The sequence below is a fragment of the Danio rerio genome, chromosome 19, assembly GCF_052040795.2.
Source record: "Danio rerio strain M-AB ecotype USA chromosome 19, GRCz13ab, whole genome shotgun sequence".
NCBI classification, from domain to species: Eukaryota; Metazoa; Chordata; class Actinopteri; order Cypriniformes; family Danionidae; genus Danio; species Danio rerio.
The window spans coordinates 9,764,242-9,867,500 of NC_141039.2; the positions used below are offsets into that span (position 1 = coordinate 9,764,242).

The following is a 103,259-nucleotide window of genomic DNA, read 5'->3' on the forward strand; positions in this document are numbered from 1 at the left end:
TGCACCCCACTTCGAAAACCCCTGATTTAGACATCCTATAAGCCGTTTCAATATACATATATTGACATATCTGTAAAAGTCAGGGACTGCCATACTCCACTCTGCTCTCTCTGCATCAGCTCCGTCAAATTTGCCACTCTTATCTTCAGTCGCTTTCAAGCAAACAACCAGCCATGAAATGAGGAAGCACAGACGGCATATTATTAAAGAATACTTTTATTCAAAGATGGGAAATGGTTTGTGTCTGCATCTGAGAGAGAGAGAGAGAAAAAGAGAGAGGGAGAGATCTGAAAGTAATTTGCTTGGTCCCCCATTAAGACGAGATGGCTGGCATTTCATAAGAGCAGCAATCTTTTGGCAGCGTATACTACCGGATGACTTTTTTCGGATGAACTTTAATTAATACGTAACAACCACTAATTGCTTTAACGACTTCAGCAATAAAGTAGTACTTGCCAGAACCAGAACTGCTTTTAAGGACCACATATGTGCTGTCACTAGAAATATTTAACAGAAAACAAAAAATTCCCCTTAAGATGCACCAGCTACAAAGGCAGATTGTGAATGCTACACAGTCCATCCAGCACAAAAACACGATCAATTACTCTGCAGAAAGACCTTCGCTGTGAACGCTCCACCTTCAGCTCCAGGCCTATTTTTCTGTAAATTGACAGGCTGAGCAAGTCACATAACAAGACTCTAATTCAACAACACAATAGGCTTGTTTTCTATCAGGCTCAACTATAGCCGCACAAACTTCAAAGGAAAAAATCCCCTTTATTTACAACTCAGTGAGACATGTCATTTCTACGCCACTAGCATCACTAAAAACTGATCTCCCAAGCACGTACTGTAGCTCATCTTCCAGAGCTCTCCAATGAACCGGAGTCATAACAGTCGATGCAGCAGCTAGACTTTCTGTCTCTCAGTTAATCACATTTTTAGGGGAATCTCCTGTTTGATTGGTATTGAATACAGAGCAGTGGATCTGAAAAACAAGCTAAAGCAGCACAATTTCGGATTTACTTCGTTATTTGTACAGAACACTGACCTACAATTAAGAAAATTTTGGTTCTTTCTTATTTAGTAGCTGGACTTACATGACTGGAAATGGCTGCTGTGTGTTACCAACATGGCGGTTGAACTGCATTTGCTACATATCAAACAACAAAAACTGGTTTAAGGAGGTCGTCACACTACACCTTTTGCTCAACTGACTTCTATTCCTACTGCATGTATGCAAATTTGCTAGACAGGAAATGCAATGCTAAAGTTGAAGCAAACTTAAATTCGTATCATTTGAAGACTTGCAACCAACGGAAGATTCATGCAACATAGCTGTGTTAAAAATGCTTTAACATATGAAAACGTGAAAAAAGCAGGATCATACTCCTGGAATATATTGCATATCAAGACATTATCTAAATATATATGTTGTGTTATGTTTTTTTAAAGATTAAAAAGAGTTTGCCATGTTCAAAAGTCTAGTTTGACTGTGGCTTTAATGGGATCTCTAGTATTAATAATGTTTCCTCAAACAATTGTATATATGATGACTGCTAAGGAAACCTGTTTGAAAATAATTATTTGTTTCAGGTTGGCTCTGCAGAAATGGGCCATAAATGTACAGGACAATAGCCAATTGAAAGAGATTATTACACCCACACATACTTCCGAAATCCTGTATTTCCCAACTAAAAAGTAGGCGAGAAAAAGCTGAATTACCTACTATTTTGCTCATGTAAGGATTTTTTGGAACGAGTAGACCTCAAGGTAACCTAATCAATTTGTGTTGAGACAACGTGGAGGAAATTTGGTGGAACCCAGCATTTTTCACAGTGTACGCTGTAAAAAAGAATCTGGGCTCCACACAATTCCTTCATGCTGTCATAACTGAATTGTTTTTACAAATTTAAGTGGATTAAACATAAAAGTTGACCTAAAAAAATAACTCAAGATTCACAAATAAGTAGCAAACATATTGTGTGTACTTAAAATCGCACTTTATAGAACAGTCATCAAATATGTTAAATGTTGTACCCATGGCAATTTGTGGTTTCAGATGCGCTAACAGTCTGGGGAAAAGGCTGAGTCACTGTTTTAGTAAGAATATTACAATCTCAAAAGTCTACCATGACTGCAGCTTTAATTGTAGTGTACAAATTAGGGATGGGACTGCCGGTTTGCACAAACAAAACAGAAATGTTTTTGGAAATAATCTCTTTTTCTCTATTTTATTTGGTGCCAAGATCTTCTCCCACCCTTTTGTAAATAATTATTGAATGACTAACGTTCATGAAGCTTAGTTTACAGTGGAGATCAAAATTAAAAAACAACCTTTAAGACCACTGATCAAAACTGAGCAAGATCGCCAGATTCCTCCCATAAATTGGTGTTAATCTGCACCGTAATTCCGTTAATTATCTGACATACCCTATTTAACCGGCTGCCTAATTTTACCCACATTGTAAGCAGGTTGTCCAGATGAAGACCAAAGGGACGACCCTTTCAGCCATGAAAGACAAAAGCATGAGTGGACAGAATAATAGTGAGACTCTCAAAGGGCAATCAGCTCAACACTACAGCTGGAATTGCTCACAGTTCAGCACAAAACAGGGGAATAGAGACTAAATTTTGGATGCAGATGTGCTGAAAGCACTCAAATCGAGAAAACAGCCTGTTCACGTTGTTACTTATTTTTTGACATTTGTATCCTTCAAAAATGTTGTTGTGATTTTATTCGTGCTACAGTCATTGGTTCTCTCTAACTTTGATAGAGTTTTGTTGTCAAAATGCCTTGGTTATTTTGTAAAACACTTTTCTACTTGCATAATACAACCAAAGCTAAAATTGCATTAGAATTAGAACAATTTCTAGGAAACTTGTGTTCATAATTAGTTTTTAATCTCCACTATAACTATTGTTAATATTTAATCCTTTTCATTGAAACATAGATACAGTGCCCTTCAAAAGAAAAAAGGCATACCAAGGCAAATGCACTTTTTTTTTCAAAAGAGTTGACCTAAATTCAGTCAATCAGTTTTAAAGAATGCTGGAATGCATCGACCTTCCATAGTAGGAAACAAAAAATTATTATAAAAGTCAATGGGTCCTAGCAACCAGCAATTTCCAAAATATCTCCTTTTGTGTCCAAAAAAGAAACTCAAATAGATCAGTCCTCTTGAATAGGCTATCCCTTCAAATAAAGAACTTGCAATTATTATTGAAGAGTGAAAAGGAAGATTACATAATAATGTAAATATTTAATGGTAACAGTCCCACTGTGAGCCTGATTTCTGTATTAAGCTGCCATAGGTTTATTTTCTCTAGATTAAAGGTTGGCACACTTTCATAGCTTTACTGACTGATTTGAAGAATAAAGGCTGCGTCCAAAATCACATACTTCCATACTATATAGCACAATAAAAACAGTATGTGAGCTGAGTAGTATGTCTGAATCCATAATAATGGGGAAAAAAAGTATGCGAGAAGTACCTGGATGACCTACTGTACTACGTCCAGCAAGATTCTTAAGAGCACATCCGATGGACGCTACGCTATCCCATGATGCAGACAATTCATGAATGGGATTGAAGTGACGCAACTGACGCAGGTAGGTCATGTGATAATGGCTAATAACAGATGTGGTACATCAGAGTTTCACTACTCACAATCATACTTTATTGAATGTACTTTTCTAATGGTCATGTAGTACAGTAGTCCGCAGGCCCTGGGCCATGAAGCATGTCCATGGATCAATTGCTACCAGGCTGCAAAAAAAAATCACTAATTATTTCAGTTTTATTTAGAATATATTAGAGTATTATATTATATTAAAGTCTGAATGATCTTTTATTTTAAAAAGTTATTTATTTTGAAAAAATGACCGTATTCTCTTGACTACATCTTGGTCACTTGAGCGCCAAAATGTAACCCACAAGCTAGCAAAATGACTAAGAAACAGATGTCTTTAGAAAGTTTCTTTAGAAAGGGAAAAGGCCCAGTGAAGGACCTCCGAACTGTCAGGAAATGGATCCACAACTTATTTGTCAACAAGTCAGGTAAATCCAGCATGTTTTTGCAAGCAGATCAACTGCTGGAAATGGCAAATGACGGCAGCCTTGGGAACCATTCACACATCACATGTGAATGTTCACATTTGCACATTTTTGCACAAGTTTAATATTTCCAATGAAGGACCGTGGCTTGGAAGCGACGTGCTCATACCTTCCAGGTTGACCCAGTTAAAAAAATCTCAACTTTTTTTTTCAATTCTGCCAGCGCACCACAAGTTAAGTGACAAGAACTGACCAGTCAGCTTCATTTTTTGTATGGAAAAATCACATACTTCCATACTTTATAGCAGGGGTGGCCAACCCTGTTCCTGGAGAGCCACCTTTCTGCAGATTTCAGTTGCAACCCATATCAAACCAACCTGAACCAATTAATTATGACCTGAATACCACGTGATAATTAATGGCAGGTGTGTTTGATATGGGTTGCAACTGAAATCTGCAGGAAGGTGGCTCTCCAGGAACAGGGTTGGCCACCCCTGCTATAAAGTATGCTAAAAACAGTATCCGAGCCGAGTAATATGACTGAACTCATAGTACTGTAAAACAGTATGCGAGAATATACGCGGTTGACCTACTGTACTATTTCCGGTGAGATTCTGAAGTGCGCATCTGATGGACGCTACGCTATCTCACGATGCACTGTGAGAAAATGCATGAATGGGAGTGAAACGACACAACTGACACAGGAAGGTCTTGTGATAATGACAAAATAACAGATGTAGTACACGCAAGTTCCATTCATACCACTTACGTTCATGCTACATAGAACACATTTTTTTGTATGCCTGTGTAATACAGTGGTCCCCTCTGGGCCGGTACTGGTTCATGGATTATTTGATACCGGGCTGCAAAAGCATTCACTAATTATTTCAGTTTTATTTATTATATGAGTCTGAACGATCTTTATTTTGAAGTCTTCAATTTTGAAAAATGACCGTATTCTCTTGGCTACATCTCGGGCGGATGAGTGGTCAATATTTAACCCACAAACTAGAAAAATTACTAAGAAACAGACGTCTTTGGGAAGTTTCTTTAGGAAAGGGAGAAGGCTCAGTGAAGGACCTCCGAACTGCCAAGGAATGGATCTGCAACCCAATTGTCAACAAATCAGGTGAATCTAGTATGTCTGTGCAAGCAGATCCACTGCTAGAGATCACAAATGACGGCAGCTTTAGGGGCCATCCACACATCACGTTTTCACGGCCATTCACACTCGCGCATTTTTGTGCAAGTTTGTAATTTCCAATGGAGGCTCTCAAGCCACGCGCTCACGCCTTCCAGGTGCACCCAGTTGAAAACATCTCAACTTTTTAAAATTTTGCTAGAGCACCACAAGTCACATGATAAGAAATGACAGGTCAGCTTCATACTTTGTATGGAAAACACACATTTCTGTAGACTATATCAAACAAATAGAACAACCAAACGCTGCAGTGCTTTTTAATTTTCTGCATAAATAAAACTTATTTTTATTTGTATCGGAATTGCAGCAATGTCAGCTTGTCATCCTCTAAGAAAACGGTTGATAGTCGCCTAGCAAACTATGTACACACTAATCCCCTTTCACCCCCTGGGCCATGGTAAAATTGTCAAGCATCGACCAGTCTGCGGTGATAAAAAAGGTTAGGGACCACTGGTGTAGTAACTTCAAAATCAAATGTAGTATCTACTCGAAAAGTAGCCGGTTTTGGATGCAGCCCAAAAGAAGAGAAATTCAAAAACAGAGTATGTTCTGAGTTCATTAATAATTGATTTCCTAAACGTTAAATTCAAAGCCGTCAATCAAAATATATGCTGACTTTGTGCAAATCCCCACTTTGACCCAAGGTATTCCCAGACATTTGGAGGACACTGTACCCATAAGTGGAAACAAGAGAGTGGGGATGAGAGATTTACCTGATGTATGCTTGCTCATGAAGTGACAGTAGAGAATCAGGGCACAGTTTCTCTGGTTGTGGCTCTGCTCCTACTTAGAGATGCAGAAGATGATCTCTGCAGTTTGAGAACACCTCACGCTGTCTGTCATTTCACAGGGAGAAAAAATAAGATATAAGATTCTATCCGTGTCTTCACTGTCTTAGTGCCATTTCTCCAGTGTGTCTCAGGGGATTATTACTCTTTTCTTCCCACACTCTCCCCGCTTCCCTTCTGCAGTATGTTTTTTTTCTGTTTTGTGACAGATGCGCTCACTGTTTGGCTTTTTTTAGGGGCTTGATTCGCTATTCCTCTCCAGCTGTGAAGCCATTCTTCCTGTTGCCAGTAAATGTTGCTGAGTCTCACTTACCCCCCGATCGGCTTCTCCGTCTGTTTCTGTCCATCCCTCTCTAATTCCCCTATTACTCTTTCATTTTCTTATCCACTTGTCTGATTCACTTCTTCACCCCATCCTTCTTTGGTGTTGCGCTGACTGTGTCTCTTTCTCTGATACACTCTGTCTCATTTTGTCTTTCATTACCCTTGTTCTGCTCTTGCCTGGTATTCCTGCAAGGCCCTAATCTCTTCATCGGTCTACATCTCTGTCCACGTCAGGGGGGTATTCCATCTTTCACTCCTCCTGTATCTCTCCATTATCTGAACCACTCAAAGCCTTCAGCCATTCCCCAACTCTCCTATCTGTCCTTGAAACAAGCGCGTTTTTCATCTTTTGAGAGAAGCGTTTTTGATCGGGGTTCATACCAGCCACTTACCTCACGTCAGCCACTATTGTCAATATTTCTCTCTGTCTCTTTTGTTCTTTCCTTCCCTCCCTCTCCCTCTCTCTCTCTTCTCGCCTACCCGTAGATGATGAACGTTACCAAAATATATTATTTTGACATCTTAGAGAAGGTTTGCACTGTGCTAGATGTTAGATGTACAATGTCACACAAGTTTAAGTAACATCACTGGTCATTCCTCAGAGGTTCATGTCGGGTTATGAGGCGTTTGACACAGTTAAAAGGTCATTAATCTGTGTTTTCTCTTTTTTTTTAAGTTTAGTTTTTCATTCATTCCATAGCTGAACATTTTACCAAATAGCAAACCAACACCTTCATCATTTACAAACACCTATCGGTGAAGGTCTTTAGCATCCATTCAGCATCACAGTTCAGTTTGAGATGTCTCGGCGGCCTCCTAAATGTCCAGCCAAACAGAAGGGTTCTCAATCCAGACCCTAGGATCCTGCATTATTCCAATCAGTCTTGGAAAAAAAGCTCACTGTTTTAGGGAGATGAACAATTCCCATTTACAGTCAAACCCAAATGCGTACGTACTCCGACAAACCGCTCAGATGAAGTCCTTGGAAACTGCCTCCACAAAGTTTGGTGCGGACATCAGAATGGAGATGGTGCAGATGATGTTGAAAACGCTGAAAGCCACCAGACAAAGTCGGTCAATAACAGCTGCAGCAAACTTCCACTGTTCGGTCACGCTCTCATTCTCATCCTGTCCACGAAACCTGTCAGCGACATAGCGGACTTCTTCTAAAATAGCCTGAAGTTGGGGATCCCCTCCGCCGCTGGTTCCAGAGCAGGAGCAGCCTCCTCCACCACCGGACACTGTACTCGGACAACCCGTGGCCTCCAGATTGGGCGTAGGGGGTGGTGGAGGACTGCAGAACTGAGAGGGCAGGTGAGGTGGAGGACTGGAGCCGACCACCGGGGGGGACACTACTGTAGGACGAGGCCCACCCGACATGCTGTTCCTCTGCACAGAATCGGCAAGCAAGGCTGGCGGCGAAGCTTCATCCAGACTGGAGAATCCGATGTAGAGCAGGTTGCCATTGTTGTTGGCACTGTTAGTCTGGTTGTGGAGATGGTGTGTGTGGCCGGCGGCAGCAGCAGCTTGAAGGAGGCTCTGGGGGTGCAGAGGATGGAGTGTAGAGGAGATGTGGTGGTGGTGGAGGTCTGCAGAGGCAGAGCCGGGTGCGTTTGGGAGGCTGCCACTCTGGGAACCTGAAGAGCAACGGCGTAAGTGGGGGGCACAAGGAGGTCGCTCGGGGTCTTCGCTTTCACCAGGACGCTTCATACGCAAAAACCAGGCCACCCACTGGAGCAAGACTAGCTGAACCTAAGAAAAGGCAGATGAAGAGAATTGTAAGAGAATAATTAATGTAAATGTAGGAATATAAGCATTGGATTGAGATGGATGGATAGATTGGATTGGATGGATGGATAGATTGGATTGGATGGATGGATAGATTGGATTGGATGGATGGATGGATGGATGGATGGATGGATAGATGGATGGATGGATGGATTGGTGGATAGACGGATGGATAGATCGATAAATGGATTGGATAGATTGCTGAAAGGATGGATTTTTGATTTAGTAACATGCATTGCCAAGCACTTCATTAAGACAGCTTTAAAGGTGATTTTCTTAGCATTCTGATTTAATTGAACCCTTAGATTTCAGATTTTAAAATAGTTGGCTCCTGGCCAAATGTGCTAGTAACAAATCATACATCCCTGAAAAGCTAATTCGTTCAGCTTTCAGATGATGTAAAAATCTCAATTTTAAAAACTGATTCTTATGACCATTTTTGTAGTCCAGGTTCACATACAGTATTGTACATGCTCTGCACTTACTTTAAACAAAAAATTACACAGCACAGTCTGCACAACAAATAAAGCAAGTCTTTCTTCAAGCTCTGCCTAGTGTAGAGAAGGAAAGTTTTGGAAGCAAAGGAGTTGTAAAACAGCAACATATGACAGCAAGGACTATGATGCAGGGAGAGATAAAGAGGTGACAAGCTGGAATTACTGTGTTGCACTGCCTGAGTCCTAGCCAAGGAGAGACATAAAGCATGGCAAAATGTATAACTAGTGAGGTTGGCACTGCTATAATTCTAAAAAAAAAATGCAGTTTAAGCAACTAGGTAGTTCTTTGGCATCTAAAAACATATTTTGGTGTATTAAAAGCTTAATCAGTGCAAGCCAGTGTGTTTTGCCATCATGAACCAAGCGAATCACACAAACATTTCAGAATATTCACAGACATCCATCATTTTATTAGATGTAACCAAATGTTTAACTGCTAGTTAATGCAAATATCTAATCAGTAAATCACATGGCAGCAACTCAACACATTTAGACATAGAAGTGGTCAAGATGATCTGCTGAAGTTCAAACAGAGCATCAGAATGGAAAATAAATGTGATTTAAGTGACATTAAACATGGAATAGTTGATAGTGCCAGGAATGCTTGTCCAAGTGACCTAGTGGGCTCTTGCACACAAACATTAAAGAGTTTACAGGGAATTTTCTGAAAAACTAAGCTTAACAAGGGCTGCAAATTAGTCATTGGCTAGAAGCCTGTATGTAGAGAACCTGCTACTTTAAACTGTATCAGTGTTGTCCCTGCATTGTCCCTGTTAAATAAACTTACTAATACAGTAACTCATACTGTACAACTAGTTCTTATAACTAACCTGTTTTTCCACTGCATGGTACAGTGCGGTTTAGTACGGCTCGGCTGGCTTCAGTTTTGCTCGATTTGTATTTACACTACAGTTTAGTACCACTTCAATCTGTGGGATTATCTCTATACATGTAATTGCATGGCCTCTACACCTTTGAAATCATCGTAAATGTGACAAAAACCAACCTGCGACAAACCAACCCACAACAAAGAATGCTACCAACGAAATTGTATTCTTGAAAAAGGGCTGCTGCAGACTATTGAAATACAGTGGATTTTGGTGTCTTGTCTCGCAAATCTAATGTTGTTGGTAGCGATTTCAATGTTCAGCAGTGTGTATACATAACAGTATGGCTCACTTTGAACCTCATTTGAGGAGATATTTCCAAAGTACCAGGTACAAGGTGGAAAAGCCCCCAAAAATGAGCAACACCAAACTGAAACACACTGTACCATGCATTAAAAGCACCTTAAGGTCTGCAAATGAGCATCTCTGAACAAACCTTGAAAAAGATGAGCTACAACAGCAAAAAGACCACTCAAGTGACACTCCTGATGACAAAGAGCATGACTAAGAGCATTTACTTCTTCCGCTTATCCGGGGCCTGGTCGAGGGGGTAGCAGTCTCAGAAGAGAACCCCTGACTTTCCTCTCAGATACTTCCTCCAGCTTCTCCGGAGGGATCCCGAGGTGTACCCAGGCCAGCCGAGAGACATAGTCCCTCCAGCGTGTCCCGGGTCTTCCCCGAGGCCTTTTCTCATTGGGACACGCCTGGAACACCTCCCTAGGTAGGCATCCAGGAGGCATCCGAAACAGATGCCAGAGCTACCGCAAGTGGTTTCTTTCGATGCGGAGGAGCAGCGGCTCTACTCACTTTACCAGTGTGCTAGTTAGTTTTAGTTTTCTTCGTTGGAATATTTGGATGGTAAGTTCAGAGCTCGGCATAGAAAACATGAAAAGCATGTATCCATCCTGCCTTTTATCAATGTTTCAGGCTGCTGGCATAGGTGCAATGGGCAGATTTTCTTTCAAATCAACAGCATATGCATAGTGCTATCACGTCAATATTGAGCAAAATCTCTAAAGATTGTTCCCAGCATCATGTAGAATCTGTGCCAACCAGGTATTAGCACCTAATAAAGTGGCCAAAAAGTATATAATAACACAACAGGCATTACTAAAACACTCTAGACAGATGTGAATATGTTTCTTTCATAGCTTCTTCCATACATTCAAGTCCAAACTCCCTTAAGGGTCTGACAAACATCACAACATCACATCATCAGAACAACCTACCTTACTCCTCCTTAGTCTAAACTGTATATCTTTCACTTCTGGAGATCATAAGATAAAAATCATTGCTGTTATGTAAGCATTACTTTCTCCTAGTTGCTCGGAGAAAGAGGATTTTTATTGAGCTACTTTGAGTCGTGGTTCTGGGAAGACATGTTTCAATGACTGCACGTGTCAAACATGATTGCAAAAAGCTGATCCCATGACAGGACATTGTTCTTGAGAAAGGGCTGCTGCGGACAATTGCGGACAATGTCTTTTTTCGCAAATCCAATGTTGACGGTAGTGCTTTCATTGATCAGCAGTGTGTATACGTCATGGTTTGGTAACAGTAACACTCATGTTGAGCCTCATCTGATGTGAAATGCGAATGTTTCTTTGATAACAGGGTTGACAGACATCACAATGTCTTTCCCTGATCAGCATCTACCCTTACCTTTCCCTTCTTCGTCTGAACTGTATCTCTTTCACTTCTCCAGATCATAAGATAAATACCATTGCTGGTATATAAGCATTACTTTCTCCTGGTTCCTCGGAGAAAGAGGATTTTTATTGAGCTACTTTGAGTCCTGGTTCTGTGAAGACATGTTTCAGTGACTGCACGTGTCAACCGTGGATGCAAAAAGCTGATCCCAGGACAGGACATTGTGCTAAGGCAAGCACATCCCTATTATAATAGCTCATGCCTTGCATAAAGGATTAAATAAACCTCCAACTTTCAGTAATAATCCTCAAATCATGTGGCTAAGATGTACTATTACTTTCCTAAGCAATGAGCCATACAATTTCTGTCTGGTGGCAGAAAATCCATTGAAGATCCACTAAATGAGTTTTTTTTTATTCAATAGCAACCACTTTGGGGGCCCTATGATGTTTTTATATCCTTTTTGGAAAGAAATAGCAATGACACATTCAAATGATAACTTTCCATCTTAAAAAGAGTCCTGAAAATATATATATATATATATATATATATATATATATATATATATATATATATATATATATATATATATATATATATATACATTTCCACAAAAACATGAAGCAGTACAACTGTTTTTAATCTTGATAAACGTCAGAATCATTTCTTGAGCATCAAATCAGCTTGTAAGAATAATTTATGATTCACAAAATGTACAGTAAAAATGCTTGTAAATTCAGCTTTGCATCACAGGAATAAATTACATTTTAAAATTGAGCTGCGGGATATTGGAATAATCTGACAGTGCTTTCTTTTTTTCTGTACTGTATTTTGCAATATGAATACAATTTCACCAGATGGCTTCAATAGCTCTATTTGGAAATAAGTCATTCAGTTTAGATTCTGTTGGAGACTGAATCATGCATAAAATATAATAAACAAACCACAATCATAGAAAAAGGCAACAGACCAAGACAAAAGTGAAAAAAAACAATGCTTTGCAGATTTCTGAGGAATTTGTTCTTGTTTAGGTACAGAAATTGAACAATCAAATTTAAATTAACATTGCATAGTCTAATGAATCACAAAAAAAATCAATAGAAATAAAGTTACAAATACATGAAATGTTCAAACAGCCACAGGCCTTAAAAACGCAAATGATAAACTTTCACTCTGTTGTGGTTCAATTCAGTTCAGGTTTTCCATGTATTATTTTATTTTTCCCTGTTTATTTTTGCTTTTGATTTGCATTATGGGACATTGGTCTTTATTCCAACAACTTTAACCTTGAAAAGGTTAAAAAAAGTGCCTTTATTAAAATTTTTAATAGTTTAAAGCAATATATTGTCTGGCTTGGTGTGGTATATTATGGTACAAAGACCTTCTAATAAACTGTCAGTACATTTTCTGCTATTTTACAGCCTTATTTCTCTCTAAATATATTATTTTCAATACATTACATTAATCCAAACAGTTAAATAGTCAATAAAAGTCACTTTGTTAAATTGTGAAGTTGAATTTTCAACATCAAAAGTGGACAGAGCAGAGATCCCGATCCCATAATGCAATTCACAAACGGAACAAAATACGAAAAATGTTAATTAACAGATCATTTTTACACTGTGGTCGACAATAATCCTGACTATTTGTGACTACTGATCAATGCTAAAACAATATATTGTGCTGCCTTATTTTAAATTATACAACAATTTTTATTTAATACATTTTTAGTTTTTAATCAAATAAACTCTTGTAGAACACAAAATACTCTCTAAAACATCTAACTGTCACCTAACTCTAACTGTTTGTCAATTACTGTAATTTAGTCAATTGAGACCGCTCTCATTTTCCAAACAGTAAAACACAAATCCATCTGCGACAGAATTGATTCACTCTTTGAGTAAATACACCTGTCAGCTTCCTCTTGCTGTTGCATTTGGCTTTGCGAGTGAATAGGCTTCGATCAGCGGTACCAGGGCACATCCGCTGAGCTGCTAATTGGCTTGCAGAATGCCTAAATATGGTCATTCATCAGCGCGGACAGATCGCAGATCCATATCCATCTGCATCCTATTTACTCATTTAGTCGCCTTCTGTTGGCTTTATCTCTATCATCATCGAATAAGTAAATTACTGCTTTCGGCGCACCTGTCAAGGGCGACATTGCTGCTTATTTAGCGCACGTTTGTTTGTAGGGTTGCAAACCAAATGTCAAATTCAATGACTTTTGCCTGACTTTTACTGACTAAAAGGCTGAATTTCAATGACCTATAATGAACAGGAATTTCTCCAGAATTTTGTGATGCTGTGATGCTGAATTAAACGCTAAATCAAGCAAATGGCACAAAATTAAAAGCCGCTTCAGGCCTGTAGCCAGCCTGGTGAAAGCGGTGGTTCTTTTTTCTCAAAAAGTGGACCTTTCTGCAGTTATTTGCCTCATTTTATATGTAATCATGCGATTTAAATACTGCATTTTAATTACATTATTTTTAGCTATTCTTAGATTGTCGAATGGTTATGGCAGAATCTAAAATTTGTGATATATTATATCTCGTTTTTTATTTGTTTTGCATTTATAATTTTAGTTATTCATTTAGTCATCTATGTATTTAATTAACTTTTTTTGTTCATTTATGTTTAATATTTATCGTAATAATCATTTATTGATTTGATTTCTTTATTTTATATATTTCTTATTACTTGTTCTGCTTTTAGTGCTTTTTTCCATTGTTTAGTCTTATTTTGATGGTGTTCATGAAATGTTCCTCTCCAATTATATGAGATATGAGGGTATGTCTCTATTTCAAGGTCTTGTGGCCTGATGTATAATAACATTTGTTATATTTGTGCTGCTCAGACAAAGTATGAGAGCGCACCGAAACACATGGAACTAAGGTTTTTGAATAAACCCTGCTCTTTTACTATCATCACTTCATCTCCTGCTTTTGCTCTTCTCTGACGTCCTTCCACAGTCGTCTCCTATATCAATGGTAGACTGTTAATTCAGTTGAAGACTGGTTAACAGGTTTGGGTATTGGAAACTCTGCTGACTTGTTGTCCAAATACCTGGAGAAACTAACGTTTCTTGACAATATCTGGCATTCGGGGCTGGATTTTATTTATCTGGCGTGGAGAGTGTGATCTAAAAGTCATCAAAGTCACATTTTTAGTGAAGCAAATGTATTCCTAGAGATTTAGAATAAAGATTTTAAAATAAAAAATACTTATTTATTGATTACAAACTTATTACATCATTTGTCATTCGAAAAAAATAGAAATCTGGAAGTTTTTAATTAAAAAGTGTAGCCTATTTATTAGGCAAATAACAAACTGGCCAGTACATTTAACTTCACTCAATCAGAATATGGCCCTTTGAATAATAAAAGATTAAAACCTAATAATAATAATAATAATAATAATAATAATAATAATAATAATAATAATGCAAAGTTTGATGATTTTTTTTGCCTCTTTTGTAAAATTTACATTTGAAAGTTCATTGATAACAGCCAGCAATTGCCAAATTAGTATTCAAATTCATTTTAACATGTGCCGTTTGTGGTGCTTTACACCTTTTTGTTGGTCATTTTGTGTTTCAAGAATCAGGTTTTATTCTTCAAGATTTCGATTAAAAGTGACTTGTACAGCGTTTTTTCTATTAAACAATAATCCAGTAGGTCAGTAGTGAAAGACGACTTCACCTGCGTCAGATTGTATGTTTTCTTGCACGGCTGGATGTCGGACTGAAGCGAGGATTCCTGATCGGTCTTAAAAACCTTTTCAACATTTGTTGAATTTAATACTAGTAATATTCAAATGCAGTCTCTGAAATATTGATCAAAAGTGCATTATATGTAATAGTTCTAGTGCAAGATTAAAATGTAAGATTTTTAAAGGGCACCTATAATGAAAATCATCTTTTGTAAGCTGTTTGGACAGAACTGTATATCGGTATAGTGTTAGTCATATTGGGGTGATATAAACACATTAAGTCTCTTTTTTTAAATTCTTCTTATGTTAAAACAGTATGCCAATCCCTTCCATTTTGAGGCCCACCGCAACGTGACATAGGAGTGAGGTTTCCCCGCCCACCAAATTGATTGACAGCCGGGTATTAACATGTGTCCGTAGTAACGCGTATAATCCAATCAACAAGCCAGGACGTGCGCAACGCAACTGGGATTAAAAGATCTGTTCAGCTTTCTGTGATCATCTGCACCTCAAGAATAAGTTTTACAAGTTTAAAATGTTTTTAAAACAGTGGCACGTTTGTAATAAAATAAAGACAGTAAAATCAAAGTATTTCATTACCGCAGCCGTATGTCAGTAACATTACAAAAGCCTTAAATTAGGTTTATTTTGTACATTAACAAAACAAATATCCTTACAGCAGTAGATATTAATGTGTATCCTGTCATATATCTCATGCAAAAACAGCGCAAAGTTAAACACACGTGCTGTGTGTGTGCGTGAACTTTGTAACAACATTGTGTGTGACTCATCGTCGCAGAAAGGCTTGAATTAACTCCACAACAAATACGTCAAATAATCATTGGGAAAGTTTTTACTGTAGTATTTCTCATAAACATTACGCAAGATCTGCTTCCTTCATGTCTGTCACTATGATGTTTATCGGATGCAGCAGGAGATAGTTCTGACAGGCACGTGGGAATGGTGGGCGGGGCAAACCAGCTCATTTGCATTAAAGGCACAGGTATAATATATAATATGATGGGTATTTTGAGCTGACACTTTACATTCTGACACATTCTGGAGGCACAAAAGACTCATTTTAAATCTTGAAAAAGGGGTAAAATAGGTGCCCTTTAAAATAAAAAAATTCTCAATTTCTCCATTCAGTCTCTAAAAGCAGAATCATACATTTGTAGAAATACACCACAACCTTTCAATTCAAGGGCTTTCAAAAACCTTAGTTTGTTTTTTAAGTACTTTCCAGGCCCTGAAATCATGTCTGAAATTCAACAAAAAAATTGACTTTCAATGTCCGCCTAAAAATAGTTTAAAACTCAATGATATTGCAGAAATTCCCTAACCCATCGGAACCCTGTGTTTACAAAAATATACGTACCCATTTTGGCATGTTCCCTCCGTTGGGGTCATGATGGTGATATTGAAGCACAACCACTGTGGCAATAACCGACATTCCCACGATGATCATGATACTGGCGAAATACTGCCCTGAAAGAGAGACAAAGAGAGAAAAAGAGGAGAATATGGCATGCGTAAACCTTTCGTTTATTAGTCTCCAAGCGGAAGGGCTTTTCATCATCCGGCCACACCAGTAAAATCCAGGGCAAACGTAACAAAAAAAAAGACGGGGGGCATTGATTATAAGCGAGTGACGCAGGGAAGAAAGAGAGAATGAAGAACAGATGAGTGAACCATAAAATCTCAATCATAAAGGAGAGGGCGAAGCAGACAGGAGAGACAAAGCGCTGTGGGTGAACACTCTTCCAGCAAACGCATTTCTGCAGATTACATCTTTGCGGCGGCTTCTGAGGGCCTATAAACTAGAGGATGGGAAAAGAGAATGTGGGGCAGATTGTTTTTGTTTTTTTGTTTTCTAGAGGAAGATCATCTCTGTGTGTGGGTTAGAATCATTTTCATTTTTCTCTCCCGTTGCTTCTCTCTCCTGACCTGCCCATCATTTCCAGTTAACAGTCTTTTACGATTCATGTTGCAAATTACTATGAGAAGCCAAGCGTATGGTTGCCAAGACCGAGGGCTTTTGGCCTTGAGACAGAACGGTGATCAATTTATTCCTCAGTGGTGCAGCATCTAAGCGCCACGCAAAAAAAATACACATGAATGCACCAAAAGGAGGACAATTAGAAGCAAAATACTAAACTTGAAGTACAACCCCAAATCAGAAAAAGTTGGGACAGTATGGAAAGCGCAAAAAAAGCAGCGACTTCAAAATGTATTCCTTGTATTTCATTGCAGACAATATGAACATTAAATATTTCATGTTTTGTCTGGTCGACTTCATTTCATATTTAAAATACATCCTTCCTGTCATTCAGACAATACATTGCCCAAAAAATAAGGACAGAAGCAGTTCAGGGCTACTAATTAGGTAAATTGGTTAAATAATGATGTGATTTGAAGCAGGTAATGTCAACAGTTGATTGTAATTATGGTACAAAAGCACCATCCAATAAAGGTCTATTCCTTTAGGAGCAAAGATGGCCTGAGGATTACCAGTTTGGCACCAAATACGTAAGAAAATTATTGAAATGTTTAAAAACAATGTTCCTTAATGAAGGATTGGAAAGATTGGATATTTCACCTTCAACAGTGCATAACATATTTAAAAGATTCAAGGAATGTGGAGGATTTTTAGTGCATAAAGGACAAAGATGGGAGTCTAAGCTGAACTACCACGATTTCTACTTGCATTTCCATACTGTCCCAAGATTTTGTGATCTTCACAGAGAGCTGTGTTTTTATTAGCGAGTGAAGCAGGCTGAAACATACGTATATGTGCATTGAAATATGTTGAAACATGCATGCTTTACCTATTAGCGGGATGGAGTCTGAGGTTGCTGGCATGATCTCTGCCACCAATAGCATGAAGACTGTTAATGAGAGCAGCACAGTGATGCCTGTATGGAACAAAAAGAAATCATGAGCTGTTCACAAATGACGAGACATTTGTGATTGATGTGAATTGATTGATATCTGGCCATTTTAATATCTAAGACTATTACAATAATGTACACAAAAACTACTTTCTGCTCTTTGTTTTTTTGTTTTTGCATGCAGACAACAAAAGCATACTGTAAAACAATTCAGGAAATTAGCGTTTTTTCCCGTATATTGTAAGTCAAGTTTTTTTATTTATTTATATATGCTTTTGTATGCATTATGGGACCTTGATCTTTCTTTCAAAAACTTTTACCTTGAAAGTTCGAAAAAGTGACTTTTGTTTTTAATAGTTTAAAATGAAATATTTACAGGGTTGGTGTTGTTTATTTCAGTAAAAAAAAAAACTTGTAATAAACTGACAATTTCTGTTAATTCTATATATTATTTCTTATACCTTGTTGTTTCAAACTCTTGTTGTTAAAAATGTCAATAAATGTCACTTTGTAGATTGTAGATTTGTAGATTTGAATTTTCAACATCAAATGCCGACAGAGCAGAGGTCTCATACTGCAATTCACAACCGTAAATAAATGGAAAACAAAGTTGATTACAAAATATGAAAACTGTTAATTAACATATATATTGTTCCAAACCCATAAAACTTTTCTTTATCTTCAGAACACAGCTGAAGATATTTTTAAGAGATTTGGTTGTTGTTGTTGTTGTTGTTGCAACCCAAGCTCTTTATTAATACATACCCCAATATACATTTCTGGAGATGACAAAATACATCCCAGGATCTGTTCTTTTGCCGTTTTGTTTTCGTGAATCCACCAGAGACCACTGTGTACACTTTTTCAGATCTCAAATTTCTCTCGCAAGCACCGATCAGGCCTGCTTTTCTTGTGTAAATCCACCAGAGGTCACTGTCAACTGACTCACTGACTGACTGACCGATCGATCCCCCAACCCACCCGCTTTGCTAAACCCAACTGATAGTGTTTTCAAATGCACTGATAGACCCGGCCACCGGCTTTCCTAAACTCAAAAGACAGTGTTTTCAAAAGCAATCCAGAAAAAGAAAAGCCCTCGCGGCCGCCAGATCTTTATCACGTTCTCAAATCTTACCACGTTCTCACCCTGTTATTTACTAGCTTATTTTATTTTTTGCCTTTTGTTTTTGTTTTACTTGCTTTCTGGAACCGTTCTTCTCCAGACTCGAACCCCATCGTTGCAGTCAACTCCTCTCTGTTTCTTAAATTCGTCAACGTACTCGGCAAGTCACTAGACAAACTGGAAACTAGGACTGAACGATATATCAAAAAAAGATTGCGATCTCGATTCGACCCTAAACATGATCTTTATTCAGCTTTTCTATGATTTAGCCAAATTTTTTTTAAGGTCAGGAGAGAAGCCCATTGGCGGTCGCACAAGTCTTCACATTTTATATTCGTTGCTCAGCAACATGTACACCTCCAAATGGTGTTGAAAGTGTCGCATGCTGTATTTGTAAGGTATAATTCACTCAAAATTGTCATTTATGTCTTCATGTAATGATGTATTCATGGCTGTAAAATCACACATGAGCTGACGCACTGTTTGTTTACTACTAAGAGGACATGTGCGTGCCCGCCAATAATGTCTACTTTAGTGAACAGAACCTGCATAGGCTGTGATTAACAAGTAATACAGTTGTAAATAACGTTCAGTTTGTTGCACAGAGCGATCATTTGGGAGCCGCACTGAAAGTATGATTTGCAAGTATGTTTTTCTTTTTTCAAAGAGGCAGCCCTACTGGTAACAGCAGAAATGCCGTCAACACAGAGATAAGCGGTCAGCTGGTAGCGCAAAAAGAAACAGAATCCATTGGCGACATCATACTGCCCCATTTTAAAGATGAAATGCAGCCAAACATGGCTCTGCCTACATCATTTGCACTCTCCAGAAATGTACACGGGAGTACATTTTCACAATGAGTCTGTGTTGGAGATTTCTGCCCTGCCACTGAAAGCCTTTTCAATCCAAAATGTCAAAGAAATCCAATAAATATTTAAAAATAAATCTATATGGATCAAGTTCTTTAATTCAAGACTTCATAGACATGTGAGCGCTTATGATGAACAGATTTAATTTGGTCTTCTTTTCTTAGCAAACCTCACTGCACTTGAAGAATTACATCCATATAATATTAGAAAAAACACTGGCAGCACATTGCCCATTTAAATCTACCCGGACAACCAGGAAATATATTGCTTCAAACATTTCAATAAAAGTCATTTTGTTAAACTGCAGAGCTACATTTTTGACATCAAAAGTCGACAAAGCAGATGTTGAGCCCCTATAATGCACGCCTAAACAAACTAAAAACTAATGCTTGAGAAAATAGATGGCCAAATTTAATGCTGTAAATATTGATCAATGTTTATAAGTGAACAACATCCCAAATTAAACCAGATGAACTCATTTACATTTAGTTTTTACTCATTTACAAAGGTTTAAAAATTTTAGATTAACAAATGGCCACACTTGGGTATCAAAAATATCCCAAATTTGATTAAAAATATCTTCATTTGTAATCAAAAAATTAACAACAGGTTTGGAACAACATGAGTGTGTTTAAATGAGAACAATTTTCTGTAACACTTTCAGTTTAGGTCACAATTCAACCCAGGCTCATTCTTGAAACATACCCCTATATACATTTCTAGAAAGCGCCAAATACGTCTTGGGAGCTACATTTTACATTTTTGCAGTTTTTGATTTCGCAAATCCACCAGAGGCTGCTGTCGATTGACTGACTGAATTATCGATTGACTGACCCATCCTTCTCCTTTCCTAAACCCTACCAATAGTGTTTACCAAAGCACTGATTGGCACGCGCACGCACTTCCCTAAAGCCAGCCGTCAAAGTTTTAAAAAGCAATCTAGAAAAAGAAAAGCCCTTGCCTGATTTTACCACGTTTTGAGATTTTACCTCATTCTCACCCTGTTTTTGTACTTGTTTATTTTATTTTTAGCTTCTGTTTTTGTTTTACCTGCTTTCTGGAACCGTTCTTCACCGAACTCAAACCCCGTCCTTGTGGTCAAGTCCTCAATTCCACCGATTTACAAGGCGAGCTACTGGGCAAACTGGTAACAGCGTAGCGTTCGTTTTAAAGACGAAACACAGCCATACGTACTTCTGGCTACATAATTTGCAATCTCCAGAAATGTATATAAAGCTACATTTTCAGAATGAGCCTATATTGCAACAGTTCATTCTATTGGCTACTGGCTTATTACCTAATCCTACCCAATACCTAAACCCAACTACTACCTAAATAACTATTAATTTTAGCTAATTAGTAGTTTATTAAGCTAGTTAAATGTTTGTTAATAATGTGAATTGTGTCCTAAACTAAAAAGTGCTACTCAGTTTTCAAAATCACAACCCAGCAGCACAGACCCCAGCATCCGCCACTGCGAAAACCCATTATCCGTCAAGCACTAATATAAACACATGGTTATACAGCATCACCAGTAATGTGTGACACTGGCGATACATAAGATGCCCAAACACGGCGTCCTATTGGATGTAACTCATCTTGACAGAATTTGATTGGATCTGATTGGACGGCAGTGCAGGGCTTGATGGAGCGATACATAAAGTGAATTACATCAGGCCATTTCTCTTCCTCAATCGCTCTTTAGTTCAGTTCAAGTCATCTCTCCCTCCCTCTCCGGCTGCTATCCATCTCTCCCTCCGCACACACAATCCATCCATCTCTATCTGCTGCTTAAATCTGCTTCCGCTCTCTCACTCCACCTCCCTTCCTCTCACATATGTTTTTGTTGGACCCATTTATAAGTGCTATCCTGGCATAATGATAACACTCAATAAAATTATTGTCACAAATACTCAGCTAAATGAGACTAACTGAATTCATCAAACTGGATTCATTTAAAGTGCACACACTTGGTTTAATCCACGCCAGGGGTGTTCAAACTTGGTCCTGGAGGGCCAGTGTCCTGCAAGGTTTAGTTCCAGTTCCAATCAGAAACACCTGGGCTAGCAACTAAGCTTTCTAGAAACATCCTAGGAGGTAATCGTTAAATCTGGTAGATTAATTTTGTGATATTCTGATTAATAAACTAGAGCTATAAGTTTTAATCACTCACTAAGAACGTGTATTTTAGTGGTAGGGAGACTTTTTGAGTGAGTCATTGAATGATTCAACCAATTTAAAAACAATGACTGATTCAAAAAAGTCTTAATTGACTGGCTGCGTTCCATTCTGAAGGGTTCAACTTTGTATTTGAAGGGATGAAGCATGTGGGGGAGCAGAAAAAAAACTTTTCCTTGGAACAGATTTCTGTCAAATTAGCAATGCTAAAGAATCATGGGAGCCCGAAGAAGCTGGTCATTTATACATTTCAAAATACTCCATCTGAAAGGTGCTTTAAAGTTGAGAGTTTTGAGCACTTTGTACTTGGAATGAGATTTCAATACTATGGCCATAATCATTCTCACTCCAAAGTGACCAAACAATGACTACATTTATATATACATCAGTAATAAAATTATAGCTCATAATTCGATAAACGTCATTCACGTGAGTTTCGTGTACTTTCTGGTGTTCATTCATTCATTCATTCATTCATTTTCTTGTCGGCTTAGTCCCTTTATTAATCCGGGGTCGGCATAGCGTAATGAACCGCCAACTTATCCAGCAAGTTTTTTTTTTTTACACAGAGGATGCCCTTCCAGCCACAACCCATCTCTGGGAAACATCCACACACACATTCACACACATACTCATACACTACGGACTATTTAGCCTTCCCAATTCACCTGTACCGCATGTCTTTGGACTGTGGGGGAAACCGGAGCACCCAGAGGAAACCCACGCGAACGCAGGGAGAACATGCAAACTCCACACAGAAACGCCAACTGAGCCGAGGCTCGAACCAGCGATACAGCGACCTTCTTGCTGTAAGGCGACAGCACTACCAACTGCGCCACTGCTTCGCCCCTAATTTCGGGTGTTTTAATTTGTCGTTTTTGCCCCCGTGACAAAAGAGATATTGGATGTGAGTATGGACTGCTGGAGGAAAGCTTTTTTTTCTATGGAATTTAATACCGCAGGCCGTATAGGGTAAAAACCTCCGCATTTCGCAATGCAGGTGTCTGTGGTCCTTCACTGACTCGGTCGGTGCAGAGAATAGTGTCAAACAGACTATCCTGTGGTAAAATGCGGCAAAGGAAATAGTTTGATTAAGGTGTTTACATGACTGTACTGCACTGCAATAATGCCAATAAAATTGCCATCTACACATATCTTAATTCGATTTAAGTTTAGTTCGATTATGACTTTAGTCTGATTTGAGTCATCAAAAACCGCTGTTTACATGGTAGACTCTTAATCAGAGTATTGTCTTTATCGTATTAAAATATTATTGGTGTCCATGTAAATGTACTCAATGAATCATTTACTTGACTCATAGAAAACACTTATTTATTTAGGGGGGAGAGTGATTGCACATTGATGACTGAGTCGAGCCTGAGATTATTGATGTTTTTGTTGGGTAAGTAATAAAAAATTACTGGCAAAATCATTCCCACGATGTAGGTAGCTCAACATTTCATTACTGTTAATTAAACTGGTGGAAAAAAAAAAAAAAATATATATATATATATATACAATTGAATAATTTCTTTATTAATTCATCCATAATTTTCCTGAAATAAATTATTTTATAATAAAGAAGCAACATTAGAAAATTTTCTTTCTTGGATAATAACCATTAATGTTAATCTTATAAACCCCCCCACAAAAAAAACTTTTAAATGTAATATATCTTTTTTTGTTTGGTTACTTTGTAAAGATTATTATTATTATTAATATTATCATCATGATTATTATTATTATTATTATTATGCAATGTAATGTTATGTATATTTATATAACGCATTTATTGTGTATACACCCAAAGAGCTTCACAATTATGAGCGGGGTCTTTTCACACCACTACCAGTTTGCAGCATCCACTTGGATGATGCGAAGGCAGCCACAGGACAACAGTGCCAGTGCACTCACCACACTCCAGATATTGGTGGAGTGGAAAGACAGTGATAGAGCCAATTCAGCGGATGGGGATGACTGGGAGACCATGATCGGTAAGGGCTGATGGAGGGAATTTGGCCAGGACACCTGGGTTACATCGCTACTCTTTACGAGAAGTGCCATGGAATTTTTAATGACCACAGAAAGTCAGGACCTCGGTTTAACGTCTCATCCACAAGACAGTTTAGTGTCCACTGACAATTTAGTGTCCTCTACACTATACTGGGGCATTAGGACTCCTGCTGGACTCACTAACACCACTTGCACTATTTTTATGTATTTATTTATTTATTTATTTATTTACTAATATATTATTATTATTATTATTATTATTATTATTATTATTATTATTATTATTATTGGTCCATTAGCCGACAGAATAAAAGCATCAAATAAAAGAATAAAGCAGCAAAGTCATCAAAAGAGTGTTATCAAAAGTATTGACTTTGTTACCAATCAATATTGATATATTATTTTTAAATGTCCATATACTATTAACAGTTGAGCGCAGTTGAGTAGGTTCTGAAACACTGCTGATTGGCCACCATTGTGTAATTGGAAATACATAATCATCACTTAAACACAATGGCCAATCAGCTCATTTTAAAAGAAAATGTGCATTTTTCAAATTTCGGTACCAATTAGTACCAAAGTCGGTACTTTTCACAAACCTACTACAAAATGTTTATTTATGTTCCACAGAACAATCGGTCAAACGTTTCTGAAATTACTGAGTAAATAATTTATACGAATCCTATACCCATTTAATATTTGCTTCTTAGAAACACATAACTGTAATGCGTTCTGATTCTGTGTCTGTCAGAGATGTTTCAATATTGCATGCCTGGTTCCTGGAAAGTGCGATGCATTTTCTCTCCTCTCTTACACACATTGACTCATCCCTCCTTTAATTACATCAATAGATTAATTGCCCATATGAGTGTACAGCAAAGCACTTCCCTTTACCACGCTTGCAGTGATACGCATTCTTGACCTGAGGGAAAATTGCCTCAATTCCTATCTCTAGCCTCTGACTTCTAGCATCTCCTTTACTAAAACAAACCACGAATACCCTTCAGTTCATGCCCCTTTACATTTGCTGACAGTCCTATTTACAATTCCTTCCCTTCCATCTCTGGTGACTGTTTTCGCTGTTCTTTGAACTGTCTGCCTGTTTGATGCTAAAGGTCTCTTGACAGGAAGCGTAAAAAAAATGTGAATCACAGCCCTTGATGTAAACCAAGAGTTCATTTGACGTGACACAATCAGGCGATTGCTTCAACATGAGCACCCACACATTTTCTGTCCTGCCTAGACATTTGGCAGAGATGCGGAATTATTGTATCTCCTACACTAAAACTAAGATATGCCAGATATGCAAAAAATATGCAACATTCTTCCAAATCAATCATGCTTTGCTATAAAACATGCACATATACAGTGGGGGGAATAAGTATTGGACATGTCAAGTTATTTTCCTGGGAATAATATTTCTAAAGAAGCTTAAAGACGCCTCTCATATGGAGAATGAAGTCACATGAATTGCTCAGGTGTGAGATTTTTCACAGACTTCAACAGAATGTGAAAATGTTGATGGTTCTGTGAGTCTCGTCTAACAAATCTGATCTTTATTTTGTATTTTCTATTGGATTCGAGTCAGGCGATTTGCCGGGCTATTCCACAGCTTGATTTTCTTTCTCTGAAAGCATTTGAGAGTTTGCTCGGCTGTGTTTTAAATCATTGTCTTGCTGAAATGTTTACCCTGGTTTCATCTTCATCATCATGATAATGTAGATGTTGCACTGAAGTAGCTAGAATCAATTTACAATGGCGAAGGGCAAAGGGTTGCTAAACTACTGAGAGATTTCAGCTGCTGTCTGGGCCTTTACTGCCTTTCAGCACCTCCCTTTCTTCGTGTGTTCAATACTTTTTTCTTGTGTTCTTTAATTTTGTTACGCATATCATATTGTAAACAAATTAGTTTTACTTTATTTGCATACACGGATTTCTTTGATTGTTACCAACATCTAGTGAAAACTGCAAGCCAACAGCACCTTCAGAAATATGTTTTCTGAGAAAAATGGTGACATATTCAATACTTATTTCCCCCGCTGTAATCTAACACAAGCTGTTTCTCGTTCTTTCTTAATACCTAGTGAGATCTTCTCCCCGGAGTCTGCAGGCAGGAGGAAGATGAGCAAGGTCATGGATGAAAGGAGGACGCAGGGAATGAGCAGATTCAAGGCGTAGTAGAGCGTTCGCCTGCGGATGGTCACCACGAACGTCACGTCTGGATAGGGCTCCTTACAGCAGTCGTAGAACAGCTCATTTCTGGTGCCCGGCACACCTGATTAGACACAGCATGCGAGAGGAATAATGAGTATGTCTTATGAGCGCGTGCTTGTTTTTACTGGAGATTGGTCTCATGTTCAAAGAGACGCTGTTGTCCTCAAGAGCAGCCCGATACTGCTTTTCCACCTTTGATCTACTAGGAGAAAAACATCCTAATCAGCAGATGCCAGACAGACAAAAGTTCTTCTTCGAGCAACATATTTATTGTCTTAAAGGATTAGTGCAACCAAAAAAATTGTTTCTAATTTGTGAATGCTGAACTCAAATTTTAGTGGCTACCAAATGAGCATTCCAGATTACTTCTTAGATAATCTCTGACTTGAAGTATGACGCATTTGTAGCGAAAGCTCTGAGAATAGATGCATCTCATGGGAACCACTTACCACAGAAGTTGACTACAAACAAGAAATCTAGTTGGCTTGGCAATGCTGTATAAGTTTAAACAGTACATTACTCTTACTCCTCTGCTTTGAATGTGCATCTTATTACATGTGTCTATATGTTGAGTTCAACCCAGGCTCATTATGGATACGTAGCCCTGTATAGATTTCTAGAGAGCGTGAAATACATCCCAGGATGCACATTTTTTGAGGTTTTTGTTTTCGTGAATCCACCAGAGGCCACTGTGTGCGCTTTTTCAGATCTTAAATTTCTATTGTGAGTGCCATTCACGCCTGCTCTTCTCATGTAAATCCACTAGAGGTCGCTGTCAACTGACTGACCAACTGATCCCCCTTGTCCTAAACCCAGCCGACAGTGTTTTCAAAAGAAATCCCTAGCTCTGGCTAATTATTTCCACATTTTCAAATCTTACCACATATACTTACCATGTTTTTCACCACGTTTTCACCCTGTTAGCTGTCGGTGATGACATACCACCCTGTAGAGTTCTGTTTAAGGTCAAAATGCAGCCATACATACCTCTGGCTACATAATTCGCGCTCTCCAGAAATAAAATAAAAAATGCTAATAATAATATGATAATTTCGAGATATATAGTCCCTAATAATAACTCCTGTATAGAAGTCCCACAAAATTGACACGCGATGGCACTCGAATACCCTGTCAGAAAAGTCTAGTGGCTGGGAATGAGCTTTTTTACACTCTGTTTCAAGGGCCAAGTGGAAGGGGTACAAAAATAGAATTAGGATTGAGCCTATGAGTTTTTATGAATATAATTAATATAAAATAATGAATATTTAAATTCTGTGAAGTTAAGACAATGGCAATTTCAACATCAAGCATGTATGACGAATGATCATAAAAAAATATTAAAGAAAAGTTCAGAAGTGTGTGCGGCATGATATTACAGACGTGCGCAGCGAGACAGAAGCAAAAACACTGACTCGCTCGCATAAAAGAAGCTAATCAGAAAAGGGTCAGAAAGGGACAGAAATGTGCAGTGCACAATGATTTTCCAGTCCACTTCCTCTTATCCACTCAACGTAATTACATTAATTTGAATACTAACAGGCTCATCGCATGGCCTATGAATGAATACGAATGGGCTGGAGATGGGCTTGATTTTTTTTTTTTTCCAAATCCAAAGCGTATTTTAATTCTACATAGCAGGTTATTCTATGCTCTGTGAGCTGCAAAAGTGATCTCTGTCCTATGAAAGCTATGCAGCGTGAATTTTAACCATTTCACGTAACCGAACTGACCTCTCAATGCCCAGCCATTGTCAGTTACTACAGCAACACACAGCGAATATCATCATCTAACTGTAGGCGTTTCATACAGGAGATGTCTGTTACACTCACCCACAAGGTCCCATTCTCCATTGGGCATGTAGCCAGAGATATCGGCCTCATTCATCTGGAGGTCCAGCAGCCATCCGTCAAACGTCCATGAGCCGAATTTGAGCTCGCACTTCTGGATGTCGAACGGAAACCAGCGCACGTCCACGTTACAGGTGCTCATGAAGATCCCTGGGATGAAAAGAAGAAACGAAACTGGAGGAAAAAATATTTGCACTTTTCATTCTGACCCAGAGTCAGCATTCAAACTGCCTGACGGATGTACTGCCTCTGAAATGCCACACTTCTTCTTCATCAAGCCCTGCACTGAACCAGCCAACTCCAAATTGAATCCAATTGACCTTTTCGCTGGAGTAAAACCAGACAGTTAAAAAGATGCACACCGAGAAACGCCGGAGCCCCGGGAAACACTATTACATAAAGACCTTTACGCTCTGTGCGGATAACTGAAACTCTCATTATTATTACGCACACACACATACAGAGGCGCCGGCTAGATGAATCATATCAGTATCCAAATACACTCGCTCAAGTTTAAACACTGCAAATTGGCCACATAAACTGGTTTATTGTTTCAAACAGCTTGCAAATAAGCCATTTTGCTCAGTGAAAACGAGAGTTATGACAGGTATGGATGAGAATGGTAATGCGTGCAATTTGTTTCATTCCACACAGCGGTCAGAGTCGCCGCCTCAAAGAGCATTTTAATCGTATACTTGCATATTTATTGAAGAAATCACAGTGGAGAGAAGCGAATGGAGGAAACTGTACGTTGCCTTTGAATACTTTTTACAGTCTGCCCTGTTTGAGAGCTTCTCAAACGGCAAACATAGTTAAAATCATAAGGAACGAATCACAGATGTGCATTTATGCTTCAATGATAGTTAAAGAACAACTGACAAACCACAAACTAGCCGGTGAATTTTTCATTTGCATTTGCTTTTTTCATTTTATGGAGTTAAAGAAAAATTTTCTAATTTTGGTATCAGCATCAAATTTCATTTAAAAATAGTATTTTTATATACAAAGAAAGCATAAAAAAATACAAATTAGAGCAAATAAAGTTTGTCGACAATACAATAGGTTGGCTTGAGAAAGACTAGCCTGAAAATTTCAAGTCTGCATGAACCGGAAGTTGCTGAGGCTTTTATTTCAGTAGTGTTGATGTACTTACAACTGAAACTGCATATTAGGTAGGGGGCGGGGCTTTCTTTGGCGCATAATTCCATCATAGCAATCTTAACCGTAAGAAAGTGGATCAATATGCAGTTGCTATGAAATCCCTCAAGTTGATGTCAACAGAAATACAGCCACAAACGTGAAAGCAAATGTTAAGATTACCACAGCAAACACATTTTTTTCAGTGGATTAACTTGCACGGATTTTTATTCGTGTTAGGAAGAACAATGTGAGCTGGAAAAATAAACATAGTAAGTTTTGATTTCAAGCAAACTTTAATAAGCTTAAAGTTTGATGGTTTTAAATTCAAAATAGTTTTAATTTTGAAGCAGGTTTGTACGTTTAAGCAACCATACAAGAAGTTTTAAAAGATCAACATTTGTTCTGGGTGGTAGCTTGGGGATTGTAATGCGGGTGCCTAGGTGATTTGGGTGGTTGCTATTAAAGTGAAATATGAGTGTTCTGTCATCATTTACTCATCCACCACTTGTTCCAAGCCAGATTGAGTTTTTTGTTAAGTTGAACACTCTGGGCTATATTTTAATGATCTAGACACAAAGTCTAAAGTGTATCCTTTTGTTCAACAGGATAAAAAACAAAATTTGTCCACAAAATAGGCATTAAATTGTTTATTTAATACTTGGAAGACATAATGATGAAAATAAAATCTCTAATTGAACATAAAATAATTGTTTAATCAGCAAAACTGTCCTTCAATGCAATTGTCCAGACTTCAATTCAACTGCTACATTTTAAATGAAGAAAAAACATGTACAACACCATTTAAAAGGACTGTGCTTTATTTTTATCTTAACTACTGACATAGCCTGAATAGTTTGTTCGAGGTCACTCAGTGCAACAGAAAGCCTGAGAAATTCTATAAGAGTTTATATAAGAAACTGCTTCATGAGTCATTTGCCAGCCTGTGACATCAGAAGGAACCCTCAAGACTGAAAGGTGAGTTTAATGCTCTTAAATATTTCATAATTTCATCTTTTCACAGTTTGGCAACCTATATTAGAAAAAATGTGTCATCCATCAAAATCCCCCAAATACTATATCCTCTGATTAGCTTTATGGGTCAAATTAAGCAGATGAATGAGCTAAAGTTTTGTCATTCAGAATTATGCTAATTTATTTATTTTATTTATTTATACAGGGACAATGTACAACATGACATGTTGTGCCAGAGTTAGCTATAAAGCTAATTTACATCTGTAGTCCCTGGGCAGGAAATAACAAATTTAACAGTAATAACCAATACAATATACACTTACAGTACAATAAATACAATACATCATTATCATTCAAATGAAATCAAATCAGTGGCTGTATATTTGATTTTGTTTTAGCCAAATTTTAAGAACAGTTTTAAAATGATTAAAAGTGCTGCTCTCTCTGATATACACTGGTATTTTATTCCATCTTTCTGCTGCTTTAACTGAAAAAACTGATTGTCCAAAAGCAGTTCTCTTAAGTTTAACTGAACAATCACCTCTAACAGATGACCTAGTCTGTCTTATATTGCCCTTGCCGACAATCACACATTGTTTGAGGGGTGGTGGTGCAAGATCATGAAATATTTTATACATTAAACACACATCAGCTTAAAATAAGAAACTGTCGAATGTTAGTAATTTTTGTTGTGCAATACAGTTGCAATGATGATAGCTCCTTGGCTTTTTAGCTAAAATTTTAACAGTTTGTTTATATAAAACATACAATGGTTTTAATGTTGTAATGTTCGTATGCGACCAGCTTGTAGCACAATAAGATAAATGAGGTAAAATCATTGTATTCATAAAAAGTTTAGCAGCAGCCATAGGTAACTGATGCCTAATGTTTCTATAGATCCTCAGGCTTGCTCTAGCACTTTTGGAAATCTTCTTAATGTGTTTTTTAAAATTTAAATTAGAGTCAATAATTATACCTAAATATTTAAAATTATCAACAATATTTTTTACTTCTCCATTAACTAAAACTAAAATTCTTACAGGGTCGCTACTTATTAAAATATGTAAAATAGTATGTGTTCATACTAAACTGAATTATGCTTAAAGGTGCTGTATGTAAGTTTTTGACTCTTCTAAAGTATAAAAATACCATAATTTGTTTGTAGTTATTTAGGAAACATGCTAAGGGAACATTCTTGTTTATCTGAAAAACAAAGCTGAGGTCAGATATTCTGCTTTGAAAATGTGCGTTACGTGCCGAACCGGCTGTCTTTCTTTTGGTTCCTTTAACCTACCCAATGCCAGTTTAGCCAATTATACTTCAGCACACCCCAAACATTCAGTCAGTTTGATTCATTGAATCCGGTGGACAGTAGCAGACTCTGAAATGAGACACAGATTCAGAGTTCCACATGAGATTATTATTTAGCAAATAATATAAATATTTTGAAAGTAAACATTAGGTGAGCAGGTTACATTGTAACCCCGTGTCCTAACAATATGCTATGTGCTGAGATTTGCAGTGATAAGCAATTTGCACAATACGAAACACGACAGAATTTTAAATAAAGAAGCGCAGAATAGTGCACTTACTGCACTCCAAGGAAATGGTTAGGTTTATAATCTAATTATTACATATTAAACCTCTTTAACATTATTAAATGTACATGCTAAATCACTGATAATTGTTGGCTTGCACTAAGTCACAGTTCTAAAAGATAGATTTTAGAAGATCTCAGGTGAACTATCTGCTGCTGTTTTCAGTAGTATGACAATAAATGTCATGTGAAATGACAAAACTCACATTATTAGCATTTAACACTGAATAAAGCACATGAGGTGTACCTGAGGTGATGACTGTCAATTTTCTGTTGTCCAGCTGCAAAAATAGAAGCAGTTTCTAAAATATAAATTTCGGGTGTTTATAAGGACAAAAAACTGCTTTTAATAAGGAAAATATACCTTCTATCAGCTGCCATTGCTTTTATTTAGACCACGATTTAAATCAGCCTTTGTTGGTGTCATCAATCTGGCAACCTGCTCCTGTTTGTCTTGAACCGGATGTGCAATACCTAATTCAACCACTGGGTATCAAACTTACATACTGCATCTTTAAAAGGGTTTTCACTTCCTTAAAAAACAAATACGAACAAATGGATAAAACCAAGTGTTCTTAAAGAAAAAGTGTGAAGATTTCAAATGAAAACTGTATTTTGGACTGAACTGTGATGAGTCTTTTAATATGTCATCAAATGATTCTTGCTCTAATGAGGTTTTTCATTATATAAATTAATATTACACTGAATAACATTTTAGTTCTGTAAATCATGACAAAAATGTATAATTGTCATACTTTTTGATATATATAAATAAATAAATAAACAAACAAAACATTCTAAAAGAAACGAAATGTAATGTATAAGTATTCAATTTAAGTATTAAACTAGTTTTCAAGCTTAAAAAAGTATTTTATTCTTTAATGCTTGGAAATTTTAAAGTTTAGAAAATGGACAGTCTACCCATAATGATTAAAAATGTAAAAGATTTTCAAAAAGAAACAAGAAATGCTGTTCATTCCCTAGATTACACTGTAAAATAAGTTTCTAAACTAAGAGAGAGTGCTATTTTTCGGGTCATAATATTCTGCTGTACTGACCCCATCCCAAAATCCTCTTCAGACTGATCTACACTGCCACAGAAGGTTCCTGAATAATTCACCTCAGCGCTGGGCCTCTGAAACGAGACACAAGTTCCCCCCTTTAATCTGTGGTCCAGATGAAGACCATCAAGTCTTCAGAAAATGCTCCCAGTTTGGGATTCAGAAAATAAAATGAACCACTTTGAAAATGCCTGGCCTAATCTTACCACAACATTCACTTCTGACCAAAAATAAGGGGCATATTTATATTTGTTTATTCTATGCTTGTGTTTAGCCCATAGAGTTAAAAGATAACTCAAAATGTTAAGAAAAGCAACAATAATTTTATCTTCTGTAAGCAACATTTTACAAATACATTCAGAGCCTAAAACCAACAGTGTCTGCTTATGATCGATGATTTGAGAAAGTTAACCAGCCATGAATAACCCATTATACTTGACATGAAACTTATCATGAGCTTATCATGATATCTGTTTTTTGTTGTACGATATATTGCACCAAAATATATCGCAATAAGCAATATTATTGTCATTTTAAGACCATTTTATGCCATTATATAATGCCAGAATGACAATATAATATCCTCATAATGCAAATAACACTCTTCCAAAGAACACATACTATTGTATTCTTAAGAATATTTTGTTTAATTATAGTCATTTTAACAATTTATTAATTAGGCATTGGAATCAGTATGTGAAAACATATATCCTAAATAAAAACATTACAAATGTTAACAAGGTAAAAACAGAGGCTGCAAATGTTGCATGGTAAAAACAGAGGCTGTAATATCTGGTACCAGATCTATTTTCAGTTGTCAGACACCCACATGAAAATGTAGATTACAGTAAAAACTTTTTAACCATACTGACACTGACAGCTCTAATAAAGATTAAAATGTTGCACAAATTAGCACAATCAAAATATTGCTCAAATGGTTATTATGTATAGGCGATATATATTGAATCCCCAAAAATGATTGAGGTCATGTCCATGTGTTGTTCAATAAGTCGATATATAGGTTATTGTGACAGGCCTAACTCTATGTACATTATTTTTGGTTTAAGAAATTTATGAATAATTTGCAAAAACATTAAATTGTCATTTTAAATAATCCATTAATTCATTACAACACTACAAATCTAATATGTTTGTTTGTTTTTTGCTTTCAAACTATTCTCATAAGTTGTCCGGCAACTTATTTTTAAATGGACATTCAAGAGTTCACACTTAGATATTGCTTGACGCTATTAGCAGGTTTGGCATGCAGTCTCGGGAGCGAAGTTGAGCCCAGGGCTCCTGCCTGGTCAATAAGCATGTAAGAGGGTCCGAGATCAGGTAGGTCTCGGGAGCTCTCCTGGTAAAAGGAAGAAAAGGTGGAGATGAGGTGGAAGGGGGGATTCTTCCAAAATGAAGGTAAAAATCGTCTATTATTGTAGGCTTGGATCAATCTGATTGGATTACTGCTGATTACGGATAAGATACCAGCTGTGATTAATCATATCAGATTCTTCTCTCAAAACTAATTTATAAGTGGCTCAACCTAACAGAACTTACAGAGATTTAAGTTTGCGTGAAGCAGAATTTACTGCCAAACGAGTCACTCTGGGACACTTTAAAGACTGTTATTATGAGCTGCTGATGTCAAAAGATCATTGTGCTGTGCGGCAGATTACATAATAACATAATACACCTTCTTTGTGATTCAATAATGACACTCAAACATTGACTTCTCCTGTGCCGCTACAAACAAGAAAAACGTTCACCCTGTTTCACAATGTTCAGCAATGTTGTTTAACATTTTAGTTTAGGTCAGAAGGTATTGACAAACCATTAACTAACACTACTAGCTTAATAAACTGCTTATTTGCAGGAATACACTTGCTAATGTATTAAATGCCTTCTTTGTTGGACAAAGGTTTTGTTGTCAGTCAAATTAAAGTCCCTATTTTTTATATTTAAAAAGTTCTTCATTGTGATTTGGATGTCTCATTCAATGTTTTTATGCACTCAAGGTCAAAAACCTGCCATTTTCTCATAATAAACTTTTAAAACACATCTTTTCATTAAGATTCATTTGAAGATTCCTTCTTCCTTTCCAAGAGTTCATACTCTGCTCTGATTGGTCAGATTCATTCATTCAAGTTTATTTGTATAGCGCCTTTCACAATATGTATTGTTTCAAAGCAGCTTTACAAAAGAAGCACATTATTATTCTATAAACAAAAACAGAAAAGTAAGTCATTAGTTATCATAATTTTATTAGATGCTAATTACTTTAATTAACTAATACCTTATACAGTTATTATAAGCAAAGTTAACCTGCAGATGCTCCAGTCTGTTGTGATTGGTCTACCGTTTACAGCGCATGTCAGAAACAAAACTCACATATCAGAGAGGAGAATTTCTCGCCTCCACATCAGAGATGAAAAATGGGAAATAGAAACTCTGACATAGTAGTTAATATTAAAGCCATGTGACTAATCTGTGGTCTCCATATGCTGGCCTTGTTTACTGTTGGATTCTAGGCTACCAATTCTACAGTAGGCTACTCTAACACTGGGTTTATTTATTTATTATTTATTTATTGCCACATCAGCAACTTATGGCTTTTACATGGCAAGATGGATATACATAAAGATATTACATGATAAAAACAAATTCGTATTACAATAAAAAGTTACTTAAATAAATATATAAAATATAATTAAATAAAATTCACACAAAAAATATATATTCAAAGTTAAATATGATTTTTCAGTTCAATGTTTGATAAATAATTTACGATTCTTCCTGGTGGCACCTTTTTAAAGTACTCTACTTATAAAAATTCTGACTAATTGTATTCAAACTTCCACGTTCCAACAGAATATGTTTGTTAGTAAGAGCAGCCTGGCAGTAATTACATTTAGGTGGGTCTTATTTATTGAGTAGATACAAATGAGTCAACCTAAAATGTCCAATTCGACATCTAGTATAGACAATTTGATCATGCCTGGTCTCAAACTTATAATTTGCTGAGTGTCTTTCATTTATTTTCGGGTTAATTTCATGTAATTTATAATTTATGCAGTTGTCCCATCCTTTTTTAATGCTGGGTTTACACCAAATGCAAATTTAAGTATTTGTGCAAGTAAATTATACATAATGTCCATGCAAAAGCATGAATAGAGGAAAATTTACAGTGTGAATTTCTTCAGTCACATCATCTGTGCAAAATATAAAAAATATATAAATATAACAAAATACTACTTGAGTGGAAAGTTTAAGACAAATAAAAATGGAATGTTCTCCACATGTTTAGTGTGAACCCAGCATTACAACTTGATGGAAAACAACTAATTCCCATTTGAGATTTGTGGGCTCGGGCATGGTGGCTCAGTGGTTAGCACTGTCGCCTTACAGCAAGAAGGAGTCCTGGCTGGGCCACTTGACATTTCTATGTGTAGTTTGCATGTACTCCCTGCATGTTCACATGGGTTTGGGTGCACTGGTTTCTTCTACAGTCATAAGACATACAGGTGAATTGGAGGAATTAAATTGGCCGTAGTGTATGAGTGTGTCTGTGAATGTGGGAGTGTATGGGTGTTTCCCAGTACTGACGGACTAATCAATGGATTTTCTCTTCAGTGTTTGGACTTTTAGCAGTGAAATTTAAACAACACTGAACTGAACTGAAATTGAAATTGAAACTGAAATTCAACTCTGAAAACTGGACTGAGTTTTACTTTACTCAGTTTCAATTTCATTTCGGCAGTGCAGAAGGAATTAAAAGAGGTTTATCGCGCAATTTGACGTTTAAAACATTTTACATTTCACAAACAGGTACATTACCCACTACATAATATTTAAAGAAGTTAATAATAATAATAATAATAATAATAATAATGTCATTTAAACATTTTCTGTAAAAGTAGGGCTATCTATTGACCGAACACCATTGTCAATATCGATAAAAAAAGACGTTTCGGTATGAAGTTTCGGTATGGAGCGCTATAGTTTTATTAAGATGTGGCACGCACCTTGAAAGGAATGCCAATAAGCTTAGTGCAAGTTTGTCTTTTCCACTGGAGGAGCGCGACGTGCACAGCAGGGCTGCATGTCACATCAGGTCAGAATAACAACACACACACACAAAAAGTTAATGCCGTAAAGCAGCAGTGAGGAGATTGTCAATTAAATAAAAAAGATGTAAGGATGTCGCCAGAGTGGCTTTTTGGTTTGTTTTCTTGTGCATCCCAACCACTAGTTCCCCATCTGAAAGAGATTTTTAGCATAGGGTTAATAGAGAATAATGTTGCAACATGTATGAAAAATGATGGTTGGTTCCTTTACTTGAAAGCTCAGATTTGCTTATCATAATTTCTTTTGTTTACAGAGTTTGATGTTTACTGTATCATTACTATATTCACACCTTAATGTTTGCTTTGATTGTTCAGCATTTACACTTTCCCATTGCACACACTTTGTAACATTTTATTAATCAAGTTTAAATCAAACTTTTCTTTAACATTTATGTTTATTTTATTATAAAGAGATCAGCTATTTTTTTTAAATAAAAATTAAAAAATCCTAATATTCCTAAATAGATTATTAAAAAAATAATCAATAATTATTAATACCGAATAATGTGAAACATGATGATGTGATATCGCCCAACCTTATGTAAAAGATTAAAATACCATAGTTAAACACAATGTTTTTTTTTTCTTAACCTTAAGTATGAGAGATTGGCCTTTTAAAGCCTCACTAATTACACTTAGGGCTACTTATGGAACTGGGGGGTTTCCATGTGGCTCGGATCCAATGCCAGTCCTAATGCATTTGCAAGAAGATTATTTTTCCTGAAGAAAAAAAGTGTCATGGGCACAAACTAAGTGGAGGACCCAGTGAATGACTCACTTATAAAAAATTAAAAAACAGCCAGAATTGCATTTCCAAAGGTTTCCCAATCACCCCACCGAGAATTAGTCATCCGCTTCTGCCTTTACTAACCGGACTCAAATGTAGCATCTACAAATCCCTCCTCAGGGCACTTTGACATTTAGAGGAATTTCATCCAGGGCACTTTCTAGTACACTCAAGAGGACAACTGCGATTTTTTTTAAAAACCAGTCTATCGATATTTGGCTTAAACACAGCTCAGTCTAAGCACCTCAGATCTCCGCTGGATTTTTGCTGCCTTTCTTTTCCATGTCGACGGCTTCTACTCCAGGGATCCAGGTGACTAATCCTAAAAGCTAATCAATACCGACGGCTAGCGAGCTAGTGAAACCCACTCCCGCTAAATGGATTCTTCAGAGAAGAGGCATGGGGCAAGCAGTAAAGATGGTGAAAATATTGAATGAGATGATGCAGGGAAGAGCAGTAGCCTTTAGCAGTGAAGCAGTCGGCGCATGCTAATAACCTGTTATGAGCTCTTATACACCTGCTAATCGCGTTTTCATATGTCTGGGCTAATGCATGTCACGTTTGCGTAGCTTTACATTGTTTCTCTGGTCATGGTGACTAATTAAATTTGAATTTAACACAAAGATACAGAAACAAAGTCTTAAAATAAACAAAATACACACCCTGATACATTCAGAACACACGCAGGCACTGTCGTTCGCTTTAGATCAGTCAGAAATGTGAGTCAGCAGCGCTACAGGGCATCTCTTGACAGAATCCAACAGGAATGCTACTACAATTCTGGATGAGTCAATATTAGCCTAATCTACTCTCAAATTAACTTTACTGTCGACACGAGCAACTCGCTGCAGATCATTCTCAATGAGGATCTGATTCACGGCACAATCAGCAATAATATCTTCATAATGACCGACTCAAAGCATTGTGAAATCCAATCATCCAATCAGAAATACTATCATTTGAAAACAAATTAAAAGAAATGTTCTTTGAATAGAAAGTATTTTTGTCTTATGATTATTTGCATGGCAAAAGATGAGAATTACTCTTAGTTTTAATAAACTGAACATTAATTAAAATGGGGGAAAAAGGCGTATTAGGACTCTATTTAAACAATCTAAGCACAAAATCTAAAGTGCATAGCGCAAAAGCATTAAGAGCTTGTCCGAATCCACTTTTGCTATTTTAATGATGAAAAAATACGGTCTGTGCCCAAGCGCATGGTCTAACAGGGGTTGTGTTTATTCTCTTAATAAGTTATTGGTGTTTTAAGCATAACGTGTATTAAACCAATCAGAGTCTCCCATTCACTTTAGGGTCAGTTTTGTCAAGCCTACATATTTAATTTTGTTTGTTAAGCGCAAAAAAATTGTTTCAAACTATTTCTAAATATAGGTTATATCCAAACACACGTCCTATTCTTATGCCCCATATGGTGATGCATACGTCTCCAAAACCCAACAGATGGATAAATCTAAACTAGTTTTTATTAAAACAAGTATAAATATCCATATAATAAATAATACTGCTGATACTTATAACATAATACAAATGCAAATTGTCATGAATAAACTGAAAAAAGCACCCCGAGGTGAAGAAGGCATGGAGGCAGTGGTTTTTATATTGATGTAGAAAATAATCATTTTTGTAACATTTTAATCCTTTAATTTTTTTGTGATATGCAAAGATATTTGTGTATTGCTGTACATCCTGTGTGTATTAAGCAATGTGTAAGCACTTGGACCTGCTTAAGCTCACCTAACGCGCTCTGCACTGGACTTCAGACAACCTTTCAGTTGGTCAATGGCATGGCCTACTTTAGTTTCTCAAAATAGCAATGCGCAAACAAAGCATCTAAACACACCTCTTTTTTAGACCTGCACACCTATGAGTCCACAAACTAGCGCAAATGGATTTGCTACTTAAACAACGTGGCGCAAAATGTGAAAATTAGGGTTGCACTGGTCTAAAAATAGCAACAAATCACGCCAAACACGTCTTGCGCCCTATTGCGCCAAGTGTATGATAGGGCCCTCAGTCTCTTTATTTCCTTTTGTATGGACTACCAAATGGATTATTGTTGAAAATTACATGTAACAATATAAGGTGTAAATGGAACGTGAAGATGTATTAAAACTAAAATAAATGTAACGTTATTAGGTGTGTTTTTTTTATATTAGCTTTCAAGTAGTGTGTAATGTAGCTATTTATAAATGTTTAAAGATCTGGAAAGTTTTAAAGTTAAAGATGCATGACAAATAAAGTTGTAAAACTTTTTACTGCATTAATAAATATAATTCCTTTTGAACTGCTGAAAGTAATTCAGTCGATAAATTTCAGTTTAATGTAACCAATCAATGTAGATCCTTTAAAAATGTATATATTGCTTATCATTAATCATCCAAACGAGAAGCAAATCTGTTAAAAAAATTCCTAATTTCCAAATGTGAATTAGGTGCATTTTAACAACTAGTTATGCTGTGTTCACACTAAATCATTGTGTCACTTGCACTGATTTACTCACAGGATATTTTTCAGCTTACACAAATTTTCAGTTTGAGCTGAATCTTTTTAAATTTACACAGAAGACACGACTGAGGCAAAATATGTGCATTTGTGGCACACGCATTGTGCATTCTGCATCGTTTGCTTCGCTCCCTGGACATTAGCTTCTATTAATGCATTTGCATTGACTTTGTATGTAATTTACTTACACAAATACAGGTACTTAAAAATTGTCAAGTCATAATACTCACTGATTAAAATGTCAAAATAAATTAAAATAAAATGCATATTTAGATTTACAGGTGCTTTAACACCTTTGGCAGCTTTTATATCCATCAGCATAAACATTTGTTTACTGATAAACAGTTGCAGCAAATAAACAAAGCTTTATTCTGGATCAGACTTTGTCTGTTTGTGTCCTTGGCATCTGCCCAGATCACCGGATTACCAAATGCCGTTCACGCCCACAAGCCACTAATGAATAAACATATTTCTCAAAACAAGATGTGAAATTTTCTCTCTCTATGTGCGTCTGGCTTTTTCCACGCGGCTCCTCATCTCTCTGCCTGACTTGACTTCAAAAAAACGCATTTGATTTCTGTTTGCTACTGTGGGACTGCAGGAATTTAATGTGGGGAAAAGAAAAGCAGCGTTAAATTGCAATGAAATCAGCAAATACGAGCCATCGGGGCACGATGTGCTCATGATAGCAAATGTGTGCTTGTTTGCATCTGCAGTGAGGGTTATTTAAAGACTCCTGCTTCATTGCTGAGCGAGCTGTTGTGTATGAATCTGCATGTCAGAGAGAGAAAAACAGACGTTCTTCTTCACAGACGGAATCTGATGACTGGGAAAACCGTGACATCCCTATGTACAATGCATGCATTTTAATCAAAGGAAGACTTCATTGCTTGTTCTGCTTTCCAAAAATAAATGCAATATGCATTTGCAATGCATATTCTTGAGCATTATTGCCCTCAGAGGAAATAAAGTAGCTGAAACATAATTCATGAACTCCCTGTTTCCTTTCGCACCATAAACGTCCCAGTTTCCGATGTGCAAATCTTTAAATTGATGACCCATGAACCACCATTTACTATACGGAACAAGAAAGAGGGTTCTTTGATTTCCACAGCATGTGTGCAAAGAGCTCTTCAAGGCATCCCTTCTTCAGTGTGACTGCATTTCTAATATTCATGTCTGCTTCAGCTGTTGCACTTCTCATAAAAGGTGACCTTCTCTCACCCTCTTTCTATGTTTATTTCCATGGAAAAAATCACTTTATAGCTTAATGCCTTACTTTGAATACCGCTGGAGCTCTTTGTGCTATGAACCACTTGCTTGTATCATTATAAGCGCCATAAAGCTTAAGTGTAGGCATTCGCACTGACCTGGAGGCAGATAGTTGCAGTATCCGCTGGAGTTCACCACAACATTGGATTTGAAGGTGGAGTCAAACTTGTCATCTGCACTGCAAATGGAGAGAGGGTGAATGTATTAGACATTTCAGTTTCATATTTGGCCTTATTTAAAGTTGAGAAATTTTAATTATTTTTCTAATATCTCCCAAGAGATGTTTAGGAGATCAAGGGCATTTTTTCACAGTATTTTCTATTATATTATTCTTCTGGAGGAAAGTCTAATTTCTTTTAGCTTGGCTGGAATAAACAAACATTTTTTTTTAAATGTAAAAGCTACTTAGCTTAATTTTTCTCTCTTTCTAACAAAAACCCACCAATGTTGTCCAATGACTTGCCTAATTAACCCAATGAGATCTATTTTAACGATCTAGGTGCAAAGTCTAAAGCACACGGCGCAAAAGCATTAAAGACGTGTCCGAATCCAAACTTTTACTATTTTAAGGATGGAAAAATATGCTTTGCGCTCTGGGGAATGGCCTAACAGGGTTGTACTTATTCTCTTAATGAGCTATGGGCATGTTTTGAGCATGAGGTGCATTAAACCAATCAGAGATTCATCTCCCATTCCCTTCAAGTGTCAGTTGCATCGCGCCATGGCGCATTTGCTATTTACATAGCAGACTTCGTAAGTGGAAAAACTGAACGCTTCACTAGCGAGAAAACAGTTCAAGAGACCATCTGCAGCATGAGGATAAAGAACGAGCCTCCTCTATTTGGCCTCTTCACTTTTGCGGATAAGGAAAACGTGAAAACGCATCCAAAAGACATCCATTAGCCTACATATTTAATTTTGTTAGTCAAGTTTGTTTAAAGATTAGTTAAAAAAATTATTTCTAAACCCAGTTCTAATTTCCAGCACACTAACAAGTGAACAATGATAACGAGCTTTGGGTCATGACCGAAAGGACAAGATCTTGGGTACAAGCGGCCGAAGTGAGTTTCCTTCGAATGGTGGCAGGGCGCACACTTATAAATAGGGTGAGGTAGAGGCGCTGCTCCTCCACATTGAGAGAAGTCAGCTGAGGTGGCTCGGGCATCTGTTTCGGATGCCTCCTGGACGCCTACCTAGGGAGGTGTTCCAGTCATGTCCCACCGAGTGGAGGCCTCGGGTAAGACCCAGGACACGCAGGAGAGACTATGTCTCTTAACTGACCTGGGAACGCTTTGGGATCCCTCAGAGAAACTAGAGGAAGTGTTCGAGGAGAGGAATGTCTGGGGTTCTCTCCTAAGACTGCTGCCCCTGCGGCCCGACCCAGGAAAAGCGGCAGAAAATTAATGAATGAATAACGAGTTATATCCAAACACACGTCTTATTCTTATACTCCATATAGTGACGCACCCTGACAGGTGTCCAAATATAAGCTTGTTTTTATAAAAAAATATATATATATATATATAAAAATATGCATATAATAAATAGTATTACTACTACAGAAAATATTATAGTAATGCAAATTGTCATGAATAAACTGGAAAAAAAAAAAAACGAGATGGAGGCATTGAGGCAGTGGTTATTATATTAATGTAAAAAAATAATCATTTATGTAACATTTTAATGTTTTTTTAGGATTTGTAAGGATATTTTTGTATTGCTGTACATCCTGCGTGTGTTAAGCAATGTGTAAGTGTTTGGACCGCATAGGTGCATAACTAACATGCTTTTAGTTGGTCAGTGGCGTGGTCTATTTCAGTTTCTTAAAATTGCAATGCACCAACAATGCGCCTTAACACACCTCCTTTTCAGACCAGCACACCCAAGAGTCTACAAAGTGGCTCAAGGGAATTTGCTATTTAAACAACATGGTGCAAAACGTCAAAAATACTGTTGCCCTGGTCTGAAAATAGCAACAAAGCGTGCCAAACTTGTCTTGCGCCTTATTGTGCCGGGTGTATGATAGGGCCCAACGTGCCAAGTTAACTAACCTTTAAAGAGCAATTTAGCTGAATGCTAGTATCTTGCAAAATTAACTAGTAAAACATTATTTACTATCATCATGGCAAATATATTTAAAATGAGTTATTAAAAAAGTTATTTAAAAAAAGTTATTAAACTATGTTACTATGTAAAAAAGTTGAAAAACCCCCATTCATTTATCTAATTAGGATTTCTAATTGTGATTTTGACAGAAATTATGGGATTAACTTCTTTCAAAGTGTAAACAATCAGGTGTTCTTTTTTTCCCTCTCAGTTCATGCATACAATGATAAAAGACAACTTCATTCATTCATTTTCCTTCAGCTTAGTCCCATATTTATCAGGGGTCTCCACAGTAGAATGAGTAGATTCCAGCAAATGTTTTACGTAGTTAATGCTCTTCCAGCCACAACAAGTACTGAGAAACACCCATACAATCATTCACACATATACACTACGGCCAATTTTGTTTACCCAATTAACTTATACATCATATTTTTGGACTGTGGGGGAAACCAAAGCACCCAGAGGAATCAACCGCGACCATGGGTAAAACATGCAAACTCCACACAGAAACAACAACTGACCCAGGAGTTAAAGCAGCGACCTTCTTGCCGTAAGGCAACACTGCTAACCACTGAGCCACCGCGCCTCTAAAAAAAAAGCTCATTCGATTTAAAAATCTTCTTTCAACAAATTAAAACCTGTGAATTTCGAGAACAGAGGTGCCAAATATTACAATACAGACTGCAACACATGCAGAAAATAATCAGGAAAAACAGAACTAAGAGAAGAGAAGAGGAGATCTGATTAAAGATATGTTTGAGGTAAAAATGTCAGTGTTACTCCTATCTTCATGACTTAAAAAAAAAAAATAAAGCACCAAGGCAAATGTGCCACTCATTTGATTTTCATTATGTATTAAAATTCGTGTTGTAACCTTATTATCTGAATATATTTGTGTCAGGTCTTTTGAATAAAGTACTCATAAATTCAAACAGTTTTCAGCACATAAACGCATATCAAACACATCAACGACCTTGTAGCTCACAAAAGGACTGTCGGTATTGTTAAAAAGCTATTTCTTTATGCAGAAAATTAAGAATTTTACTTCCAGAACTCAACTGTTGTACTCAGTTTGTGTGAATAACTTCATTTTGAAATAATGTAAAGCTTGAGAAACATTGTAGCGCTCCAAATAAAAAAAGAGCTGTCACAACTCCTGCATAGAGCGAAGAGCAAGAGGAAAGCTGGCCAGAGGAGTTCAATACAGACCACAAAAGTCTCAAAAAAAACAAAAAACTATTTTTTCTGAAAAAAAAATGTAAAAGAAAGAGTGCGAGAAGTGCACCGGCACTTGTCACGATGCAATTTATATAATAACAATCTTCTTTCTAGATTTTTATAGTATTTATTTCATAGTGTGCTGATGGCTGAGAGAGTTCAAACACACTGGGAGAAAATAATTTACTAAAAAATAAATACTAACAAACTAAGAAAACTTCTTCGTCAACTTAGCAACACATTCACATAATTTTTTCAAAAAGGATTAAGGCAGTTCTGAAGGCAAAGGGGGATCCAACCCGGTACTAGTAAAGTGTATCTAATAAAGTGGCTGGTGAGTGTTTAAATAAATTAACAACTTTAAAAAGTCAGGCCAGTGAAGAAAGGAGGACCTCAAAGATCAGGTTTAGGCCCTTTGCTATTCACAATATACTTGCTGCCTCTAGGAGACATTATTAGGAGACACATTAGCTTCCACTTCTGAAGCTCAACAATATATTTCAACAAAGCCTGATGAGATATGCGAAATGTCTAAGCTAACGGAGATTTCTAAAGATCTAAAAGACTGGATGACCAAAAAAAATTATGACTTATTGAGCTAAAATTATCAGATTTCATGTGGGTTGGAAAGCAGTTTACTCCAATGAATGACCTATTTTTCTGAAAAATACAAGAGTAAGAAAAGACAAGAAATAATACAGCAAACCACACTCGAGCAAAAAGCAACAAACATCAATATTTACAGTCAATAACATCTAAGTCAAACCTCTGACATGATTTCTTTCAAGACAAAGACTTAATTAACATTCAGAAACCGTAAAAAGGAGAAAATCCTTGGTGTAAATTTAGCTAGTCATCAGATGTAGAGCTCTGATTAACTCGACATGAAAACTAAATATGAACAAAGATTCCTGCGGTTCGAAAGGTTATAACAAGGTGTGAATGAATAATGTCCCTTTCAAAATTAGCTTGAGGCCATGATTAAATTTAATGTACAACTAAGCAGCGAGCTCCCATGTGAATTAAAGAAAAAAAGTCTACGGCGAAGGATGTTAATAGGCTGTTTGGACACCGGCTCTTCGACTAAACGATCTGCTGTAGCCCAAGGACCAAATTTTCAGTTCATTGATCTGAAGTTGCTCTTCTGTATAGCCCCACGCTTTGAATTATGGCTCCGATACTGCAATCCTCAATCACACAAAGCACACAAACTAACATCTGCTGACTCCCATTCCCGAGGATTATTTAACCTAGCACACACGGGATGCCATTTTTGATATTGCCGCTTAAAGAGTATATCATCCCGCTAAAGGATTTTCTTCTTATTCTCAAGCGTCTGCATGCATGATCACAGTAATTATTACGGTTCAGATCTTTCACTGTAAATCTCATCGGATATGCCATACACTTGTTTCAGCTTAGTGAACACTTTTTTTCTGACTCACTTATAAGAAGATACAAATATATCAAAGAGTTTGGGATGTTTCTGGGAAAAGATGCCCAGAGGAAAAGCAAAAAACCCTCTTGCAAGATACTATTCAGATTTAAATGCTATTTAAAAGCTTAGCTAGGTAAATTAGACAAGCCATTGAACAAGAGTTGTTTGTTTTGAAGTCAATCAAAACAAATAATTTCTTAAGAAGGCTAATAATATTCACCTTGAAACATATTTCAAGGTGCTGTATTTTAGTTTTTGATGCTTCTAAAGCATAAATATACCATAATATGTATACAGATATTTAAGAAACATGCTAACATTCTTGTTTATCTGAAAACAATGCTGAGGTCAGATATTCTGCTTTAAAAAATGTGCGTTATGTCCTGGAATGTCTGTCTTTGTTTTAGTTCCTTTAACCCACCCAACGCCAGTTTAGCTAATTAAATTTCAACACCATGGGTTGCCTTGGTGGAAAACAGTCTAATGGGCTCTCAACGAGTGCGTCCTTCACCGAAATGTGACCTCTGGTGGACAGTGGCAGACTCCGAAATAAGACGGAGATTCAGAGTTCAACATGAGTTGGTTATTAATTGTCAAATTATTTAAATATTACGAATGTAAACATTAGGTGAGCAGGTTACATTGTACCCCTGTGTACTAACAACACGCTACGTGATGAGATACGCAGTCATAAGTAATTTGTCGTTTGCACCATATGAAACAAGACAGAAATTTAAATACAGCCATTCAGAAGCACAGAATATATGCACTCACTGCACTCCAACAAAATGGTAAGGTTTATAATGTAATTAATAAAAATTAAAACCCTTAAACATTAATTAACGTAGATGCTAAATCACTGATATGTGTTGGCTTACACTGAGTCAAGGTTCTAAAGTTTAATTTCAAATAGTTTTTCTTTTTATTTTCAAGATCTGAGGTGAATATCTGCTGCTGCTTTCAGTAGTATGGCAATAAATGTCATGTGAAATTGCATTCAAACTCACATTATTAGCATTTAACACTGAATAAAGCACACAAGGTGTTTCTGAGGTCATCATTGTCAGTTTATCCTGTTGTTTAGCTGCAAGAAATAGAAACCCTTTCTAAAATATAAAATGTATTGGTTAGGACGAATGCGCCTTTTAATATGGAAAATATTCCTTCTTGCTTTTATTTAGAACATAATTTAAATCAGCCTTAAGGCTCGATAGTCAAGCACACTCCTGTTGGTGTCGTCAATGAGTTCACAATCAGTGAAGTTTTTTTCCCTCTCCGCTGTCGCCTCTAGCTTGCAAGGTTTGGGATCGGTAGAGCTACCCATCGATGAATTTGCTCTTCAGTGTTTGGACTCTCAGTAGTGATTAATAAACCACACTGAACTGAGCTAAACTGAACTGAACTTAAACACTAAAAACTGAACTTCTCTGTTCCAATTCACTATGACCATTTATGTGAAGCTGCTTTGACACAATCTACATTGTAAAAGCGCTATACAAATAAAGCTGAATTGAATTGAATTAAAAATAAATATGACATTTTCCAGATGAAAAAAAACATAATAGGAATTTTCTTGCTCTTTCAATTTGAAAAAGAATGGATAATAATTTTGCCGTTAACTTTACATGAATAATAACAACTTTCAATGCAAAAATTAGTGAAAAAACAATGTCTTGTTTCATAAATATACATGCTTATATACCTGTTGTAGAGCAGAATATCTGGTGTCCACACTTGGTCTGTGGTGAAGCGAAGGTTTTTGACACCTGGATACTCCGACTGGTTCCACTGCAGATAATGATCATACCAGTGCTGAGGAAAAAAGAGAAAGAAACATTTCAGTCAGCGCATTAAACCAGTAGTCCTTAAAAAGAACAGATTTAATAGCGCCTAAAATACAGCCTAAATACAAAAAAAAAGATTGTGCCTCATGACCACTGCAAAAATAATTGGGTAATAATTATAATGGGGATAATATTTCAAAGCCGAAACATATCATTGAAATGTTCTGCTAACATTTGTACACTATATGGGTTGTAAAGCTTTTTAATCATTTTCAGCTTTCATTATTTTTACAAGATCAGGGAATAAAGTTGTCAAGTTAAACAAAGGTACACTGTAAAAAAATATTGCTTCCTTAAATGTTTCAATTAAATCATATGTATAACTTTAAAATTTTGTTGAAACCTAATAAGTTAAATGTACATAAAAATATGTGTTGTCTTGACTTTGACATTGTACAGAAAAAAAAAGGTTGGTGATTATTTTATTGTTTCTCATGCAAAAATAACTAATAATTTTGCACATATTTTTTTACATTTTAAAGATTAACTGTTGAAAAAGTGAGTATTTAAACATTTATTGACTAGTTCAATTTATTTCCATTGTAGATGCTTTGTAACCCAGATTGACAGACATTGTTAGCAATTTAACAATGTGAAAATTTCCAATCATAGTTAAAATTACCAAAATATTCAGGTTTATCAGTTTTATCACGGTTTTGATGAAAATATTTTAAAATGTTTAGAAATAAATAGTTTTGTATCCGAAAAAACAACAAAAAAAATTTGCAAGTTTTTGACAACCAACAAAATCATGGATCCCTGCATTTTTATTCATTGTTTGCAATAGTTTGTATGGGTACACTTGATTAACTTGTTCAATGTATTGTTTGCTCCCTGTGTTGCCGTGGGTTTTCTCCGGGTGCTCTGGTTTCCCCCACAGTCCAAAAACATGTATGGGTTTTTCCCAGTGCTGGGTTGCGACTGGAAGGTCATCCGCTGTGTAAAAACTCATGCTGGATAAGTTTGTGGTTCATTCCGCTGTGGCGACCCCTGATTTATAAAGGGACTAAGCCGAAGAGAAAATAAATGAATGACTGAATTGTTTGTTAAACTTGCACTTGGAAAGCCTTACAGGGATCCATGTTTATGTTGATGTTCACAAAATTGCTTTATAAAAGCCAAAAACTGTTAAGCTATTTGATGAAAATTTGATTTGTGGTTTAATTTTAAGTCAGGCTTCAGCTTAGTATTCTCAATTTTAAATAAAGGAAATACTATATATATATATATATATATGTGTGTGTGCCTGTGTGTGTGCTTGGTGCTTGTGTGTGTATTTTAGTGCGCGCGCATGAATGAGAGAGAGAGCTTAGCCAGATAGCAAAACACACTCGGGCCAGTTCCGGCTAGATTCTCGCCTGCCGGAGACCTACCACTCGGCTCCGGCTGCCGGACTCGGCCCAGATGCGGCGGCCGTAAGCGAGCCGACGCTGCCGCATCCGCGCCGGAATCGGCCTGGGGTAATGTGCGCTGCGGCCCGGAGCTGGCGCGACTCAGTATTTATATACCTTTATATAAAACCTTTTGGTATTACATTGGTACTTGATACATGATATTACAACCCTTTGAGTTGATATAACAGCAAATGCCTGTGTGTCTGCTTGGTGCTTGTGTGTGTGTTAGTGCGCGCGCGCGCGTATGAGAAAGACAGCTTTGTCTGTGTGTGTGTGTGCTTGGTGCTGTGTGTGTGTGTGTGTGTGTGTGTGTGTGTGTGTGTGTGTGTGTGTGTGTGTGTTTATACAGACAGCTTGGCTGTCTGGACTGTATAGCTGGGTAATTTTCGGTTTTGTTCTCCCCCCGCTCTTTAGCGGGATCGGGCGCGGCAGGCAGAAAATGGGGCGGGTTGGGCAGCGGGACAACAAATTCTTAATATAAGCGGGAGCAGTCGGGTTCGGGCTAAAACCTGGCGGGTGCGGGCGGGAGCGGGATTCAAAATTTAGTCCCGCGCAGATCTCTACATTGCAGCCTTTCACAATTACCTAATCACAGTTACAGGATTTACCTTAAGATCTCAAAATTGCAATAATCACTCTAGGTTTGGTTAATGAAAACTTGAAATTGTAATATTAAATGGTTTGTTTACCTTGAAACCAGCACTAATCATGACAACAACAGACACAGTACATTAATAGATCATTTAATTTTATAATTACAGGTTTAACTAGATAAGACTTACCATGTTCAGCCAGATATTGGTGGTCAGTACTTGATTTTTTTCATCCTGCATGAGCAAGAAATGTTACAGTGAGCTTGAAATCAATAGAGAATTGAATGATGAATGCCAGAATGTCAACTGTGAATACCACATACAGAGCGAAATCAAACTGGTGACAAAGGCAGTCAGTCAAAGCTGAAAACAGATGACTATTTGCAGCTTTAGGCGGATTTTTTTTTTTATAAATATTTTATACAAGTTGTTGGTGACAAGAAAAGTAAAAACAATATAAAAAAGAAGATCATAAAACAATAACAATTTCAGACAGGCTCAAAAAGAGTATGCACTGCATTACATAGAGGGATAAGTGTATGAATTATTCAGCTATACATTTTAAGCACATAAGAACCCAGACATAAATTCACCCTGGAATACAAGATAAACCCCATTATCCATAACACTGAAACGTGGAAGTAAACATAAGTAAGAGGGAAAAGAGAGACTTACAACATCCATGATCTGTATCAAGCTCATAGACAGGAAGACGGTGAGGGGTTGCGAGTCGTTGGCTACAGGCCTCTCCATGCGGTTATAATCCTTCAGGAGGTTCTTCAACAGGGTCCGCTGGTACGGCCCTTGCACTGACACTGACAGAGAGACATGAACGTACTGTACCACCCAGAACACAAACTGCAAATCAAGACATTAGTTCACCCAGCCAGAAGATGCACGGATAGACGAGAAAGACAGATGGAGGGAAGATAAATATGGGCGGATGAATTAATAAACCAAAAGAGACAGGTAGAATGATAAACTGACAGACAAACAGTAATTGATGAGAAGAGAAAAGGATGGACAGAACAAAAGACAGAGAGAAAGATCAAACTGATAAACAGGTCAACAGATGCAGAAATATAGATAGATAGATAGATAGATAGATAGATAGATAGATAGATAGATAGATAGATAGATAGATAGATAGATAGATAGATAGATAGATAGATAGATAGATAGATAGATAGATAGATAGATAGATAGATAGATAAAAGTTATATGGACAGACATATGGACAGAGAGAGACAAAAAAAGTTGGACAGACAGTCATGGGCAGCCAGACAGTCAGACAGACAGACAGGTGTATAGTCAGACAGAAAGAGATACAGAAAGACAGTGGTGAACAAGGATGAACAAACAGACAGACTGACAGATGGACAGATAAACATTTGGACTGACAGACAAAAAGAGAGAAAAACAAACTGTCAAACAGATAGACAGACAGAGTCGGACAGACAGACAGACAGTCACATGGACAAGGAGACAGACGAATAGATGGACACAGACAGATAGATGTAAAACAGACTGAAAGACAGTTGGACAGACAGAGAGAGAGAGAGACTGACAGTTAGACAGACAGATGGACAAACAGGCAGATGGACAGACAGATGGTCAAACCAACAGTCATATGGATAGACAGACAGACAGACAAATGAAAAAACAGGTGGAAAGACAGACAGATGGACAAACCAACAGTCATTCAGACAGACAGACAGACAGACAGGCAGACTGACAGACAGACAGACAGATGGACAAACAAATGGACGGCAAGACAGATGGACAAACCAAAAGTCATACAGACAGACAGACAGACAGACAGACAGGCAGACAGACAAACAGACAGGTGGACAGACAGACAGATGGACAAACCAACAGTCATAAGGGCAGGGAGACAGATAGACAGACAGACAGACAGACAGAGAGAGTTAGAGACAGACAGTCAGACAGACAGATAGACAGACGAACAAACAGGTGGACGAACCAACAGTCATATAGACAGACAGACAGACAGACAGACAGACAGACAAACAGACAGACAGACAGAGAGGCAGACAGACAGGCAGACATACAGACAGACGGACAAACAGGTGGACGTATAGATAGATGGACAAACCAACAGTCATATAGACAGACAGAGAGACAGACAGGCAGGCAGGCAGACATTCAGACACAGTCAGACAAACAAACAGGGGGACGGATGGACAGATAGACAAACCAACAGCCAAATGGATAGGGAGACAGACTGGCAGAGAGAAAGACAGACAGTCAGACAGGCAGAGGAACGGACAGATAGAGATAGTCATATAGATAGGAAGTCAGACAGACAGACAGACAGACAGACAGACAGACAGACAGACAGAGAGAGAGAGAGACACTAAAACAGAAGGATGGACAGAGAGACAGACAGAACGTCAGACAATCGAATAGATGGACAAACAGACAGACAAGTGGAGGGACAGACAGACAGATGGACAAACCAACAGTCATATGCACAGGAAGCCAGACAGACAGACAGAGAGAGAGGAAGACAGACAGAGCGAGAGAAAGACAGGCAGACAGACATCAAACCGATGGATAAGCAGATGGACAGACAGGTGAAGGAATGGACAGGCAGACAGACAACATACAGAACAGAACATGACAGATAGCATAAACAGCAGTCAAAGAAAGAATAACCGACCAACAGAACCAAAGACAAACAAACTGAGAGCCAGTCTGCCAAAAACAACAGCAGACAGACAGATTGAACAGACATCCAAACATCCACCTTTGCCAACAGCCAATTAGCGAGATTAGCTTTAACTTTAAAGTTTTCTTGTAGTAAATTCTCAAGACAGTTCAAAAACTCAATTGTTTCTCGCAGACAACCTCGAAAAAGGTCTCACAGCAAAGAGTGCAGAGCATGTGTGTGTGGCAAGTGTGGAAAAAAACATAACTTAATGGAAGAGAATTAATTTAGCGTACGGTTTAAAGCAAGAATGGACTTACTCCTGAATTTATTACTCTCATTCACCGCACAAAAGCAGCGTGAGCCTCCAGCCATAACAACAGGTTTAATATGAACTGATTCCCACGGGCAGTCTCTACTGACTATGACCACTAGCAAGCAACGAAAACCGAATATAGAGCTTGTCGTATTACTGACACGAAACTCCCTTCAGGCGGACTCTGTGTTGTTCGGTAAAAGGATCAAACAATGTTTCTCAGGTATATCAAGATTTTCCCTAAAGCATCTGCAGGGCGTGAGACTTCACAAAAGCCAAACACCCTCTGGACTACAAAAACTGCCGAAGCTGAGAAATAAACAGAAATAAAGGTGAAGGGATGCCATGAGCATTGTTTACTGAAGGGAGGAAATCAGGTGATTGATAAAATCGCCTGAACCATCTACACATCTACAGTCGAAGTCAGAATTATTAGCTCTCCTGAATTATTAGACCCCTCCTGTTTATTTTTGTCCCCAATATAATAATAATATCGTTTTAGTGGGAAGAAGATTTCTAAACATAATTGTTTTAACCCTTATGTACTGGTGGGGATGTTTTCATCCACTCTGGGGTGATTTTGAGCCTTAATCTGGCCATAACTTATTTCGTGTTTCAGCTAGCAGGATGATTTTTGGTGACAAACCTTATTTTATAATCTTATTTAGACACATGTTTTGAGAAAATGCTTCAAACTCAACAATACACTTTGGGAAAATTTGCAAGCCTTTTGTTATATTCAGATGAAAAAAAAGATTTGCTATATTAAACTGCTGTAAAAATGCATCAGATTATTGTTTTATTTTATTTATTTATTTTATTTTTTTTGCATAAATCTGTTAATCAACCTCTGCCCTGATCAAAACTACTAAATTTTTTAGGAAATTATGGGATTTTAACAATTTAATTGGCAAATTCGTAAATGATGTCAGTGATTTGGTGAAAAACACACACAAATATAATACAAATATAAAAAGTAGTGTACCTTTTATCATAGTCTTGGACATGTGAAACAACACTGCCATGGATGCATTGTTTTTAATTAATTTTCATTTTATCTCCCTAATTTACTGCTGGCGGCTGTTTTTGCCCTATTGACTTCTATTGTCCTCCTGAGACCCAAAGATTTTTTTTCTTTTTTATCTGTGATTTCTTACGTCCTTTGGATAAATTTTTTTTTTACAATTTTGAGTTTTTACATTTTGTTTTTATTTAAAATTTTACAGCATGTCCACTGTAGTGGACCATAGGACCATTTTAGTTTGAAACGACCGCCGCTCAGACAACAAAACTCTACAGGATATGGTTGTAAAGGGATAATAATCCAATATTAATGTAACTTTTTGTATTGTAATTGTAATTTAAAACATGTATTAGTTTTGATCAGAACTGAGGTAGAAAACTTTTTAAAAATATACTTATCTGATTCATTTTTACAGCAGTTTAATTCAATGGGTTCAATGTTTTCATCTCTAACAGAACAAAAGGATAGTAAATTTGAACAGTGCACAAGGGTCACTATCTCATTTCTAAACTGATTTATTTTATCTTTGCCAAAATGACAGTACATAATATTATACATAATATTCATCTTAAAGTGACACTTAAAGGCTTATCTAGGTTAATAAGTTAGTGTAATTAGGCAAATCTTTGTACAACATTGTTGTTTTTCTGTAGATAATCTGAAAAAATATGGCTTAAAGGGGCTAATCATTTTAACCTTAAAATGGTTTTTAACCATTTTAACGCATTTTTAACGCAGTCAAAAAGGGCAATTAGATTTAAAATAATAATAATTTACTGTGCATTCAAAAATAATAATTCAAATTCCGATGTTCAAACCATGTCTATGAGTATGCTACATCCATAACATTCTCTCCTGGAAATGTTTCCAAAATTTGTTTTGTTTACTGAAAAACAAGAAAGATTCTATCTTGACGTTTCAAAATGAAGGCATACATACTGCATCTCTTGAACTTGAAAAAGTAATCAAACGTAATGAAGTGCATTGATGAAGTAAATAAAAAACAATGAATAAAAGAGTAAAGATTTTAATTCAAATTCTGAAAAGTAATTTCCTGCATGGAGAAATAATAGTTGCTTTTGTAAATCATATTTTTAAAAATATTTTGGTGTTCAAAAAGATTCAATTTTTGCATGCACAGACATCTTGTTAAGTGTTGATTTATTTCAATCTATTTTTTTGTATAAAGTGCATTTAAGCCAAAGTAGCATTGCCAAAACAAAATGCCATTATCTGAAAATGGCATGAATAGTCTGTGGTAAAACTTGAATAACAGTGATCTACCTACTTAAATCGGAAGATCTGGTCATTCAAAAACAATCCCCTAAAAGGTAGAGTTCACACAAAAAATTAAACCATTACACACCATTTACCCACACTCAATTAGTTTTAAACCTTTATAAATGCCTTTTATTTTCTGTTGAACACAATAGAAGATATTTTGAAGAATGTTGGAAAACGGCAGCCATTGCCATAGTAGGAACAAAGAAAATATTATTGACCCAGGTCAAAGGGTTCATCTTTTCAGCTTCAAAATATCTTCTTTGTGTTCAACAGAAGAAACTTAAGTAGGTTTGGAACAAGAAGCTGAAGAAATAATAAGAGAATTAAAATTTTTAGATGAACTGGGTAGCCATTTTAGCTAAATAATTTATTAATGAATAAAGATCGAATGAGAACTAGTAACATACATATATTTCATGCTTTAAAAATTTAGCTTAATATACATTGCTACCCACATTTAGGTAAACTGCAAAAGTGTTAAATGTATTAATTTACTCAATTTAGAAAGCCAAGCATATCTTGAAATTACCAGTAGAAGACCTTAAAATTTAAGATACCAAAAGAAACTTTAATTAACAACCAAAATCTAAAAGAATTTGAAGAGATCTATGAACATTTTTCACAATCACAACCATTGCAACCTTCAAAGCAAAGAAGTTATTCCCCACTGGCATTTAAAAGTGCAGTAGGGGATCTGAGAAAATGCTAAACGTTAGCACAATATCTTTAAAAACGCAGTCGCCCCCCTGCTGTCCAAACCACACCTCCTAAAATCACGAACGTGCACCTTAAAGATAATAGTAGACAATCCACTAGTTCTTGTTATTCGCCAATGTGAACATAAAACCAATTTCACCTCAGTAAAACAGGCTAGGCGAAATAGCGCTATTTACTGTTGTTTTGATGTTAAACTAAATAAAAATCTACATTATAGATACTGTAAAATGTTCCTTATAAAATTGAAAATAGTCACAACAATCTTACACTGGAAGATTTCAGTAGCTGAACAACACTTCTGTGCATATAACCCATTCATAAAACAACACAATCTACATCAGCTTTGCATGACTAAAATAATTTTAAAACATAGCATTACCTGTCTAAAAAAATACTTCAGACATGGTGTCGTCCTTCCTCCAACATGCAAAAGTAACTTCAATATTGATTCAGAATTTTACAATTTTTTCATTCAGCATTTGTTTTTACCACTGTCTATCTCTAGTGTGCACCTGAACGCACACAGCGGATCTGCGTGAACGGCTGTGCAGATGTACAAATTTACATTTGTTGACTGACAGGTTGGGCTACGTATCAGAATTATGGGAAATATCGACCCCACAATAATTAATTGGATGAACTTTTTTTAGTCTTATTCCTTACCTAGAATATAAAAATACATACAAACACTTTTTGATCATTTACTTTAATCAGTACTGTTGGAATGTGAAGAGACTTTCAAGCAGCACAACAAAAATGTTTCTGGAGATAATCACCTACTACACCTTAAATGCAACAAAGAGTCAACATATTTTAGGAACAGACATATTAATATCTGTTTAAATCCAATGCTAGCCCCCGTTGGATTTTTTCCCCCTTTTTTTTAGATATTTCCCAAATGATGTTTATCAGAGCAAGGACATTTTCACAGTATGTCTGATAATATTTATTCTTTTATAGAAAGTCTTATTTAATTATTTCGGCTGGAATAAAAGCAGTTTTTATTTTTTTAAAAACATTTTAAGGTCAAAATTATTAGCCGCTTTAAGCTATATATTTTTTCAATAGTCTACAGAACAAACCATCGTTATACAATAACTTACCTAATTACCCTAACCTGCCTAGTTAACCTAATGAACCTAGTTAAGCCTTTAAATGTCCCTTTAAGGTCATGTATAGAAGTGTCTTAAAAAAAGTGTCTTAAAAAATATCTAGTCAAATATTATTTAGTGTCATCATGACAAAGATAAAATAAATCAGTTATTAGTAATGAGTTATTAAAACTATTATGTTTAGAAATGTGTTATGTGTAGAAATATGAAACATCTTCTCTCCGTTAAACAGAAATTGGGGGAAAAATAAACAGGGGGGGCGAATAAATCTGACTTCATATATATATATATATATATATATATATATATATATATATATATATATATATAAATAAATATACGCACATGTAGTTGACATGTAATCACCCTACAGTCAACAGATACATAATTCCCATCCAAACACTTGATCCACTGACTGTGAAAACATAAAAACTTTAAATATTTTGTGATGTGACACTTAAAAATAATACTGAGAATGATGGGTTATGAGAAATAAATCCAGATGGCCTGGTGTGAAACTGACAACCCCCGATAAAAGTTCTGCTTTATGACAGACAGATGAAAAGAGAGGAAAAAAAAACAAAAGATAAAATAGATAGAAGCTTTCCATGGCAACACACACATAAAAACACACACTCACTCCATCTTTCTACACCACTGCAGCAACATGTCCACAACACCACCAGAGAACTGAATCAACAAAAGCTTTCAGTGCCTCCACACAGTCTATATACTCATGGATTTAGAGGAATGAACGAAAGAGCGAGAGAGAGAGTGAGAGACGGGAGGGGGAGAGGAGAAGGTGCAATTTATGATTGCAGCTTCTAATTCTTCATGGCAAAGCAATTTTGTCTCATTCTCCCTCTCATTCCCCCTGATTCCTTCTGTTTTCCCCCTCTTTACTGCAACAGTGGTTAAAAAAAAAAAAAAAAAAACATCTGGAGACATGCGGTAGGTAAACAGGTTCACACAGCGAACAAATGCAAGAGATCAAATAACACTTAAATGTTGATCTGCATATAATTCAACATGTCTTTCCTCAAGAACCGCTTCGGATTCATACTTACATGCATGTGAGCATAGTGAGGAACCTACCCTGGATCAAAGCGGAGATCCCACATAGAGTGAAAGCCAAAGAGTGCCACATTCCAGGAGATAGGAAAGAAAAAGCGGGGTCAGAAAAGAAACAGGAATGTGTTCGGATGTATGGAGAGAGATAGAGGAGGAAAATATCCTAGTGGAGTGAAGGAGAGGAGAGGAAAGCAAGAGCTGGCTTGATGCAAGCAGTGGACGGACTAAATGTGGGAGAGAGAGAGAGAGAGAGAGAGAGAGAGAGAGAGAGAGAGAGAGAGAGAGAGAGACTACCCAGTGATGTCGGCAAATCACAGCAAAGTCAGAGAAGAGAGGGAGAGAAAAAAAAAAGAGTCAATTGATTCGAGACTCACAAGTCAGCTTTCTCTCCACCCAAATCTCCGAGACTCCTTAAGAAGGACAGATGAATGAGAAAGAGGATTGGGAATACAAAGGGAGAAAGATCAAGGGCAAAAACAAGGGGGAAAGGGGAAACTGATCTTCCTGCCTACCTAAAATAATCATGCTGGATTTAATCTTCTCCTCGCTGTGTTTCTGTCCTACTTTCCTTCTCCATCACTCCTGGCTTTAGAGACTCCTCTGAATTCTGAAAGTGAGATTATCTTGAAGTAGGTGACACTGAAAAAAGAAGACGCTTTTTTTTAAAGGTTACAAAGGACTTTTTTGGTCAAAGTAATAAAGAAGTACTGATATATTTATGTGTACAACAACCAATCTTAAAATATGGGAGCAATTACTGACTTTATTTTGCAAAACAGCATTATATTAAGCAAAAATATGAAGCATTACAACTTTTTTACATAAAAAATATACTGAAGTAACTTTGGAGACTCAAAATACAGTTTTACCATCACAGAAATAATTTAGAATTTAAAATATATCGTTTTAAATTGTAATATTAGGTTACTAAACAACAATCTCCTTTTAACTTTTATAATAAATAAGAATATGAACACACCTCAGGCCAGCAGAAAACAGGACAGGGTTAAAAGAAGAGTCGAAATTGAGCAAATTAACGTTAATTGTCTTCACCTGTGAAAACTTCTGCGAGAACCCTCGTGTTGAGCAAAGTCGTTTTAAGGCCATTCTTACAGATTAAAAATGAATTCATTATTTTTATTGTTAATATCTACTTAGTGGCCAGTATTTGTCTACAACTGAATTACTGGTATGATGGCAGAGCAACCATTTGAATAGAATTTAAAAAAACACCTCTTCTGTTTGTTTGCTAATCATAGCTCTTTAGGAACAGTTTAGCAAAAAGCATTTAAACGTGCTATTCCCTTCTGTGAAACTTTAATGAGTTTTTAAAATGGTAATCTACTTAAATGTACTTACCTGAACAACAATCGTGAGGTTTTCAGGTCGGATGTGTTTAAATGTCTAACAAGATTAGTTATTAGCGTCCCCTAGAGTAGGCTTACCGGTAAAACCATCGCAAAAAAAGGATAAGTTCGCGTTTGTATTCGCAAGTATTTTCGTGACCACACGTCCCGATTTTTGACACAAATGCATCCCTGTTTTATAGCACCCATCAAATTAACTGTAAAAAAATAAATTTAATCAATCATTGCTGGTTTAAAATGGTATTGTGATTATTTTAATAGGGCGCTGTAAGCTTCGCACTGATAAAAGCAGGCATTGTGGTAGGCTAATTACATACTAATAAATTATGGTAAAATAAATTATTACTTCTTAAGGGAATTTAAAGAACTGCAACGATTGAATCTGTACAAATGTGTGCTCAAAATTATTAACATGTTGTTAATACCTGTATGTTTTAATAATTATGGTATTAAGATTTATTTATTAGCTTAAATAGGGGGGATAGGCCTTAAAATATTTTCAATAGTTTTATTTAGCCATACAGTGAAAAAAAAATATTTTGCTGCTTAATTTTGATCTACTCATTTAAAATGAGCTGAAACAACACACTTCTTGAGATTTTCAATCTACTTAAATTTGTTAACTTAATCGATTTGTTTTGGGACAGTATGAATGAAATGAGTAGAACTCTGAATTTTCTACACTGCATGTTATTATAGCTTATTTCATAATTTTGTCAAACTCATTCCATCTTTTTCATATCTTTCATTGGCTATTAATATTAATAATATATAAACTATACAATAAACCATATCTCCACAGAAAACTTAAACTAGTTTTATTTTCCTCAAAATGAATTTAAAACAGCAAGGGTCAGTTTACTTTGCAAACATCATATTAATAAATATTTATAATAATGATGTATAGAATCCAAAACAATTAAAAGACAAAACATGCAAAAAAAAAAAAAATTTACAAATGAGGTTTCGGTGATATTTTGAAGACTGAAGAAGACCATGCACCAATAAAAAAGCTAACAAATAATATAAAAGTACACCAACAGTGCAATGACATTACTATGAATAAATGGAAGAATAACATTAATAATGGTAACATAAAGCTAACTTAAAAATGAAAATGAACTCACCCTCATGTCATTCCAATCACCTAAAACCTCTGAAAGTTCATCTTCAGGAAACAAAGATTTTTTTAGATGAAATCTGAGAGCTCTCTCATCCTCCAGAGACAGCAAGTGTTTAAAGTCCAAAAAAGAAACCAACAACATTGTCAAACATTCCCCATGAGACTTCAGTAGTTCAACTGCAATCATATGAACACTTTTGTGCGACAAAAAAACAGTAAGTATAACAGTTTGCCATTGTCTTCTCTACTACATCAGGTTAGGGTGCATGTTTAGTAAAGGCAGTACAACATATTGCCATTAGATTCACCAGTTCAACGCAATCTCAAGGCTATTCGTAACATTTTGATTTAGTGGCTAATTCGTATGAATATGTACGGTCTAATTAGTACAATTTAGTACGATTTCCTCATCCCCCAATGACAATTGGGTTTAAGGGCGGGCTTGGGCGTCACGCCTCCTTAAAATCGTACATTTTCGTACGACTGAAAATACTTAATATGCAGGTTCTTCTTGTTTTGTGTGGGTTTCCTTCAGGTGCTCCGGTTTCCCCCACAAGTCCAAAGACTTGCGCTATAGAATTGGCTAAGCTAAAATTGCCCGTAGTGTATAAGTGTGTGTGGGTTAATGAGTGTGTATGGGTGTTTCCCAGTGATGGTTTGCAGCTAGAAGGGCATCCGTTGCATAAAACAAATACTGGATAAGTTGGCGGTTCATTCCGCTATCCGCTTGTTAAGTGTGACGTCACGCGGAGCGGCTTCCGGGTCCAAGTGCTCTATTCAACTTAATGAGGAGATTCATGAAATGGTAATAATAAACGTTTACAAAGCGATTTAATACTTTCGAAAGTCACGATCGCAATATATAAGTCCATGCCTAATATCCGATGGCCAGAAAGTGATTCATTGTTTTATAAATTGTTAAAATTTTGGTATTTGTTATGCAGCAAGCCCAGAGATTGTTGTGTACACTATGACTTTATGTAAAATTAACTTTAATGTGTGATAGGAATAAAACGCGATCATAAACGAACGATTTCTCCACTCAAATGAATGGCGGCTTGGACCCGGAAACAGTATACGTACGTCACAAACACGTCACCACTTCACAAGCGGATGGCGACCCCAGATTAATAAAGAGACTATCCGAAAAGAAAATGCACGAATGAATGAATGAATGATTACAGTTCAACCTTTGAGTCACATACTGTTATAACAATGTTTTTGATTCATTTTCTGGACTTTAAACGTCTACAATTTCATCTAAAATATAATAAGTTGTGTTCAGAAGTTGAACGAAGGTCTCCAGGGAGTTGAATGACATGAAGTTAATAATTTTCATTTTTGGATTTTTGGGTGAACTAAACCTTCAATAATTTAGCAATCTGCAACACATCCTGGAAATTCACATTATAGTTTAATATAAATTTGGCTAACATTTTACAATAATCGTATTAGTTAATAGTTTATAGATTTACTAACATAAACAAAGAACAAGACATTTATTACAATATTTGTTCATGTTAGTTAACGTTAACGAAAATATCATCATTCATTGTCGTTCATGTTACCTCACAGGGCATTAGCTAATGTTAACAAGCATGAATATGGATTAGAATAATCCATGCGTTAATAAATGCGTTAATAAATGTTGAGCTGTGATTGATAAATTAGTTCATGTTAGTAAACACATTAACTAATGAAACCTTATTGTAAAGTGTGACCTGAAATGGTTTGCTCCGACAGCTCGTCAAATGTGAAGAAATGCTGTTGCTGTAATCATTTACATTCAAGCTATCTGTGATTGAGAAAACCCAATAACCTTTTTATACTGTTTTATCAAACACAGTAAAATTGCTAAACATACCAATAAAATGACGAAGCGTGCCAGAAGAGCCATGTCCACGCCTGTGTGTATGTATGTGTGTGTGTGTTAATGGGATATCGGAGATGATGGTGGAGGGGGTTTAATTGAGGAAGTGCTGGGATATGCAAGCGGCGTGCAGTAATGTGCTTAGTTAAACTCCTCCTCTCATTCGTCCTGACGAAGTGCTGAGACAGAGGCACGGGAATGGGAAAGCAGAGAGCGACGCCGAGCCCTATAATAGATTACCCTATTACTACAGATGCCCTTCGGTAGCCTCTTCACACGGGGAGGGAGTCGAGGTGAACGCAGCTCACAGTCAGGCATCCGGAGAGACTTTCACACCCCAGCGCTCTCTGAGAGAAAAGCCTAACAGCGGTAAAACATATAGATATGCCACAGAAAACAAGCCCTTAATTTATCACCTATACAGACAGCGGGCCCTAAAAACGATGACGCCAAGATGTTTGATTGCATTAAGTGAAGCAAACTATTTTTTTAAGGGAAGTGAAGGGGGAGGGGGTTGTTATTTAAAAAAGGAAGGCTTAAAGGGCCTGTGAAGAGTTTTGTAATGTGCATTTTTTATTCGATGTTTGACGTAATCTCAACTGAAAAATTATGAGAGGGTTGGGAAGCTCCACCCCTTTAAAAAACAGCCAATAGCATTTCATTTAGAGTGGTTGAACCACTCAAGCGCATCAAACGAAAAGCAAATAAAAAGTGTCTTGAAGAGGGCGGGGCATGTCAGATGCTGGAGAGCATTTGATTGGTCAGAAGATTTGACGAGAAAATAAAATATGAGAAGACGTGAAAAAATTGTTAATCGATTCGGGCTAATTTTGTCACTGGCTGCATCTGAAATAGCCTTCTGAGTAGGTACTGCATTTGAATTTGAATTTACTACTCGTCCGTCAGAAAATTATTTTCTATACAGTAAGAATGTGAGCAGTATAAATAGAACTCAGACGTACTACATCCGCCATTTTGTCATAATCACGTGACCTACCCACATCAGTTGTGTTGCTTTACAACAATTCATGAATTCTCTTGCAGGGCATCATGGGATAGTGTAGCGTTTATCGGATGCACACTTCAGAATCTCGTCAGAAGTAGTAGATCATCTGGGTACTTCTTGCATACAGTTTCTCGAATTCTATGAATTTGGACATACTACTCGGCTCGCATACTGATTTTAGCATGCCATATAGTATGGAAGTGTGCGATTTCATACACAGCCACTGTTTTGTTGCCCACTAGCTTATAAGTATCCTGAAAAACGAACAATACTGATACTAACATCTAAAAAACTTTATTTTAATTTCATGGGACCTTTAAATGAGTACGTTTGTGACCAAGTACAAGGACATTGATTGGACCCCTGCATAACCAAAACAATCTCACAGCGATTCGTAACTTGATTTAGTATTCATTTGTACAATCTGGGTTGTACATTTTGGTATGATTTACTCATCCCCAATGCGAGGTTGAGTTTAGGGCTAGGACTGAGGACACGTCTCCTTTGAAAAATCATACATTTTCATACAACTTAAATCATGAATTTGTACAAATTATTACGAAATAGGCTAAAACAATTCCTCGAGATGGCATGATAGAGCCTGACCTGAAGGTAAGTTCGCGGATTTGGACAAGCATACGTTACGTCTAAAATTACACACTCAATCTATTTTCAATTATTTGCACTTAATTTGTAACCACTAAAACAAAATGCCCAACATACTACATGGTTTCTGCTACATTCATTCTTCCATGGCGGGGCGCCATACCAGAATTAATTAGCACCACGGATAAATTACAGCTTCTCATTAAAAACATTCTGTCTTTGTTTTTTATTTTTTAAAGTATAACGGACAGCTAGCGAAGCGCTATGCAGGTAAGATGTTAGAGGCCATAGTCTTTAGCCTCCCTGTTAAAGCAACCAACTGCCATTCAAATCACAGGTTCGATCCCAGCTCGGACCAGTGGGTTACTTGTGGGAGCTCGTCCGGGATGGGAGTCAGGTTTAGGAGGGTGAGTGTAACGGAGGCCAGCTAGCAAAGTCCTATGCAGGTAAACCTCAGTCCTCTGATCTCAAAAGGTGCTCTAGCAACAGATGCTAGAGGCTATGGTCTTTTGCCTTGTTAGAACAAATGACTGCCATGCAAAGAATCGTTGTTTCGATCCCAGTTCGGACCAATGTGTTACTTGTGGGGGCTCGTCTGGGATGTGAGTGAGGTTTAGGGGGGTGAGTGTAACGGAGGCCAGCTAGAAAACTGCTCGGACTGGTGGGTAACATAATACTGAGTTTCCATAATTTTGCTTTATTTATAGATAAAGGTCTACGGTTCTGCATACAATGACAATACCTTTCTGGAGCTTATAGCCGTTTCACTTTAATTCAGGACGCATCAATGACATTCTGTAGGTCCATAAGAGACATTCATAAATATTCCTAACACATTAGATAAATGTTGGAGACATTCTCTTACATAAATGCAAGAGTGCACAAGAAAATCAGTGCTTAAGCAGCGAATATTTGAGCACAAGCAATAAGTTTTGTGCACAAACAGAGGAAATCGGCACACAAGCAAAAAGATTTGTATTAGACATTTGTCATTAAAATAACACCATAGGTAGTTGAAAGATCTGTGTAAAAGGCCTGCCACCACAGCTGGAAAAATCCTGGAGGAAACACTGTACTATGAATGTGTGTAGTAAGTAGGCTTTTGAAGTTACCAAATTATCTTGTTGCAACAACTTGCTGAAGCTTTTATCATGTTTTTTACCTGCAAAAAGATTACCAGGTATAGGTAGAGTTAAAGGTACAGTTCACCCCAAAGTGAAAATTCTGTCATCATTTACTACCCAATCACTTGTTCTAAACCTAAGTTTCTTTCTTCTGTTGTAAACAAAGTAAAACATTTGGAAGAAAGCTGAAAACCTGTAATCATTGACTTCCATAATATTAGCTTTCCCTACTATTGAAGTCAATGGTTGCAGGTTTTCAGCCATCTTCCAAAAATCTTCCTTTGTGTTCAACAGGATGAAGAAACTCATAAAGGTTTGGAACCACTTGAGGGAGAGTAAATAATAAAGTTTCATTTTTGGGTGAACCAACCCTTAAAGCAAGTTACACTACAAATATATAATATCATAATAAATGTGTAGCTACTAGCATATAGCCTTTGCCATCAAAGCACAGTTTGATGATCAGTAATAAAATATTCAACACACATATGCTGTGCTCAAAACAAAACCACACACGCTCAAAAAGGCAAAAGCTACACTTGTGGGTTTACAGATGTTCTGACACTGTGTGGTCATTTGAGGAACTGCATTAGAAGAAGACAGTAAAGACTGGGCTCTTCTTGCATGAAATGATGAAAGAAAGCAAGTGATGTTATACTAATGTTCTTTATAATGAGGAAATTATGATCCATAACAAAACTCAGAAGAACATCCTGATGACTGCAATAGGAAAAAAACACAAACTCATTATGACATGGCATAAATAGTGCATCTATCTATCTATCTATCTATCTATCTATCTATCTATCTATCTATCTATCTATCTATCTATCTATCTATCTGTCTATCTGTCTGTCTGTCTGTCTGTCTGTCTGTCTGTCTGTCTGTCTGTCTGTCTATATCCATATGTCTTTGTAATTCTGTCTATTGGAATTCTCTTGCAATTATCTATAGTTGTTTTATCCATCTATCATTCAACTATAATTCTTATGTAGACAGATCAACTGATTATCATTATTTATTATATCGAGATGAATGTTCATCTTCAATTCTTTCTGTTATAATTCTATTTTTCTGTAATTCTATCAGTTTATCCCATTACAATTCTATCTATGGTTCTATATTGCAAATATGTCCATCATTCTATCATTCTCTTGTAATTAAATCTATCTTGCTTTGTGTAAATCTATTGCAATTTAATTGCAATTATTCATTCATTAATTGAAGGAATGAACTGTTGTATCTATTGTAATTCTATCTTTTACAAGTCTTTCTTTCCTTCTTCTATCTATCGTTCTTTCGCTCTATTTTTATTATCTATCTATCCATCCATCCATCCATCCATCCATCCATCCATCCATCCATCTATCTATCTATCTATCTATCTATCTATCTATCTATCTATCTATCTATCTATCATTTACCATTCTATCTATCCATCCATCCATCCATCCATCCATCCATCCATCCATCCATCCATCCATCTATCTATCTATCTATCTATCTATCTATCTATCTATCTATCTATCTATCTATCTATCTATCTATCTATCTATCTATCTATCTATCTATCTATCCATCCATCCATCCATCCATCCATCTATTTATCTATCTATCTATCTATCTATCTGTCTGTCTGTCTGTCTGTCTATCTATCTATCTATCTATCTATCTATCTATCATTTACCATTCTATCTATCCATCCATCCATCCATCCATCCATCCATCCATCTATCTATCTATCTATCTATCTATCTTTACCATTCTATCTTTACCATTCTATCTATCCATCCATCTATCCATCCATCCATCCATCCATCCATCCATCCATCTATCTATCTATCTATCTATCTATCTATCTATCTATCTATCTATCTATCTATCTATCTGTAGTTTTGTGTATCTTTTATTCTGTAATTCTGTCTATCATATTGTTATTCTGTCTATCATAAATGAAGTACTGGGAGCGTACAGAAGTTTTTGTGAGAACCTCCTTTGAGGCTGCAGTTTCAGTCCCTCAAGGCTTCATTAGGCAGCCACAATTTGCAGTTGATTTGGTTAAGGAGGGACACAGACAATTTAGCCCACTGCTCTTGCTCCTGCAGGGCAGAGAGAACTACAATTGAATTGATTTCATCATATTATCATACAGGAGCCACTGAAGATGGCAAGAGAGAGGCAATCAGCTAATGATCTCAGGGAACAAAATGACAGAAACCACGGCTTGAATCCTGACAAAAGCTGCGGCGTCTGTCAGTGTGCTGCGCTGTGGGGTTTCAGACAAAGTGGAGATTATTATTCCAGCACAGACTGACACATTCCTGCCTATAATAGAGAATTAGTGGCAGCTTTTATACTGATAGCTAACCTTCAATTTTTTTTAGGAAACGGGAGTCTTCTGGTTTATCCTTTTAATATGGTTTTCTTTCTGGCATTGGTTGCTAAAAATGTCATCCGCTGATGCCATTTGAACATTTCATTTTCACACAGCAGGTCAGTAAAGTTCCATGTGAACCCACTCTCGTCGGTTTCTTCCGTCATCTGGCCTTGATAATGAACGTGTTTTATGAATACTGAGATGTTCCATTCTGAAATCTTCATGCTATTTTAATATTTAGCTTTATTAATATGAGCCAGAACAAGTGCTGTACTATGAATATATTACATTTTCCACAGCTTTATATGCGTATTCACCATCAAAACACTAGTCACTGGCCACTTTATTAGGTACACCTTACTAGTCTTACAGTGCATAGATTCAACAAGATACTGGAAGCATTCCTCAGAGCTGTTGGTCTATATTGAAACGATAGCATCATGCAGTTGCAGCAGATTTGTCAGCTGCACATCTATGATGCAAATCTCCAGTTCCACCACATTTTTCCTCCACATCCCAAAGGTGCTCTATTAGATTTGAGTACAAACTCATTGTCATGTTTAAGAAACCAATCTGAAAAGATTTGCGCTTTATCACATGGCACATTGCTGCTGGAAGTAGCCTCAGTTAAATGAGTACACTGGTCATAAAGAGATGGAGAGGGTCAGCAACAATACTGAGGTAGGCTGTGGCGTTGACACGACGCTCAATTGGAACTAAGGGGCCTAAAATGTGCCAAGAAAATATCCCCCACACCATTACAGAAGCCTGAACCATTGATACAAGGTAGGATGGATCCATGTTTTTATGTCGTTAATGCCAAATTTTGAACCTATGATCCAAATGGGGCAGCAGAAATCGAGACTCATCGGACCGTGCAACGTTTATCCAATCTTCTATTGTCCAGTTTTGGTGAGCCTGTGCGAACTGTAGCCTCAGTTTCTTGTTCTTAGCTGACAGGAGTGGCACCCGGTTTGGTCTTCTGCTGCTGTAGCTTATCCACTTTAAGGTTGGACGTGTTGTGCGTTCAGAAACGCTCTTCTGCATACCTCAGTTGTAATGAGTGGTTTTTTGGGTTACTGTTGCCTTTCTATCAGCTGGAACCAGTCTGGCCATTCTCCTCTGACATCAACAAGGCATTTGCGCCCACAGAACTGGATATTTCCCTTTTTCTGTCCATTCTCTGTGAACCCTAGTGATGGTTGTGTGTGAAAATCCCAGTACATCAGCAGTTTCTGTAATACTCAGACCAGCCCGTCTGGCACCAACAACCATGCCACATTCAAAGTCATTGAAATCACCTTTCTTTCCCATTCTGATGCTCAGTTTGAACTGCAGCGCACTGTTTTAATCATGTCTACATGACAATGCATTGAGTTGTTGCAATGTGATCGGCTGATTAGAAATTAGTGTTAACGAGCAGTTGCACAGGTGTACCCAATTAAATGGCTGGTTATTGAGGATGTTTTAAATCATTTATCATAAAAATGGGAATTCCCTTTGAATTCTTTAAAGTCATTTAATGTATTTTGTTTTTATTTTAAAGAAACTGAAGATGAGAAACTGACAGAGTATTGTATCAACAAATTAGAAATACAAAATATTAACATTTTACAAATGCCTCTCCTTTTTTTTTTTTTTAAAAGAATTTATACTATGACAATTTTAATTGAAGTGGCATAATAATATTCACATTTAAAATTGACTTATTTAAATGTACAATTCAATAAAAAGCAGAAAAATACTGTTTCTTCGAAAAATTATTAGCAGCATTTTAAGTCCTGCTGTTTAACCATTTTAGATCATACATAATGTTTGCCAAAACAACATATAATTATTCCCGACTAAACAAGATGCTAAAATCCCAGCTTCAACATTAAAGGGGACATTTACTTAACACATCAAATTGAAAACCACTTAAACTTGTATTTTTCATTGCAGTTTAATATCCTGATAAATGATGGAACATGACAATTTGTACAAAAACTCAAAACGTCATCAGCCCAAACATTTTATTAAGAGTGAGAAAGAGAAACAGAGACAGAGGGTTGAAGGGTGTTTTAAATCAGTTCTTCAGAGCCATTTCCCCATCTTCACCTTATAAGAATCAGCAGCTGTGACTGAATCTGCTCCGTCTCCTCCCTCGCTCACTCTCTTTTTCTCGCTCTCTCCACGGAAGCGTCCAGAATACATCTTAATGCTGCTTCCTTCTGAAGGAACACCCTGGAGAAACGAGATGAAGAGGAGAGGTCATTACCAAAAACAACAGCTAAGCTCATTAACAACAAAAGCATGAATAACACCCCACAATGCCCTCAAACATTTGGGAAGAAGCTCTGCACACTTTTGCACTTTTGAAACGCTCCAATTCTTAGTAAAAACCATGACAAAGAAATTTTAATTCGGCACACAAAATGAACAGTGAGCTTCTGTCAACGTTGGGCTTGTCATTGTTTAAAAGTAATGCTCTGAGACTCATTCAAAGCGGCTGATTCATTTAGAAGGAAGCCAGATACTTATTGCTTCTCAATTGCAAAAACCAAGAGACTTGCATCTTTTTTCCTCTTTTTTTTTCCCTTTTCAGTCTTTATCAGACTGATACACTTCACAATACAAACAAAACTCATCTTAATGTGAATTTCAGCCTATACAATTCTTTTAACTAGTGTATGTTACCAAGTAATGGATGCTTTTTGAAGCTCTGTTCATGCAGCTTTTGGAGTGTGTATCAAATTGGCAAGGTCATGTGATGCAAGTAGATGGAACTGTTGCGTTGTCACCATTTCAAAGCATTTAAAAAAAAAATCAATAGTTCTTGGTGGCAATCTGTGCAATAGCATAAAATCCAAATGAATCACTGAACAGGTGTCAGCTTTCACCTGATCTCAGTTTGGTTTTACGAGACTGAGTTTTAATGAGATTGATATTTAGTTAATTGTGTCCTCGTGGCCCGTTTAGAACTGCCCACCATGTAACAATTTATGAGCCTTGAAAAATGAACAGTACATATTTAATGATATTAGGTAAGCCAATTGCATTTATAAACTCTACTTTCATTTTGAAGTTAACAGTATGTTTGAAAAAGTCAATTACCTTTCGTTTTGGATGAGTTTGTGTGCATTTACACTGTTGACCAGCAGGTGCCCATAGAATGTTTTTTCGAATGCTTCATTCAATTGGTTTAATTGTTTTGAAGCTTTAAAAAGCTTAGTTTCTCACGTTACTACTCTAATATTTAATTTTCACACTAATGTGGTGGAAAATTCCTGAGATAAACAAATTATATTACTGATATTTATGTAACAAACTGAATGAGTGCTGCTCTACTGTCCTCTATTTAGCCGCAATGACTGTATTCGGCAAGTGTTGTGCTCAAGTCTGCATTTGATGCATCCTTGCTATCAAGAACACATCCGGGTCTTCTGTTGGTGGAACTTGAATTTGATGACCACAAAGCAGGAGAACATGAAGCAAGTTTGCTTAAGAGCTCAGTTTGAAACAGGGCCACTGTCCTTATTAACGGATCAATCAATCATTGACTCGTTCAATTTATTCAAAACCCTATTTTTCCAGAGCTGTTCAGTCTCGCAAAAAATATTGTTTGGCCAAGAAGGGTACTGTTTTTGTTAGCACTTAAACAAGATTGAGCTTAAAACATTGGGCTCTAAAATGTTCCATCAGGTAATAAGGCCTCAATGGGTCTCGAAACCAGCTTTTATTTGTTTATTTAAAAAGTGTCAAGTGCAAATAAAAAAAAAAACTACTACTACAATATTATAAATTGTACACTTCTTGAACGAAAACATGCCAAAACTGAAAACTTGAACTTTCTTTAAGCACAAAAACACTCAAGGATTACCGAGATTCAATCATTTAATCTAAAGAAGCATCACAATGACCTAAACAGTTCAAGAGAAAAATGCTGAACCTCTACAACAGACATCCCCAAAAGATTGAAGAACATCATTGAGATAATGAAATTCAGATCTATGACATCAACAAATATAGACTGAATATTGTCAATGGTTTTAAACATATATTTAACTTCACAAACAGGCTTACAAATGGTGCCATACCTAAAATATGACTAAATGATCATTTAAATCCGTCATTATCTGATGCCAGAAGCGGAATAACGTTTATACCAATCACCAACAGCTAATGAATACTGTGTAGCGCAGGGGTCACCAAACTTGTTCCAGGAGGGCCGGTGTCCTGCATATTTTAGCTCCAACCCTAATGGAGCTAATCCCTGCAGGGACACCGGCCCTTCAGGAGCGAGATTGGTGACCCCTGGTGAAGCGCTTTCATTTCAATATGACTGTGTAAATGTTAATCTGTGGCAAAAGCATCACAGATTCTCCAGCATCATAGGCAAAACTCGTGTAAATAGTCACTCAATTCCAGACAAAAGACACAAATAAATCATAGTAATTTAGAGTACGCACTGACTTTCAACTTGAGCCAGTCCACTAAAGACCAATTTATAGCCATACAATTCAACTTCCAAATTGTCTCTTTCAAATTCCAGAGACGCTATTGGTTAAATGCCAGGAAAGCGAAACACGGAAGCAGCTTGAAGCAAAAAGCGCGAGAATGTCTGCCGTCTGGAGGTATAATAAAGTTGATGACGACAACACTGCCATAGCCAACTGTGAGACATGTAAACTTGGGATTGCCTGCCGAGTATTTTAAGTTGAGATGCTATTTGTTTTTATATTAGATTTTATTTAGATTTACTGTTGCACTAAAGTACAAAAGTGTAGAATTTATCTTCTTTATTACTTGATTGTTTAAGCTACCTCACAGAAGTGCTCTGTTTGTTAACAAAGTTGTTGAATATTAAAATAAGCTAAATTAAATAAAATAAAAGAACATGCTGGATCTGTTTCTTCACTTTTTTATGTATTATAGAAGTATCGGATCGGGTTTCAGTATCAGCAGATACTCAAAATGAAATGACTCAGACTCGAACTCGAGGGCAAAACAACCTGATCAGGACATCCCTAGTTTTAAGTGTTTAATGTTGGTTTCAATTAATGCCATTAAAACAAATCATGAAAGAATTTAATATAACAATTTAGATGCTAAAAATGTTTTGCATGCCATTTAAATGTTTGCATAATTTTATTGGAGATTTGATTACATCGATAACAAACAACTGAATTCAATATAGGCTTTTATAAATGTAGTATTGCGAGTTACAGCCATAAAGACAGTGTTGTACTTTACCACTTTGTTATTATGTATGTGTTTGTACTGTAACAGTAATTTAGCTCTATTATACACAGCATATGCTGCAATCGCATCTTTAACAATTTGACTAAAATTGAAACTATAGGCAGAGCCATAAATGGATTAACAGAGAAAGATTTATTTTTCACCACTCAGTTGTACTAAAAGCGTACCAAACTGTCATTTTGTGTACAGCTACAGTCCTAATATTTACCATGCTGTACCGAGTAACACTTAAGAATATTTAACTTAAAAAAAATAACAAAAATCTACAGAACAAAATATATCTGTGGGGATGTCACAGGTCAAAAAATAACTAAATGTGCACAAATCCTGAATACATCAAATTATTATATAGCTGTATCTATTTTCAGTAAAGCTCAAAAAAAATGTAGACAGGGCTTAGACTTAAATCATAAATGCATTAGAGCATTTAATATATTTTTATTAATGTAACTAAAAAAAAACCCTACTGGTGTTTATCTTGAGACAAAAACAAAGGCACCGATATATTTTACAATCAACTAGAAGAACTTTCCCTGATTGAAAGAGCGCAGACTTACAGTTTAGTCTTAAACTTTGTGAGAGAAACCAAGCGATGTTTGCCTGTTTTTTTTTTTTTTTAAATGATAACGTATTCAAAAATAATAAAATAAAAAAAGAAAGAAATCTACTTGTTTTTTGGTGACAACAATTATTTTATGTTCAATCAACTTAAAATTAATATTAAGTTAATTTAATTGATTTGCGTTGAGACGACATGAAGGAATTGTGAGAAACACTATATTGTTTTGTTTATTTACTCACTTTGAATTTTTCCTGTTGTAAATAAAATATATATTTTTAAGAAAGCTGAATACACTATGTCAATGGTTACAAGTTTTTAGATTTCTTCAAAATATCAACTTTTTTTATTCAACAGACGGAAAACTCAAACTGGTTTGAAACAAGAGGGAGTAGATGACGACAACTTTCTTTTCTGCGTGTCCCTTCAATTAAGGTTTATAATTTGATTCATTTTGTTTTCAAAACAGGTCTACATTCCAGTCAAAAGCCAAACGAACCTTCTGTGAGGCGAGCTTTGCCTCCAGTGGGCTGACACAGCACAGTCGAGCAACCGACACAAAGCACCACTGTCTGTGCATGGCTGAACACCGTTGTGATCTTATAACATCCTAGAAAACAAAAGACACACATAATTAACACCATCAATGTCAATGTCGAGTGCAAATACCACAAAACACTGACGCAGGCTCACCTGGACATTTGACATCCATGAAATAAGAGTTGGGGCTCTGTACGAGACGCTTCTTCTTGTGCCTCCTCCTCTCTTCTTCAGGGGTCGGGTGCAGCAAGTCTTTTGCGAGCTATTTACAAAATAACATTACATGCACATGAATAAACTGCAGTGTCCATGAATATTACAATAATACAATGAATGCTCAACTCAGACCGCACTGTTAGCCTTTACAAGCTTATATGGTGACCAAATGTATAATCTAGGAGACAATTTCCTAGATTTAGAAGGGAAATAAAACAAATTCTGTGCAACTTGGATCTGCATGGAGCGGTTTACAGCGAAATAGAAAATGTATCCCTCTCGCACGTATGAACTCAACGTTTTCCAGCTTTTAAGTAATATCTTAATAATGTCAGACAATACAAAACATATAAATGCTTATAAGTGCGTCACGTTAAAGGATAACGTCCATGTTTTCTTCAATGCGCGCCGCCATCTTGATGGAGCGCGAACACACGCTGCCGAACCATTCAAGACTTCGCGCTTGTTTTTACGTTTATCTTTTCGCTCATGAAGTAATGCGCACGTTAATATCTGTAATACATGTTTGTTCGTGAACACGCTTCGGTTTTTAGGTCTTGATGGTTTGTTGTGAGTGTATATTGACTTGTTTTTTGCTCTCTGGTACTCACTGGCATGTTGGCGAAGATTAATCCGCTGCCAGAAAGGAAGTTCCAGGCGGAAGCAGACGAATATCATCGGACGAGCGCGGCGCTGGCGGGAAGTGCGTCATCGGACGTAGAGCGCCGACATGTTGGTAGAGGCGGGTGAGGTCGGTGACAATTCCTAAAAGTGGAAAAATACAAAATAGTTTTAATTTCTGAATCTATTCTTACTTTTGGTTAGGGTTTTTACATGTTAATGCAATGTTTATAATCTAAATTTTGAAGCTTCCAATTAATTTCAGCTTTAAATACAACGAGGAAAACAATCTCAGCCTAGCCAAACTTACTTGTTTAAAGGATGCCCAAATCATTTATAATTTCATTTTATTGTGTTTTTAGTTAGTTTTTTTGTTTTACTTTTGTGTTTTATATACTTTTGTGGTGTTAAACAACTAATTACAAATACTCAAATTACTGTAATTTAGTAGTTTTTCTCTTTTTAAAAGTAGCTTTTAAAATGTTCAACGTTACTTTTACTTTCACTTGAGTACATGTTTAGTGCAGTATCTGTACTTTTACTACATTACTTTCCCTAAACCTGCAGTCACTACTTAAAAAAATCAGTCCTGTTCTGTGTGAATCCTGTCCAATCAAATCGCACATGGAAGGTAAATCACATCATAATGAATTACCTCAAGACATGGGCGCTTTATAATTGCAGCAAACTGTTTGGAAGCATTAAAAGTGTCAATAAAGATGTCCAAAATCATCACACTCATTGACCCAGAGACTGTTTAGATGCATGTCACTGATGAGAAGATGACGGATGTTTACTTTATGATGACTGAATTGACCTTAAACACCCAGCAGGCACAAAATATCAACATGACGTCAGATTGACGTTGTACCCTAACGTCATGGGGATGTTGGATTTTGTTTGAAAATGAAAATCATCTTGATGTCAGAACTTAACTTCAGGCGAACATTAATGTCCAACGTCTAACCTAAAACCGACCCAATATTAATGTCTAATGATGTTACAGCTTCACAATGTGTGGACGTTATCACTATGACGTCTATGAAACGTTTTGGTTGCCAAACCTGACGAATAAATGTCAGTATTTGAACTCAATATGACGTTGGTTTAAGATGTTGGCTCGACGTTGAAATTTGGTCACTTTCCAACACAACCTAAAATATTAACATCTTATGACGTGTGCCTGCTGAGCAATAACAAGATGCACTACAGAATGTTACGTTTACACACACATGCACAAATGACACGTAAACGCATTAGCTTTTAACGGCATAATACTCACTAATCTCGAGTACTTTTGAAAGAGATACTTTTTACTCATACTTTAAGAAATATTTACAACAGATACTTTTACTTTACTTACACTACATTTAGGCAGTAATGGTACTTTTACTTGAGTATGAGTTTCAGTACTCTTTCCACCACTGCCCGTATGACAATTAGCTGTGGCTTTACTACAAAACACGTTGTCTCTTAACTACGAATAACCCATACTTTCAACTATGGTGTCTGAAGTAAAAATATGGTTATAGAAATGGTAAACAATGTTGGGTAAGTTACTTTAAAAAGTAATAGATTACAAATTACAGACTACCACTGGAAAATTGTAGTTTGATAACACTAATAATGTTGGTGAAAGTTACCTTTGAAAGTAATGCAAAACAATCAGGGTGCAAATTACAGGGGGATTTGACCCCCTAATTAGGCTGGCTTGTCAAAGCCAGACTACTGAAATGCTATTTAAACTTATTATTATTTTTTTTTTTTTTTTATTAATCTTCTGAGACTAAATTTCTAACTCTATCTCCTCCTAGAGCTTTTGAGCTATTACCACCAAACTTGCTCCAGACCTCCAAACTATTCTGACTCGTGTTGCTATATCTCCTCAGACTGATCCGACTTTCGGTTTTCCGAAAAACGTCCCGGGACTGTCGGAAAAATCCCATAGGCTTAACATTGGATCAAACTTTGTGAGCTCATAACTCTGCATCAGACTGTCACACAGACTTCTAACTGGGCTCATTTAACTCAGACTATCAAACTGCCAATGACTGATCACCTTTAAACTTTCTAGCCACGCCCTAGCAACCACTTTTGGACCCTAGTAACTGTCCCATAGACTTCTATTCAAAAGACTCTCATTGACTTAACATGGGATCAAACTTTATGAGCTCATAACTCTGCATCAGACTGTCCTACAGACTAATGGCTGAGCTCATTTAACTCCGACTACCAAACTGCCAATTACTGATGAGCTTTTAACTTTCTAGCCACTCCCCTAACTACCACATACTGCACCCTAGCAACTGTCCCGTAGACTTCCATTCAAAAGACTCTCATTGACTTAACATGGGATCAAACTTTGTGAGCTCATAACTCTACATCAGACTGTCATAGAGACTAATGGCTGAGCTCATTTAACTCAGACCACCAAACTGCCAATAACTGATGAGCTTTTAACTTTCTAGCCACACCCCTAACTACCACATACTTCACCCTAGCAACTGTCCTATAGAATGTAATTAGGTGTGCTATCGAATGCTTATAATTCTAACATGCTAATGACATGCCAATCATGCTAGCAACATGCTACTCATATGCTAATCATGCTAATGACATTGTAACTCATACTGGAAACATGCTAATGACATGCTAATTTGTACAAGAATCATGCTAGTAACATGCTAATTCATACTAGACTCATGTTAATAACTGGCCTACATGCATATCTTTGCTTAGCAGTGTCCTATTGACTTGGGGGATGGCTCATCTGACTCAGACAACCAATGAGCATCTCAATATGATAATGAAGCTCACAAGCCACGCCCCCAAATTGATTCCATAGACTTCCATTAAAATAGGCCAAGATGCATATCTTTGCATAGCAGTGTCATAGAGACATGGGGGTTGGTTCATTTGACTTAGACAGCCAACCACATTCAAGTGCACTCTGTAACCTCGCCCATAGCAACAAAACAGAGTACCCTAGCAACCATTCATCAACAGCTATATCTCAGCATCAGAACATCGTAGAGACTTGGAGATTGGCTCGTTTGACTCATGCTAGCAAACGGAACTTCCTAAATGCTACACATGCTAGCAGTGATTAGCTACATGCTAATATTGACTAGCCAAGTACTGTAACTTGCTAGAAATGCTTACTAAGTATAAATGTTTTATCAAGCATGTATGTAAGGCTTGCCTAGTAACCAACCAGGGTACCCTAGCAACTGCCTAGCAACCACCCAAATTACCCTAGCAACCGCCTAGCAACCACCTAGCAACGGCCTAGTAATGCCTTAGTGAGGGCCTAGCGACCACTCAGGACACCCTAGCAACCGCCTAGCAACGCCTTAGCAACCACTCAGAATACCCTAGCAACCACATAGCAACCCCTTAGCAACCACCTAGCAACCACTTGGGACACCTTATCAACCGCCTAGCAACACCTTAGCAACCACCTAGCAACCAGTCAGAACACCCTAGCAACCGCCTAGCAACGCCTTAGCAACCACCAAGCAACCACTCAGGACACCCTAGCAACCACCTAGCAACACCTTAGCAACCACCTAGCAGCCACTCAGGACACCCTAGCAACCGCCTAGCAACGCCTTAGCAACCACTCAGAACACCCTAGCAACCACCTAGCAACACCTTAGCAATCACCTAGCAACCACTTAGGACTCCTTAGCAACCACCTAGCAACACCTTAGCAACCACCTAGCAACCACTCAGAACACCCTAGCAACCACCTAGCAAGACCTTAGCAACCACCTAGCAACCAATCAGAGCACCCTAGCAACTGCCTAGCAACAACCTAGCAACCACTCAGAACACCATAGCAACCACCTAGCAACACCCTAGCAACATCTTAGCAGCCACCTAGCAACCACTCAGGACACCCTAGCAACTGCCTAGCAACGACTTTGCAACCACTCAGAATACCCTAGCAACCACCTAAGCATGCTATGTGACATGCTAATTCATACTAGAATCATGCTAGTAACATGCTAATTCATACTACAATCATGCTAATAACATGCTAATTCATACTAGAATCATGCTAATAACATGCTAATTCATACTAGAATCATGCTAGTAACATGCTAATGCATGCTAGAATCATGCTAATAACAGGCTAATTCACGCTAGATTCATGCTAGTAACATGCTAATTCATACTATAATCATGCTAATAACATGCTAATTCATGCTAGAATCATGCGAGTAACATGCTAATTCATGCTAGAATCATTCTAGTAACATGCTAATTCATACTAGAATCATGCTAATTCATGCTAGAATCATGCTAATAACCTGCTAATTCATACTAGAATCATGCTAGTAACAGGCTAATTCATGCTAGAATCATGCTAGTAACATGCTAATTCATGCTAGAATCATACTAGTAACATGCTAATTCATGTTAGAATCATGCTAGTAACATGCTAATTCATGCTAGAATCATGCTAGTAGCATGCTAATTTATGCTAGAATCATGCTAGTGACATGCTAATTTATTCTAGAATCATGCTAGTAACATGCTAATTCATGCTAGAAGAATGCTAATAACATGCTAATTTATACTAGAATCATGCTAATAAAATGCTAATTTGTACTACACTCATGCTAATAACATGCTAATCCATGCTAGAATCATGCTAATTCATGCTAGAATCATGCTAATAACATGCTACTTATACTTTTTCAAACTGTTTTTAAACTAAATAAACTATTACCAACAGGCTTTGTCAAGCCAGCCTCAAAGTTTGTCTCGACGAACTTTACTGTCTAGTTAACGCTTGATATACATCTGATCCCCCCTATAACAGTTCAAACCGCTGTGAATGCATAATCGCACCAATCAGTCTATTCGAGAAACAAGCCTGAAATTGGCAGATCTACAGCCCCGATAGACAAAGACTTCACAAAACCCTATAGACTTTCAGGTTCACAAGACTTTTTCTTGTAAAATGAGTTTTATCAACATTTAGCCTGAAATAAAGTCAAATTAGATGGATAGTTTGTAGTTTAACCTGCAGTAAGATCTGAAATAGGTAATCTGAAAGGCTAAAAACTTAAGATTTATCTTTAAACTAGACCTAACTAAAAATAATCACATACATGACTGAAGCATATATTACACAAACTAACCAAAACAGTTGATCGTCAATGTATAATTCGCACACTGATTGCAATATTGAGTTACTCTAGTTGCTTTACTCAGTTACCTTTTATGTTAAGTATAATGCGTTGCACTACTTTTGAGTTACTTTTCCTTACCTGGCTGAGGCTTGATTTCTTTCAGATCTTGCAGGGTTTTTTCTTCTTCTTCTTTTTTTTTTTTAAATACAGGAGTTCTGCATTAGAGGAAACGTTTTGTCCGTTCAATGGCTAATTTATACGAAATCGTACGAGTTCAGTCAAACGAAAATGTACGATTTAAAAAAGGAGGCGTGGCACCTAACCCCACCCCTAACCCCAACCGTCATTGGGTGATGAGAAAATCGTACTAAATTGTACGAATTACATCGTACGAATTCATATGAATTAGCCTCTAAATCAAAAAGTTGCGAATTGCCGTGAGATTGTGTTGGTATAACCTACACTTTTATTTACCTTAAAAAAAAACACATCTAAAAATTATATAGGATATTGTTGTCTTCTGTGAACTTCCAGAGCTCTACATGCCGTATATACAGATTAATGAAACTTAAAGCAATGTGTTTGCTGCTTTTGTACTTTTTGCTTTGTTAGTGAAGTGTTTCCACAGTATTTCCATTTGTTAAAAGTAATGAACACATTTTCTCATCTCAAATTCAAATCAGCAATTTACTTCATAAAAGCTAATTAATTAAATAAAAAAGTAACTCGCGTGAATAACTTCAATATTATTACTTATTTTGTTAAAGTAATGCGTTATTTCGAAAAGTAATATTATTACGTAACTTGTGTAACTCGTAATGCGCTAATTACTAATTATTTCATGTAAAAAGTAATCAAATTACTTTAATTTTACGTTACTTTTAAAAGATATAAAAGCTATTGAATATTTAATAGGTACTGAATCTGCAAAAAAACTTGACTGCGACCCCTGATAAAGAAGTGAAGAGGCTGAAAGAAAGTGAGTAAACCCATTAATTAACTGTATTTGTATTATCTATTATTAGTGTGTATTTGTTTGTTTGTAAATTCCCGTGTGATTTTTGTAATGTTTGTTAAGGGTGCAGTCACGTACTCTCCTGAAATGTTGCATATGTATCAAATTAATGGACACATTTTGTTCATCACTTTTATTAATTTAATTTTAACGATTCTAACACTAGTATAGATTGTCTTCCAAAAGGTATTGACAAGAATTTCTTGGGGCCTCAGCCAGATATGCAAAGCGATTTAAAATGCTTGCTTTGTAATGTATATCATAAATATTTAACTTTGTTATTGATTCCAAATTAATAACAATAAAATGTAAACACATTAACTAAATAGTAAAAAAAATGTAAAGATTTAAAAAAAAAAAAAAAAACTGAAAATCATAAGAAGCTAGGCATCTTAGTTATAGTTACGCTTTTTATTATTATGTTCATTGTATTGGCCTAATAAAGTACAGCAGCATTACTATTCAATACCATGATGTTTTTCTAAGGGCTGTTATACATTCTTAAGTACCCTAAATTAATTCCTTTACATCTTAAACTGTTTCAAGGAAGAAAAAAATAGCATGAAATGTAAGCTGCAGCAGGAGATGAGGAGGGTCTTCAGCTTTATATATATGGCCTTCTACCATCCAGATCCCACCAGGAGGTGAAATCAAGCCTGTTGACTTCCAGCTAATAATGAGAGACAAGTGTGTGCAGATGTGCTGATCTAGAGACCGCAGACATTGACATCTGCTTCACTGCAGCAGCTTCTGATCAGCAGTCCACACTTTATCTGCAGGGTGTGAAGGGCAGTTCATCTACAGGAGAAATACGGCAAGCTGTTTCATCATTTAATCTATAAACCTAATTTTAGATACTAGTTCTATTTACACTAGTATTTTTTATTAACTACACTGTAAAAAAAATCTGTTCATTAACAGTTTCCGTATTTTGAGATTTTCTGTTTATTTACAGTTTGACATTGATCTCTGTTCTGTCAATGATGTGGAAAATTCAACTTTTTAAAGGGTCACGAAACACCAAAACACATTTTTGAGCTGTTGACAGTCGTATATGTGTCCCACACTGCTATAAACACTATTAGGACACATATATTCCACTAAAAAGGGAAAATTGGTTGTTTTTGCGTTATTTCAAGCAAATTCGTAATTCCGGTTTAAAACTAATGTTTAAAGCTGCGTCACGGCCATGAGATCTTAGCGTGTATTCCAGCATGTAAACTGGACGTCTGTACCTGGGAGTACCTTGTGACGTCCCAGAATGTGCTGCATTCATTTATGAGTAAGACTTGGTTCAAACCAATCAGCGTGCTCTATTGTGTGTGCAGTGCAACCTAATTAATATGCATGAGCTTCGAAGACTGTTTTTACCAGTTACAGTGTTCAGACGGCAGAGAGACGCCACGTTGTGTTGCCAAAACAAGGGGGAGAACAGGAATTGTTTGGAGATACGAGTCGTCAGTGTTGCTTTTATAATTTGCTGCAGTGAAGGGTTTGTTTTCATTTTCCCTCTATGAGAGCGTATTCTGTGACAGGATTAAGACACACGGCTTTCTGACACTACCTACCGAGTGCATCTAAGTTACAGAGAAATGCTAGGGGGTTTTTTTCCTCTCATTCGCCGTGCGGTAACATTGCATGAAAAATACACGCTTCCAGCAGTTCCTCAAATCAAATATCTTGTTTGTCACAAGCGGCATGAATGAAATTCCCGAATTAAAGAGCCAAACTGCAGTTAAAGTTCACCATTTAATAATTTGGCAAATAATTCGATTACTGATATCCCTGTAAACACAGTCACTGTCTTTCTCCCCTGCATCTGTGTGTTTGTTTTGCCTCTGTGAAAATCAGTGTGTGCCCAAACCGACACTCCCATTTTTATGAAAATTTTTACGGACCTTCCCTCTTTTTTTTCTCCTCTGACACTCCCCTCTTAACAGAGCTGGACACGCCCACTTTCCTGACTTTTTTCAAAGAAGCGGTGTGAAAAAACCCTGCTGAAACTGGGGGCTTTCATGGCCCTTTAACAAAGTGACTTTTATAGACATTTTAGAAGTTTGAAGTAATATATTATATATAAGAAATTATATACAAAGAAATAAGGCTGTAAAATGACAGAAAATGTGCTTGCAGTTTATTACAAGGTTTTTGTAAAATACAACACCACAGACGAGACAATATACCACTAAACTATTAAAATGTTAATAAAATCAACTTTTGTTTTTACCTTTTCAAGGTTAAAATTTGTTGGAAGAAAGATTGAGCACCCATAATGCAACTCAAAAGCATAAAAAATAGGGAAGGATAAAATAAAAACATGAATTACAGAATATGGAAAACTATTAAATTACGGATTTTTTTTTTACTGTGTACTAATGCATATTTTAAAAGAAAATAATAAAGAAGATTCTCTGTAACGTGTTACTAGTAACATTTTTAATAAGTACAATATATTTACTACAAGTACCTAATGGATAATACAAGTATCTAATAGTAAGTACCAGTATAGTGAATAAGTGCTGGTATGAGATGAATACATAGTATTTACTAGTACAAAATGTACTAGTAAACAAAAAACAAGCAAATGAATAACTAGTGCTTTATGGAAAACATACTAGTATGTAAAAATATGTACAAGTAACAAAAATAGGCTAAAACAGCTTGCCACAATCTACTGATAGTATCCTGCTGGCTGCATGCCTTGAGAAACAGTATTGGGTTAAAAATAAATAAGGAGCTCTTATTATGGTCTGATAATCTTCAGCATAAATCACTGGATTTATTCAAAACAGCCAGGGTTAAGTGGGCCAGGTGTGTTTTATCAGATAAGAGCACATTGTGCTCAGGTAATTTATACAGGCCGTCTTGCTTTGGCAGTAATCTTTGAAAGATCTCTAGTAGCCTTACTTGTGGGGAAGATTTAGCTTAAATGCTAGGGGCTCTGAGTGTGTAAAAGACAGCTTGATCAATGCCTGCCTATCAGAAGACCTAAGAACCTTATTTCAGAGAGACGTTACCAGCTGCATCACTCCAGCAAACTCCAGCAATACTAAGATCAAGCTCATAATATGCATAACACACATCTTTAGTTTGCAACATTATGCATTCCTTAAGAAATAGTATATTTATTCAAAGGGACTTGTTTACTTTAATACCTTTGGTGAATTATGCATATACGCCTTTGGGGTTATGCATAACAAACTTGTGCATTCTGTGTATCAGATGTATTTACTTTAGGGTTTTTATGTATATGGAGCGAAGATAAGCATATGTAAATCTCATAAGCAGATAAATAACAGAAATCTTGGATTTTACAATACATGAAAACAGCAGTTCATGCTGTTAAGTTTATAATATATGGTTTTAAAACAAATACATTTGTATAAATTACACTACACTAGTTTGTGAATTTTCATGGTGTAACTAGCTTAACTAAAAAAAAATATTGCATTTGTTGCTTAAGATGCTTAAAATGGCTTAAGTTTGTTAATGCGATGTTCAATATAAAGGTTATTTATTTGTGAAAACCTGAAACAGATATTAAATTAATGTTATTTGGCTGTTTATGGACGGTTATTGTGCAGGGCAGGTCATTTATTACTTATTTAAAAAATAAAAAAGCCCACAATTGCTTCTGCTACCACAGCACATTATACATACATACATTTTCTTTTAGGGTTAGTCCCTTTATTAATCTGGGGTCACCACAGCGGAATGAACCACCAACTTATCCAGCACAAGTTTTATGCAGCGGATGCCCTTCCAGCTGCAACACATCTCTGAGGAACACACATACACTCTCATTCACACACATACACAAAGGACAATTTAGCCTACCCAGTTTACCTGCACCACATGTCTTTGGACTTGTGGGGGTAACAGGAGCACCCAGAGAAAACCTAAACGAATGCGGGGAGAACATGCAAACTCCACACAGAAATGCCAACTGACCCAGCTAAGGCTCGAACCAGCAACCTTCTTGCTGTGAGGTGACAGTACTACTTACTGTGCCACTGGTGGACATACGAAGCCAGCTCAGTCAAAATCGAGCAATCGAGGGGTATATTCATGTAAGCTTCCCTCGTTCATTTATTGAAGTGGAACACGCTTTCTAATGGCCTCAAGAGAAGTTGTTACGTCTATATGATGTTATACAGTTTAGGGACTGATGTTTTGGTTTTGCTGGTTTTGTTTTGCGTTTATAGGATGCGCGGGTTGCCTGTGTTGGATATCAATCATTCGCGACACAGACTGACCAGCCTGATCTCACAAGAAAACGTAAGTATTTTACGTTTTGCCAGTTTAGTGGCTAATTCGAACGAATTCGTACGAGTTCAGTCGTACGAAAAGGTACGATTTTAAAAAGGAGGCGTGGCACCTGACCCCACCCCTAACCCCAACCGTCATTGGGGGATAAGCAAATCGTACTAAATTGTACGAATTAGATCGTACGAATTCATACGAATTAGCCACTAAATGAAAAAGTTACGAATTGCCGTGAGATTGTGTTGGACTGACATGCGATCACGAAATTGAGAGGCGGGACACTATATAAGGAAAATGTCGCATCAGTTTGGTATAGCTGGCATTTTGTGTGAACGTGAGCGGTGTTTGACATTGTTTTATATGCGTGTTCCTTCCCCTTTTGCTTTGATCTATTGTTGTTTGTTTAACTTTTAACTTGTTGATGTTCTTTGTTTGTCTTGCAATATTGAAAAGTTTTGGTTTCAAACTCTTTCGAGAACTGGAGTGTGCACATCAGGGGTGCTCAATCCTGTTCCTGGAGATCTACCTTCTTACAGAGTACAGCTCCAGCCCTGATCAAACACACCTGAACCAACTAATTAGGACCTGAACGGCACTGGATAATTACAGACAGGTGTGTTTGATAATGGTTGCAACTGAAATCTGCAGGAAGGTTGATCTCCAGAAACAGGGTTGAGCACCCCTGGTGTACATCATATACCACACCAGTAAGTTTTGCTTCGGAAAAAGAGAGTAGGTGAGATTCAATGTCTCAGACATTGAAGGTTTACTTTTTGTATTTTGTTTTGTAGTTCTAGGGGAAAAGTTAAATAGATTAGTTTGTCGATTTTTGTTTCATTATTTTCTTTTGTTTAGCACGGTCCCGTTCCCTTTGTCCTCCTTATGTCTGTTAAACTTGATTTATTTTATAAAATCGCTGTTCTTAATTCTTATAACTACTTTTGCGTGAAACTTTATTTTTCTATAAGCATTTAAACATCCACAGCTTGTTCATAATAAAAATGTTCACCTAAAGAGCACTTTTGTGTCTTGTTGTTCCCTGTCTATTTTAAATGGCAGCAATAATTAAAACTGGCTTAATGTTTTCCTTTTCCTTCCCCTTCGTCCATTAAAAAGCAATGGAAAGAATGTAACATTAAAGGGGGCTCGTCCGGGATATATCTATTTATTCCCGTAGTTTACCGGTTGTGATATTGCAGCTATTTTACAGTAGAAGAGGTAATTAGCAGATGGTTTCAGGAATTATTCAGGATGGCAACCTTTGATCTGAAACAGTTTATAGAAAATCCTACTATAGACCAGTTGACTGTGTGGGAAAGATGATTTGTTGGCAGTTGTGAATTGTTTTCAGATCAATGCGAGTAGGCAGTCTTTAAAAAAAAAAAGAAATAAAGAATATAGTGTGTGATCGTCTTGTAGAGATGAATGTGCTTGTTTGTTTGTTGTGCAAGTGTCTAAAAGTGGACTGGAACGCAGGTCTGGTCTAGATGTATGATTCTCACGAACCATACAAGAGGTTGAGGGTTCAAATCCTGGACAAGCCCAGAGTTTTAGCTCAAAATCTAACAACCGCAGAATTGTTTCTCATTACTCATCTACTCACGTACTGCAGCCCACAGCGCCTGTCAGCCATAGCAACTGTAGCAGTGTTCCAAATCTCCAACCAAATGCTTCATGTGCTTATGTGTCTTCTTCAGAAACAGCAGATAACCCCAGCAGCAGGATTTGCTCTTTGCATTTTTTTAACCTTTCACAGGGAAGTGTTTGCTCTACAAGATGTGTATATGCAAAAAAAGCCAGGACAAAAGAAAGTTACACGGGTGCAAAGATTTCCCGATCATTCAATAATTTGGCCATACCTCTATAACAACTTTATTAGCATTGTATTAATTTCTGGCATAACACAGACATCATTTCCTGTTTAAAATGACTTGCGATGAATGTAAGTCATCTGCCAATTGTTCGTCACTGCATAATGCATCGAGTTTTTATAAAATCCTTTTGTGTTTCATCCAGTTATACGTTGGACTGGCGAGATCAGATGTCAGTTATTGTTAATCTGCTCCTCCTGATAGGTGGAGGTGGAAATTGCTCCGTACGGATCCACAACGGTTTGAGCACAACGCACGATGGTGCCAAACAAGAACAGGCAGAGGAGAAAAAGAAAGAAGAGGGCAAAACCCAAATCCACATCGACCTCCACCCATGCCGGTGGCTCAGGCTGGTCCATCTGCCAATCTCCAAGGTGGCTCGTGCTAAGAAAAAGATCCACCAGAGCTTTTCAATTAAAGTCCACTCCAAACCTAGACGGATCATTCTCCCACAAAAGTAATTGAGATGTTATCCACCCTACCTGTGTTATTATTTCCTTGAAATCGTGTCAAAATCCTTTGGTGGAACTGGGACAGAGTGCAATAGTGATCCCTCTGGCAAGTTTGACGGTTTCTTTGTTTTTGTTTTGATAGGAGATCTTCGGTGTATCCTTGCCAATTGGAAGTGGAGTGCAGAATAAAGCACCATCACCCTGATTAAGAAGGAACATCATTATCAAATTAAAGCTGTAACACCATACAGGTAACTTAATATTTGTCGTCCACATTTGATGTCAGATTAATTAAGGCATGATTGAACGCTATATGAATTATAAATCAACTGAAATATGAATAAACTTGACTGGCCGTCAGTTTGTGGCATTAGTTCATAAACAAACAACAGAAAGACGGCATATGGGTGCTAAAGGGTATGATATCTTCTGAAATAAGATGTGCAAATATCAGCTTTTGACAAAACTACATTTATTATCTCAACAAAAGTGTTTTTTTTTGTGAAAACGGTTATGTCAAGCAAGAGAAATTGTGCTCCTTTGAGGCACATGGTCATTTTTGTAATTGGATTGATTAGTATCTATTGATTTAGGGGCATTTACACAACACCATTTTTTATTAAATCTGAAAACAGTGCATTGGCATGGCAATCAGATGAATTTTTAAATTTTGTGGGAAATGTGTGAACATTGTAATCTGTACACAAAACCTTTGAAAATGCAAATGAATCAACAACATAATTGTCTTGTAAATAGGTAACTAATTATAACATACATTTCTCTCACATGATGAAGGAAATATTAAAAAATAAAAGTTTTTGTTTTCACGCGAACCTCATTTTTTATAGTGTTAAGAAAAAAAATGTAATCTAAAGAATCTTTTTTCTCTGTGTAAAGAACTTTTACAGTTTATGTTTGAATTTCTTCACAGAACCATCAATGGAAATAAAGAACCTTTATTTTCTTATTTTAAGAAGGTAAATGTAATGACTCCATTAAAATTGGCAAACTCTCTAATTCCTTAAAAATTCCCCTACACACCTATAACATTCATCACTATTCTTGACATCAGGGCAGGCTCAGATTAAGAACTCAGATGGCTCTGGGCACATTGTCTTGTAAGGCCCCCTACCCAACCGCAACCCTATAGTTGAATTAAAAAAAAGAAAAATATTTTTAAATAAAATGAATGTGTATACACACACACACACACACACACACACACAATTAGCCCCTTTAAGCAAAAAAAATATATAAAATTCGATCTACAGAACAAACCATCGTTGTACAATAACTTGTCTAATTACCCTAACCTGCCAAGTTAGCCTAATTAACCTAGTTAAGCCTCTAGATGTCACTTTAAGCTGTGTAGCTGTCTTGAAAAATATCAAGTAAAATATTATTTACTGTCATCATGACAAAGATAAAATAAATCAGTTATTAGAAATGAGTTATAAAAATTGTTATGTTTAGAAATGTGTTGAAAAAATATTCCCTCCGTTAAACAGAAACTGGAAAAAATAAACAGGGGGGGGCGAATAATTCAGGGGGGCAAATAATTCTGATTTCAACTATATATATATATATATATATATGCGTAGATTTAACATTTTTCAAAGCATTGAAAAAAATACTAATAAAACTAGTGAAAATGTATGTTTTTTAGTATACTTGTTCAAGTATAAACTTATAAAGCATATTATTGGCATGGCATATAACATACAATGCTTCTCCAGTCCAGTTCTATGGGTCTGAGTCTTTCATAATACACACATTTATCAATAATTTACTGTCTCTCTCCTCCTCTTTCTGTATTTTCTCTACTCTCCTCGTGATGAAGAGTAGGCAAACAGCATAGATCACTTTAATTATAAACCTAATGTTGCTAACATTTACCACCAGGTGGAAAATAACTGTTTATAGACTATAATCACTATTTAGATGGTGTTACACATATGAAATAGGCTAACGTTAGCATTATTAAATACCCACGAGGCACTTGTGACTTAATATCACATTTGCATTCTTTTTTTAAAATGTTTCTTTCCTATTAAAAATAAATATATTTCCAATCTGATATGTAATGGGGAGAGAAAAATTAGCATGAGTACAGCAGAAGGTGGATTTGAACCAGGTTGATGATCGATCGCGTCAAAAGATGTTGCTGTGCGCTTTACGAGGGACGCCACTCATGCTGTAATCCTGCTTCGCTCTGTACTTGTGTTGGCCCAGGTCAATCAGGCATTGATGATTGTAAACCGTGACTATAGCTTATTTCCAACTAGGCGCGCTATTTACAGTTAGCCGAAAAAGACACTCCGAAATGTACATTTTTTTCCTCTCCTCACAGGGGCCCCGAGTGCACATGGCTTAGTTTTTGCAATGACTTAATTATTTTATATTCAATTCACTTTAATGTGTAAAAACTCAGTTAACTTAATTCCTTCATGTTGCCCCAGCACAAATCAAGTGTTGAACCCAGTATTTTTACAGCGTAACAAATTGTTGAGATAGAGTGCAGGAAAGCTTAAATTCTGTGTGTGTGTGTATTTGTTTGTGTGAGAGAGAGAGAGTTTACACTGATATGACATTTAATGTATTAAATGTGCACCGTTCATCATTTCAGCTAGCTTTAAGTTTAATAGAATAACATCAAAAACTATGGTAATTATGTTTTATTTAACTAGACAAAATATATTTGTTTAATATTTGTTTGTTCAAACAAATGAGTTGAAACAACAATTGCAGAGATTTCGCTGAGACAGCTTAATTGTTTTATGTTCAATCCACTTAAATTGCCAAGTTAACTTAATTTGTGTCTAGACAACAGAAATAAATTGTGTAGACCCCTGCATTTTTTTAACAGTGTAATACTGTATTTCTTATAATAACTGACAGATTCCAACCAAAATAAATCAATTAAAATAAATTACAGTCACACGAAGTGGGAATTAACAGGAGTTATTCTTCTGGCATTGGGATGGGACCGTATATTACCCAAAGTTTATGTTTGTTTGTTTTTTCAACCCAGGCTCATAAATCCCAGAAGGTACGTTTTTTTGTGATTTTTGTTAACGCCAGTCCGCTGTGTATGCTTTCTTATTTCTCATTCTCAAACAGCACCTGCTGTTCTCACGTAAATCCACCAGAGGCTGCTGTCGACTGACTGACCGATCAACTGACCCACCCTCCTTCTTTTTAAAACCCAACCAATAGTGTTTTCAAAAGTACCGATTGACACACCCATTCACTACCCTAAAGCCAACCGACAGTTTTAAAAAGTGATCCAGAAAAAGAAAAACCCTCGCAGCAGCCTGATTTTTACCACGTTTTCAGATTTTACCACATTCTCACGCTGTTATTTACTTGTTTATCGTATTTTTTTAGCTTTTGTTTTACCTCCTTTCTAGAAGCTTTTGTCACCAGACTCAAACTCCGTTGTCACTGTCAACTCTGCTCCACGCCACAAGTCCGCTGACATACATGGCTAGCCACTGGACAAACTGGTAACAGTGGGAAAGCCGTCCACACGGATGTAAGCGGTCAGCTGCTAGCACGAAAAGGAACAGCGTCACACCACCCTGTACCGTTCATTTTTAAGGATGAAATGCAGCCATATCTACCTCTGGCTACATAATTCGCAATCTCCAGATATGTATACAGGGCTACGTTTTCAGAATGAGCCCATGTTGGGTTTTTTTGGGGTAGTGGGACAGGGAGAGATCTAAAAACACACTCCTGTGTCACCCTCTAGCTTCCACTCAATTACCTATTTTCACTTTCACCTCTCACAGACTTTCAGCTGAATCTCATTAGCCATGCTAACCTCTACACGATACACATCTCTGCCATCTGACAATCTTTCAGTCAAACATCTCGGCTCTTCAATCACCCCAGCTCCACCTCCATCAAACCTGGCGTTTTGCATATTTGCAACCTCCTCCTGGCACCCAAGCCGTTATGAATAGTTTAACAGGAGTTGAATGACACTGGGTTTAGTCTGGCCGAGGATCAAGCTTTGCCCTGTACTGGTTTTAAATGTGCTCCGTAACTCAAGCAGGCCTCCAACCCAAAAAAGGTAAAGACTCCCCCAGGAGAAAGGAGCGGGACAGAAGAGCGATGACGAGAACGGAAAGACAATACACGACTGCAATCAAGTTGGCCACCAGGGGCAGCGTGAAGGGAAATGGAGTCAATGCAGGGAGGCGACAGCGTTAATTTGATTGGACACCAAGCCAGAAAACTGATAGATGTAGTAAAGATATCACCCTCTCCAGTTGACTGATGGATTCTACTCTTACATTCAGGAGAAAAGAGGAAAGATGGAGGAAACATTGGAGTGATGGGCGATTTCCAAAAGCGCTGATGAATAATGAACAGTCCCAAAGAGATTTAATTAGGGTAACTGAATAAAGCTTAGCCAATGCACAAGTATTCTGGTGCCCCACTGAGGGAGATCTCATTTCAGGCACTACAGACTCGTTTAAAGAATTACGTCCACCCCAGCCGTTTTGGAATAACTTACTGGTACAGTGAAACTTTACTTTGATAGTTCTCAGTTTTGTTGACTAAAGTTTGCATTGCAACTACATGCCCGTTTATTTTCAGTTGAGTATTAGTAGACTGTCTGCTTAATATCTGTTTAATAACAGACTTTAACTGATAAGAAACTTTGCAAGTACATGTAAAACTGACACTAACCCTAACCTAACAGTCTACTTGTATTCTAATCATAATTAGTTGGCATGTAGATGCAATGTAACCTACTGTAAATTCAACAAAATGTGTTAAAGGCACCATCAAAATAAAATGATACCAACTTATGGACTGGAATTAAAACATATTAAAAGTTCATATATATATATATATATATATATATATATATATATATATATATATATATATATATATATATATACATTTATTTATATATATATTGTATCCATTTCTCAGTGAATATTGCCAATGTATTTAACAGATATATTTATTAAAATAATATTTTAGTCACCAAACATTTAGATATGGAAAGATAACACAATTAAATACAAGCTAAATATTACAAAAAAAAAGTACAACCTAAAACAATTCAACTAAATCTTTCTCTCTTTTTTTTTTTTTTTTTTGCTTCTCTTGATTTTTCCTCTTTTTTAAATTTGTATTTCATATTTTTCTATAACATAAATTTGGCTCTACTAGTTTTTGGACCGTTATCGTAAGTAATTTTGTTAGATGAGCTCCAGATTTGGCTTCAGTACTGACTAATATAATGTAGCTGCACAAATATCATATTGTATAGCTTACTATTAAAAATATGAATTAAAAAAACTGATTTGTGAAGGGTGTACTTATATATGCTGAGCACTGTATATTCTAATGATAATTAGTTGGCATGTAGATGCAGTGTAACTTAAATTCAACAGAATGTGTTTAAGGCACCATCAAAAGTGACACCAACTAACGGATTGGAATAAACAGATATGAAAACAGTGCATTATTGATCCGTTGAATATACATTTCAGGTAATTATAGAAATCTATGTACATTCACAGTTGAAGTCAGAATTTTTAAACCCCCTCTAAATTTTATTTTTTTATATATATATTTTCTAAATAATCTAACAGAGCAAGGAAAGTTTCACAGTATGTCTGATAATATTTTGTCTTCCAAAGAAAGTCTTATTTGTTTTACTTTGGATAGAATAAAAGCAGTTTTTAATAAAAAAAATAAGAAAAAACATTTTAAGGTCAAAATTATTAGCGTCTATATATTTTTTTTGATAGTCTACAGAATAAACCATCGTTATACAATAACTTGCCTAGTTAACCTAATAAGCTTTTAAATGTCACTTTAAGCTTTATAGAAGTGTCTTGAAAAATATCTAGTCAAATATTATCTAGTCATCATGGAAAATATAAAATAAGTCAGTTATTAGAGATGAGTTATTATGAATTATTATTATGAATATTATGAATTATTATGTTTAGAAATGTGTTGAAAAAATCTTCGTTAAACAGAAACTGGGGAATAAATTAAAGGGGGGGGATGGGGGGGGCAAAAAATTCAGGGGGGCTAATAATTCTGACTTCAACTGTATATATACTTTTTTATTTTAAATGCTTACATTACATTTGAAATACAAACAATATTTCTCAAAATTGCACACATATACACACACACACACACACACACACATACACATATATATATATATATCATTTTTATAAGTAATCAAAAGGTTTTAAATACATAAAAATACAAATGTAATATATAAATTATAATAATAAAATATAAATATAAAACATAAAAAAAAAACATTAAAAAAAATAAAATACATAAAAAATACCAAGATTCTGGATAAGAACTGTCCATTCCTACTGATTTTCCTGAAAAAAGCACAACATTTTAATAAAAAAACAAAGCTTGAAAATCATCTTTGAATTAGATCAGGGCTAAATGTTCTGCAGATGAATACATGCGTATGTACAGTGTAAATATGATTAATAATTACATTTATTTGTATTACTTCTACAATATAATTAACAGAATTTTTGTTGATATAAATTATATCTACATTAAACTCGTATCTACGTGTACTCCATATAGTATAAGGTGTTTGTGTGTGTGTGTGTTAAATAATCAATAAAAAAGGTTGTTGATCAGCAAATAAAATGATTTCTGAAAGATCATCTAACACTGAAATTTTATACCCCCCCCCCCCCCAAATATTCACCTATAGAGATAATATATTATCAAATATGAAATGTGGTTTTAAAATATGTCACAATATTACTGTATTTCCACCAAATAAATGCCTTCATGACCATAAGAAACAAAACAATCATGACAACTTTGACTATTTGACATAAAACATTCCTTATTTTCATAACAAGTAAATCTGAAAAGATTGATCTATAATTATTTCCTCAATAAAGCCCACAGTTAATCATGTTTTGTTTTTCATATAAATGAAGCCGCTCGAATTGAATAATCATGTGTTATCTAAAACTAATATTGTGCACTCACCTGTTTCACACGTGCCATCCCATTCTCCTCAGACGCCGAACAAACCCTATTTACATAAAGGACAAACAGGCTAGCGGATGATTAAAGTGACCTGCAGGCCAGAGAGAGCTGATCGGATCTGCAGCAGAACTCAACTCGAGCCGCTCTCACCTTTATGTGTGTGGAGGCAGAAAAAGACACACGCCGCATTAGCATACCGGACCAATTACTGGCAGTATGTGATCACGCTAATTGCCGACCCCGGATCAGGTTTCAGCCCATAACCCTACATTAAGGTTAAGAGTCATAGCGTGGTCGGTAACCGATCTGAGATATTAAAGTGGCAGTTAAGCGAAATGTGGATCAAGCTTCATTACACAGGGGAGAGTCGGGTGAACGCGCTGGCAAGGAGGAGAGACACTAATATTTTAGATTGTTGTCGTACATTCCAGAAATATTTAATAATAATAATAATAATAATAATAATAATAATAATAATAATAATAATAATAATAATTAAAATGGGAGACATATTTTAATAAAAGCTTCTTTAAATTCTTTTTAAGTTTAGCTTGTTTAGTATCAGAGAAGGAAAAATGGTCAGAATTGTCAGATATAAAAAAAAAAAAAAAATAGTTTGTATCTAGTAATCTGGCATTCTTTGGGTTTATATCTCCAAATTAAGATTTTACTTCATCATCCTGATTCATTTCCTCAGAATTTTGAGATATTAACTTAGAAACTTCAGTAGTTCTTAGCGATGCTTAAGGTTTTCTCAAATTTTGGACTTTAAATAAATAGAAATAAGTGTAGAAATTAATGTACTTTGTTGAAGACAAAATGATGAGCCCTCTTGTACAATTAAGTCTTTTAAAAATATTTTCCAAGTGCTGTTACAGAGAGATTTGTCAGCACCTTTTTAAATATTAGTTAAGCGTTCTCACACTATTTACAGTTACCTTCAACCAGGACAAAGCACACTTGTCTCCCCCTCCCATCTTCCCCAAAGGCCCGCACTGACATTGCATTCGCGCCCGAGTGTGCTTACATCATTGATGATGCGCTGTTTAGTAAGAAGCGCTTTCGCTCAGCACAGTGGAGATTTCTTTGTTATATCATTTTAGTCATTTGATATGCAGTGATACACAGTCAAATATTTCGCCAAACAGATCAGCCACTTTTGACGCTCATAAACAATCATAAAGTCCTCGTGCTGCAGGAATTAGGAGGTTTGCTGAAGGTGCAGCTGTCAAGAAGTGAGGGATTTGTGTCTTTAATAAATTAACAAAATATCTGCCAAAATTGAAAATGAAATGAAATTTATCCCTGTCAAATCGATAAATAAAATGAAGTTGCCGATTTAACATTTAATTTTCACTGCATTTCCGCGTCAAGACTGCCAATATTAAAATAAAAAGCCAAACTGAAAAATAAAATGCAAACACAATTTTTACAAGGCTTGTTATTAACATTCACGCTATAATCGGGACACAATTCAAATTAAAACGCACATTTAAGTTTTCCTTTTATTGACACTTTTAATTTTTCATTTGCAACGTCAACGTGTATGCAAAGCCTATGTTAATCAGTGGGAGGGGCGTATTCAATTGACGTTGAGTGTTTTCAGAGTCCGAGAGCAAAAGCACAGTTTTGATAGATAAGACAGACAGATATTTAGTGAACAGTGTTTTATAATAAAATTGTTAATCTGGTTTTCATTTTAATCTCCAATGCTTATTTGATTTATTTAAAATTGGCAGGATTCACCGTCCATTTGATACTACCATTCAGATTAAATTACAATTTAAAAGCTAGGTTGACCAGGGAAATTAGGTTAATTAGGCAAGTCATTGGAAAACAGTTGTTTGTTCTGTGGCCAATTGGAAAGAAAATTCCTTCCAGATGCTAATAAAGTTGACAAAAAATTATTTTATTAAATTAATTTATTACAAAATGCATTTATTCCAGCCAAACTAATACAAATAAGACATTTTCTCCAGAAGAAAAAATATTATATAGAAAATTCTGTGGAAAAGTTCCTTGCTCTGTTAAACAGAGTTTGGGAAATATTTTATTAAAAATTTCAAATTAGGGCTTATAATTTTGCCTTTATCTGCTTTATATCTACACATTATTGAAATGAGAGAGAAATTTGTATGAGAAATATCACACAAGTAGCAGTGTAATGTGGCTGTATATCTGCACTAGTGGGAGGCGTGCGTTGCCTTAGTGTCCCACCAGTGACGATATCCAGCCATATCACACTGCTACTTGTGGGATATTGCATTTATACAGCAGTTTGACGGCACAATTGTGTGTATAAAAAAGAAAAGAAAAAAATCAAACACGGAGAGTCTCAAAATCCTTTTATATGAGGATGGATATATTTATATCCACCATTCATTCACATCTGCAGCTGATGTCAGAACAGCAGAACCCGTTACTAATTCACTAACATCTTTTTAGAGCTGTTGTTTGAATGATTCTTTAGAGTAATGTCTAAAGTGATGATAAAACAGCTGATTTTGCTCACATTTTAAGATTATAAGGCTGAACAGCAAGAAATGCCATCAGTCTAGAAACATATTTCTGTTGCAATCGGGATATCACAATAATTAACCCCGAAAAAGCCAAAGCAATGCAAACACTAGCAGATTACTGTTGTGTTTGCCATAAGGGAGAACACTAAACACATGCTGGCATTTCTTCTTTCTTTCTTTTTACTGAACTAGTCTGCGGTAACAAAAACAAAAATAACTCAGGATTATACAAAGAGTGATCAGCGCAAAATACATACATTCCTGATATGCGAGTCCCATCACACACTAAATACAGTAAAATTATATGGTATAAATACAGCACGACAATATACAAAAGAGAGAGATCGACTTGGAATGTAGCTTACCTGTTTTATAATGATTTGATCAGCTAGAATTTTAAATTGCGCTCAGTTTTTTCTCCTCTAAAGGCTTATTATCTGGTCTCTGTCGCCATCTTGTGGATGGACAAGAAATGGATCCTGATGCGCTGTCTCAGAAATTATAAATGAGCACTGTCCTTATAAATAAACTGCATAGATGCAATCTAAACTACATTCTCGCCTAAAAAGCCTCAAAAGTACATTATGTTGTCCAACAGCTGCAACATTTGTGGTAACTGTGGTAAGGTTATTGATCTGCTGTCACTATGCGGGTGAAGTAATACAGAAAGGTGAGGAGGCTGTACCAGTGCTGTTACTGCAGAAATATTGCATGACTATCAGCCAATCAGATTCAAGAACCAGACAGAACTGTTGTATAAATGTAGGTATATATTATGGTTTCCACAAAAATATTAAGCGGAACTACTATTGTTAACATTAATAATAATAATAAGAAATATTCAATCAATTCATCACATTAGACTAACTTCTGAAGTAAAAATGCTAACAATGCAGCTTTACATCAGAGAAATAATCAAATATTTTAATATGTTCAAAAGCAAAGCAGTACAATTAAACTATAATAAAGACGTCACAATATTGCACGGTTACAAATTTGGTTCAATAACTTTGCTTTAACATTTTAGAAATCTTATTGAGCAAAAACACTTCACAGCAGATGTAATTGCAGTGTTTAAACATACAAATGAAAAAAAAAGACGACAAATCAAACTGTCATCCACAAGAATGTTTACTTTCATCACTGAATAAGGACGATACAAAATCCAACATAAAACACTGGCAGTCGGGACACTGATGGGATGTTTTGTTTGTGGCAGGTGTGTGTGTGTGTGTGTGTGTGTGTGTGTGTGTGTGTGTGTTTGGGGTTGGTCTTGGCACCAGGCCACAGAATAAGAGAGAGATGATCTAAACTGGATGTAAACAGGAGGATAAAGCCTAAAAATCGAAAGTAGACAAAGGTGAAGAACAAACACACAAGGAAACAAAACAAACTTACAATTACAAATAAGGCACTTGTGAAAACATTTGGAAAATAACGCTGAAAAGCCAATCCAGATGCCCCATTCCACTCCAAACGAAACGGAGTTATTCACCAAGCACCTCTGGTACTGAAAGTGATGTTCATGTCAACAGGAAAAGAAACAAAATAAATAAATAAAAATACTGGACCACGTTTTTTGTAAACCTGTCGCTTGAATTAAAAAGAAATCACGAGGAAAGATGAAGTCAAACTTTTGGTGGATTGTAACACTATAAAAAACAGTTTACCCAGAAACGAATATTCAGTAATGATAACGATCACTACAAACAAGTAGTATGTTATTCTGTGAAACATTAATTATGATTATAAGAAATGTTTTTGTCTATAGAAATGTCTATAGGAAGGTATGTTAAGAGTTCCAATGTTTTTGTTTTGAAAAGGACCGAATATGTGGAAGCTTGTTTTCACCACAGAATAAAAGTAAAGGTAATTGCATCTTTTGAATTCACAATTCAGACTTTGTGCAAATTTTGCATTATATTAATCTCACGTTTATACCTTGATATTTTGAATTAGTAACAATTTTTGTACTTTTCTTCTCAAAATAATGATTTTACATTCAGAATCTAGCCAGTAAACTAATACAAAGTCATAATTCAGAAAAAAAACAAACATCTGAATTGTATATTAACAGTAATATAAACGTCACTGAAAATAACGCATGGTTCCAACACAATTTATTCATGTTGTCCCAACAACAGTTAGGTTAATGCAGGCATGTTCAATCTTGGTCCTGGAGGGCCGGTGTCCAGCAAAGTTTAGTTGCAAGCCCAATCAGACACACCTGGGCTAGCTAATCAAGCTCTTACTAGGCTTTCTAAAAACATCCTTGCAGGTGTGTTGAGGCCCTCCAGCACCGAGATTGGACACCCCTGGGTTAATGTAACAAACTTAAGCGGACTGAACTTAAAATAATTATTTTGTACCAAAAAAAAATCTTACGAATTGTGTTGTTTCAGCTCATTTTATACAAGTAGTTTGAACAAGCAGCAAATATAATATTGAGTGTTGTAAACTGTGGGGAAAAGTTTGTCTAAACATTTCTGTTTCAAATTGTAAAAAAAATAATAAATAAATAAAAAAAATTTCAACTTTTTTTTTTTTTTCGCAAATTACAACAAAACATTGAGTGTTATAAATTGCGAAAAAGTAAAAAAAAAATTGAATGTCGCAAATAGCAAAAACGTTTTGACTTTTGCAATTTACAACACTCGAAAAATGTTTTGTTGTAATTTGTGGAAAAAAACAAACTCAAAACATTTAAGTGTTTTAAATTGTGAAAAAAGTCAAAACTTTTTGAGAGTTGTAAATTGAGAAGTTAACATTTTTTTCTAATTTTGCAAATTGTGAAAAAAGTCACTCAAAAATGTTTTGACTTTATCCCAGCAAATAACAAAATTGTTTTTAAAAAAAATTCAAAATATGTAAAAAAAAAAAAAAAAAAAAAAAAAAAAAAAACTTTGACTTGCAATTTACAACGTTCACTTTTTTAGTTTGAAATGTTTACTTTTTTTTGCAGTTTACAAAAAGTTTTGACTTTCACAATTTATAACACTCAAAAATGTTTTGACTTTTTTCCCCGCAAATTACAACAAAACGTTTTTTTTTTTTTTTTAATGTTGTAAATTGCGAGAGAAAAAAAATTCACTCAAAATGTTGACTTATTTCCCCAAATTACAACAAAATATTTCAGTGTTGTAAATTGCAGGACAAAAAAAAGTTACTCAAAAAAAAATATTTTGACTTATTACAACTTATTACTTGACTGCAAATTACAACAAAACAATAAAAAAAAAGGAGTATTGTATATTGAAAAAAAAGTCAAATTTAAAAAATAAATAAATAACAGTTCTATGAAAAAAAATGTCTGGCTTCAAAGATGTTAGCTTACAACTGAAAGATTTAAACTTCAATTTGCAAGAAAAAAGACACAATTGCAAGATGTTAACAACATGTGACTGTCACAGTTACGAGAAAAGGTTACAGTTACCTGTTTTCTTTTGAATTTTATGCAGAAACAAGCTTCCATTTGAAAAGTTCATGCTTCAAATGTGAATTTGCATTTTTGGGTACACTAATTCTACAAAGTGTTGCATGACCTCATGTAAAGCAGCAGACACTGGGCAAACAGTACATACTGGAGGAAATAATGCATTCATTCAATAACTGAACACCATTTATGGAAAGCATGGAATCATCTTCCCATAAACACAACAGATTCAAGCCTCAGACTTTCAACTGTTGTCACAAATATTATAATGCATCTGAAATGATACGTTACTAAGTGCACTAATCTAGCACCCAATACTGACAATCATCAATATCATTTATAGAAATGGAAGAGTCAAGAGTTTCTTTTTTTCTGGCCGAGTATTTCAATTGTCTTTTTTTTTTTTAAACAAAGCAATTTACTGCAGAAACGATCAGCTTATCAGACTTGCTGAAAATATCTGGACCATAAATAAAAAGAAAAACGACTGAAAAGGAAAATCATTCAGAATAATAATAATAATAAAAAAATCTTTAAAATAACTTGTCTACACAGAAACGTGTTACAGGAGGACACACACTGACCAAAACACAAACAAATATCAGATATTAGACGTCGCTTAGTTCATAATCAACATGACAACAACTGGACAAACGTTCAAAAAAAAAAAAAAGCAGCACACCGATTCAGAGAGTCCGGGACGGGGTTCTACCAAATTAAACCGTCTTCTTGAGTGTTTTTATAAAAAGGTAGTGTGGCAAAACTGGGTCAAAAATGTCAATTAGTGCAACCGCATTGAGTTCTAGAAATAAAGCAGACATGTGAAGGTCACTTAGTGAATCTCTTATATTGTAAAGTGGACACAAAAAAAAATTCCAGTCAATCTCCGCCAACGTCAGAACTCAAATACTGAGGGATTCTGAGAAATCTGACCAGAAAGAATGAAATATGATTTCTAGTGTGTGTGTGTGTGTGTGTGTGCGATGCCCAAAACAACATAAAGGAACTGAGATCGAATAAACTGGAGGAAATATTACCAGTAAAGCAAGGCAACCATCAACAAAACAACATTATTTAAACATGGGGCCTGTTAATAGTGTTTTAAATGTGGGGAAAGGGTTACACCAATCCTCTTTCTGGAAGTTTGTCCGTTCCACAGCATTAGAATGGTGCGTGTTTGTGTGTTTTGGATCCGTCAGCATGAGTCTGTTGGTCTGTAAGGCTAGTGTTGTACCTCTTCTCTCATCACTCAGTCTTACGGTGATGGTTGTTGTTTAGTGGCGAGTGGCCGTTCAGGACTGGTCCATTTTTCACTCTCCTGTCCTTCTCGTCTTCCTCATCATCATCCTCAGAGTCTGTTTCTTCTCGGTCGCTCCTTTCGTCCTCCACTATATTCTGCAAGAATGACAAAAGCGTTAAAATGGCAATATATTTGGCACAATTTCATGCATTTGGTTCAGAACACTTAAAGGGACAGTTTACAAAATGTCCCCACAAGTATATAATACCAGTTAATTTTTGAACTTGTTGTGACATTTGGTTTTGGGTCCTCATGAGGAAAACAGCTCATTAATGAACGGCTCAGATTGAAGTATTTTGAAAAGGTAAAAATGTTGATCATTTCCTGTGAGGGTTGGGTTTTTATTGGTAGAGGGAGAGAATATATAGTATTTACAGTAAAAAACTCAACACTCGACATGTGTGTGTCATATAAAATGAGCTATTTTTCATAGTAGTAATTGGTAATACCTAAACACAGCGTACATGACGGTAGGCATGGAACGATAACCGTTTTCAAGGTAAACTGCTGTTTAAAAAAAGTCAAGGTATTAAAACCGCCCCAATTTTCCGCTTTACCGTTTCTGCTGTATTTATAAGGTGTTTTTAGGTTTGTTTGTTAAGTTTTTTAGTATTAACAGGATCTTCAGCAGAAAAGATATCCAAGATGTCGTTTTAAATTGTAATGAAATCTGTGTTCTTACAGTGGCCGAGAGAGCTTATGTTTGTTGTAAAAAGTATAATAATGACAAAAAACTACTAATTTGCTCATCTCCATTTGTGCAATTTTTACCCCTTGAAACTGAGATTTTTCAGGACTACACTCAAATCCAAGGGGTATCTAGCCCTTCCCTTTAGCCCTACAAGCCTCACAAGTCTTCAAGCTAAAGAGAATTGGGACAGATTAAGGGGGAGGGCTAATGGGTAGAATTGGAATTGGGCCTTAGTCTCAGTGACCAAATTAGAGAACTTATCTAATACACAATGGCTTTATAAAACTGCCATAAATAAATATCAAACATTTGACAAATGTCTATACTGACACTGTTAATTAATCAATAAAAACAAGATGCTCTCATTTCTGAAAAACAACAAAAACAAAATGGTGACCTGAAGACCGGAATTGAGAAGTTACCATGAGAAGTCATTTACAGCTGAAGACAAAATGATCCTTTTTTTATCCTTATTTTTTTTTCTTTTTTAAATTTTTCACAAATGATGTTTAACAGAGCAAGGAAATTTTCACAGTATGTCTGATAATATTTTTTCTTCTGGATAAAGTCTTATTGTTTTATTTCAGCT

The 103,259-nt window shown here is 36.3% G+C and overlaps 3 protein-coding genes and 1 pseudogene across 15 annotated transcripts in view; all 4 read right to left on the reverse strand.

Annotated features, from left to right (window-relative positions):
* Nucleotides 1–5,502: 5,502 nt before the first annotated feature.
* chrna11 (cholinergic receptor, nicotinic, alpha 11) lies at nt 5,503–60,116 on the reverse strand. Of its 7 annotated transcripts, none has more exons than XM_087294731.1 (12): nt 59,666–59,822; nt 58,819–58,913; nt 58,681–58,716; nt 50,787–50,926; nt 50,301–50,345; nt 47,983–48,092; nt 41,614–41,693; nt 28,022–28,189; nt 26,059–26,253; nt 17,733–17,819; nt 16,283–16,392; nt 5,503–8,123 (listed from the first exon to the last, which is right to left on the reverse strand). In XM_087294731.1, the coding sequence occupies exons 2-12, from the start codon at nt 58,829–58,831 to the stop codon at nt 7,341–7,343; spliced, it is 1,767 nt and encodes a 588-aa protein (XP_087150857.1). In that variant the 5' UTR covers nt 58,832–58,913; nt 59,666–59,822; the 3' UTR covers nt 5,503–7,340. The 7 variants fall into 7 exon arrangements, with proteins under 7 accessions (XP_087150857.1, XP_087150856.1, XP_087150859.1 ...); XM_087294730.1 differs by having other exon boundaries at nt 58,819–58,945; nt 59,666–59,800; XM_087294733.1 differs by lacking the exon at nt 58,681–58,716 and having other exon boundaries at nt 59,666–60,116.
* Nucleotides 60,117–69,705: 9,589 nt separating this feature from the next.
* rps27.1 (ribosomal protein S27, isoform 1) lies at nt 69,706–74,994 on the reverse strand. Its single transcript, NM_001159528.1, is given in 4 exon segments — nt 69,706–70,002; nt 74,079–74,189; nt 74,273–74,381; nt 74,947–74,994. Coding segments are annotated over 4 exon segments (255 nt in total). The 5' UTR covers nt 74,953–74,994; the 3' UTR covers nt 69,706–69,973.
* Nucleotides 74,995–87,229: 12,235 nt separating this feature from the next.
* Nucleotides 87,230–94,854, reverse strand: si:ch73-350k19.1 (annotated as a pseudogene). Of its 5 annotated transcripts, XR_015516508.1 has the most exons (5): nt 94,728–94,854; nt 94,048–94,087; nt 88,746–88,848; nt 87,735–87,905; nt 87,230–87,636 (listed from the first exon to the last, which is right to left on the reverse strand). The product of XR_015516508.1 is annotated as a si:ch73-350k19.1, transcript variant X3 (transcript). The 5 variants fall into 5 exon arrangements; XR_015516510.1 differs by lacking the exon at nt 94,048–94,087; XR_015516509.1 differs by lacking the exon at nt 88,746–88,848.
* Nucleotides 94,855–98,359: 3,505 nt separating this feature from the next.
* Nucleotides 98,360–103,259, reverse strand: part of cers2a (ceramide synthase 2a) — a 42,326-nt gene continuing 37,426 nt past the window's right edge. Inside the window, exons 11-12 of one of the 2 annotated variants that reach the window (XR_015515694.1) lie at nt 100,245–102,074; nt 98,360–100,048 (exon numbers count right to left, since the gene is read on the reverse strand). Coding sequence is in view for 1 of the 2 variants with exons in the window: in NM_153671.2 (NP_705957.1) it covers nt 101,925–102,074 (150 nt within the window). In the remaining variant the exon portion in view is untranslated. Of the gene's footprint in view, nt 100,049–100,244; nt 102,075–103,259 lie in introns of those variants that run through there. The other variant, NM_153671.2, reaches the window with a different exon arrangement.

What these genes read in the sequence shown, in the direction of transcription:
- chrna11 (NM_001045097.1), bottom strand. Translation starts at nt 58,382, where the DNA reads ATGTGGCACTCTTTGGCTTTCACTCTATGTGGGATCTCCGCTTTGATC. An exon ending in GATATTCTGCTCTACAACAG is followed by an intron (nt 41,694 to 47,982) that starts GTATATAAGCAT and finishes CTCCATTTGCAG; the next exon opens with TGCAGATGACAAGTTTGACT. An exon ending in AGACTCCATCCCGCTAATAG is followed by an intron (nt 16,393 to 17,732) that starts GTAAAGCATGCA and finishes TCTCTCTTTCAG; the next exon opens with GGCAGTATTTCGCCAGTATC.